Below are 121,896 nucleotides of genomic sequence, written 5' to 3' on the forward strand. Positions count from 1 at the left end.
CGTGTGCGGAGCTGTTATCTCCCATGATATCAATGCCTTCTGTGATCCCTCCTGAAGCACCTGCCTGAGGCTCTTCTTGAGGAGGTGTCACACTTTTCAAAACTATGTCCATGGTGGTTTGCTTAGCTTGCTTCTTCGTTTCATCATGTATTTGTTTCTTGGCACACAATGAACCATTTTTTTCTACTAATAACAACCTTTCGGTGTTGAAGTATATGTTTTGGATAATTCTAGTGTCTTACTTCCAGAGATTATAAAATCCACATTGAGAATTTGAATTAGCCATGTATTTGAACATAAGAAGAAAACATATCCAGGAACAAGGTTATTATAAAGACCAAAGCCCCAGGGTGAGAAACCAAGCGTTTCAGCTGTGCTATTGAATAAATTCAATCAGGTGAATAAATAAGCCTGAAACAATAGCGCTTTCTGAGCCAGAGTTTACATAATACAGTACACAGCAAAGGTGAAAGACTCTCCACAGGACAACTCTTTAGGACTTTTCTCCTGTGTTGGCCTTGTCTTGTCAAGGTGTTCTCAGTGGTAACCCGACCTTGAGTTTTGCACAGGCATCATTTACAAGAGTTAATTGCCTTCCACCAGATAGCATTTACTCCACTGGTTATCTCCAAAGGAAACAGCAGCACTGTGTTGGAAGCTCGTGTTTAAGGAATTAAGTAGGGCACAAGTACAGCCAACTAAAATAGATTCAATGCTCCGCCAGTATTGCAGAGAAGACAACAAAGTCAGTGTGGTTCTTACTATTTGGCCCTTTGCCTTAAATGAAGTGTTAGATTCCCTATCTGGAGATTCTTCCCTTTGCTGGAAAGACCAACTGACTGGATGATCTAATCATTTTGCCCCCTTTGCCAACCTGTGTGTAATCCATTGTTATCATTATTAAGCAACATCCTGTGGAATTCTCTGGGAATGGTATAGGAAGTTAGAAATACAAACAGAGGGAACACAGCTTTCACCTATGATGTCAGCTTCTGTTTTAGCCTAAATACTTTTAGAGGATATCCCAGTTAAGCCAGACATCTTGTTTACAATGGGGCAGCATTGCTGAGTGTGGGTGAGAGGACTATGCGCTCACAGTCCAGGCTACCACTGTGCAACTGGTTCTGTCAAAGGCTCATGTTACAGCTGATTAACTGGCTGCTTCTGACAGGGCCAGACATGACAAGCTCCTTCACCCTGAGAGAATCCGCAGAGAATACCATCTACAAGGGAGCCTAAATAGACAGCTCTTTGATATATCACCATGGATCTCATTGTCCCTGATTTTTATTAATCTTTCATATACATAGCAGCACTTGATACGGATAACTATTGCTCTTGTGATTTCCTTGTAGATTTTTCTAAACCTTGGAACAATGAGGAAGTGAATGCAGAGTCTATGCCTTTATATGGGAAGAGAATTGGATTACTCGAGAAAATTCTCTGGAAAACTGACCAACCAATCAACAAGCAGTGATGGCTCTAGAATTTCTATAAAGGACTTAAAAGTGACAACTTATTTGGGACAGCCGAGGATTTGTCTTAAAGTTGTATAGCAAAGACACCATCTTTACCTAGATAACATGCGTTTTGGGAGGGGTGGTATGATGGATATTAAAGACAGGCAGGAGACCTCTGAGCCATCTCTTGGCATCACCACCCTGTGTAAGTTTCACATACCTAAACACCTAAGGAACAAACGCTTTATCTAAATTATTACTAAATACTCGGGTATGAATCTGACCAATGTCTCCATTCAGGTACTCAGGTTAAATAAAGCCAGGAGTATATCCTCACCATCCTTTCACTTAAGTACTATTAACTTACATCCCCTCTTCTTCCTCCACATCTGTCCTGGTGTAAAGTAAGACCCATACACTTGCCATAGCCATAGAGCAAGTTGGTTGGGGTCTAGTTTATTAATTCTATAAACCTTGTGACATCTGAAGAGAAGTGATTATACAATCATAGATGTCAAAAGGCTAGAGACTAATACTGGTCTTGTTTGAATGTGAAAGACACTTTCTTATAGATAAACTCAAATGAAACTTCCATTTTTAGTCACTCCGTGAGTTGACTTTCATGTGAGAATAGTGTCCTCTGGTGGTTTTTTAATGTTCCTGCCTCCAGAACTGGCTAAGGAAAAGTTTTTTGCAATTTGACCAACATTAACAATTTATGGAAGAGGACTGACTATCCTTAAAATAGTGCTTTCCTTTTCCATTTTAAAACTGTGTTCTTCGTTGTAAGACTATGCCCCATTGCTCTCATCTAACATAAAACAAAGAATTTGTACTCCACCCAGAAATATTAGTGGAAGCAGTAGTCAAATGGAAAACACATGCGTTTATTCGAGCCCATGAACAATGATGTGACTGTGAAGCCAAACAATTCTCTGGAGAAAGAAGATACCAACCTTTCATTTTTAAGACTGAGTTATTTTTATACCCAGTGAAGCTACAGTCATAGGTTCACCTTCTGTGAAAGGATCTAATTTCATTTAGTTTGGTTTCCTTTAGTTTTTGAATGGCACATCCATTGGTCATCTCTACACCTGGAAGAAATAATGTTGTATTCTTCTAACGACAGATTTTCCACAATTTGGGTATTTGTTCCAAGTAGCTATTTTCTTTGACTTTTTTGCTATAGCAAGGAATTCCAAGCTGATGATGATAAGATAAAGCCTTTTACTGGAAAGATTTATTACAAACCTCACTGTCTCCAGATCTCCAGATAAGGATACTGGTCTGCAATTTTGGGAATGACTCTATTGCCCCAACCAGTTACAGGTTGCCTCATTTTTTAAAAAAGATCAAACTGCTGAATGATAAGAAGAATGAAAGTAACTAATCTGGTTCACATCCTCTAAAATACTTACATTCACCCACGTGGCTATAAAGACTAATGTTCGGTTTGCTTCTCCTCTTCCTCCCTCTTCCCTTTCTCTCTCATTTTTGGGAGACTCCCAGTAGATAATAGAGACAGTGCATAGGATGATTAGGGCTGGGAAATATTGCTTTAGAACAGAGAAGGAAATATGGTAGCATTCACACCTATAGATGTGTATTATTTTGTTAGAACAGTGTGGGTCTATACTGTGCTTTGGGGTGTGTGTGTGTGTGTGTGTGTGTGTGTGTGTGTGTGGTTAAGTTCTTTGAATTATGCTAACAATTGAAATTCAGGTGATTTTTCCTTAAAAATTCAGATTTGCAGCTTCCTGTTAGAAAGATTCTCCAGCCAGGCACAGTGGCTCAACCTGTAATCCCAGTACTTTGGGAGACTGAGGCAGGTGGATCACTTGAGGTCAGAAGTTTGAGACCAGCCTGGCTAACATGGTGAAACCTTGTCTCTACTAAAAATATTTTTAAAAAATTAGCCAGGTATGATGGTGCAGGTCTGCAATCCCAGCTACTGGAAAGGCTGAGGCAGGAAAATTGCTTGAACCCGGGAGGTGGAGGTTGCAGTGAGCCAAGACTGCACCATTGCACTCCAGCCTGGACAACGGAGTGAGACTCTGTCTCAGAAAAAAAGATTCTCCACAGGCCTCATCATCTGGCTGCCCCAAGACAGCTTTGAGTTCACAGTGCTTGATTTAGAGGCCACTCTTAGAGGCCACTCTTTATTGGATGGCACCAATATTTCAGACTGTTAATCTTCATACCTCTGGGTGCTGGTGCTGAACTTTGGAGGGGTTCAATCACATATTCGTCTAAAGCCCTATCAGCTCTATCTTACTTCACCTACTTTTTTCCCCCAACTGTAAAACCAATTTTATCCTGTTCCTTCTCACCCTCTTCTGCACAATAGCCCAATACAGAATGCTCACAGCTCAGAGATGACGTATCTTCTAACATCTCCACCCATTTCTCCCCATAGTGACTCTAGCACTAAAAAAGCTAGGTCAGAGTTACAGAAGTCATCATACCACGGCTACTCAGAAGGAAGACACGAAAGCTCCCACCAGGACCTCAGATGTCCCACAAGGTACATTCAAATTAGAAAAATCATTTCTTCCTCCAATTGGCTGCAGCCCTGCACCAATGTTTATGTCTTGGGAACTGAAGCACAGTTTGGATTTCAGTCCTCACTCATCCCCCTCAACCAGTCACTCTTGCATAATGAGTGAACTAAACAGCTATTCTCAGAAACACTGATACCAACTAATCTGGTTTATAATAACCTTCCACAAATCTTTGGCTTAGGCTATTCTTCTCCTTGTCTAGAAGGATGCCAATCTTAGTCCTGGGTCAGGACCCGACCTTCTTTAAGCAGGCTGAGCATCACTGTCCTTCTCCATACCTGAATACAGTTTTTTTCACCCTTCACCTTTTCTGTTAACCTCATCTTCTGGCTTTTTCTGACTACTTCAGTTCATTGTGATCATTCTTCTGAATTCCTGTGACATTTACATTTGGCATTGTCATTCAACTGAGCATCATTAACTTTATATGCTTATTTTGTCTTCTCTGCCAATTCAACCCTAAATTATTCTTATTGTGATGAATGAGCTCAGTAAATATTTCATACTGAATTGAATGGATTTCCAACAAGTACAAGCTCTAGCACCTAAAAGAGTCTCAGGGGACTTCTTGTTTTGGGTATAATAGATTAACAGGGATTAGAGTTGGTAGATAAAATCCTGGAAGCCCACTGAAATTTGAATTTCAAACATACTTATAGTATAAATATGGGTCATATATATATACTGAAAAGATGATTCATTGTTGGTCTGACATTCAAATTTAACTGGGAGTCTGATTTTGTTTTGTTTTGCTAAAGCCGGCAACCCCTCCATGGTGGATTACCCTCTCATGTTAAACACATAGCTAAGCAAACAAACAAAAACCATGAAACAATGATTTTTCAGAAATTTACAAATAGGCAGTGCAAGAGAAGTGAACAAATGAGGCAATCTTTGTGATTGTCCCAGCTTGCTTTTTGGAGAAAGTTTTGAAGTTTCATCACAGAAAGAGGAAACTCGAATAGAACCTGGCAATCTCTCAGAGTTAAGAAGGCAAAGTTGAGAGTTTGGGGAGGCCAAGCTGGCCAGAATTTACAGAGCAGAGTACCAGGAAGAAGACTGCAAAGGGGTCCCCTTGATTCTTCAGCTGAGTACTGATTAGTACATGTTTGCAAAGGAATTACCCAAAGAGGGGTGGGGAGGAATCACTAAAGATGAGCAGGTGGAATAATTTCTGGAGCTCACACAAGGCTGGGCATAATTTATATTCTTAACAGCCAGAGTGGAGAAAGCTCGTTATACATGATGAAAGCAGAAATTGTTAAATTGGATGAAAAAGCAAGACCCAATTATATACTACCTACAAGAAACACATTTCAAATGTAAATAAATAAGTAAAAAGTAAAAGATTGGGAAAATGATATATCATGCTCACACTAATCATGGAAAGCTGCAGTGGCTATATAAATAGAAGACAATGTAGACTTCAGAGCAAAAAATATTAACAGGGATAACAAGGATCATTTCATAATGATAAAAGGGAAATCATCAAAAGGACAAAACAATTCTAAATGTTTATGCACTTAATAGCCGAGCTTCAAAATACATGAAATGAAATGTGAAAGAACTGAAAGAAGACAGACAAATCCAGGATTATAGCTGAAGATTTAAATATTCCTCTGATAATAGATTGGATAAATGGGAAGAAAATCAGGAATGATACAAAAGACTTGAACAATACTACCAACCAACTTGACCTCACTGAGATTGCGAAAACTCTTCACCCAACAGCAGCAGAGGACACATTCTTTTAAGTGTCCTAAACATGGACGAAAATATTCTCAGCCATAGGACAAGACACAATAAATTTTAAATAATTCAAGTAACAAAAAGTATGTTATCTAACCACAATGGAATTAAATTAAAAATGGATATGAGAAAAATGTTGGAAAATGATCCAAATGTTTGGAAAACAAATGTCACAATTTTAATTAATTAATTACAACCCAAATATCATAAATCAAAGAAGAAATCTAAGTAGAATGAATAAAAATTAAAATACACATATCAAAATTTGTTTGATGTAGCTTAAGCAATGGAAAGGAAGACATATATAGATAGTTATATCAGGAAAGAAGAGCGATCCAATCAATGCCCTAAGCTTCTGCCTTAGGATATATAAGAAAGAAAAGCAAATTGAAACAGAAGTAAATAAAAGACAGAAAATGAAGAGTAGAAGTCAATAAAATAGAAAGCAGAAACACAATAGAAAAAATCCATGAAACCAAAAGTTTGTTTTTTGAGAATATAAATAAAATTGATAAACTTTTAATAAAACTGTCCTGGGGGAGAGAAAAGAAGACATAAATTACCAATATCAGAATTGAGAGAGGTGAGATTATTACATATTTTTCAGCTATTGAATAATTGGAATAAAAGGGAATTAAAAGAATAACTTGCTAAAAGGAAATATTATAAACAGCTTTATGCATATAATAAAGCTTAGATGAAATATATAAATTCTTTGGAAGACACAAACTGTCAAAGCTCACCCAAGAGAAAATAGTTAACCTAAGTAGTCCCAGATTTAATAATTTGATTTGTAGTTTAAAAATTTCCCACCAAAAAAACTCCCGTCAGATATTACTTCACGGGTGATTTTTTTCAAACATTATTAAGGAAGAAATAATACCAATTCTACCCAAGCTTCCAGAAGACATTACAAGAAAAGAAAACTGTAGTCCAAGTGCATCCAGCCTATGGGCTGCATACAGCCCAGGATGGCTTTGACTGTGGCCCAACACAAACACGTAAACTTTCTTAAAACTTTATGAGATTTTTTAAAAGCTCATCAGCTATTGTTAGCTTTAGCGTATTTTATGTTTGGCCCAAGACAATTCTTCCAATGTAGCTCAGGGAAGACAAAAGATTGGACTATGCAATGATCCTCTCTTTTTTGGAATTCATGTTTAAGTCATCAAACTTATTTCCTCTATGGCTCTCTGAGCAAGTTATTGCTTTTCTCATAAGAGCAGGTAAGATTTTCAGTAAAGCAGAAGAGTTACAGGCATTGTTTCTGAAGTCAGACAGTTCTGAGTTTGAATCCCAAATCTGTCCTTACCTCTGATTAGCCTCACTAGAGCTCACTAAACCTCTGTCTCCTTATCTGCCAATTAGAGATAATCATGATACTTAATCCTGAGGAGTGTTGTGAGGATTAACTAAAACAATGCATGTGAAGTCCTTGGCACTATGGCTGGCATGGAGGTATACAAATATGTGATTTGTAAATTGCAATGCTTCTGAGTGGCAGTAGAGGGAGCACAGTCATTGGGAACTGGACTTCAGAAAATTAACAAGATTGATACTAAACCCTTTTACAAGACAATGTTCCTGTTCTGATGGAGCTAGAGCAACCTGCACACAGATGAGTTGATGATATCTGCACCAGGCCATCTTATCCCAATAATCCTCACAGTCCCACTTGTTTGTTGCTAACGTATGTTACCAGGGAACTCAATGCATCTTTCTGTGAATACATATTGTCTGTCCAACCTCCAACTCCTGCTCACCCCAGTTTCCTCAGGACACTTAAGAGGAAACTGAAAATCAGCAAATGTTTATATTATTTGCACAAAAATTGGGAGAAGGTGGAGCTGGTTTGCTTCCCTACAGCAGCAAGAGTGATATGCCTTCTCTTCCTCTCTCTGTTTCTCACAAAAGCAGCTCCACTGGGCAGAGTGGGAAAAGCACAGTCAGAACTGGCTTTGAATCCACCCTGTCTTCTATTTACGACTGTGAACTTGCCTATCCCACTGGCCTCTCTTCATCTCCATTTCCAATCTGTACAGCAAGGAGCCAAGGGAAGCTGGAGGGTTAACCTGGTGACTGCCAAAGTTCCTCATAACTTGTTTATTGTTCTATTATTAACAGCTATTGATTCAGCATTTAACCTGATGCCATTTCCTACACTATATCTCTGACTCTTCAGAGCAATTTCCGGTGGGATATAATATCCCCACTTTTGTAGACAGGGAGTTTTGGGCTCAGAGAAGTTAGGTAACTTATACAACTTTGTGCCGCTAGAAATTGGCACACCAGAACTAGAATCTACTTTTCTGAAAGTCTTTAATCTGGGATTTTCTTCTTAGGATGATGCAGCAAAAAATTAGATATAGGGCTTATCACTGGGCAACTGGGTGGCTGTTTTAGAAAGGAGACAGGAATCTGTGGGGGCCTTTGAATTTGGAAAACCTTACAGGGTTTCATTTTAGCATTGGTTTGTTTCTTCATTTTACTTTGATTTTTTGTTGTTGTTGTTGTTTTGTTTTGTTTTGAGATGGAGTTTTGCTCTTGTTGCCCAGGCCAGAGTGTAATGGCACGATATCGGCTCACTGCAACCTCTGCCTTCCGGGTTCAAGCAATTCTCCTGCTTCAGCCTCCCAAGTAGCTGGGATTATAGGCATGCACCACCAGGCCAGGGCTAATTTTTGTATTTTTAGTAGAGATGGAGTTTCTCCATGTTGGTCAGGCTGGTCTCGAACTCCTGACCTCAGGTGATCCACCTTCCTCAGCCTCCCAAAGTGCTGGGATTACAGGCGTTAGCCACCATGCCTGACCTTTGAATTGTTTTATATCTTTGTCTTTGAGGGACTGAAGAGGGCAGGGACAATGTAGGGCCAAGAAATTGAGGACCTGCTTATTTACTTTTGATTCTAAGAAGGAGAATCAAAGTGGACATAGAAGTTCCCTTTCCCAGATGTCTTCCTCTGCTCATGAAATAGAGGAAGAAGACAGAGGTTCAAGGCAGATGCTTTAACCAAGAAAAAGGTGTGTATTTGTGCAGAGTCCCTCATGATAGATATCTCTCGATAAACGAGTTACAGCTGGCAGCATATGGTAAATACAGCAGAGATTCTCTAAGTGTTATATGCGGATCCCTGGGAATGGTCCCCAAGATCTTTGTAGGGCATCTGCAAGCTTATACTAATTTTATAATAATACTAATACAGTTTTGTCTTTTCACTCTGTTGACATTTGCACCAATGGTACCAAAGCAATGGTGCTTTGGCACAAAGCAAGGAAGTGGTGCCAAATTATACTAGGAGTTGTATCTTTCACCACCATGCACTTACAATAAAAAATTTTAAATGCCAGTTTGGCTTAATAATGTTTTCGATGGAGCAGTAAGAATTATTAATTTTATTAAATCTCAGATCTTAAATACATGTCTTTTTAATATTCTTTTTAATGAAGTGGAAAAGACACATGTTAAAAGATGATGGTCATCTCAAGGAAAAGCACTTATGTGACTGAGTTGCCAAGATGAGCCTGTCTCTTTAAGGAAAACAACTGGCAGTATCTGTTGCCAATAATAAAACTGGAGCTTTCGAGCAAAAATGAGAATTTGGAGAGCTTGTATCCGTCATCATGAGCTTGATAGTTTCCCAGTACTTAAAATACTTATATGATGAGATCAACATTGTTATCTGATGTGAATTTCTGAATATTGTATGATAAATGGGTCAGCATTTAGAAAATCTGCATACTTCAGTGGACCAATATTTTTCAAATGACCAGTGTCTGACATTTTGAAATAATTTGTGGGTAATAGTTTCATTCAAAATAGACAAAACAAAGGATTTGAATGTAACAGTATACATAGAGTATATTGATAAGGTTTCAGATTTCACGATGCAACTAGCCCTTCAGAAACTACCACTCGCTGAGTTTTGGTGCGGTATCAAAGAAAAATAATCACACTATTTGAAAAGGTCATTATAATACTCCCCTTTTCCAACTACATAAATGTGTGAGTCCATATTTTCTTTAAATATGTCAACAAAATAATACTTTGCAGCAGAAACAGATATGAGAATCCAGCTGTCTTCTCTTAAACCAGACAAAGAGATTTTTTAAATGCCACACTTCTCATTAAGTTTTTTGTGTTGGAAGATACACTTGTTGTTCTTAAAACATGTTTAACACATAGTGGGTTTATGATTATCATTTTCAAGGAATAAATTAAATAAATATTTTAATTTTTTCTCATATTTAAGTTTTAACACAGTAAATAAAAATTTCATCCAGAACAGTAATACACAAACATTCTTTGGGGTTGTCAACGATTTCTAAGGTAATAATGGTGCCTTGAGAACAAACGGTTTAAGAACTGCTGTGGGAGTCCCAAGGTAAGGCCCTGAAAAGGAGGAAGAAAACAAACTCTCTGTTTTGTACAGCAGGCACAACAATTGAATACGATAATGATAAGGACGTGTGAAACCAGTGTGACTAACACTATGAGGCAGGAAGTGAAAAGTGCTAAATGAGTGGTCTAGATGTGCACTGTCCAACATGGTAGCCACTAGCCACATGTGGCTTGGAATGTGGCTAGTCCTAACTGACATGCCCTGCTAGTGCTAAATACACACCAGACTTCTGAGATTGAGTATGAAATAAGGAAGGCAAAGTACCTTATTAGTAATTTTTATGTTGATTATATGCCAGAATGTTAAGATCTTTGTTTATTTTGGGTTATTTACAATATTAAAATTAATTTCACCCGTGCTTTTTTCCTTTTTAATGTGGCCATCAGAAAATATACAATTACATTTGTGGCTTGCATTTTATTTCTCTTGGAGTGCACTGGTTTGGGCAGGAAGTATTACAAGAATTTGGAGCAGGGAAACACTGCTGTGGGTTCAGGTCATCAGAAGTCTTCACTGAGAACTATAGGATTTCACTAAATAGGTAGGCTGGGGGAGGAATATCCAGTTGCAGAAAGCATCAGTAGTGAAATCTCAGGTTAATCTGGGCAGCAGAGGTGACTATTTTGGGTCACATCATGGGCTCTTATAGGGGAGAAAAATTTCCTAGATAGGTTGGGGCCAAACTGCACAAAACTTAAAGTGCCAAGAATTTGGATTTTTTCCTATAGGCAGTGACGGCTTCTCCAGAAGAGAATCAGACTTTGCTCAGTAGCTTATGGAATAGCCTGAAATTGGGGCTTTCTCATGTAGGGTCAGAGCAGCATAAGCTCCTGAAACTGCCCACTGAACAAGCAGTGGGGACCAGGCCTACTTAACCAGGAAATTTAGAGTGATATGGAAAGTGTGACTTCGGGTTGATTGACCTATTTGGGGGTGGGTGGTAAGTTTAAGCACATCATAATGATGTCACCTGGGAGGGAAGAATCCAGAGTGCACCTGTGTGATATTGGTCAGCAGGAGGGGGAAGCAGGCCTTTCACCTTGGAATATTGTTCTAAGTATGTGTATAATCAAATTGAGTGGCACTTTCTTTCAGTCTGCCTGTCAGCCTTTATTTTTCTCTTTATTTTACTACTTTTACTTTTTTAAACATTTTTATTAAATTTTTTTTAAATACGATGTAGTTTTTACTATGTTGCCTGGGCTGGTCTCAAACTCCTGGGCTCAAATAGTCCTCCCATCTCAGCCTCCCAAAGTGCTGGGATTACAGTGTGAAGCACCACACCTGGCCTTGTCTTGATTTTATTGAACGTTTATAGGACCCCTACTGTGAATCAAGGGGTTAACATCTAGCTACAAGGAGATGAGATGAAAAGACCAGAGGTGGGAAGGGAAACACCTGGGCTCTTGTGTGGCTCCGTGGATAACTTACTGAGTCATCTTGGTGACCTCACTGGGCCTCTTCAGATATGAAAGAGGGTTTAGCATTAGAGGGACTAAGACTTCCTCCAACTCTATGATTCTAGAAAAGGTTGATGTCAAAAAGGGAGAAGAGTGCACCGTAGCAACCAGGAGCAGGGCTGCTCAGGGAGTAGAGGAGGCTGGGCCGGGAAGGGCGGGCACTGGTGGCCTACCCAGAAGTTGGCCTAAACCTCTAGATCAGGTCACCCTCCTCCAAGTGAGTGGACCCCGCTGGACTTGGAGCCCAGTAAGGTCTATGAGTTTGGTGTTTCGATCCTGGCTACCCACCCCTTCCATCCCAGGGGCTGGCTCACCAGGCTAAGTGAAGTCTTAGACTAGAGAGGAATCTCAAGAACTGAGCTCCAGGTAAGTAACTGCAGCGGATCTCGAATTGTCTAAGGAAACCACTGAAGAAAAATGTGTACCCCGCCCCTCCCCTTTCTCCTGGCACTCCTGAGCCACCTGCAGTTGGTGGGAGCGGCTGGCAGGGATAAGAGGGAAGAAGACGCCCGGGGAAGGGGCTCCAGCCTGGCTGTTTCTGCGTGTCAGCATTTCTAGAATAAAGAGTGGGTGGGAACTGACCCAAGTAAAGTCCCAGAGACTCGAACACTGACGCACAGGAAAGCCTCAAGTGGGAGGAGAAATGCAAATCCCCTACTGATGATGGCGTCAGCGGCTTTCTCCTAGGGACTGTGAGGAGCGCTTGACTTTGGACTTGAGCACCGCCTGGGACCTGTGCTGAGAGAGCGCTAGGTAAGTGGCCAGACCACACCTTCTGGCTGCCTCTCCCGAGGAGGACACGCTTATTACGCAGGATGCTCTGAAGCTTTGCTTTCCCTGGGCATTTTGACAGTGGCTTCATTTTAACCTGCCTGAGGCGGGGTTATTATACAAAGAAGCGCCCGACTCCACGACCCACAGATGCGCCCTGGCACAGGTTCTCCGCGGAGACCGCCCCGCAGACCCGCGCCACGGTGCCCGGGCGAATCTCCCAGAGGGGTCGGGAGAGCTGCGGCGGCTGCGGAGGTGTGTCCTCGCGGAGGCTGAAAGTGAGCCCCTCTTCACTTTCTCAGACAGCTTCTCTAGAGCTGTGTTGTCTGACTTTAGACTGGCTTACCTGGGTTTCAGGGAAAAAAAGCTTGCAGCTACGGCAGCCTGTGCCTGTTGCTTTGATGAGCGCGAGTGACATTTTAGGGCAGGTCATCTCCTTTTGCAAGCTACAGGCCACTGAGCCAACGTGGCACCACCAGCTCTCAGACAGTGGGATAAAATGCCCCTTTAGAGGGATCTTCTAGGGACTGCAGGCAAAAAGAACAGACAGGCACTCAGTTTTCAGAGGCAACGTACAGTTTTCACAAGAAAGAAGTAGCACTTAGAGAGTGAAAGCAAAGAAATCTGCTGAAGGATGTCTAAAGGCATTCCCAGAGGCTGCGATAGAGAATGTCCTAGGACTATGTATTCATTATTCTTCTTTTTTTTCAGCTTTGAATTAAGCTCTCCACAATACTCAGTACTTAGTAGTCCTTTTTATTTGGTGCTCATTTTTATTTTTAAAAATTTTCTTTTATTATTATTAGACACACAACTATAAATATTTATGGAGTACAGAGTGATATTTCAATACATATATACAATGTGTTATGATCAAAGGATAATCAACATACCCATCACCTCAAACATTTATCATTTCTTTATATTGTGAACATTCAAAATCCTCTATTTTAGCTTTTTGAAAATATACACTAAGTTATTGTTAACCATATGCATCCTAGTGTTACAGCACCAGAGCTTCTTCCTCCCATCAACCTATAAGTTTTAGTTAGAAAATAGATTTTCATCCAAATCATAGCTAGGGTTCAACAATAGTATGATAAAAAATTTTAATGCTATTTTCAGCTCACATTCTCTGTTGTCATTAACTAAAATAAACTGGTAGGATAATGTTGATAGTAGCATGGGAACAAATGTTCCAATTTTGTGTGGCATATATATACATCGAGTATCTGGAAAGACAAATGGTTCCGGCTCAGGAAACCTCGGGTTGCCCCTTAGAAGCCTCACACATTAGGCAGACATCAATTCACCTATTTGAGCTTTAAGTTTTTTTCTTTTTAAAGTTGACATACTACTTATATCCACCTATCCTATTCATAGCAACATCAAGAGTGGCACTCATTCTTCATTTAACAAGCCATGATTGGGGATTTACAATATGCCTAGAATTGTAAAGTATAAAGGTTTTCATAAATATATAGTGATATGCAAATAAAACATTACTTCTTTTCCCACTTGCTTTCTCTTTAGCAAAACATTGGCAACAGGTTTTTCTATAAATTTTAAATCATTTACCGGGTGCTCAGGGAACAGGTGCTCAAAATGATTCTATTCGAAACCTGAAGAATATGTATATGAAATATATAAAATTATCCTGGTGTTCTATAGGCAAAAGGAAACCTTAGCCTGTCTATAAGATATGTTGAAATGTTATGGTGATTAATCATGTAAAAGAGGATTTGGTGTTTTTATTTGACTTAGAATTGCTGATGAAACAATAAAAAGTTTGACTTTGGAAAACGTAAAATGCTGTAATTTCAAGGAGGCAGCGTCATACTAATTTTCCTGAGTTAGGAAATATGTCTACAGCTTCTAAACTGTCCAGAGAGGGGTTACAAGGGGGAAATACGTACTTTTGTTTTATGAGAGGCTGCCAAATAGGTATCAAGTGTGGTTTCTTACTCCTCAAGTAACTTGAGGGTTTAACCACTATCAGATGTTTCTCAGAGACGAAAAGACTGCATCTTTTAAGAGCTTTGCCCACCCATAGTGGATCCTCATAGAGGGAAATAAAACATATTCATTGGTTCAGAAATATTTTTAATTAAACTAGAGCCTATGAAAATGCATACATAAAATTCTTAATGAAGCTAAGACAGAATTGGACTAGAAGTCGGGAACATAAATCTGACTTTAGAAGCCAGACAAATCTGAAATAAAGAAATTTGACAAATTTATATAAAAGAAGCTTTTTGGGAGGTTGTTCCTCATATATAAAGACTTAGAGGGCTTTAGAAGGTATAGTAAATGTTAAATATGTTTGCCTTCAAGTTGCTCCAAGTCTAAGTGTAGAGGGGACAAGAGATAGGGAAAGGGCTTGCTGATAATACAAATTCATGTAGACAGCTGTGGGCAGGATGTGGGGTGTTTGGGGGAGCAGGAGTGAAAGCTTCCTGGAGCAGGTGGAACAGGAGTTCATGTTAGAGCAAGGAAGGCTGTAGTTTGGGGGCACAGAAAGAAGGCTGGTCCCTTCATTAGGGTTGGATTATGAAAAAAACCTTAGAGAAATGTTTGTATTTTTGGATATGTCAGAATTCAGTCATAATATTGACTGAATTCCAAATAAAGAAGAAAATATGTACTAGAGCTATGAACAATATTTTAAAACTCTAATTCTACCCATTCTTTTATAGCATGTCTCAGTGGAATCAAGTCCAACAGTTAGAAATCAAGTTTTTGGAGCAGGTGGATCAATTCTATGATGACAACTTTCCTATGGAAATTCGGCATCTGCTGGCCCAGTGGATTGAAAATCAAGACTGGTAGGATCAAATATATTTTCCCTAGAAGTTGATGCACAAATGCTTTATGCTCCATCCATGTGAATTTATTTTATGGTCCACTTTTGACTCAGTAGATACATTCTTTTCAGGTAAAGAACTTTCTTGAGGATTTGAAAAGCCTTCCCAAAGAAGGGGAATCATTGTCCTTTCTGGTTTCATTCATTGTAAATGAAAACTTAATGGTTCTAGTGTTTTGTTTCTCTGTAAACCAAAACCCAAACAATTTTTCATGTATTTAAAAAAGAAACAAATCAATTGATTGTCAGTTCTCTATCACAGACTCAATGTAAATCAATATTTTTTCACAGTAAGATTTGCGTTCTTCAAAGCTCTATTCACCTTATACCATTTAAAATTTTTTTGCTTCAGCCATATTTTTTATCGTGGTAAAATATACATGACATAAAATTTGCCATTGTTTTTGGTGTACTGTTCAGTGGCATTACATATATTCATATTATTATGCAACCATCATGACCATCCATCTGCAGAACTTTTTCATCTTTCCAAACCGAAACTCCATACTCTTCAAACAGTAACTCCCTAGTCCTCCATCCCCAACGCCTGGTAATCACCATTCTATTGTCTGTCTCTATGAATTTGACTACTCTAAGTACTTTATATAATTGCAATCACACAATATTTGTCCTTTTGTAACTGAATTATTTTGCTTAGTGTAATGTTTTCAAAATTCATTCATCAGAATTTTCTGCCTTTTTGAAGCTGAATAATATTCTATTGTTTGTATATATCACATTTTGCTTTATAAATTTATCTGTCAATGGATATTTGGGTTGTTTAAACCTTTTGGCTATTGCTAATAACTCTGCTAGGAACACTGGTATGCGAGTACCTGTTTGAGTCCCTGCTTTTAATTCTTTTGGATGCATACCCAGATGTGGAATTGCTGGATCATATGGCAATTTTATATTTAATATTTTGGGTATCTACCATACAGTTTTCCACAGTGATTGACCATTTTACCTTCCCACCAGCATTGTATAATTTCTCTATATCCTCACCAAAACTTATGTTCTGTTTTTTTCCTTTTAATAATAGCCATCCTCATGGGTATGAAGTGGTGTCTTCTGTGATGTTGACTTGAAATTCCTTAATGCTTAATGATGTTGACATCTCTTCATGTTTACAATTTAATTTTTTAAAACTTTTAAATGTTTAGCACCATGTAAAGGTTTATTGCTTTAAAATTAGTATGGTAATAGAGTAGACGTTTTACCAAATTGCTTTCTGTTGTGTAATAACCCTTTATTTTTTTAGGGAGGCAGCTTCTAACAATGAAACCATGGCAACGATTCTTCTTCAAAACTTGTTAATACAACTGGATGAACAGTTAGGACGTGTTTCCAAAGAGAAAAACCTACTTTTGATACACAATCTAAAAAGAATTAGGAAAATCCTTCAGGTGAGAATACATTTCTACTTTTACAAAATATTTGGATATAGGAGTAAAAATTAAATATGTGTCCTTATATTATTTTCAAATGAGATTTAAGGGGAAAAAATTGAGTTCTCTTACCATTTATAAATTTTTTGCTCAATTTTATTACCCAATATTTTTTATGAAATGTTGAAAATAAAATACACTATAAGTATAGTGTATAAAATACACTACAAATGTGTTGTATGTAGGACTTGCATGTGGTTTGTTTACTAGCTACTATCAAGTTCAACAACACTAGATTAGACCACAATTTCATGGCTCTCCACAGCCCTCCCTTGCCTTTGTCTCTTATGTAACATGTTAGAGTTAGTATTGTTCTCATTCCTAAATGAGAGCATCATGAGTGAATGTATCTTTCCAGATTTTGTTCAGATCTCACCCTTCTTTAAAAGTGTTCTTTGGTACTCTCTGGTCCATGCAGGCAGAGCCCATCTGTGCGTGTTTCCTCAGCACCAAAACATATCAGTACTGTGGCATTTAGTATATTCGATGTTGTTGCTATTTCTTTTTTTATTTTTATTTTTTATAGTCAATAGTAATTTAATTGTACATTTGAAAATAACAAAAAGAATATAATCAGACTTTGTAACACAAAGGATAAATGCTTGAGGGGGTGGATACTCCATTTTCCATGATGTGATTATTATTTTTTTTCTTTTTCTTTTTTATTATACTTTAAGTTCTGGAGTACATGTGCAGATCGTGCAGGATTGTTACCTAGGTATACACATGCCATGGTGGTTTGCTGCATCCATACCCCTTCTCCCCACATCATGAGTTCCTTTAGCAAGGACTTTGGAGTTCAACTTTGAATTTCCAGCAGCCAGCATAAGTCTGGACTTATGATAGATGCGCAATGTTTACTGATTAAGGGGTGAAGAAATGAAGTAAGTGAATCAGGGATCTAAAAAATAAAAGGCAGGCTAATATGGAACTAAACCCAGAAGTGCTAGGCTGACCATGGACTGCTATAATATTTACTGGGTGTCTATACAACATATTAGATAACAGGAAAAGAGCATTGTGCCATTTCTCATGGAGGCATTTTTAGAATCCCAAACCTACAATTAACACATTTTTAGAACATTTTAGCTAAACTATAGCAGAAATATTCTTGACATTACATTTGTGAAAAGGGCAAATGTATTGTTTTTCTTATTGTTGTTTGGATTGCACTGAGCTGTCTTTGCCCTTGTAATCACCTACAAATCCGCAAGACACTTGACAAGAAACAGGGCAATTGCATATTGCCAACAAAACAGGATTTTTGGCGGCATACGGCAATCTCTTTTATGCAGACAAGACATTTAACAGTGGCCTTATTAGCTTAGTGCTCTAATCTATAAACCTAAAATGGGGATTGGCATGCTATGGGCCACAAGTCGAATGGCCACTGCCCATTTTCATATAGCACATGACTAAGAATTGTTTTTATATTTTTGGTCATTATAAAAGAATAAAAATTAAATAGATCATACGGTAAAATTTAAAATAATATTTCTGACATATGAAAATTATTTGAAATTCAAATTTGTGTGTTTTATTGAAACAAAGCCACGCTCATTGGTTTACATATTGTTTATGGCTGCTTTTACACTTCAATGACAGAAGTTGTGATAGAGACAGTATGACCTATACAGCCTAAAATAAAAATGTGTGTGTGTATGTCTCTGTGTATATATATGTCTCATAATTACATATGATATATATATCATATTTATCTGGCCTTTTATAGGAAAGTTTGCTAACTCTTAGCCTAATAGCAAAGAGTCTATAGGTCACTTTGCTGATAAGCACAGATGAGGAAAATATTAATAGATGATGTGTGGTCTTTGGAACCAGAAAGCTCTGGGTAAAAATATGACCCTCAAATGTGGCTTTGAGCAAATTACTTAATTTTCTGACCTGTATCTTTTAATATAAACAAAGATAATTATTGTCTACCTTTTGGAACTGTTTCTTCAGGCAAAAAGTAGGCATTCAATAAATGGTTCTCATTGTTGATAGGGAAAATAGCAGGATTTTCCCAGTGTAAATCAGGGATAAGTAAATGGCCCATCTTTTGTGCTGGACGGGAGGATAAGATTATGAGGGGGCTTCTTTTCTGGCCATTTGTATCAGACAAACCTTGTGAAACGATCACTTCTGTCTCACTATTCCACAGCTCAAAAACCTGCTGTTATCCCCAGTCACACTTCAGCTCAAGCACAAACTCATCTGCATGTGTCATTGACCCTCTAGCATCGTTCCTCTTTAGATCTTTCCCAACAATTTTCATTGAGTTCCTCCACATCCCTACCTCAGAAGAATAGATCTACTTGTTTCTGAACACATCACACACACTCTTGAATGACTAAGCCTTGTCCATGATGGTCCCATGGCCAGGAATTCTCTTCCATTCCTCTTCCACCAATTTAGTTCCCATCCAACCATAAAGAATCTGCATAGGTCCCAGTGCAACAAGGAAACCTTCACCACATGCTTTAGTCTGTGTTCTCATTCTCCAGGGACAACTACAAGGTAAGCAGCATCTCCTCGTGTCCCTTCATCTGTGTTGCATGTGTGTCTAACCGGGTCACAAGGTCCTTAACAGTAAAAGCCTGAGCTCCTTTTGTGACTCCCCTCCCTCACCTCCAGTACTCAGTATGGTTCTACTGCACACTAGGAATTCAAAAAACAATTTGGTGAATTAAGATATTTGAGTTGAAAAAAACACTTGCTCTTTGTTGTACTTCCATATATCTCAATTTATAAATTGTGCTTATTGGATATTTATATTAACAACACAGTAGAAACTAGTACTAAAGAACATTGTCAGCTACGGGTTTACACCTAAACAAACCTGCATTTTATGCTGCTTTTTAAGCTGCTGTAATCCCATTAAGTTGTGTGTGTTTTTGTGGGGAGGGGTGACTTTATCCATTCTTCTGTCAGTGGACACTTAGGTTGATTCCAACTCTTTGTTACTGTGAATAGGGCTGCAGTAAACATGCAAGTGCAGGCATCTCTTTTATATTTAATTTTTTTCCTTTGGATAAATACCTAGTAGTGGAATTGCTGTAGCCTATGGTAGTTCTATTTCTAGTTTTTTGAAAAATTTCCATACTGATTGTATTAAATTACATTCCTACCAACAGTGTACAGAGTTCCTTTTTCTCTGCATCCTCACCAGCATGTTATTTTTTGTCTTTTAAAAAACAGCCATTCTAGGCCAGGCATGGTGGCTCATGCCTGTGATCCCAGTACTTTGGGTGGATCACCTGAGGTCGGGAGTTTGAGACCAGCCTGGCCAACATAGCAAAACCCTGTCTCTACTAAAAATAAAAAAAATTAGTCAGACATAATGGTGCATGCCTGTAATCCCAGCTACTCAGGAAGCTGAGGCAGAAGAATTGCTTGAACCCGAGAGTTGGAAGTGGCAGTAAGGAAGCAGAGATAGAGGTGGGAGTTCAACTGCGCTCCAGCCTAGGCAACAGAGCAAGACTCTGTCTCAAAAATAAATAAATAAATAAATAAATAAATATATATATATATATATATATATAATAACCATTTTAACTTGGGTAAGTTAATATCTTACTGTGGTTTCAATTTGCATTTTCCTGATTAGTGATGTTGAGCATTTTTTCCTGTATCTGTTGACTACTTGTATGTCTTTTAAATTCTTAAATTATTTTTATTTTTATTTCAGTTATTTTTGTGGTACAGGTGGTTTTCGGTTACATGGATAAGTTCTTTAGTGGTTGATTTCTGAGAGTTTAGTGCACCTGTCACCCTAGCAGTGTACACTGCACTCAATATGTAGTCTTTTATCCCTTACCCCTCCCAACCTTCCCCTACAAGTTCCCAAGTCCATTATATCATTCTTATGCCTTTGCATCCTTATAGCTTAGCTCCCACTTATAGGTAAGAACTTATGACACTTGGTTTTCCATTTCTGAGTTACTTCACTTAAAATAATGCCCTCCATTGTTATCCAGGTTGCTGCAAAAGACATTATTTCATTCCTTTTTATGGCAGAGTAGTATTCCATGGTGTATATATACCACATTTTCTTTATCTACTCATTGGTTGATGGACACTTAGGTTGGTTCCATATCTTTGCAATTGCAAATCGTACTGCTATAAACATGGGTGTGCATGTGTCTTTTTTATGTAATGATTTCTTTTCCTTTGGGTAGACACCCAGTAGTGGGATTGCTGGATTGAATGGTACTTCTATTTTATTTCTTTGTGGAGTCTCTATACCATTTTCCATAGAGGTTGTACTAGTTTACATTCCCACCAGCAGTCTAATAGTGTTCCCTTTTCACCACATCCATGCCAACATCTATTGGTTTTTGACTTTTCAATTATAGCCATTCTTGCAGGAGTAAGATGGTATCTCACTGTGGTTTTAATTTGCGTTTTCCTGACAATTAGTGGTGTTTTACATGTTTGTTGATTGTACATCTTCTTTTGAGACTTGTGTATTCAAGTCCTTTGTCCGCTTTTTGATGGGATTGTTGTTTTTTTTTTTTTTCTTGCTGATTTGAGTTCCTTGTAGATTACAGATATTAGTCCTTTGTCATATACGTAGTTTGCAAATATTTTCTCCCACTCTGTGGGTTGTCTGTTTACTGGATGATTATTTCTTTTGCTGTGCAGAAGCTTTTTAGTTTAGTTAGGTCCCATTTATTTATCTTTATTTTTGTTGCATTTGCTTTTGGGGTCGTAGCCATGAATTCTTTGCCTAAGCCAATGTCTAGAAACATTTTTCCAATGTTATCTTCTAGAATTTTCATGGCTTCAGGTCTTAGATTTAAGTCTTTGATTCATGTTGAGTTGATTTTGGTATAAGTGGAGAAATCATTTTCATTCTTCTACATATGACTTGTCAGTTTTCCCAGCACTATTTATTTAATAGGGTATCTTTTCCCTAATTTATGTTTTTGCATGCTTTGTCCAAGATCAGTTGGTTGAAAGTATTTGGCTTTGTTTCTGAGTTCTCTACTCTGTTCCGTTGGTCTATGTGCCCGCTTTTATACCAGTATCATACTGTTTTGGTAACTATAGCCTTCTAATATAATTTGAAGTTGGGTAATATGATGCCTCCAGACCTGTTCTTTTTGCTTAGTATTGGTTTGGCTATGCAGGTTATTATTATTATTATTTTTGGTTCCATATGAATTTTAGGATTGCTTTTTTCTAAATCTATGAAGAATGGTGATGATATTTTGATGGAAATTGCATTGAATCTGTAGATTGCCTTGGGCATGTGGTCATTTTCACAATATTGATTCTTCCCATTCATGAGCATGAGATGTGTTTCCATTTGTTTATGTTATCTATGCTTCATTTTAGCCGTATTTTGTAGTTTTCTTTGTAGATGTCTTTCACTTCCTTGGTTAGATATATTCCCAAGTATTTCTCTTTCTGTGCAGCTATTGTAAAAGGGATTGAGTTATTGATTTGAATCTCAGCTTGGTCATTTTTAGTGTATAGCAGAACTACTGATTTGAGTACATTGATTTTGTATCTTGAGTATTTACTGAATTCCTTTATCAGATTTAGGAGCTTCTTGGATGAGTCTTTAGGGTTTTCTAGGTATACAATTATATCATCAGCAAACAGTGACAATTTGACTTCCTCTTCTCCAGTTTGGACACCTTGTATTTCTTTCTTTTGTCTGATTGCTCTGGCTAGGACTTCCAGGACTACGTTGATTAGAAGTGGGGAAAATTGGCATTCTTGCCTTGTTCCAGTTCTCTGGGGAAATGCTTTCAACTTTTCCCTATTCAGTATAATGTTGGCTGTGGGTTTTTCATATATGGCTTTCATCAATTTAAGTTCCTTATATGCCATTTTTTTGAGGATTTTTGCATCTATGTTCATCAGAGCTATTGGTCCAGTAGTTTTCTTGTTTTGCCCTTTCCTGGTTTTGGTATTAGGGTGATACTGGCTTCATGGAATGATTTAGAGAGGATTCCCTCTTTCTCTATCTTTTACAATAGTTTTAGTGGGATTGGTACCAATTCTTCTTTGACTGTCTGATAAAATTCAGCTATGAATCCATCTGGTCTTAGATCTTTTTGTTGGCAATTTTTTTTAAACTACTGATTCAATCTTGCTGCTTGTTATTGGTCTGTTCAGGGTTTCTGTTTCTTCCTGACTTAATCTAGGAGGGTTTTATATTTCCACAAATTTATCTATCTCCTCTAGATTTTCTAGCTTACGCACATAAAAATGTTCATAGTAGTCTTAACTAATCTTTTGTATTTCTGTGGTATTGGTTGTAATATCTCTAGTTTCTTTTATCATTCAGCTTATTTGGTTATTTTTTTTGTAATCTCACTAGTGGTCTATCAGTTTTATCTTTTCAAATAACAACTTTTTGTTTCATTTATCTTTTGTATTTTTTGTTTCAATTTTATTTAGTTTTTTAATCTTTGTTATTTCTTTTTGTTTGCTGAGTTTGGGTTGAATTTCTTTTGAGAAATGTCTATTCATATCTTTGCTCACTTTTTAATGTGATTATTTGTTTTTTTTACTGTTGAGTTGTTTGAGTTCCTTGCATATTCTGGATATTAAGCTTTTGTCAGATGAGTAGTTTGCAAATATTTCTCCCATTTGACAGATTGCCTCTTCATTCTGCTGATTGTTGCCTTTGCTGTGCAGAAGCTTTTTCGTTTAATATAGTTGTATTTATCTATTTTTGTTTTTGTTTTCTGTGCATTTGGGGTCATAAACATAAAATCTTTGCCTAGACCAATGTCCTGAAGCATTTTCCTTATGTTTTCTTGTAGCAGTTTATAATTTTAGGTCTTACATTTAAGTCTTTAATCCATCTTGAATTGATTTTTGTATATAGTGAGAGATAGGGTCCAGTTCCATTCTTCAGCATATGGATATCCAGTTTTCCCAGCACAATTTATTGAAGAGGATGTTTTTGCCCCAGTGTATGTTCTTGGCACCTTTGTTAAAAATTAGTTGGCTGTGTGGATTTATTTCTGGGTTCTCTCTTCTATTTCATTGGTCTATGTGTCTGTTTTTAATGCCAATATTGTGCTGTTTTGGTTACGATAGCCTTGTAATATACTTTGAAGTCAGCCAGTGTGATGCCTCCAGCTTTGTTATTTTTGCTCAGATTGCTTTGGCTAGTCAGGATCTTTTTGGTATCACACAAATTTTAGGATTGTTTTTTCCGTTTCTGTGAAAAGTGACATTGGTATTTTAATAGGGATTGCTTTGACTCTGTAGATTGCTTTTTATGGTCATTTTAACGATATTAATTCTTCCACTCCATGAGCATAGGGATGTCTTTCCATTTGTTTGTGTACTCTTCAATTTTTTTCTTTTTTTGAGATGAAGTCTTGTTCTGTTGCCCAGGCTAGAGTGCCTTGCCACAATCTCAGCTCACTGCAAACTCTGCCTCCTGAGTTCAAGCGTTTCTCCCGCCTCAGCCTCCCAAGAAGAGTAGCTGGGATTACAGGCACGCACCACCATGCCTGGATAATTGTATTTTTAGTAGAGATGGGGTTTCACCATGTTGGCCAGGCTGGTCTCGAACTCCTGACCTCAGGTGATCCACCTGCCTTGGTCTCCCAAAGTGCTGGGATTACAGATGTGAGCCAACGTGCCTGGCCCTCTTCAATTTTTTAAATCAGTGTTTTGTAGTTTTCCTTGTAGAGATCTTTCACTTACTTGGTTAAATTTATTCCCAGGTATTTTATTTTATTGTATTATATTTTTTGAAGCTGTTGTAAATGAAATTGTCTTCTTGATTTCTTTCTTAGCTTGTTCATTTTCATTGTATGAAAATGCTACTGATTTTTCTATGTTAATTTTGTATCCTGCAACTTTACTAAATCTATTTATCAGACCTAAGAGATTTTTGGTGAACTCTTTAGGTTTTTCTAGTATAAAATCATATTATCAGCAAAGAGGGACAATTTTTTTTTTTTAATACAGAGTCTTGCTCTGTCACTCAGGCTAGAGTTCAGTGGTGTGATCTTGGCTTACTGCAACCTCTGCCTCCCAGGTTTAAGCAATTCTCCTGCCTTAGCCTCCTAAGTAGCTGAGATTACAGGCATGTGCCACCACATCCAGCTAATTTTTGTATTTTTAGCAGAGACGGGGTTTTGCTGTGTTGAGCAGCCTGGTCTCAAACTCTTGACCTCAAGTGATCTGCCTGCCAAAGCCTCCCAAGGTGCTGGGATTACAGTATAAACCACAGCCCCTGGCCAAGTGGGACTGTGGAGGCTTGTGGCCTTACTGGCTCTGAGAGCTGGGTCCTTACTGCAGAGGGGCTGCTCTGCACCTGGGAACACAGGAGCTCTTCCAGAGTCAATCTCAAAAGAAAAAGAAGCCCAACTTCCCTGTAGGTTCAGAGCCCAAAGTGTTATCAGCAGACAATTTGACATCCTCTTTTCCAGTTTGGGTGCCTTTTATGTCCTTCTCTGGCTTAATTGTTCTGGCTAGGACTTCCAGCAATATGTTGAATAGGAGTAGTGAAAAGTGCCCAACCTTGTCTTATTACAGGTCTCAGAGGAAAGGTGTTCAGCTTTTTCTTATTCAGTATGATGTTAGCTGTAGGTTTGTCATGTATGGACTTTTTATATTGAAGTATGTTCTTTCTATGGCTCATTTGTTGAGAGTTTTGATCATGAGGACATTGAATTTTACCAAATGCTTTTCCTATACTTTTGAGATGGTCATATGATTTTTGTTTATCATTCTGCTGATGTGATGTATCATATTTACTGATTGACATGTGTTGAACCATCCTTGCATCCTTGGGGTAAATCCCACTTGATTGCATTGTACTTTTTTTTTTTTTTTTTTTTGAGATGCTGTTGGATTTGATTTGCTAGTATTTTGTTGACAATTTTTGCATCTGTGTTCATTAGGGATATTGGCCTGTAGTTGTCTCTGTGTTGTGTCCTTGTCTGGTTTTGGTACCAGGGTAGTGCTGGCATAGAATGAGTTAGGGAGAATTTCTTCCTCTTTAATTTTTTGGAATAATTTGAGGAGAATTGGTGTTAGTTCTTCTATGAAAGTTTGACTGAATTTGGCAGTAAAGACCGGGCATGTTGGCACACATCTGTAATCCCAGCACTTTGGGAGGCTGAAGCAGGTGGATTACTTGAGGTCAGGAGTTCAAGACCAGGCTGGTCAACATAGTGAAATCCCATATCTACTAAAAATACAAAAAAAATAGCTAGGTGTGGTGGCACTCACCTGTAGTCCCAGCTACTCATAAGCAGTAGAATCGCTTGAGCCTGGGAGGCGGAGGTTGCATTAAGCCAAGATTATGCCAATGCCTCTGCCCTCCAGCCTAGGCAACACGGTGAGACTCTGTATCAAAAACAAAACAAAACAAAACAAAACAAAACAAAACAAAAATAACAAAAAAAGAATTCGGCAGTAAAGCCATTCAGTCCTGGACTTTGTCAGGAGACTTACTAATTCAATCTCATTACTCATTATTAGTCTGTTTAAGGTTTTTTGGGTTTTTTTCCTGATTCAATCTTGCTAGGTTGCATGAGTCCAGGAATTTATCCATTTCCTCTAGGTTTTCCAGCTTGTTACTGTATTGTTCATAATAGGTCTCTGAGGATCCTTTATGTTTCTGTGATATCAGTTGTAATGTCTCCTTCTTCATTTCTGATTTTATTTATTTGGTTTATCTCTCTTTTTTTTTATGGTTAGTCTAGCAAATAGTTTATTGACTTTGTTTATCTTTTCAAAACAACTAGCTTTTCATTTTGTTGATCCTTAGTATCCTTTTTTAGTCTCTATTTCATTTAGTTCTGCTCTGATTTTTATTAATTATTTTTTCCACTAATTTTTTTTTTCTTGCTTTTCTAGTTACTCTAGTTACTTGAAGTGCATGATTAGATTGTTTACTTGAAAATTTTGTACCTTTTTATGTATGTGTTTATTTCTACAAACCTCCCTTTTAGCACTGCTTTTTCATAGGTTTGGATATGTTGTTTCAATTTTCATTTGTTTCAAGGAATTTTTTTATTTCCACCTTAATTTCTTCCTTGATACAATGATTATCCAGGAGCAGCATGCTGTTTAATTTTCATTCATTTTTACAGTTTCCAAAGTGCCTTTTGTTATTGATTTCTAGTTTTATTCCATTGTGGCCTAATAAGATATTTGATATAATTTTGATTTTTAGAAAAATGTTTGAGACTTGTTTTTTGTCCTATGATCTTGGTTGGGTAGTACCCTTTGGCTTTGATTCTGAGTGTGTGCAGTAGTGTAGTCTCTGTATAATTTCTTTGGCTATAAACAGTATCAGTTGTGTCTATGATTTCCTTGATGGCTTAGGGGGCATTTGTTAGCGGAGGCTATGTGTTGAAGTTTTTCTGGGGACTGGGACACCAGGTGGGCCAGTCTTTAGGCCCCAGTGGTGGCAGTGATGGGCTGACCATGTCTGTCCTTGGGACCTAGGATGGAGTATGCTGGCACCAGTGTTAGCAAGTTCAGGTGGGCCAATTATTAAGCCTCTATGTGGCTTGCTTAGGTGCCAGATATAGCAGCAGTAAGCCAGGCAGTTGTGTGGGTTCTTAGACTCCTGGGCAGGGAGTATGGCATGGACAATGGTAGTAGCAGTGATGGGACAACTCTTCGCTCCCAAGCTGTCCATGCTGATGTTGGCAGTAGTTGTGATGGGTTGGGAGGACCAGTCTCCAGGCCTATAGGTAGCACATGTGGGTGGGTGCCAGCTGTGGTTGTAGCAGCAGGTTGAGTGGGCTCAGACTTAGACTTCGGAAGGATTGCTCAGGTGTGAATGGTGGTAGACTGGGTTGTGTAATCCCCAGTTTACAGTTTTGCCTTTTCTAGGATGTCATGCAGTTGGAATCATATAGTCTGTGGCCTTCTTAGATTGGCTTCTTTCACTTGGCAATATGTTTTTAAGGTTCCTTTGTGTCTTTGCATGGTTTGGTAGCTTATTGCTTTTTGCTGCTGAATAATATTCTTTTGTACAGATATACCACAGTTTGTTTATTCATTTTTGGCCATTATGAATAAAGCTGCTATTAGCGTTCATATGCAGGATTTTGTGTAGGAGTAAGTTTTCAACTCATTTTGGTAAATATCTAGAAACATGATTTCTGAATCATTATTCTTGGACATTCTGTTGCAAACCTCTTTTCCTTATTCACCTTCCTCTTTGTCTTTCACCCTCAGATAGAATGACCTAAGAAAAATAAAAATAGTGCATATTCATAATTTTTAAAAATCAAAGCAACACAAACAGTGCAAAGAAGAAGGTATGAAAAAAAAAACTATGGCCTGGAAAAACATATTAATATTTGATGAGTATAATTCCAGACATCTCTTTATACATGTATATATGCAGATGGAAGGTGGAATTGCTACTGATGCTCCTATCCACTGCCCGCCCCCTCCACACACACACACCAGGAACTCTCCATATCTCTTACCTTACATTATTTTCCTCCATAGCTTTTATAAACCTCTGGCTTCCTCTATATTTACTTGCCTTTTTATTGCCATTAGAATATCATCTTCATAAAGAGAAGGATTTTGTTTTATTTACTGCTATATCCCCAGTATCTGGAGAGTGTGCCTAGACATATAGTAGGTGCTCAATAAGTGATTTATGAATAAATGAATACCTTCATAGGAATATCAGATAAAAAATCATATTATTATTTATTTTAAAATAAAATTTTATTTTTTATTTGAATTCAATTAAATATTGAGTTATTTTAAAATATTGAATGTTTCCTCACCATAAGAAATACCTTTTTTCAAAAAGAAATTTCACTCACGTTAATTTTTAAAGCCATGAAAAGCATTAAGAGATGAGATACAGAAACCACATGTTTCACTTTTAGGCAGTAATCTATTGACTCCATGCTACTAAACATGAGGAGAAATTAACATTGTTAAATTTGCTTCCACTTCTCATTCCCATCCCTCCACCTTCCAGTTTTCATCATTTATATTATATTTTGTTAGTTACATCATCCTTGTTGTATCATGGCAATTCCATACATTTCTTAGTTTTATGTATAAGTAGATTCAGTGCTCATCACCACTTCTTTAACCATTACTTCTCCATTCCTGGGGTTTCAAATTGTAATTCATTCTGAATTGCCTAGATTTCATCAAGTAGTTTTTCAAGAAACTCTCAGTGGTACTGTAATCTTTGAGGACATTCATGCTTAAGAATATCTGGTACTGTAAAGGACACCCCGACTTGCTATAAAGTTCTTGGTTTACTTTTTCTTTCTCTCAACTATTTGTAGACATTGCTCTATCAACACTGGAGAAGTGTTGGGCCAACCTGCAGTCTTTGTTTACAGTTAGGAGTGATGTTGAAGCTATTTTACAACCAAGACAGTATGAGCAATAACTAATCAGAAAACATTAGGATCCAATAACTTATTAGTCCTATTGATGCATACCCACTGAATGTAAGCTCTGCTTAGAGTGAGTCAAACAGAATAGAAGAGTATAATGTGAAAAATGAAAGTCCTTCGTTTCTTAAGAAACATTTTTCTTCAGCTATGTTCCAATTGTAATTTAGTGTGGAATGAATGGTGTGTTTCATGCTGTCTTCTCTTCAGGAGTAGTTATAAATCTAGATAGCGCACACCTCCACAAATGTAGAGAATAAACAGGCCTCTAATTTGCTCTACTCCCCTGGGTTGGCTACAGCACAGCTGCTCCTGGATCAACTTGGAGAAACCTGCATTCACAAGCCCAAATCTTGTCCCTAGGACTTAGCTTCTCTACCTGGGACATTCAGATGATACCAATTGAGGAAACCATGATACAGGAATGTAGTATCCATCTACTCCCAATACAAAACATCAGAGAATTCTGGCTTTTGCAAACTGTTGACATTTTATACCCAGATGTTACCATTACCTTTGAAGCCTCTTGTGCCTCCTCCCTGACTCCACTCTGCTCTCTTTCTACCTGATGCAACCACTGACCCAAAGTTTGCATTTGTCAGTTTTTTCCTTTTTGTTACCATTTTACCACATAAGTATCCCAAAGCGATACAGTATCTATGTTTGAAAGCTGCTAAATCTCATGTAAGTGAGATCACACTGTATGTATATTTTAGCAACTTGCTTTCTTCACTCAGCATGGTTCCTGACATTCATCCATATGGATGTGTGTAGCAGTAGTTTATTCATTTTCATTGCTGTGTGGTATTCCACTGTGTGAATTACCACAATTTATTCATTCTACTGTTGATGGGCATTTGCCTTATTTCCTGTATTTCTTCACTATTATAAACAATGTTGCTGTGAACATTCTTACGTGTGTCCCTTGGGGCCCATTTGTAAAAAATTATCTAGAATGTATACCTAGGAGTGGAATTACTGAATCATGCACTATGTACGTCTTTAATTGTACTACATAATGCAAAATTGTTTTCCAAAAATGGTTATACCAATTTACACTCTCCTCAAAGGGCTAGAGTTCTGGCTCGATATTCTCATCCACACTCATTACGGTCATGGATCATACAATCTGGTGCTATATCCACCTTCTTTCCTCATTGTACTTTTTATCATGTTTCTAACTTTATTCAGATACTTAATTTTCATCCCTTTTTCTTTATAAATGCATTTAATTATTGATATTTTTGAGAGGTGACTTTGTATACTTTAATATGTAGTGCTCTCATTTTTCATGTCTAAGTTGTCCATAATTCCAGTTTTGAATTCTATTTCTGTCTAGATAAATTTTTTAAAAATCCACTATAAATACATAGAAATGCTATATAAATTATAACAGTTTTTTAAATGCATAGATAAGCTTACCACAAATTAAAGGAAATCACAGAAACAAAAAAAAAATAAGAAAAACCTATAAAACAAAATTTAAGTAGAAGCTAACTTGATGGCTTCCATGCATTCTTAGGTTTTAGAAATACGGGTTCCCCAGCACGATAAATTTAAAAAGCAAAGGAACTATAGGACACTAGAAAGAAAATATTCTAAAAGTAACAGGTTAACAAATATATTATCTATTTAAAAAAAGGGAGATAGACTGAGAGCCAAAACAGTAACAAGTGAGAGGAGGGTAGAATAATTTTTCACAGAGCTGCAATACAATATCTTTCAAAATTCTATTCCCAGCTAAGTTATCATACAAGATTGAAAGTTCACCACAAAAATACCTTAATGGAAGGAATTCCTAAAGGAAATTAATTAGCATAGAAACTAAGCATGCTTGGCAAAACTTCAAAAAGGCCACTAAAACAAGTGGAAATAGACTACATAAGAAATTAAATGCACAAAATGTCAAAAAATCCAAATAATATATATTAAATTGATAAAACTCCTCAGTCATAAGACAAATTATGTTTTGTATAAGAATGCACCCAAAACATGAAGTAATAGAAGGGTGATGAGGTCATACAGGTGAGCTGGGGCTGTCTCATAAAGACGCTTGTGGACCTCAATAAGAAATCTGAGACTTATTGTGGATGGGAAGCCATTGAGGAATTTGAGCAAGAGAGTGACAAGAACCAATTTCTGTTTTAAAAAACTCATTCTGGCTGTTAAATGAACTGTTTTGAGTCAAGAAAGAAGGAAGGAGATCTGTTAAAAAATTCTATTGACTTTTTTTGAAAGTGACTCGTTAAAGTCTTTTTTTATTACCGTGGATTTATCACCTCTCCTAATCTTCTCAAAGCTTTTGCTTTATATATTTTGATACAATGTTGTAAGGAGCACAGGTAGAAGTTAACATCTTATTGGAGAATTGGAACTTTTTAAAAGAGGCCTTTTTCTTTTCTTTTCTTCTTTTCAGAGATGGGGTCTTGCTGTGTTGCCCAGGCTGGACTTGAACTCCTGGGCTCAAGTGATCCTCCCACCTCAGCCTTCCAAGTAGCCAGGACTTCAGGCTTGCACCACCATGCCTGTACATTCACATTTTTTAAAGTCCGTCTAAAACTTCCTCCTTTGACCCATTTGCTATTTTTCATCTTAAAATTTCATTGCATGCTTTTATTTTTGTTATTATTTACTAACTGGCAAATTAATTCCATTTTATACTTTCTGTGTCATTTTTTACTGGGTATAGGTTTGTAAATATCACATAGCAAGTTTTATTTAGTCAACAAATATTTAAAGAGCACTTGCTATGTTATCAATCACATTTTAAGCATTAGGAACACAAATAGAGGAAGTCACGAAACTCGCAGTCTAAAAAGTTCACATTCAATTGCTTCTCAGCCTTTCAGTTAGAAGCAACTGCAAAAAGTTCATGCTTCCTATGTTTTGGCTTTTAAATGTTGGGAACTTCTATGGCTATTCATCAAAACGTAGTGTTAGGAAAGGAGAGGGAAACAGGCATTAACAATCTTCTCTGATATTAGAAAAATAAAAATCTCTATCAGTTAGAAAGCTCTGCTCAGAGTTTTGGTGTTAACGCTGTGGTTAGTAGTATTACTGCCTATAAAGTATTTTTTACAAACCAGGGTAATGACTATTAGTGAGAGTTTAAACTCAGTGGGTAAGGGGGCATGAACGAGTGTAACCTGCACCTCACTTACTCTGCTCTTTGAACCACCATGGCCTATTTCTTGGAAGCCATTTGGGTACGACTGAACGAAAATATGTTAGAGCTGAAAGCACCTCAAAAATCAAGCCATAGGTGGGTTCCTTCTTGTTTAGTCTGTAAAAATCCTCTTTTTGGTTCTGAATATCCCATAAAGTGAGATTTTTAATAGGACAAGGTAAAGCATTAGAAACAGATTTTGCAATATCAGAGAGGAAAGAAAAGTGGCTTGAAACGTGGAGCTGCTCTGAGTCTGTCAGATCTCTCGTAACTCGTGTTGCTTTCTCAGTTCCCTCCTCTTCCTTCCCCTCTATATACCACACACAAAGAGAAGGGAAGAGATGACCTCAACCTGAGACCTGAGAAGAGTGTGTAGCCACTTTGTGTTAACTCTGAAGGCATTCTCAGTTGAGGGATCAATATTCATGCCATTTTGCCACACATGGGTGGCAGTCAATTCGTCAATCACTCCACAGTTATTTCCGCAATTCCCCAATGCACACCCTCAAAATCTGTCCCCCTTTAAGATAATACCATGATGCCAATATCACAACACTCATATTTCAAAAGCTTAGGGAACTCTGTCTTGTGCTGTTTAAGATGAAATGTGAATTAGTTGTTAAGACTTTGTTTGTTGCATAGTATGGGATCACCAACACAAGGTGGATGGGGCGCATCACAATTTGTGCGTGTCACTCTAATTGGAATCCGATATGATCAAAAGAAGGCCCCAACCACCTGAAATTTCATCCATGAGTCATTTTGTGCATATCCCTCCAAGCCTTTATTTTATCCTAGATTGCTCTTCCTCCTGATTAAATCTTCTTTAACAACTTAACACTCGAGTCCATGATGATTCATCCTTTCCCTGATTTTTTATTTTCTGTAAAGTTTATGCCAGAGTCTGGGGTTTTTTTATGCAATAATTACTTTTTAGATGATGAAACATCATTTTTATTCCAAGTGACAGCTTGAATTTCTTAAAAGTCGGGCTCATATAATTTACTTTGGGGTACAATGACTGTCTGCTCCACAGATATTTGTTGACTGAATATTGATTGTATCATATGGATATTAACATCAGAATACTATTGACTGGCAAAGACATAAAGTGAAGAGTGCCTAGACAAAATTCTTATATTGGAAGAGTTTGCTATCTAGAATGGGGACAAAGTGCAAATAAATATTTATGATGTAGTTTGGTAAGCACCATGGTAGAGGCATCTGCAATCATAATTCTTAGAGTTAGAAACCACTGGGTTGGTTATAAAAGCACAGTTCAAGACTCTTTGAAGAGAAGTAGAGGAAAAAGAGTATCTGGTACAGCAAGAGCAAGAACATGACAATGTGAGATTTCCTATCCCATCCCACAAACAAGCGAGGCACTTTAAACATTAAAAGAAGATTGAAGACCTTGAATGCCATGCTAAGCAGTTTGGACTTAATAGGGAACCATCAAAGGTTTCAATATATTTTTATTGAAAATGTATCCAGAGCTCATTTTCTCTCTAGGAAACCCACCCCTTGTCTACTGTAGGCAAAAGAATATTGGGGAATTCTGTGGCTGAAATTTTTGTTTTTTTCTCATTCCAACCTCTGTTCTCCCTCTCATCAAATCATCCAGAGACTGGATGGATTTTATTTTCTTTAACACAAAAGTTAGCCTCCAGTCTGTTCAATATAAGGTGACCCCATCTCTACAAAAAGTTAAAAAATTAGCAGGGCATGGTGGTGTGCACCTGTGGACTCAGCTACGTGAGTTGGTGAGGCGGGAGGCTCATTTGAGCCCTTCTGGTAAAGCCTGCAGTGAACTGTGAGCATGCCACTGCACTCCAGCCTGACTGACAGAGCCAGAATGCCAATCAACCAACCAACAAACAAGACTAGCTGTAATATACCAATGTGGGGAGAACAATTTCATGTGATGAAAAGTCAAGTCCAAGACCCATGTCATCGTGGATACTTACAGAAGAAGCCCACCCAATCTGTCCAGGAGCTGACATGGAAACCCCAGCATGTGAATCTGCTGGACTGTCAGCCGTAACAAGCTTGCAGAGAAGCTGCCAACCTAGAGGGCAGTCTGTGGCCAGAAAAAAAATGAGATTTCTACAGCCTCTAGTGTGATAACTAACCATACCACTGAGGAAGTGGGTGGGGAGGTACAAGATGCCAGTAGAGAAAGATGACATGAAGGTGTTTAAAGTCATCTGTTGATTTTTACTGTCTTCTGCTTCATTTGCCAGGAGCATCATGGTGATTGTTAAGCAAAACTTGGGCAGATAATCACCTAAAAAGTAGGATAATTGTGTCTTTTGACTACTAGTTTTAGAAAATAATTTATCCCAATTTAATGGAGATGAAGACCTATAAGAAAGCCATCTACACTGTTCTAAATTCATCATGATTTGGAAACTTTCCAAAGAGATAATTAATCAAAACCAAGACAGCTCACAAGATTTTTTCCTTAAATAAGCCTTCTGACATATTTTAATATAAGTTTTGTTAAAGTAAGTTTAATAAGCAAAAGTGTAAAAATGAGAGCAAAAATAAATACATCTACTTGAAAACAAGTTTGTCAATATAATTCAAATCAGTTAAAAATTAATCGATGTTTAGTTTTAAAGTTGTAGCTGAAGGGAGTAATGGTCAAGGAGGTATCTAAACTTAGTAGATCTCTAAATTTAATTTGTAGGCATTGAACAGCTTCCTTTAATGTGTCCAAACAAATAACTTCAAATGTATCAATTTAATTCACCAACAAGAAGTTCATGACTCAGGCAAGAAGTTGGTTTTTTCATCAAGTCACCAGGCACCTTCTGGCCTTTCATTACTGCCTTTCCTAGAGATGACCTGGGGACAAAAGATTTGCTCAACTTAAACCTGACTCTCCACACACTCTCTTTCGATAATGATGATCCAGGAGCAGCATGGTGACTCATGTCTATAATCTCAGCACTTTGGGGGCTGAGGTGGGAGGATCGCTTGAGGCAAGGAGTTCAAGACCAGACTGGGCAACATAGTGAGACCCTATCTCTACAAAAAAATAAAAAAGTAGTTGGGCATGGTAGCATGCACCTGTAGTCCTAGCTACTTGGGTGGCTGAGGTGGTAGGATTGCTTAAGCCCGGGAGTTTGAGGTTACAGAGAGTTATGATTGCACCACTGCACTCCAGCCTGGGTGACAGCAAGACCCTGTCTCAATAACAACAACAACAACAATAATAATAATAAACAATTGAGGATCCAGAGCCAGTGGCTCAGTAGATAGTCAATTTCCAATTGTCTATTACCATAATGCTCTGATTGGCTACTTTTGTCAAGAACATAGTGATCTCACCCCCAGTGGGCTCCTAAGTGCACAATGAGGTGTATAGTCACACAGATAGCCAAGAGCTGTATTGGCGCCTAAAAAATGAGAACCTCATAAATGCCTATGATATCAAGAACCTGTCTGTTTTCTATCGTTTAATCTGTGACCTCTGCCTCAGTAGAAAGATATGGGAATGGAAAGATAATCTGTACCATATCAAACTTTAAAAAAAACAGCTGCCCTTTACAACTTACCAGGTTTCCATAACTTACATCTGTCAAGATTTATGTTGGAAAGAATTAATATTTTATTGACTCTCTGTAGCTGAACAACTCATCAGCTCACCAAATCTTTTCCTTTGGATTCTTATATTTCTGTTCCTAACAAATAAAAAGTCTTCCTAGCGGTGGAGACAGAACTATAGAGACAGAGAGAGACTTCTCTGGCAACAGTGTGGAGTATAGAATAGCAGTGGTGAAACTGGAGGCATGGAGACCTGTTTGAACAATATTGCCATAGTGCAAGGAGAAGGAAATTAGAATTCTGATCTAGGAAGTGGCACAGGAATGAAGAACAAATGCTAGAGTTGTGAGAGAATTTGGTGAAAGAATTGACCTGTAACAAGTAAATATGAGAAAGTGAAAAATAAGAGATGGCTGAGGGTTTTAGCTTGGGTTATTGATATAAACAGACATAGATGTTGAAGCATAATGCAGATTAGATTTAGGGAGGGAAGTGGGATAACAAGATGAATTTGATAAATTCTATGTGATATACAGTAGAAAGTTATTATAATAGGAAATAAGTGAAACTAATGTGTCTATATATTTGCCTGCCTCCTACATAAGACTGTGAGCTCTTTGAGTGCATTCATCTTTGCCTTTCCAGTGCTTCACCCCACAGAGCCCAGCATATAGCAAGGGCTGTGTCTTTCTTAATAAATGAGAAGTTGAGCTAACATTGAAAATATGAATGTTGCCTTATTGCAATGAATATTCCTAACTAAATGGATCAAATATCATGTCATTATTGCAAGTTCAGTTTAGATAGAGTTCATAAGAACAACTTAGATTTTAAGAGTTTCCTTGCTGGAATCAGCAGTTTCCAAGGATGGAAGGAATTGGCTTTGCAAAGAAGTATACAAATGATCTCTAACTTAGGATGGTTTGGCTTACAATTTTTCAACTTTATGATGGTGCAAAAGCAATACACACCCAGTGGGAACCGTACTTTAAATTTTGAATTTTGATCTTTTCTGGGGTTAGCAATAACACACAGTACAATACTCTCATGATGCTGGCCAGTGGCAGCGAGCCCTGCTCCCAGTTGACCAAGCAATTATGAGGATGGACAACCAATACTCTACAGTGTACTATATTCAATACATTATGTGAGATATTTAACACTTTATTACGTAATAGGCTTTGTGTTGGATGATTTTGACCAATGCTAGGCTCATGTAAGTATTCTGAGCATGTTTAAGGTAGGCTAGGCTAAACTATGATATTCAGTAAGTTAGGTATATTAATCACACTTTCGATTTAGAATATTTTCCAATCAATGATGGCTTTACTGGGATGTAACCCCCTCATGAGTGGAGAAGCATCTGTATTTTGAGAATATGGTACATGTAAAAGAAGGTCAGGTTGGATGGGACCAGAAACAGGAAAGGTGGAGAAAACCTTTCAGCAGAAGGAGGGAGACACTAAGCCTCTGGAAGCTGAGAGAAAATTACCCACTCTGGAGAGGAGTAAGGACTGAAGTAAAAGGAAGTCCAAGGAACACCTAGAACTAGCCCTCACCTAGAAGGGGAGGTGGTTTTTCTGAACCGTCCCCAACTCCCCAGGAGCTAAGTCAGGAGCTTTAACACTCTGGACTCTAGGAATACAGAAGATTTTGAAGTTTCTCAAACAAAACAATGACAAAGTGGTCAAGATTCACTTAGAAATTGCATAGGAGAGACATTTCTTTTCACTGTCCACTCTGTTTCATGAGAAAGTTTTAAAGTCAAACTGAAAGAGGTGTAGATTGAGGTTGAATATTATGTCATATTTTAATACAAGGCACTTAGAGCAAAATGCATCACTTTTTAAAGACGTTTTTGTTGATGCAAAATAAGCATACAGTAAACTACACAAATCTTAATTGTATAGCTCAATGAATTTTTAATATGCATCCATGTAACTACCACCAATTCAAGATGTAGAAATCTTTCCAATGCTTTTCCTAGTCAACACCAGTCACAAAGATAACTGCCCTTCTAATATAACTGTAGGTTTCTTTTGGCTATCTTGAAAGTCATATGAATGATATTTCACTGAATAATTTTCTGGAGTTAGACTTTTTTCACTCTACGTTATGAGATTTATCCATGCTGTTTTATCTGTATTTTTCCTTTGTTTTTTTAGTTACAGCTTAGTATTCTACTGTATAACTATAGTACAATTTATTTATTCATACTTCTGTGGGTGGAAACTTAGACTGTTTCCAGTTTTTGCTTATTATGAATGAAACTTAGGAACATTTTTGTTTGTATTCTTTACTAGTAGGCATAAGCACTCATTACTTTTGAGCATATTCCCAGAGTGTAGAATGGTTGGGTAATAGCGCATTTAGATGTGTGGATTTAGGAGATGCTGCCACACACATTTCCATGGGGGTTGTAGTCATTAACACTGCCACAGAAGTATATGAGAGTTCAGTTGCCCTACTTTCTAGCCAACACATGTTATTGTCAGTCTTTTTTTTAAATTCATTTTTATCATTTCAGAGTACATCTAGTGGCAAATTGTTGTAATTTAAATTTCCATTACCCTGATGATTAACAATGTTGAGACTCTTATGCTTAATGGCCATATCGATATCCTCTTTATTTTTATTTTTCTTAATTTGTGTAGGTACATGGCTGGTGTACATATTTGTGGGGTACATGAGATGTTTTGATACAGGCTTGCAATGTGAAATAAGCACATCACGGAGAATAAGGTATCCTAAGGTATCCATCCCCTCAAGCATTTCTCCTTCAAGTTATAAACAAAAAAATATGGAATGCTTTACAAATTTGTGTGTCATCCTTGGTCAGGGTCATGGAAATTGACTCTGTATCATTCCAATTTTCGTATATGTGCTGCTGAAGCAAGCACTGATATCCTCTTTTTTTAAAGTACCTCTTGAATTCTTTGCCTATTTATTTATTTATTGAGACAGGATCTTGCTCTGTCACCCATGCTGGAGTGCAGTGATCAATCACAGCTCACTGTAGCATCTACTTCCCAGCCTCAAGTCATTCTCCCACCTCAGCCTTCTTAGTAGCTGGGACCACAGGTGCATGCCACCATACCTGGTTAATTTATTTATTTTTCTATTTTTATTTTCATAGAGACAGGGTCTCCCTATGTTGTCTAGGCTTTTTGACCATTTAAAATTGTTTTCTGTCTCTTTTAAAAATTGTTTTCTGTCTCTTTTATTAATTCCTAATTCTTTACATATTCCAAATGAATCTTTGTCAGATATAGGTATTGCTAATATCTTCTACATCGTGCCTTGCCTTTTCAGTCTCCTTTCCATGGTGTCTTTTGATGAACAACAGTTCTTAGTTATAAATGAGATTCAATTTTTCAAATTTTTTTAAATGTTACCATTATTTGTATCCTTTTTATAAGAAAAACTTTTCTTGCCTTAGATCGTTACATTCTTCTAGGTTTTCTTCTGGGAACTTTAGTGTTTTAATCTTTTACATTAAGAACTAGGATCCATTGGATGCCTTTTATATCTGCAAGGAGATAGGGGTAAGGTAGATTTTTTCCATGTGCATACTGCACTTGACCTTAGCCATAAGGCTGAGAAGCAATCCATGTGGGCATCTAATTGACCCAGAGCCATTTATTGAAATGACCATCCCTTCCTCATTGCACCGCAGTGGTGTTTTTGACATGAATCGGGGAACTTTTATTTATGTGCGTCTCTAGTATGTTAGTCTATTTGTCTCTACCTGCACCTATACCACATTATAGCTAACTGTCATAGATTTCTAGTCTTGATATATGATAGTAAAAGTCTAGAAACCTTGTTCTCCTTCAAAATTGCCTCAATTTTTCTTGATCATTGAAATATCCACATAAATATTAGTACTAGCTTGACAATTTCAACAAATAAACCTGCTGGGATTTTCGTTGGGATTACACCGAATCTATAGATCATTTTGGGAAAAAATGACATCTTAATGATTTTGAGTCTTCCAATTCATCAACACAAAACATCTCTTCATTTATTCAGATCTTTAATTTCTTTTAGCAATGCTTTACAGTGTTCTTACGTAAGTCTTTCACATCTTATGGATGTACCATAATTTAACTAGTCCTCTGGAAATGAGCCATCCTTTTCCATTTTTACTCCATTCTATCTTTATAAGCACAATGAAATTAAAAGCCTCACATGTATCTTAAATTATTTTAAAGTGCCATAATTGGTATCTAAAACTCATTCTCTTCTCCTATATTCTCATTGACATGCAAGAAGTCAAAGGGCAAAGAATGACCCCCAGGGTGTCCCATCCTTTGATTTCTAAACCACAGCAGAACCACCTCAATCTATTTCCTGTTGTTAAAATCTCTAGGGAACAATATCGCATGAACAGACCCGGTAACCTTTCTAAACCCTTACCAATATGATTAAGAACATCCTCCTTTTGTCACTTCTGCTGTAAATTAAACACATTTTCTCATTGTTCATTTAGCGGGCAAAAGAACTTATCAATGAATGGACAAACATTGTCTCATCTTTTAAAAAATACTCATGTATACATTAGAAGACAGAAACTGTATTTTTGGGACAATTAATTTCCCAAGTCTGTAACTTTTTAACTCTACTGAAAAGCTAAATAAATATAGATTCTAATCTCCAACCTTGTTGATGAATGAAAAAACATGTACTTGGTAAAATGTTCTATGTAAGGCCTGCTGATAAGCAAGTGAACAACTTTGGTTTCAGGTCTTCTCTCAAAGGTAGCCAACTCTGATAAACTATTGGGCATCAAACCACATGAATGCTGAGCCATGTAGGGGGCTCATCTCTGAGTTCCTGTGGGCCATATCTTTTTGATAATGCAGCTTAGTATCATATTTATTGATTGTTAAATGTTTTTAATTACCAATGTGATAGATACACAACAAAGTCTAGAAAACATAGATGTGCAAAAGGAATCTGTAATTATATGTTTAACTGGTAATCATTGTGAACATTATAGTATATTTCCTGTCAATATTAACTTATTTTAAAAATTAATATTGTTTTAGAGTCTCCTTCCTAAGCTTTATACATTCACTTGGTCAACATCTTTACATGCCATTAAATACTCTTTTTAGCATATTTTAATTCACCTATTCATTGGACATTTATTAATTTTTCAGTTTTTCACCAATATAAACAGGTGAAGTACACATATCTACTGTTAAAATTTCATTCATATTTGTGATTTTGTCAGGACCATAGGTCTTAACTCTGTGCATCAAAACCATTTGTGTTCAGCTAGGCACCGTGGGTCACACCAGTTACCCCAGCACTTTGGGAGGCCAAGGCAGAGGAGGATTACTTGAGGCCAGGAGTTCAAGATCAGCCTGGGCAACATAGGAAGACCTCAAATTTATAAAAAATAATAGTAGAAGAACTTAGCCAGGCATGGTGGCATGCACATGTAGTTCCAGCTCCTTGAGAAGCTGAGGTGGGAGCATCACCTGAGCCCAAGAATTTGAGGTTGCAGTGAGCTATTATCAAGCTACTGCACTCCAGCCTGGTCTACAGAGTAAAACCCAAACTAAAAACATGATCATAATAATCTAAGTTTAATGTGACAAAGCTATTCCATTTATATATATTTATCCTGCAGGAATTTTCACATAGATAAAGAAAAGGATATACATTCAAGAATGATCATTCTATTATTATTCATAATAAAAATGTAAAAATAATCTTAAAAAGTCTATCCTTCAATGTCCACATTGATAAAGTAAATTGAAGTATCTCCATGCAACTTACAGCACTATTAAAAAATTATATCTGAATATATTGGAATGAAAGAATGATTATATGTTATATGTTATTGAGTGAAAAAACACAAAACAATGTCTAGTATGATTAGCTGCAGGGAATCAGGGGAGGAAGTGAAAGATGGGGATCTCACCAATTTTTGATTTTTCTATTACTTGAACTTTTAAAAAATAGGCCCTGATTACATTAGTATTGAACAAATAAACCAACAAACAGATTCAACAGATTCCCAGACCTTGCTCCCAGAATCTCCAAGGAGTGGGGCCCAGAAATTTGCAGTTCATAAAGCTTCACAAGAAATTCTGATAAACTGCCAAGATTGAGACCACAGCCTTAGAATAAATTTCTAAAAGTGGAATTACTATGTCAAAGGGTGTGAAAAATGTTAAGGCTTTTTGTAAGAATTGCCAAATTGTCCTTTAGTAATGTGCCAATTCACATTCCCACCAGCAGTGCATAAAATCTCATTCCATCATCAATATGAGTGGTATGAAGTGTTTTAATCTTTGCCAGTTTGATAGATGAAAAACACCAGGTCTGATTTATTGTGACAGAAGTAAGTGCTGGTTTGTTGCATTTGGTTCTCTTTGGAGGACACTCTCTCCCGTCTGTCTTCCTCTTGAATGGTGTAGATAGATACATCCTTCTCAGTTTGTGTTTCATTACAAAAATCACTTGAGAAACTTATTTAAAATGTCGATTTCCAGCCCCCATTTCTAATTCTGACTGAATAGGTAAAAGGTAGACTTTGGGAATGTGGCTTGAAGAGGTAAGACTCTTCAGGCATCGGAAGAAAAATAAGCAATGGTGGATTTAGGGTCTGGGTATTTTATATTCTTAGAATGAACTCTTTGCTCATTGCTTGCAATGGTCTCTGCCCAGGATGCAGTTTCCTTCCCCCACAGCCATCCTTCAAGTTGCAGCCCACGTCCTGCTCAACATGTCATTAAAATCCACATCGAGTTTTCTCTCCTCTCACTCCCACAGCACTTAGTGTCCAAACGACTCATCCTGACACTTAATCACATGTGGCAATTACTTTAGATAGATGAGAATCGACTTACAGTAATAAAGATAGAGTCTAATGAGAGTTGTAGATGTATTATTTTAGGACAAGAAGAAATGCCTGAGGATATCCTGGAAAACAATCTTGCAATAAATTACATTTGTGTTGGCACTAAATTAGCTGTAATGGCAAGTCTTTGAAATTTGAAGTCAGAGCAGCCTTAAGCTATTAGAAACTTGTGCTTCTCTGCTAAAATAAGAGACTACTTTTTATCTTCCAAACTGGCAAAGATTAAAAACCCTTGAAACCATTTTTGGTTTGTTGTGGGCTGAGCAGCTCAGGTAATTCTTATAATCAGACAAATTTGAAAAACAATGCCCCACACTCAATATTCTCAGCATTGCCTGCTTTATGAGAATCCTTAATGACGCATTTGAAAATTAGCCATGCTCAGCCCCACTGCAAAGATTCTGTTCCTGTTGGATTTTTTAAAGTTTCCCAGGTGATTGTAAGATGTAGCCAAGATTGAGATTCTTTGCTCAAAGTGATGCAAAGACAATCACGTGGAGATCTCATATATATTTCATTATTCTTTGCTACTCCAGCAGGAGGGATATTTGAGTTGCTTTCTTGGTGGAAGTGATGGATTCCCAAAGATTTATTTACTGTCCACCTCAAGCCTCTTGTCATTTCTGAGACATTTGAGTAAATTTACTTTCAGTCATTTATTCCTCCAAGTATATGTTGGGGAGTTTCTCTGCCAGGAACACTTCTGATGTTGGCAATAAGACAGAGGTGTCTCCTGCCCATGATGTATGTAATGTACCAAAGACGACAGTAATTAAATAAGTAATTGCAAGTAATTATACTGGAGCTGAGTCTTCAAGCAGCCTTCAGTGGTGTCCTGCTTTAACCAAGAAAGTTAAGTGGGACGGTCTGTTCCCAAAGCATGCCATCTTGGTCTAAATTTCATGCAATATGCTTTTTTTTAAAAAAAAAATACAAATCTATAAAGTTATTCCTTGTGATTTATTACAAATCTACTCTGATTTTATTGGAAGACTATTTTGGGGTTACTCAGAGGTATTTCTTTCTAACTTGAAATAGCATTTCCCAATTTCCTTGGGCTATTTTATTATAATAACTAGGCTGATTCTTCTTTATCTAAACTTCAGCTTGCAAAGTAATTGCACAGCCACAAGACCAGCTGACAAGGGCATTAATTCAGGCTGAAATGTAGAGGTGATATGATTCTGTAGAGGACATGGTGCCATATCGTAGGTCTAAAAGCACTGTATTATCAAATCAGTTCCCTCTTGTTAGCTTCAGTGAACAAAGGATACAAATGTGATCTTAGCTTCACATTGGGAATGGAAATGATGGAAGCATGCCATTGACTCTGTCTGTCATGGCCTGTGCCAAGGAAGCATTCTATGTCATGAGCAGAACACAAACCAAGCAAATGCAGTTTGTCTAATAATCCAACACATTCTAAGTTTTTTCTGTGGTCATAGTGTTCATTTCAACCAAATGTACCATATGACTAATACCTTCCTCCTGCAAGAAATAAGCAGTACTATATAATAGATACCATCTTATCTGACCTTCTGTAAGTAGCCCTACTTGAATAATCAGAAAGAGGACCTAGTATTTAGGGTGAAAGTACATTTTTGGACTCCCCCCACCCCTGCCAAATTGAAGTTTATTGATTAGCATAATCTTTGCATAACATATGCAAGAAAATATGCAATTTATTCTTTACTGTGTATGCATTGACAGAAAGTCAATATTTCTGAGGACTGAGGTCAGGTACCAGTCAAATCACCAAGATACTTAATGTGACCTAAGATCCTCATTGGAAACAAGCTATTGTGATTTTGCTCCAGTGGAAGGAGCATTCTGTTCAACTGTCACAGGTGACTAAGGACCTGATGAGACACAATGAAAATGGCTTGTCAGCTTTTGCAGAATCTGATAAGATAGCATCAAGACCAAAGATGTTTTCAAAACAGTAGAGTTCTCCAAGGCATTGAAGTATGGTTGGCAGGTTATGTCTTGCACAAATGAAACACACAGAGGGACAAGTGGGTAATGGAATTCAACCCACACCCCTCTTACGAAGCCATGTGTCCTAGTGTGAGACACCAAGGTTGCTTTATTTCACTGGATCCATTCTTAACCACAAAGAATTATTTTCCTCTCTAAGCCTTGAACAATAGCTTTGTTCAGCACCAATAAAGCAGACATCTCATGGCTGCTTACATGTCTGCGTTTTTTTTAGCTTGTGAGTTTTTTAGAACAAAGGACCAAGAATCACCTTGACAAATGGGTTCTTGGTGAACTAGTTTTTGATGAAATGACCTGGGGGTAGAATTATCTCTTTCAACTTTGGATTCCCAATACTCAGCACATTGTGTAGCATGTAGCAGACCCTCCATAAGTGTTGGGAGAAATGAAAAACAGGTCCTTTTTTTTTTCTGTTAATAAAAGTAACACATTTTTATACTTGTAAAAAAATTAAAATACCAAATTTAGAGGGAAAAATAAACAATTTTACCTTTTTAATCATACAGACTAATGTGCGATTCAGTACATCAGTTCTGGAAACAAAAAGATAGCAATAGCAATGATGACGACACATAAAAGTCTGTGAAATTTTGCCTGTGAGGGTAGGAACTACCTTCCCACTCTCCAGCAATATATTATGTAGCTGCTAAATTGACTTGAAGCAGAACTCCATCCTCTTCAACTTCGTAATTGCTGTCTCTCCACTCCAAAGGCAACCCTGAGCTCTGTAGCCCATAAGGTCCATGATCTACAGCAGTGGCCCAATGGCAAGTGAAATGTTTTGGTTGGAGAGCCCCAGTGCTTTGATTATAGACAAAAGTGATGTCATTTGTGATAAGATGTGTCATGATGGTGTTGTCACTTGAAGTGACTTCATATTTCTAATACATGCTCAGCTGAAAAATATGCAGAGAATGGAAAACAAGAGTTATGCAACTGAGAGTTGTGACTTCCTGTTAAACTTTACGGAGGAGGTGAGAATAGAGCAGTAGGAGAGAAATGATACTGAAATGCTTCTTTTTAATATATCATTTCTTCTTTTGCTTTCACTACTATTCTATGCGGCACACAAAATGTGCCACAGTATCCATTTATTATATCATATGCATAAGGCAAGTAACATTTTAGATACTGGAGGAACCTTAATAATACTATGTATGCAACAGATAAGCAGCACAATTTATTTTTAGGGACATTCTATTGATGTATGGTCTCATCACCATGATTTTGGTAAGACTTCAGGCTATAAATGTTATGCCTTGGCCAACTTTAAAATTATGTTAGCAGTTTAGCGTTGAATACTACAACACTTAAAAGTTAAGCTTTTCACTGCATTCACTGATAATTATTCCTATGTCTACCACAATTCAATTAGATACACTAAGTCTAAAAAGCTACCTAAGTTGTAAAACAGTTACGGCTAAACTATAACAGCAGCTTCCTGTATATTGCATCTTAGATCAAACCACAGTTTTCTTCAGAAACAACATATTTTTAACATCAGATGTGATCAGCCATAAACTCTAGGGGAGCCTCCTGTGTGTGGTGATTGAGCAGAAAGGAAAGACATATCAAAAATGATATGTATGAAAACCTGTTCCTTATATAAATCACTTTCTCTACTTAAGGAATCTGTAACATTTCTATAATGTTCTTAGGAGTGCTTCCTGTACAAAAAGCATACTTTCAAAAAATAAGAAAATTTCATAGATTTTCTTTATACTGGTTTCCATAATTATTTTTTCTCTATCCTATTTCCCTGCACTTTTTGCTGAAACTCCAAGTTGGAACACTCTCTAAATTTTATATTTAACCGATTTAATCTTTCCTCCACATGACAACAAGAAACAAATTTGGCCCTAGTGGTACCTAATTGCCTTCTTACATCTCCCTATGAAGTCAAAAGTTTCCTTGAATCTCTTAAACTAATTCAAACTTCTTCAAGTTTGACTGCCTTATATATGTTTCCAAGCATTATTTATATCCAATGCTGTTTTATTCTGTCAAATGCAGTACTTTTCCTTCTTTTCAATCCAATACATTTGAAACAGTGCTTTCTCTTGTGTCCCAAGCTCTGAACTGTATAACCCTGTTGTAGCTCTCAAGAGCAAAGAAACAACTATAATATAGGTACTAAGAGACAAGTTCAGATGCAAAGAAGGAAAAATTGGAGAGATAATGCCTGTTTGGTACTATTACTCACAGCACTCAGATCAGTGCCTGGCAATCATTGCTGTTCAGTACAGATTTGTGGAACAAAAGCAGGAATAAGTGAATGAGTGGCACCAGTAATGTCTGCCAGCACTGGCTGTAATTGTATGCACAGGACCTTCATTAGCAAAAGTGTGAGCAGGTGTTACAGGTGGGCAACACCATGTATGCAAAGACCAGAGGCAGGAAAGCAATGAGACATGGGGAGCTTAGACCAGCACAACTGATGGGTTCACTTGCCCTACTCATGTGAGTATTACCAGATGAGCAAGAACGGCAAAGAGCTATGGGAATGCCCTTCCTGCCAGGGAGTGGAGTGAAACAGAAGTGGGGTGCAGGGCTGAAAGATTCTTAATATATTTGCTCTACTATAGGACTAGATATTGTATGTTTAATTATGAGTCACAGAATAATTATTGCTTTCAAGAAATTATCCTGAATTTTCCTTCTATGATTTGTCCAAAGAGCTCGACTTGAAGACAGAGCGTCTGTGTTCTGCTTCCACATCTACCACTTGTAACTGAGAGACCTTCCTCTCCCTAGGCTTCAGTGTTCCTCGCTGCAGAAATGGAGTAATAACAACACCTCACAAAGTTGTTGAAAATGAGATCATACTTGGGAAAGTAATAACAGTAATAACAAAAGGTTCCTTTTTCTTAGATTGATTCATTGCTTCTTTGGGTCTCATCACTATCCTATACTATATATAGATTGTGCCACAGAACCTGTTTTAGTAAAAAATCGATATGCATGCATATACCCATATGTATTCATCCACGTACATATATGCAGTTTAGAACAATGATGACAATTTACTACTATATACACTGGTACACAGTGCTACTTTCATTATCTCATTATATCCTCACAACAATCCTGGCAGGTACATAATGTTATTTCCCCCATTTTACAGATGAGGGAACTGAGGCTTGGAAAGGCCACACAGTTGCCCAAGGTCACATAGCTAGGAAATGAGAGAATGCAAATGTGATCTGTTTTTTTTTTTAATCCAGAGTATATGCCCCAAATGTTACACACATGTAGGTAATTTCTCCAAACTTTGTCTTTATATTTTTCCAAAAACATGTAGTTTATGATAATTTCTAACAACCTTATAGAGGTATAATGACATACAACAAATACATATTTAAAGTGTACAGTCTGACAAGTTTTGACTTAAGTATATACCCATAAAGCCATTACCACAATCAAGATAATAAAAATAGCCAGCACCCCTGAAAGTTTCCTCATGTCCCTTCCTAATCCCTCCCTCCTACCTCTCTGTGCTCTGTCTGCCAGCCCCAGGTAGCCATTGATCTGTTATTGTTCACTGTAGATGAGGGTGCATTTTCTAGAGTTCAATCTAATTAGAGCCATAAAGTTGCACTCCTCTCTTTTTTTCTAACAGATAGGGCCTTGCTCTGTTGCTCAGGCTTGAATGCAGTCATGCAATCATAGCTCACTGCAGCCTCAAACTCCTGGGTTCAAGTGCTCCTCCCACTTAGCCTCCTGAGAGTTGGCACTACAGGTGAGCAACACCATTCCTGGCTAATTTTTTACTTATTTTTATTTTTTGTAGAAATAGGGTCTCACTATTTGCCCAGGCTGGTTTCTAACTCCTGGCTTCAAATGATCTTCATTCCTCGGCCTCCCAAAGTATTGGGATTAGAGCCATGAGCCATCACACTTAGCCCCACACACTTCTTTTTAACTGACTTCTTTCACTCTGCATAATTATTTCAAGATTCATCTACATTTTTGCATGAATCAAGTGTTCATTTCTTTTTATTACTGAGCAGTGTTCCATTGTATGGATATATTACAGCTTGTTTATTTACGATCATTTGAAAAAATATTATACTCCAAAATATTCAACAACTGAAAAAGTAAATTACATTTTTAAACTAGTAGTGTTGTTTCTTAATTAATATTTATTTTAAAACTTGTTATGCATGTCTTCCTAAGATATTAACTATATCTCTAAATTGATAAAGGATGGGATAAGAAGTTAAATAGAAGGGAAGAAAAGGATAAGGCTTTGTCCCCCAGATATAACATCACTCCTGTCTTTCAAAACCATAAATTAATTCTGAAACTTGACTCTTGCATGCGTGCATATAAAATCTATATTTTTGCTTTCTATATGTAACACTCTACATTTGAAATTGTATATTTAAAATATAATTCACCAGGTGTAGTGGTTCACGCCTGTAATCCTAGCACTTTGGGAGGCCAAGGCAAGTGAATTGCCTGAGCTCAGGAGTTTGAGACCAGCCTGGGCAACATGGCAAAACCTTGTCTCTACTAAAAATACAAAAAAAAAAAAAAAAAATAGCTGGGCGTGGTGGCACCTACCTGAATCCCAGCAACTTAGGAGGCTGAGGCAGGAGAATCGCTTGAACCTAGGAGGCAGCTGTTGCAGTGAGCCGAGATTATACCACTGCACTCTAGCCTGGGCAACAAAGGGAGACTCGGTCTCAACAAACAAACAAACAAAAATTTAAAAATAAAATATAATTCAATGTAGTGCTATAAATTTTAGAAACTCAGTGATACAGTACTTCAGTTGTATCAACTGAAATTCATGCATTTTCTCTTTGGCAATATATTTGTAAGTGACCAATAAATTCCCCACCTTGGATACATGTATATCATGAAACAAAAAAACAAACAAAAAAACACTTTAAAGAAAGATAAGAAAGTCTTTTTCAAACTTTCAGATTGAAATTAATATGACACCCAGCTCCAAATGCTGTATTAGAGATACCTGCGGATGTCAGGTAGGCTGGAGTTGGGCTTCCCTCAGCCCCCGTTTCCCTGCCTGTAAAATGGGAATAATAGTAGCTATCTTGAAGGGCTACAGTAGGCTTTGAATGAGATGGTATGTGTGAGCACAGGTGTTATTACCCATCCCCAGTCCTAGCTCCTCCCATGTCCCTTATTCTGAAGACTTTAGCCTCCCTGGGAACTCAGCAGCTTCTTTAACTCATTTTTAGCAGTTTTCATATGCTATGAGGCAGCCACATCGCTAAAACCTGCATATTGTTGAATAAAAGCCTGCAGAGGACCCTTTATTCCTAGACTGGCATCAATGCAAATCTATGTTTGTGCAGACTGAGGTATGGTTTTGTGGTCATATTTCCGTAGGGACATCAAGTAGTGTTTCCTCAAGTGGTTGAGGCTGCTGTGTGGCCAATGTCTGCTGCAGGGCCCCGTGGAGGGTGCAGTGGTTGGATCCTAGGTGGGAGGTGACAATTCATATAGGAAACCAGGAGTTTGCATATTATGGCCTTTCTCAATGAAAGGGACTCTCGAGCTAGTCTAAACAGTCCCTTAAAGCTATTAGGTAAGAGACTGTTTAGACTAGCTAGAGTGTTGAAATTCCCTCAAAGGAGGTAACAAGTAAACCAAGTACCCTGCAACTGTGAGCTGCCCAAAGAAGTTGCCAGGGAGCCCCATCAAGGGACCCTTGGAGACTTGAAGTGCTTAGAAAATTGACCATGTTGAGTTAAAGAACGGTCACAGAAAACAACAGTGGGATTGTTTTTGAGGGATAGACATGAGAAATGATAGAATGAAAACATTCTAAGTACCGCTGGAATAAGAGAAATCGAATGCAAGCTAAAACATTAAAGAAGGATCATTAACATGTTTAAACTTCTCCCTCCACTATTGAAAGCTTTCTGGAGGGGCACTGACACCTGGTTTGAGTTCCAGGTCAGCCTGTAACAAGGCATATGACCCCAAAGAAGCCAACTCATTTCACAAATCCTCAATTTTCCCATGTGTGAACTGGTGAATTCATAGCCTCTATGTTTCTGAATTACTTGAAGGGAGACAACATGAGATAAGAGTGGGAATAGACAAACCAAACACAGAGCCTTGCACATAGTAGGTGTTCAATAGATATTGGCTGAATGAATGCCTGAAGGAGCCATTCTCTTCTTAGCTACACAAATGGAACCCACCACTCTGGCTTCCCTCCTTCTCTTTTAAAAACAGTCATCATATTTTATAAGTTTCTTTGAAAAGTTGAGAGATTTTTCATCAAAATGAATAGAATTTCCTTTTAGCCTCTCTTTTTCGCTTGTAAAAATGGAGATAATTCCTCTCGCCTCCTAGTGGTGCTGTGCAAGCCATAGGAAATCAGTGAAAGCACCCAACAAATGTCTAAAATGCTTCTCTTCTCAGCAGCAGATACACTTACTGGTGCATTGCTAATCCTTAGAGGTGTGTGAACAATTCAGATAGTTGGCAAGTGCCTTTGATAAATAGGAAAGTAAATAAAGCTAATAATTTGTAATTTTTCCAGTAGAAACCAAGAGGTTTCTGTTTTTTGCCAAGTGGAAAAAAAGGTTTGTCACACAGTTTTATTTTTCAGAGAGTGTAGTAGACGTGGAAAATTCAATAAAGAAAAACTATTTTATTAGTGAATCTTTATCAAATTTTGAAAGGCATGTACACAGTGTTTTAGAAATTTGGGGGGGTTTCCATTAGTGAATAGCACTTGTTTTGGCTGTGACCTTTTAGCTGGTTTAAATCTGTCAGGCCCGACCACAGCATCACCGTCCCAGGGCTTGCGATTGTGTTCTCCTTTTAACCTATTCATCTCCGTTTTGCTGATGTTGACCAAAAGGTTTCCTTTTCTAAGTAACAAAAATCCATCTGCTTTTAAGCTTTGTATAACTTGCATGCATGAAGTGCTGAAGTGAAATAAGCAATGTTTCACCTGTCCCTTTTCTTTTTCCCCCACCACCACCTCCTCTTCATTTCATATTTGACTTATTTGTCCTGAACACTTCAAAGTCAGTTTCTGAATCTGTTTCTCAACACATCAGTATGTGCAAGTGAAAGAGTCTGTTTTCAAAAGGATGTTCATCTAATAATGAACAAGACTGTTACTATCATTAAGTTTATAGTTATAATGTTTACTTTTTTCTCACCAAGTTCTCTTATTTTCTCTTCTCTGTAAGGTAAATAATAATAATATCTTTTTTTTTAGATGGAATTTCTCTCTGTCACCCAGGCTGGAGTGCAGTGGTGCGATCTTGGCTCACTGCAACCTCTACCTCCTGGGTTCAAGAGATTCTCCTGTCTCATCATCCCAAGTAGCTGGGATTACAGACACCCGCTACCACATCTGGCTATTTTTTCTATTTTTAGTAGAGTTAGGGTTTCACCATGTTGGCCTGGCTAGTCTTGAACTCCTGACCTCAGGTGATTTGCCTGCCTTGACCTCCCAAAGTGCTGGGATTACAGGCATAAGCCACTGCACTCTGCCAGCAATGGATAATGTCTTTATTTCATCCCTGGTTTGCTTGAAGGATTATAATAGTTTTCAGAAATCATGAAAATTACTCCATTTTGTAAAATATAGGCATTGATGAGAGAAATGTTCTATAGAAACTTTGGGACCTTCATCCTATAGAAATGTTTGGACTTCTTCACCTAATAAATACTTGCTGAAAAACTAGAGCTATCCTTGAGATTCTCTTCCTGTGACCATATATTAGGACCATATATTAGGAAGGTATGGTAGTAATCTGCGTTGAAAAAACAAATTATGTCTTGAATGTTTTCACTTGGCCTGTAAACTGATGCCGCACATGCTAATACTAAAAACAAAACACTAGATCAAAACCAAAAGATGGACATAGAATTTAAGGGTAATAGCATAATGTTTAAGTGTACATGGGTCTGCAGATCAGATACCTGGGGTTAAAACCTTGCCTCAGATATATTAGCAACATGATTTTAGTCAATTTGCATAACCCCAGCCTCCCCTGCACCTTGCTGTCTTTATCTCTGTGTAAAATGGAGACAGTAATAGTATTATGCCCATTACTATAGGGCTGTTGTGGGGACCAAATGACAATTCATATAAGAGCTTAGCATGGTGCCTGGCACTCAGAAAGTGCTCAATGAATGTTATTTTATAAATATTATCATGTCTAGAGCTGAACTGAGTGTGGATGCTTTTTTTTTTTTTTTTGAGACAGAGTTTCATACTGTAGCGTGGGCTGAGCTGGAGTGCAATGGCAAGATCTTGACTCACTGCAACCTCCACCTCCCAATTTCAAGTGATTCTCCTGCCTCAGCCTCCCAAGTAGCTGGGATTACAGGTGCTCACCACCATGCCTAGCTAATTTGTTTTTTTTTTTTCATATTTTTAGTAGAGACAAGATTTCACCATGTTGGCCAGGCTGGTCTCAAACTCCTGACCACGTGATCTGCCTGCCTCAGCCTCCCAAAGTGCTGGGATTGCAGCTGTGAGCCACCATGCCCAGTCAACATATTTCTTTAAGATTGTCAATAGGCAGGAAAATTATAAAGATGAAATAAGGGTGGACTCTGGGTTTCAGTCAGTAAGCATGCTTCAAGTACATATCGAGGTCAGCACACTAGGTTTGACCCTGGAAATGAAATGACTACTATCATACTAAAGACCTCACAAAACAAGAAACCTCAGTCCCTGAAACTTTTAATCATTTTTCATCTTACTAATGAAATTAGTGTGAGAAACATTTATATTTCACTTCATTATGCAACCATATGTTTCTACTGCTGACATTAATGTGTGGAGTACTTGAATTTCATCCATATATCTATCAATAGCACTTCACTGACAATCCAAATGTATCACTAAACATGCAACATCTCACCTCCCCAGACAGCAGCATCCTTGCTCAGTTTATTTTATAGTATCCTTCTCACCTAGAATATTACAGAAATGCTCTCTTATAAAAATAGGATTTCTTCATATACCATAAGATTCCTATCACTAGGAACTGCCCTAATTCTAATGCTGACATGGGCACGCTCTCACAGGGTTGTACAATCTTGCTCTGTCCCTGAAAAGTGTATGTTCACTTTTTAAAAAATGATTTGTTGACTCATGCACATTTTTCCCCAGAAAGCTATTCAAATTGAATACAGACACTACACCATAAAACTTAAACAGAATTGGGCATGTGTTCTGATTTGTCTTCTGCCAAGTTGGAAAAGTTCCCAGTACCTACTGATTTATTTGCCACAAAAGCTACAAAAGCACAAATGAGATTCCAAGAGTTACAGTTTCTTCTGTAACATCTGTATTCTGATGGATGGCTAATTTATTTTCAGCATGAGATAGACTGATAGCAGAACAGAAAAATGAAGAGAGAAGGAATTCTAATGGCATTTAATTCCACTCTTAATATTACTATGATTATGTTGAGGCAATAATGACCTGACCAAAACTCCTTAGTAACAGAAAAGCCACCACAAGGTCTCTCTTTAGCCCCTGCTCTTTCCGCTGTCGTCTTCACAGCAAATCCCAGTGGGACACCCACAATCTCAGATCCTCCACAAGGCCCCTATGCTGATGCCAACACGCTCCAGAGCTTGGGGTTGTTTATTTTCTGTTTATATCCATTGGCGAGGATATTTAAATACTATACTTAGAAATCAGGAATGACCTAAGTGTCTATGGCAGAGAAATGACTTCACAGGTTCATCTGACCAAGCCAGATTATTCAGTAGCATACATTTATTTAACATTGTGTTTTTGGAGACTACTGATGTGAAAATATATTACGTGAAAACTACAGAATACAAACTTTATCCTGATTTCAAAGTTTTAAAACTGGAAGAAAATATATTAAAATGTTACCAATGCTTATCTTTAGTGGGTAAAATTAAGACTGGCTTTTCATTTTTTGATGTATACTTTTGCTGTGTTTTACATATTTCATACAGTGGATATGGGTTTTATTAAACTAAGAAAAGACAAATAATGCTGTTTAAAATAATCTGATGTACTCATAATAAATCAGGAGAGAGGAGTAGATAGCTGTGAAGACCACCTTTTTAAAAAGAACATGCAAACATGCATATGTTGCGTACTGTATGTGTCATCCCTTCATGAATTTGGTGTGGGTAGAACAATGTAAAAGCATTGGCTTTTATTTTGAAATGATAACCCATCAGAAGGTTTTGGATAGAGGAATGGCATGATTCATCTTGGATTTCAGCAGGATCACTCTGGCTGCCATGTCGAGAGTAACCTTCTGGTGAGCAAGGGCAAAAGCTCGCTCCTGAGTTCCAGGAAGTTGGCGACAAGCCAGGCTACAAAGGAGGGTAGTGGTACAAGGGGTGAGCTAGTTATCTATCACAGTGTTAGACTTTGAAAACTATTTTCCTACAATCTGTTATTTATTATATAGGGATTTAAATACATCTTTTATGTTGTATTTTTATCCACAGAACCTGTGATAAATCTAAAAAGCCTTGGGTATAACAGGCCTTCTCCCTGAAAATAATGCCAAGTCTGATTATACCTATCCTTTTTAAACAGCTGCTCCTATTCCAACGGGTATCCTGTCTCTCTGGAGCCAGATAAGATGAGTCATTGGGACTTTTTTCTGCTCAAGCACCAGGTGGTCTAGTAATAGTCCAGAAGGTCACAAACACCAGCTAGGACCCATCCTTAATAAAGTTTTTACCAGTTGGTAGCAAAATAAAAGAATAATAGAGAGAATTTTTGCAAAGTCAATATTCCCTTTAAAGGATTATCCTTTATTCTATGACAATACATATCCTTTCTAATCATCTGGGGAGAAGTGTTCTATGCTTTATGAAATGATGGTGATATATATGGTGGTAGTTGTGGAGCTTCATTTAATATATACTTATTTAGCAAAATCAAAAGTCGACAATTTTACTTCAGCTTCAAAGACTTCTATGGCAGTTTTTTGGTCCATTAAATCAAATTTTAAAACACAGTGTTAGTCTGTATGGCAAACTGTTCTTCACAGATGCCTATTGTGAATTTAATTTTTTGACAATTGAACAAAAAATGAACATTGATTCTAAAACTTTTTATCTACAATATTTCCTCATCTTCTCCCAGAAAACAAATGTTAGTGAGAACTAAACATGAGAAAAACTAATTCACTGGCTTAACTTCTTTATTATCAAAGCTTTGTTCAGTTAAAAAAGAGTGTTTTTAAAAATTATACAAGTAACGTAAATTAATTATAAGAAATTTGGAAAATGAAGAAGGAAGAAAAAAATCCATAATTCCAACATCCAGATTTGCAACCACTGTTGATACTTTAGTATATTTTTTCTTGTCTTTTTAAATGTATTAGAGATGAATAGATTTTTTTTTTCACAAAATGGGGATTCTATGGTTATTTCTTTAGTGTTTTACATCAAAAAGCTATCACAAAGGCTTTGATACCTAGAAGACTTAGCAACCTATTACTCATAGTCTGAAACCTTGGTTGCTCATCAGAAATGTGCAAATGAAGCTACATCTGTTTTAAAGACCGGGGTGATGATAAATGTAGATAAGCTAGGGAAAAACTATAGATGCCCCAATGTCTGAGCAATTTCCCTCAAGTTAAAATAGAAAATAATAGACATTAATGATATATTAGTAGCTCAATGAGACTTTTTAAAAGTCAAAGAGTTAAATAATATGAAAAAGGGAAATATAGAAAAGAGCAAACTATGTTGTATGTTGAAATAAGGAAAATACGGCGTATTCATTTTATTTAATTCTCATGAGAATGGAGAGGATACCATATATTAAACTCTAATTTGTTTTTCTTTGTAAACATAATGATGAATACCATTTTTTAAAAATTAAATTATGCTTCAGCTTAAAATAGGACCAACCCTATGATTAAGAGAATTTGGACTTTTAAATTTTGCTTTTATGGATTCTGATAGGAGATTTACCTCCCTGAATATATCCTTTTTCTGCCACACTGCCTGGAATTCATGCCCTTGACTTTGGTAACAAGCACTTCAGGTTTATAATTGATATAAAAATTTCTGCAGACTTTTAGATACAATACATAAGAGGACAAAAAGACACACACACACAACATTAAAGCCTAAGATGACTGGGAATTTAAATGCCAGAACGTGAGCAAAATCTACATCAATATCAGGCAAATAAAACTAAGGAAGTCAACCCTACTTTCCTTTAATGAAACATTGCCTAAAGACACATGCCTGGGACCTATGAAAAAATACTACATAACAAGAGACTGGCAAACATACCTTAAAAATTAAAAGAATAGCATACTTCTGAAAATGGTTTATTCCATATTATGAAGGCTTTCCGGAAAACCCTGTGTTTAAAATAGGAACAGAAAACTAAAAGAAGCTAATGGATTAAAATGAAAAATTTTAAAGAATGATATTCTTTAAATCCATGTTGGAGTAGAATTAAATCCATGTTGGGCATAGTTGATACCATGGAAAATAGATGATACATGGATATCACAGTTAAAGCATATCATGTAGTAATATGAAAGTAAATAGCATGTGGAAATGAGATACAGAAGTGCCAACACACAGATAATTGATGGAGACAAAAGCAAATGGAACAAAAATTACAACTGAAGGTATATTTTAGAAGTCTTTCCTGAGTTAACAAAGAAAGCATGTCACTGTAGACTTGAGAGATTCAATTAAAGTATGCTAAATTCCTTATCCTGACATGGAAATTCCAAAAGCTTAACTTTTACTCCAGATGACAAAAATTAGATTTCAAGGCAGTTTCACGCATTCATGGTGGATTGTGATTGTTGCAAGTGAAACATGGTGAAATTGGAGATAGTGCAATTGGGAATTGTGCATAAAGCAGAGCTCATTCTATTAGCACAGTAGCCCACAGTAGGGGAGTTTGAAGTGAATATGAGGTTATCTACCTGGTGGTTGTGATAAAAATGTTTGTGAACCACTGGATGCAAAAATGCTTTTGATAAATTCGGTGGTAATTGATATAAGCATGAAAAACTGTATAAATACCTTCAAAATAGTAGAGAAGAGCAAAAGAGGAATAGTCTATATAGCAAAGGACAAGCAAAGAAAATAATAATTTAAAAATTGACAAAGTAAAACCAAATAAACCAAATATAGCAGTGCATGTGAGTGGATTAAGCCCTCTTGTTAAAAATAAGAAAATTCTCACTTTGCCCATTTATGCCTAGTGTTTCTTTATTGGAACGCTAAGCATGTAGGAGTTATTTACATCCTACTGCTTAAGGTCATCCCCAAGGTCTGATTGCAAAAATTCAAAAAATTTCAACCTCAGGCATAAATGGGTGAAAATTAAAACACAGAAATCAACCACATTCTGCTTATAAGTAACCACCTAAAATGAGGTATTAGAAGAGTTCAAACAAAAGAGGCTGAGCAAAGCTATATCAAACTAATGAAGACAAAAAGAAAATATGGTCACTATATGTTACATAATAATTACATAATAATAAAATAGAACGAGTACAATAGCTGACATTAACTTAGTACAAAGGACATGTAATATCTCAGTTAATGCTCATGATAACGATGAGCTTGTTAGATAATGTCAAATTCCATCCCAAAATCAGTAACCAGAACAAATATTGTAATACTATAAAGTAACAATTTCAAGTGAACATTCATGGGTCAGTATATACCAAGTAATATTAAATCAACATATAAAGTAAAAATTATAAACACAAATAGAAATGACTAGCAGTAGAACACTTTAACACATTTCTCAGTTTTCTGACATCAAGTATGCAAAACCATAAATGAATGAGATGTAAATGCTATAATTTAATAAGATTGATTTAACCAAGAATATGTCACTGCATTTTGATGGCAAAAAATTATAAGAAATCTAAATATCAACAGTGGAGAATTTATTAAATTAGACTAGGGCTGAAATATGTTGGCTTATGGAGTGACCATTCTTTATACCTTTTAAACAAAATAAAATAGTATTATTAAACAGTTTTTAATGACATTGAAGTATTAATTACCAATTATATAAAAAAGCATATACATAATGATACACCAAATATGCTCTGAATCTTATTTTTAAAGTGTACATAAGAGTTTATAAAAATGCACACAGATAATAAACCAAATGAGTCCATATGAAAATGTTAACATCAGTTATCTCCAGATCTTGTGATTATGGGTGATGATTTTTCTTAGTTATTTTTATCAGTCCTTAGTGATTTTGCATTTAAACATTTTTCTACAAAGAACATTTTTACTTCCGCAATCAGAGAAAAGTAGAATTGACCTTTATTTAATGATTATGATCTTATGAACGTCCCACTTGTTTCTCACCCCTTAGGAGAGAAAGGCAGGGTAGAAATTTGACAGGAGTGGAAATCAAAGCTAAAAGAGGTAAAAGTGGCTTTAAAAAATGTCATAGTTAATGACAGTACATGGTCCAAAACCCTTGACTTCTGACCTCCAGTCCTGAGGACTTTCTAGTACATTTTTCTGGGTAAACCATGTCAGCACAAAGTCTTGTTGAAATGCTGCTGATTCTGGGGATCAAGTCCGTTATCAAACCCAGAGGAAATATATAAATTGACATATATTTTATATAATGTTAATATAAAAATTTATATGTCAGGCCGGGCGTGGTGGCACGCACCTGTAATCCCAGCTACTCGGGAGGCTGAGGCAAGAGAATTGCCTGAACCCAGGCGGCGGAGGTTGCGGTGAGCCGAGATCGCGCCATTGCACTCCAGCCTGGGTAACAAGAGCGAAACTCCGTCTCAAAAAAAAAAAAAAAAATTTATATGTCAATATAAAAGTATATATTTATATAATCAAATATATAAATATGATTTTTATCCAAGATGATAGGAGAAAGAGGTAAATATATCTGACTACCTCCAAATGAGCAAGGTACCAAGAGGATGAGACAAACACATTTTGATGGAAGCTGGAGGTAGAAATAGTCATGGAAGCCAAAATTAGTCAGCAGAAAAAGCTCTGATGCTTGAGGAACTAATCTAACCTATCAGTGTTAGCATCTTCTCCAGAGTGGCCCTGAAAGAAAAGGTCATTTTAAATATAAACTTGATAGTGATTTGCATTTCAGACCAGCCCAGAGACTACTTTGCAGTATGACTCTGTGTACCTGCAAGTCAAGTCCAGGATTCACAGTTTTGGAAGTGGTTCTGGGCCATCCTCATGCCCACAGTTGTCTTATAGGTCATTTAGGCACTAATCTATTATTTATGAGCTATTGTCAATCCCTTCAGTTTCCATTTCTCTCAGTAGTTGGACGGTATTAATACTTCCACCACATAGTTCAAATAGGCTTCAGATTTTTGTTCCATGGAAAATATACAGGGACACTTTGAGGGCTGTTTCGTAAATGTCAACAATCTTCAGATAATGGTTTTATTTCTTCAGATTGGAATAATTTTTCCACTTCTTGCTTTAGGAGTTCTAATTTTCTAATTTTTGCACGTTATGTAAATTAACTTAAAAATTTTTACCAATGGAATTTTTGTTATGTTGAAAATAGCTTTATAATTTCTTTCTGATTGCTTAAATAATGCAAATCTTTGTAAAAAGTCAAATGATAATGAAAAGTCTAAGAAGAAAGAAAAAAATCCCCTGAAATTCCACCAAAATAAGATAACCACTATTAACATTTTGTTCACCATCTTTTCATACTTTTACTGCATACACACTCATGTAATTTTCCGTAGATTAATTACAAACTCCTTTTTAATCCCACTTCTTTTTTCCTCACCTCCATCCACAGCACTACCTTCAAAGACATCAATGTTAATAGTCAAGTGTCCACCTTTCCATATGTGTGTCTATGTTTACCTAATCAAATAAAAATGGAAAAAATAGAAAGGATATAATTTGTGTATATTTAAAAATATATAATGTCTATATGTGTGTGTTTATAAAATTTTGTAAATGATGAAGTATTTTGTCATTTACAAAAATGAAATTTTATTATTTATGTCTCTGCTTTCCAAATTTTACATAACAAAAATCCCTTCATTTTAATGGTAGGAAATGGTTCGTGGTGTGAATGTGCTATTGAGCCATTCCTGTTAAGTGAGCAATTACTTTACTTCTGGTTCTCCACTATAAACAGTATTGGAACAAACAATCTTGTACATATATTATTATGGGCCAGCGCTTTCATTTTTATTGGATAGATTCCTAGACATGGACTTATGAGTCAAACATACAAGCATTTTAAATTCTGATATTGTGAGATTGCTTTCCTAATAGGTTGTAAAATTCACATTTCCATCAGCAAAGTGTATGAGGACCCTCATCCCCATATCTTCATTAACAATAGATACTATCTTTCTTTTTTATTTTTGTCAACCTGACTTTTTGGGAGATACTAACTCTCTTTTTATTTTAAATTTGTTTTTTTTTCTTTCTAACTACTTGGAAGGTGGGGCATCCTTTCCCACATTTATTGGTCATTTGGATGTATTATTTTGTGAATTTCCCATTCACTTCCTTCTATCAGGCATTTTAAATCAATTTCAAAGCGCTCTTTATCTACATTAAAAATAACTTTAAAAATCTTTTATATATTAATAATTCTTTCTTATGAATTACTAATGTTCTCCAAGTCTATCATATGTCTTTAGGCTTTATGACATATTTTTCCATACAAAAATATTTAAATTAGTGAAAAGTCCATCTTTTTTGTATAGTTTCGAGGGATTGTATCCTGGTTTAAAAGGTCTCCTCGAGCCTTAGCTGTTTTGTTTCCCTAAATTCTAGTCTAAGATTTTCTTAAAGTTAAAATGTTTTTAAATCAACATGAAATTCTTTATATGAAGATCCAACTTTTTCTTTCGGATTGACAATTATATAAGCAAGATTTTTAAAAAATATAAGCACTTTCTCACTCAACTGAAATACCACCTTTTCATATGTTAATTTTCTTATTTAATATTTTTTCCCACAACTCTATTATGCTCTGCTAATCTAGTTATATGTCATTACTAGTGGTTACAACAGCTTTATAGTGTATTTCAGTATCATACAAGACAAGTCCTCCTTCTTCCAGCTTAGAGACAATGAACTTGAACTTGTTGGGTAATTGGTTAAAAGCAAGTCAACACTCTGGAGTCAAAGTGAATACAGGCTTAAAGTCACTTAACAGTGCTTTATCTCAGTTTACCTAGCTGTATACTCAGGATGACAGCATTTATCACAGACAGTTGTGAGATTTAATAAAATGAAACTCAACAGAGTGGTCAGAAAATTCCCTGATAGATTTCAAGCAGTGAAAAATTAGCCTTTGTGATTGTCATAGTTGTTGTCAGACATTTCCTCTTACATATGAACTTTAAGATCTCTTCACTGACTCTTTTCTTCAACCCCAAACCCTCCAAAAGTTAGGATTCTAACTTTAATTGTGTTAAATACACATATTCATTTTGAGACAATATTTTTATAATAACAAGTCTCACATTCTAGAATATAGGTTTTTAATTTGTGTCTTCTCAGGTTTTAAAGTTTTCAGTATGGCTTAATTTAATTTAATTCATATAAGTCCTGCATCTTCTTTGTTAAATTCGTTCCCATGTTTTTAAAATTATTTTTCTTATTTTGAATCTATTTTCTATTTCTTATTTTCCATTTCTAGCTCTAGATGGTTATTGCCAACGTAGAGAAAATCATGTCATCTTGTATATTCGTTCTAGAATTTTTATGAGTCTCTTTTTTTAGAAATATAATTTCATCATCAGCAAGAGAGATATGTGCATGCCCCCTTTACCAATATTTACATTTATTATTTCATTTTCTTTTCCTTATAATCTTGTCTAAACACTTTCTAATGCTGATGATATATCTGGTGTTATCACAGAATAAGGGCAAAAGGGTGACTAAATGATCTTACAGGATATAAGTGAAAGGCAAGCTCCCTTTACAGTACAGGATCTGTCTTACCATGCAGTGAGCAGGTGATGCAAACCTCACATCCACAAAGGGCCAATCCTCATGATGCAATTTTCCTTAAGGCAGCCTTGCTACCAATGATACTGGTCAACTAGAGGAAATATCCCATCCAGCCTTCAAGAAGCAAAATTGCCATCTCCAGGGGTATTTCATACCCTGCTGTCCCTTCCCACTAATCTAAAGACTCTAGTTTCATATGTTTATTGCTAACTAGGGATAAAAATAACTAATAAAAAGCTCCAAAAAGATTTAGAGACAGAGGTCTTTACCAACACAGAGATTGAATTTTATGCTTTTTCTATTTTTCTCTCAGTTAGGAGGTGATTATTGTAGTTTATTCACCCTCTCATTTGATCATTCAGCTAGCACTTGTGAGGTCCCTATGAGGTGACAGCTATTTCAAGATTGGTCTTAAAGCAGACCAATTCCTGCTTTTGAAAGATGCAGAATCTAGATAGGAAATCAGATATAGACTTAAAAATGGAAATATTCTGGAACAAGTTTTACAACACAAGCAGGCATCAAGGACTGTGCAGGGTCTAGGATTTTCTCCTCCTTGCAAGCTAACAAGATAGCTTGTTACTGTTTCATGGAAGCTAGAAAAAAACATGTGCCTTCTAGACCAGAGACAAAAGACTATTATTCATAGCAAAGTAATCAGAGCTTCGTGTTCATTGGCACTGGTTCTCCATGCACCCCAAGTCCTATGGAGGTGTCATAGTGGGACCATCATGGGGATGTCTGGACACCAGTGGGTCACATTACAGGAAAGGAACACTGAACTTGAGGAATTCACTGCTCCTGTAGCTGGGGAAGTAAGCCCACTCTGGTTGGGTGAAGATATTACCTTATCCCTCAAGGTTGCTTGCTGCCTATGCAATAACCCTAAAAAATGACACAAGCAAAGAATGGTCAGGGCCTTGCATTCTTGGCATACCTAACAGGGTCATGCAGGGATATCCACAGGTCATGGCATATATTGCTTTTACCAACAGCAAGTAGAACTGCCAGGGCTAGTAAGACCTAAGTTGTCTCAAGAAAACTGATTTAATGATTTTATAACCAATCACATGGTTATTTTCTATTGCTTTATTTGTTTAACCACTGCAGCTATCTTGAGGTTCTACAAATGATGGTTAGCCCTGAATAGTTTTATCACATAAAATATTATAAATATAACTTCCAGGGAAAATAAAATTAAACACAGCTGTGGCCCACAGGATCTGGTTAAATAAGGAAGGAACGGGCTTTTTAAAAGGCAGTCGTGATTTGGAAAATCATCAACCATAGAATGAGAAACACCTAGATTTGAGAAGTTCCTTTTCCTTGACTTCCTGGTTCTATGACTTTTCACAAATGACATAACACTAGGCTTCCTGATAGGTGCCTTGCAGGCTATTGTCAAGATAAAAACAAAGCCTATAGAGCACTCTGCTCATAGGTGCTCATTACATGGCAGATTCTGTTACTGCATATTCAAACATAAATGGTAAGTAGAGTTTGTAAGCATCTTCCTTATTCACTTCTTGTCATTTTGAATTCAGCAATCTATTTATCTGTTGATTACAATGCTGTGAATTCCCTAGGAGCACTCAATTTTAGTCATCATAATTGTCTGACTGGACTCTGACTCTTTTTTCACCTGAATGACACATTTTCAAAGCTAGCATTCATCTTTTTAAAAAATCCATGCATAAATCAAGCAAAGACTTGATATGAAATATATATATATGTATTGTATCAATTCTTGTTTAGTTTTAATAATAAAAGTAACATGTAATTATTTCTTTTAATTCTAACAATACCACAGAATTGAAGTGAAAGCAAAAATATCCTTTCCTCAGTCCCATTCTCCAAAGATAATCATTGGTGAGAGTTTGATATGTTCCTTCCCAGGTCTTTTCTGTAAAAAGAAAGTTTAGTGTTAATAGTTCTCTTCCAATGATTGTATGAATTATGCTCAGGTGAAAGCACTGTATTATTATTATTTCTAATTGCTACATTTTGTGAGTTCATTTTGTGAGTTCAAAGCAGCATTGAGTGTATCTGTGTGCATGTGTGAGTTAGTCCTAAAGAAATGCCAGGAAAGTCCCCACAGTCTAGTGTTTTGAAAACCACCAAAGACACAGTCTTTTCCTGGAGTTTCTTTTGTATTCATATAAATCTATTTCCTGGAACACAATTCAGTCTTACTTCGTTGACTTTTATTTAGTTTTGGTCATTTCTGTGAAACTAATGGGAAGATTTTATCTTCTGTTTGTATTCATTTACAATTTATGAGTTTTAAGCTCTCTTAACACCCTGAGAAGGCAACACAGAAAACTCCATATATATATAGTGTGCTTTACAAGTTACAAAACTCTTTTGTAATTGTCTGACATGCTTCTCACAATGACTCTGTGATGAATGACAAGTATTATTATCTCAACTGGGCAATTAAGCAATGAAAGTTAAGATATATCTTACTTTAGGTCACATAGCTAGGACTGAGCCACAAACCCAGGTCCTCTGGCTTTGTACAGAGTGCTCTCTGGCTTTTCAGAGTGATTGTCTAGAAGGGTTAAGTCTTCATAGACATAGATCATTCTGCAGGAAATGTACTCACACTTTGCAGAAGACATACTTGACACCTTTAAGAAGTAGTTTTAAAATAATAAAGAAATAAGACAAGCTATATATACCTGCAGCTAATTTTTAGCTAGTTTAAGATAGATGTGTTATTATTATTATAAATAATAGCAGGGCATTGTTATTAGATACATCAACAATCTATACCATACCTTTTTTTTAAATCAAGTAAACCTTTGTGAGGATGAGTGAATTTAAAGCTAACTTGGAGTGAAGAGGAAAGCAACTTCATTAATTTGGATTCCTTCATTTCTGGTGAGAAGAATAGCATAAGGAGGGCATCTAAGAACTGAAACTTCAGCAAGACAATTTCAGAAAATAAAAAGGATTTGTTTTTTAGAGATATCTTAGGTTTACAGAAAAATTGAGTGGAAAGTACAGAGAATACTTTCCCATATACTCCCTTAGTCTCCTCCTCACACCCCTCGTCAGACAGTTTCTCCTGTATCTTACATCTTGATCTGTTCCTTCCTAGGTCTTTTTCTGTGCAAAGAAAATTTTGTGTTAATAGTTCTCTTCCAATGATTATATGAATTATGCTCAGGTGAAAGCACTGTATTATTATTATTTCTAATTGCTTTTGTGAGTTCATTTTGTGAGTTCAAAGTGGCATTGAGTGCGTCTGTGTGCATGTGTGAATTAGTCCTAAAGAATGTTTTTGTTATAGTCCTAAAGATGTATTTGTTATAATTTTATATTATTATAATATTATATCGTTATTAACTAAAGTCCCATAATTTACATTAGGGCTCACTTTATGTTCTGTGAGTTTTATCAAAGGTGTAATACATGTATCCAGCGTAATACACTATTATACAGAATAGTTTCATTGCCCTAGAAATCCCCTGTGCTCTACCTATTCATCCTTTACTCCCTCTCATTCTTCTAATCCCTGGAAACCACTGACTTTTTTACTGTCTCCATAGTTTGACTTTTCCATAATATCTAATAGTTGAAATTATACAATATGTAGCCTTTTCACATTGGCTGCTTTTACTTGGTAATATGCATATAAATTTCATCCATATCTTTTCCTGACTTGATAGCTCATTTCTTGTTGGTGCTGAATAATATTCTATCATCTGGATGCACCACAGCATATCTATTCAACTACTTGAGGATATCTTGGTCGCTTCAAATTTTAGCAATTATCAATGAAGCATCTATGTGCAGGTTTTCGTGTGGAAATGAGTTACCTTTAGGTGAATACCAAAGAGTGTAATGGCTGGATCATATTACAAGAGTATGTCTAGTTTTATAAGAAACTGCCAAACTGTCCTTGAAAGTGGCTATATTATTTTTTATTCCCACCAGCAATGAATGAAAGTTCCTGTTGCTCCACATCGTCATCAACATTTGCTGTTGTCAGTGTTCTGGATTTTGATTGTTCTGATAGATGCATTGCAGTATCTCATTGTTATTTTAGTACGTATTTTCCTGATCACATATGATGTGGAGCATCTTTCACATGCCTGTTTTCCATCTGTATATCTTCTTTGGTGAGATGTCTGTTATGGTATTTGGCCCATTTTTAAATTGGGTTTGTTTTCTTGTTTTTTTAAAAAATATTTTAGATAATAATTCATTATCAGATATGTTTTTGCAAATATTCCCTCCCAGTCTGTGACTTTCTTTTTCATTTCTTAACAGCTCTTTCACAAAGCAGAAATTTTTCAGCTAATCAATCTGTTGTTTCATAAATTTTCCCTTTAGTATTGGATCTAAAAAGTCATCACTAAACCCAAGGTCATCTAGATTCTTTTTTATGTTATCTTTTAAGGCTTTTATAGTTTTGCAGTTTACATTTAGGTTTGTGGTTCACTTTGAGTTAATTTCACTTATTTTTTGCGAGGGGTTTAAGGTCAGTGTCTAGATTCACTTTCTGCATGTGAATATCCAGCTATTCCAGCACCACTTGTTGAAATGGCTACCTTTGTTCTGCTGTATTGCATTTGCCCTTTTGTCAAAAGACAGTGACATACATTTATGTGGATCCATTTCAGAGCTGTCTATACTATTCTGTCGATCTATCTGTCTGTTCTTTTACCTATACCGCACTGTCTTGATGACAATAGATTTATACTAAGTCCTAAAGTTGAGTACAGTCACTCCAACTTTGCTTTTCTCCTTCAATATTGTTGCTATCTGGCTCTTTAGCCTCTCCATATAAACTTTAAAATTAGTTTGTCATTATCCACAAAATAACTTGTTAGGATTTTGATTGGAATCTGTAGATAATTTCATTGAATCTATAGATAAGTGGGCAATAACCAACAACTTGACAATACAGTCTTTATCTACTTATTTTTGTCTAAAGTGAACATGAAATATCTTTTCATCTATTTAGTTCATCTTGATTTCTTTCATTAGTCTTATAATTTTCCTTAAATATCTTATACATATATTGTTAGATTTACACCTATTTCTTTTTTTGTGCTAATATAAGTAGCACTGTGCTTTCAAGTTCAGATTCCAATGGTTTGTTCCTGTTCTATAGGAAAGCAATTGACCTTTTTGTATTAACATTGCAGTCTGTAACCTTACTCTAATAGCTTGTTAGTTTCGGAGGCTTTTTTATTTGTTCTTTGCGATTTTCTAATGGACAATCACTATGTCTATGGACACACATAGACAATTCACCTGTGAACAAAGAAAATTTTATTACTTCCGTCCCTATTTGTACACCATTTATTTCCTTTTCTTACCTTATTGTATTAAGCTACTACTTCCAATATGATGCTGAATAGGAGTGGTGAGTTCAGCCTACCTTGCCTTGTTCTTGGTCTTAGCAGAAAAGTGCCTGGTTTCTCACCATTAAGTATATTGCCTGTATATTTTTTGGTAGTTTTTTTTTTTTTTAAATCAAGTTGAGAAAGTTCACTATTGCTAGTATACTCAGAGTTTTTATCATGAAAGGCAATTGCTTTTTAAAACCTATTAGACTAGCCGTTCTATTTTAATCAGCCTTAAAACAACTAGTTCAGCTCTTCTTCAATTTAGTGGGTTTGTTTTTTTCACTATAGAGATAGCCTTTCGATTCTGGTGAAAAAGGATTAGGTAGAAGACATTGAGAAAAATTGCATACTCAGAATAAAAAGAAGGAAATAAGAAGAACCTGAACTGAGACTGTGCTCTGTTATAGAAACTGGCCAGTGATGTTGTTGTTTTTTTAAATTGAAAAAAAGGCATACAAATTTATTTAGCATGTATACAAGGGAGCTCTAAGAATGAAGAGCCAATTCCCAAGGAGTTATAGAAACATATGTATATACCATCCTGAGGCCACCGGAAAGAATACAGATGCAGAGCATGGCCAGAACTAGGTAAATCAGGTTTAGTGGAAAGACTGGCTGAGAGAGGAAGAAGCTTAGCTGGCGAAGGTGGTCTTGTTATGTAAATGAAGCTCCCTCCATGTGATGGTAAATGTTTCATTTCCGATTTTTAAAGGCACCTCAGACTCTTACTCTGTCCTGGATGAGGTGGTGAGATGGAAAGGGGAGGGGCCATGGCTACATTAACAGAGATTCTCTACAGATGTAAATTTTTCCCACAGAAGACAGCTTTGCAACACCACTTCTGTTTGCTGGCCAAGCTGCAGCCATTTCAAAACACATCAAAGAAATATATTTGGGAGTGAAATATTTTAATTTCCTTCAGTTCTCACTTTGAAACTTAAAACAGATTTCAGGCATTAAAAGCCAGGCTGATGGCTTTGGAGAGATTCGGGTTTAGAGGTTGTTAGATGGAGATAGACAAAGTAGCGAAAACAAATCGGGATAAATAGAAAAGAGCAGATTTAAATATATTGTCCCATGCCTTCTTTAATCAGTATATTAGTCCTGAGAATAGATCAATTCAGTTAAACAGTTGTGTCCCATTCCAGAAGGCGGCACTGTAGATGGGTTAGGCTTCTATGTGTGATGTAGACAATCAGATCCCTGATAAGAGGAATTTCTATAGAAACACAAGAAAAAAAGGTTAATGTCAGGAGCACTCAGTATACATACTAGTTTTCTAGCGTTTCTGAGGCACCTTCAGGTTACAGTGGCAATCTGACAGATTCTTCTGGATTGTAGTTCAAACTAGGCGTTCAAGTGAACTTTCTGAGAAGTCCATACATGAAGGTAGATACAAAGGTTGTTAAAATAACAGTTGCTGTTATTTTCTCCTGAGGTTTAAATTGCCTAGAGTCAGTTTGAAGGGCCTTAAGAAAAGCATAGTTTTAATTTCTAGTGATTTCAAGTCAGAAATATTTTCTGAAAAAAAAATGGAAAATATTGGTTTGGAGACATATAGCCAGGAGAAAAAGTCAGAATTCAGTCAAAATTGCAGCAAATAATAAAAACTGAAAAAGAATGGGCAAGGCTAGAATCTGACAACAGGTGTACTATAGTTTCTTTTGAAACATAATTTTTCTCTTTCCAATCTCCCAATTTTACTAAAGACAACATCATAGCAGGACACTAAGTTTTATTTGCACAGTAAGCTTTAGTTTGATTATACTTGGTCTGATTATTTGCATAAAATGCATAAAGAATAATTATTTGCTATACAGTCTCTTTTTCAAATTGGCTTTGCTGGAACCTTTATTTAAAAATAAGGGCTCTCAGATTAGGCCTTTTAAAATCTTCAAGCACAGCCAAGGATTCATCTATGCCTGCAGATAGTTGTATGAATTGGGTGAATTTCTCCTTCTTGAGGTCCTAAGATAATGTGGGTTCTTGGGCCTGTCAGAAAGTGACAATCTTTACTTACCACAGTTCAAGAACCCTGTGAAGGGCAGGATACAAGACCAGTTTTTCCAAAGGGCTTTTATGGGCTCTGTACATCAATCCCAATTCCTCAAAGCCATCTGTTCATATCTTAAAATATCATTGCAATCAAAGACTTGCTAAAATAACCAGGGTCTCCAGAGTGTCCTCTTATAGAAAAAAATAGATTATTATTGAACTTATGCAAATAACTATTACCATAAATTAAAAATACTTACAAATAGTTTCCAAATTTTGGAGAAATCAGAAAGAAAGAAATATGTCTCAAATTTCACTCACAAGAATATATTTTACTCAGTTGTTAAAAGCTGTAAATAGTTCAAATGAAAACAAGATTTTCTTGACTTTGAAAAACAAAAAGAATCAGTAATGTTTTAAACAAACAAAGTAATAAAATTATTTAAATATTCTATTAGTTCAGTCCATGCAATTAATTCCTGTTCTGCTCTATATTGAATCAGCAATTCTCATGAACACATCAGCTATCCTTGAGAGTCCTGGAAGTTTTCTTTCTATTCCAATGGCACAGTCTCCATAGTTATTCAAAACCTGCATTCAAGAGCGCCTGTCAGAATCCTGAGCCAACTTTGAACCACTTTTGAAAAAAATCAATGTAAAACAATTATCTGTGGATGACAAAAGTCTTAGAACATCCACAGTTAAAGACACAATTGCCAAGGAAATTTGGTTATTTCTATGGCTTTCAACAATTTAACATAATAATTATAATTACTACTGATAACAGAGGCATATCAGAATCACAGGAATCCCACATAATTTGGAATACATGCTAATAACACATTAATATAAATATAACCCAAAGAAAGTTAAACACCATTTTATATTTGGCAGGTTTCCAATATGACTTTACTATATCAACTAAGCTCAATATGTCTCTCTGGAACTTCTGAAAAGTGAATTTTAGGTCAAAAGACTGAATTTAGGATTTGATTTTGAATTGTAAAATATCAAAGGTTTTAAACACTTGATATCACAAATAGGATCACAGGTCACTGTAAAATAAGTCATTTACTTAGTCAAAATGATAATTCAAACATTTCAAAAGAGCAGAAACCTTTACTCTTTGGTAGAGAGGAGACTCACTTTCCCAAACGATAAAACCTAATAAAGATAGCATGAGGCCAACGAGAACCCTGTTGTTGGCAACAAAATCTTTCTCTCCCCCAGGTTTTTTTTTTTTTTTTGGTAGTTTACTCAAAAGATAAAAATATTTTACTATTTTTTAATATTATACAAAAATCTTGTTCAAGACAGAAAAACCACTTTTTTTTAACCTTTGTAGAGTATATTATCAATGCTAAAGCTATTTTTAATAAAACCTTATGAATAAATATGATTTTAATCAGTTGAGCCATAAGGTAAGATTTTCATAAACTCTTTATATTTTTATAATTTTTTTATTGAAAAGTAGATCCATGCTCCAACAAAACTCTGTGATTCTAACACAGAGGCCTAGATTCTGGCATTACATCAGTGCGCTTTTTATTTTAATGTTTAATTTATAGAAAAACTAAAAAAGTCCATTTAAATTTTAGCTAACTTGCTCATACATAGAATTTTTAATAAATCTTTCTCAAACCTTTTGCAACTTGTTTAAACCTTCAGTTTTCTCCTTTTTTAACTTAAACATTTTTAAACTAGACAAAATCAATTTTCCTTTAATAAAAACCATATTCCCAGGCCTTCTTGTAACTTTATAAAAAATACATTTTACCTTTTTTATGTGCTTTGTATTTAGTACTTTTAATTAATATGTATTAATTGTAATGTTAATTCTTAATAGCTCATTTTTAGTAAAAAACTTAGGAGGTAAGCAATTTCATTATGTACCAGGTGCAGAACCCAGAGCAAAGAACAATGCCTAGAACTAGGCTTCATCGTATCCTAATGGCTCAAATCTAAGAACATAAGTTTACAGACAAGTTAAGCAAGTGTCAGAAACAAAGTTCTATATCTTTTTTTTTTTTTTTTTTTTTTGAGACAGAGTCTCGCTCTGTTACCCAGGCTGGAGTGCAGTGGCGCTGTCTCGGCTCACTGCAACCTCCGACTCCCAGGTTCAGGCAATTCTCCTGTCTCAGCCTCACAAGTAGCTGAGACTGCAGGCATGCATCACCACACCCGGCTAATTTTTGTATTTTTAGTAGAGACGGGGTTTCACCTTGTTAGCCAGGATAGTCTCGATCTCCTGACCTTGTGATCTGCCCACCTCGGCCTCCCAAAGTGATGGGTTACAGGCATGAGCCACCGTGCTGGGTCCAAAGTTCTGTATCTTAAAACACCTATCAGAGACTCATTTAGGCCAAATGTCTTAATTATGAAGACATTGCTGTTTTATTTTACCAATAATTTTAAAACTATCTTTTTAAAATCAAAGATTACTAAAATCATGTGAACTTGAAAGACATTTTGGCTTATTTGCTTGATATCCACACAGGCCAGTGTGTTTGACATTGGTAAAGAATAAGGATAAAAATGATTCAACAGCAGTATTTGTGATGACAAAGAGTGAGCTAGCTGGCAACCAGAAGTATGCAGTAGGTGGCACATTTTCAATTCAAAAATGTGAATGAAAACATTTTACTCTGTAAATGGAGACAAATGTTTCATATCCCAGAGAGACCACGATAAATAAATACCTACATTTGAGTGAAGTATGTTTGTAGGTAGTTTGAAAAAATGAGAAGTCAAAAAGTTCTCGAATTGAGGTTAGGAGAAGAGCTGGCACAGCAGAGGTGAAGGTGTCCTGTCCATGTCTTCTTGGCCTTATCGTTTTAGTTTAGTTAAGTAGAAATCCAACTACCAATATCCTATCTTTTTAAATCGCTAATGATAGACGACAAGAGCTGATGTGAAAAATTCTTCAGTTCCCAAAGTCCTTGAGTAGATAACTCTAAGTCACATATTCCATAAAACTTCAAGGGTTCTCAGCCCACCGTAGCAAAACAGTGTAAGTGGCTTACAGCACACCCTTACTGGCTGCCTTCTCTTCCTCATCTCACTTGCCCACTTCTGTAACCGTGTTTTGTGGGACCAACTTCCACTTAAAAGACTTGCACTCAAGGTCAGTTTCTGAAGAAACCCAAGCCAGGACAGTTGTTGGTTATGTGTTTCTTCCCTTTGGTCACTAATGCCACCTCTTTCAGGCCCTCTTGAAAGTTCTCCTTTTATTTGACCTGGGATCTATCATTCTCATCCTGCAGTTGCCAGGTCACTACAGTTAGAGAATGTCATCTGATAAATCCTTCACAATACAGAGGAAATTTGTTAAATGTGGTATTAACTCTCCAAATGTGTTTACATTTTTAAGAGGACCATTGGGGAAAGAACTCAGAGGAGTGAATGACTGATTGTGACATTTCAGGTTTGGTATTGCTGGTACAAGGAAGATTATTTTGAACAGGGCTTCTCACATCCATTACTTATGACTCTGGAACTTATTGGACTATTTGGAAGAAAAAGATCAGATAAACTAGTTACTTTTTTTTTTTTTGAGACAGTCTCACTCTGTCACCCAGCCTGGGATGCAGTGGCATGATCTCAGCTCACTGCAACTTCCACCTCCCGGGTTCAAGCAATTCTCTGCCTCAGCCTCCTGAGTAGCTGAGATTACAGGCACCTGCCAACATGCCCAACTAAGTTTTGTATTTTTAGTAGAGATGGAGTTTCACCATCTTGGCCAGGCTGGTCCTGAACTCCTGACCTCGTGATCCATCCTCCTTGGCCTCCCAAAGTGCTGGGATTACAGGCATGAACCACCATGCGTGGCCAAACTAGTTACTCTTTAATGACAAGTCAAATTTGGAAATTAAGTAGAAAGGCAGTAGAAGGGTAATTTGAAGGAAAGCCAAGAAATTTAGCATAAAGTAGCAAAAAGAATAAATAGCATATTCGTGGATTCTATGACATTTTTCTCTACATTTTAACATCTCTGAAATCAGAATGCATATCACAATCAATAACATCTCTTAATTGCTGTTGCCATGTGACAATCACAACATCTTTGTTATTGCCTGTGATGTGAAACTGGATCAAAGCTATTCATGTTGTCACTTCAATTGAATTATGTGCACTGTTGGTGCAACATATGTTGATCTTAATTGCTGTTTAAAATGTCATCAAAGTGTAACACTATGATTTAGGATTGAAACAAACAGTTATCATGTATGCAGAATGGGATCAGAACAAATCAGCAAGGTACAAATTTGATATTTGTGAAGCAACTATTTGTCACTAGATGGATGACCCTAAATTTCAAGTTTTCTTGGAAAGCAACAATAAAATGCTTTATAGGATGTAAGAAAGGAAGATGCTCACAAGGAGATAAAGTTGTATTATATTTTGTTACTGAAATTCATGGGAAAAAAAAGATTGCCTGTCATACACAAAACAACAGTGGCAAGAGAAATTGCTAAATTTCTCATAATAGATGAAAGAAATCTCGGCATAATAAGAGCCTGGAGTGAATGATTCATGCATTGCACAGTATCATCATTAAGATGTACAGCATCAATTTATCAGAAACATCCTGCTGACTAAACAGAATACACTAAACTTCCAGCAGGATGCAAGTGAGGAAAAATGATAATATGTGTTTAATCAAAGAGGTAATGCTATAGATGAGGGGGTGGTTTTCCTTGACTTAAAATTATACTGCCAATACAAAAGGATCTTTGAGGAGGCCAAGATTATGAATTTGGGGTATCGAAAGCAGCCTATCACTGTGATCTTATATCTGACTGCTGATTGCTGAAGTTGCCGCCATATTTAATTTGTGTAACTATAGAACAATGTCTAAGAATAAGAACTTTTTTAAAGGTATTATTGAGAGTGAACCACAATAATGGAAGGATAATGGCTGAGGTGACAGAAGACTGATTAGAAGTCTTCTGGAAGAGACATCTGAGAATCTACCGTATATTCTAGTTCTCAATGATTCCACAGACATCTGCCTGAAAAGTTAAAGAGGAATCTCATCTATTAGTGATGTGGTTGTAAATCATGATGGTATGACTAGACTATTACAGCTCTTCAGCATTTCAGTCAACAAACCATTTAACCATATGTAGAAAAAATAAGAGTCCTGGTTCTTGTCTGAAACCTTCTACTGAGAAATTTTGGAAAGATCAAGAAAGTGCCAGCATCAAACTTACAAAATGAAGACAATAATTGTGCACACTCTACAGAAATATGCATCACTGACATTCTTGATGGCTCAGAAGACATTATTTTATGGAAAAATATGGGTGCCAATGAATCTAAGTTTAAAAGAGATTGAGAAAAATTGAACTCTAAAGTGACGTAGTTTTAGGAAGACATTAGCCAACTTATTGCACATATACTTCCCCTTTAATATATGTATACAGTACTGATATATTAGTAAACAAATCTATATCTCAATAAATTTAAAGTGATTGAAGTCATTCAGAGCATGTATTCTGGTTAAAATTGAATTATGCTAAAAATCTGCAAAAAGGAAAAGATAAATAGAAAATCCTTATGTTTTGAAATTAACCAATACATTTCTAAATAAGCCACCTTAGGACAAAGATGAAATCTTGATGGAAGTTAGATGATTGAAAAGAAGGAAAATCCTATCAATATCTATATAATGTACGGTTTGTGTATACAGAAAATTCAAAATAAGCCACAGATAAAAATTTAGAATTGGTAAGAGATGTTACAAAAGCATTAGAATCAGAGTTTAGCAAAGTTGCTGGATTCATAATCAATTATATTTCTATAGAACAGCAAAAACAATGAAGAAAAAGATATTTATTCTAATATCAAAAATACCAAACTACATAGAAATAAACCTAATGAAATGTGTAAAATTATAATGTTTACTAGAGACACATTAAAGAAGACATAAATAAGTAGATTAGAACATAAGTATAAAGATGCCATATCTCCCTAAAATTTATTTAAATATTTAATGCCATGCAAATTCTCAACCAGGGGGTGTGTGTGTGTGCGTGTGTGTGTGTGTGTGTGTGTGTGTGAAAGAGAGAGAGAGGCTTGATAAGTTGATTCTAAAATGTATACAGAAATACAAATATTCTACTTGACATCAAGACTTAACTATAAAGCTGTAGTTAAAAAAAATAAAAAGCTGATCTGTTGACGAAGCAGAGATAGTAAACCATAAGATTCTAGAATGGAGTCCAGAAACAAGCCCACCCACAAATGAACACTTGATTTATGACAGAGTTGGCCCAGCAGAGCAGTAGTGAAAGAATATGATGTTCAGTAAATGTTATTGGAATTTAGTAGACATGGAAGAAAGCAAAAGAAAACTATCATTATTAACAAGCTCAAAATTAATTACAATCAATGGTGCAAAACCACAAAGAAAAATGTCCATGCCCACAGCTTAGAGAAAGATTTCTTAAATCATAAGAAGCATAAAGGAAAAGACATAAATGATTTTATTAAAATTTAAAACTTCTTCATTGACACTAGAAGACAGGAACAAGACAAGCCAGAGAGTAGAAGGTATTTGCAATACATTTGCATGAGAAACTGATACCCTACAGAAAATGAGCAGTTTCTCTTTCTCTGGCATGCTTCTTCCTTCCTCCCACCAACACATACTTAGGGGTTTGTTTTGTTTTTATTTTGAGGTTCATATACTTGGTAACTGCTGAAAGGTAAATATGAGTTATGTCTTTGATACTTAGGAAAATAGAAGTGTTCATCTGGTACTGAATCTATAATGATCAATTTTCCATAAGATGTTTTTGTCTCATATATTTAAGTGGGGGACTTAGGAAAAATGCCAAAGGAAAGTCAAAAGATATCCTAGATGGAAACAGTGGTGATTCCTGGCTCTTAACAAAGAAGAAAAAGTGAGTAATTTAACCTTACATAGAATGGGGGAAATTGAATCTGAACAGGAAGGTAGAAGAAGCGCAAGTAAGAAAGGAAAATGAAGAAAGTGCATGACACAACTGAGAAATGTTGAAAGGTAGTATCTAAATGATCGTCATAGAAATACTCCAGTAACAGTGAGAAAAACAGGCAAATGATAGTAATTCTTGGGTTCTTAGAGGAACTCTAAAAAATAAGAGGATCCTTGTCTTAAATGGCAAGAGTTTTCAAGTTTACATGAATAACAGAGCTTCCAAACTAGCCCTAGGAGAAGCCCTTTATTTTTAACTATGGAATAATATTAAAATAAATCGAAGGCAAAATGAGAAAACATAGGTTTTTTTGGAGAGTTGAATATAGGCTACATGAAAAAAAAATCAACACATGGGAAAATTAACAGTGGGAACAAGTTCTAACTAGAGAGAATCTGAAATTGTTGACATGCAGAAATTTAAAAAAAAGAAATTGGTATCCCCGCTTCATAACTAGGATCATTTGTTATGATATTTATTTCTTTACCTTCTGGCTTTTATGATATTTATTTCTTTACCTTCTGACTTTCAGTCAATTTATTGTTGTTGTTTTTTTTTTTCATTTGGAGACTTCTGATTTAAAGAGAAAAAAGAAAGAATTTGGAATACTGTATAATATGTAAGAGCAGGAATTCAGATAGTAGTTTGTGTTTACTCTTGTGTTACAAATAGAAGTGGTAATTAACATACGTCATTTAATAAAACAAATAGAAGTGGTGATTAACATACCACTTTAATAAAATTGTGGCAGCAAAGCCAAAAAAAAATTTTAGAACCAATAACCTTATTTTTTCCCTAGAAAAATCTTCTAGTTTATATCTGTATGATCTACCTTTTTTTGTTAATTTTCCACTTTGTGGATTTTTGTTTTATTTTTTCTGCTGCTAATCTTTTGGTCATTTCATAAATATTAGCACCAGTTTCAGAGAGGAGGGCCAAGGGAAACTAAATAAATGCATTTTTCTACTGTGCTTCCTGTTAAAAGTCAGGTACAAAGAAATTTAACACTATTGACTAAAATGATGGTGTTGTTCAGATTAGTCCTATACAGTAAGTTTAGAAAACTCAGACACCTACCGAGGCCTTGCAGGCAAGGTAAATGAGTGCTTGGGACACTCATTGGTGGGCACTATGGCAACCCTGGGTTAGTACACGCTTTCTCCAAAGGGATTCCAGTATTCTAATTTATGCAAAGTAACTGATGGCTGAATTAGGCCCACAGGCAGCCAGTTTACAGTGTCTGCATCATTAACCTTGACAATAAAAGATGTATATGCTTAGCCGTCATAAAAATATAGTTGCTGAAACAATGTATGATATAGTTTCACTCTAGTATACTAATGAAGTTATGAGCTAGTTGACAAAAACAGTACCAAATAGTGACAGCAACAAATGCTTTAAGCAAACCATAACACACAATTAACAAATGAAAAATTGAGACCACTGGGTCATGATAATTTATAGGAAAGTAACTTTTGTGTAAAACCTGCCTGAACTTTGGGAGGCCGAGGTGGGCAGATCACCTAAGGTCAGGAGTCCGAGACCAGCCTGACCAACATGGAGAAAACCTGTCTCTACTAAAAATACAAAATTAGCTGAGCATGGTGGCACATGCTTGTAGTCCCAGCTACTGGGGAGGCTGAGGCAGGAGAATCGCTTAAACCCAAGAGGCACAAGTTGTGGTGAGCCAAGATCGCACCATTGCACCCCAGCCTAGGCAGCAAGAGTAAAACTCTGTCTCAAAAACAAAACAAAAAAAAACAAACAAAAATCCTGCCTGAAACTTAAACTGACCCTCCTCTAAGTGTGTGTTCAGGATCTTTCCTAAAAAGATGCTCAAGAAACACTTTTCATTGTTAAAAGTTATTTTTGAGGACAAAGAGATAAATATTCTCTTTAGGGGTGTGTGTTTACAGTGTAAGTTTCTGTAGCTTTCTAACGGAATAGATTATTGGAACAAATCCTAGATAATTTTACATATTTATTGAGAGATTGTTGTTGATTTTCAAGAGGTGATATTTTCTTATGATGCATATATTTACGCTTTCATGTTAATTATGTTTGCTCATTGTTTTTTTTTTCAGGGAAAATTTCATGGAAATCCAATGCATGTAGCTGTGGTTATTTCGAACTGTTTAAGGGAAGAGAGGAGAATATTGGCCGCAGCCAACATGCCTGTCCAGGTAATATTTTCTGAGATCTTGTTAACACCTTGAACTCAATTTTTCTGACAGAAATTTTTCTGAAACAAATTCTTATCTTTGGCAGGGTACAGTGGCTCACACATGTAATCCTAACACTTTGAGGGATAAAGGTGGCAGGATCACTTGAAGCCAAGCATTTGAGACTAGTCTAGGCAATGTCGTAAGACCCTGTCTCCACACAGACACACACACAGACACACACACACACACACACACACAAAATAAAAATAAAAATTAGCTAGGTATGGTGACACAAACCTATAGTCCTAGCTCTGTGGAGGCTGAGACGGGAGGATTACTTGAGCCCAGGAGTTCAAGGCTGCAGTGAGCTATGTTCACACCATGTAATCCACCCTGTTTCTTAGAAAGGAAGAAAGGAAGGAAGGAAGGAAGGGAAAGCGGGAGGGAGGGAGGGAGAAATTTTTAAAGAATCTTTCCAGCCTCTTTCACTAATGTTAGTGGTGCTGCCATCCTTCCAGTCACTTGGAATCAAGCTCTTAAGGGTCATCTTTGAGTACTTCCTTTTCTCCACCCCCATGCTAAGACAATTACCGAGTCTCTCCAGAGTGTATGCCTGGAATCTTATCTATACCTCCTTTCCTGTTTGTACCGGTCACACTCTGTTCTAGGGTCCTACAATACCAGTCTAGGAATACAGGAATCACCTCCAAGCTGAATTCCTGTCATTCCCACTCTGCCTCTCCCCGGATGTTTCTCTCACAGACTGGTCTTGCTCTGTACCCTTCAGTAGCTTCCATTTCCTTCCTCACAGGCTAAACCAGTCCATGAGCAGGAATTTCATCTTACAGAAGCTCCACAAATTCTTGCTTGTTAATTGTGTGAATGTGGGACTCCGTGTTTGGGTCCCCTTCCACAAACATTCCCTTTGTGGAAGCTGTTTTTCTCTACCCTGGATTTCCCCTCTGGAGTCCCCTTCCACACTCTCTCGTGGAAGCCTGTCTTCCCCTCCTAAACTCCATCTCTCTCTCTATTCCCTTCCACTCAGTGTGGAAGCTGCTTTCCTCTCCTGGATTCCATCTTTCTGGATTCTCTCACTCAGTGTGAGAGTGAGCTGTTTCTTTCTCTCTCCTTCTCCTGTTTCTCTCTCTAAATAAATCACTTTCTACAAACACAAACAAAAACAAAAACAAAACAAAACAAAAAAATTGTGTGAATGTACTTTACCCTAACATATTTTAGATTATATTTTATCCCATTTTCCTGGATGAATTCAGAGTCCTCACTGAAGACAAGTGGAGAAGTCAATGCAATCTTTAATGAATATTCTTTTCAGTTAATCCTTACAAAAAGGAAAGACTAATATGTAAATTATTTTCCAAGTGACATCCTCCGTAATTTAATTAATTATCCATTATATTTATTTTTGAAAGTCTAAGAAAGGTATATATATATATATATTTTTTCTCTTGAGACAGAATCTCATTCTGTCACCCAGCTGGAGTACAGGGGCGCTATCTCGGCTCACTGCAGTCTCTGCCTCCCAGGTTCAAGCAATTCTCCTGCCTCAGCCTCCCAAGTAATTTGGATTACAGGCACCTGTCACCACGTCTGGCTAGTTACTGTATTTTTAGTAGAGACAGGGTTTTACCACATGGCCTAGGTTGGTCTCAAACTCCTGACCTCAAGTGATCGTCTCACCTTGGCCTCCCAAAGTGCTGGGATTACAGGTGTGAGCCACTGTATGTGGCCAAAAAAGTCTTTTTCTAACTCTTAAAAAATTCTCCTGGTTTGTTATTGTCAGGTTATGGCCGTTTTGGGAGGACTTTGAAGTTGTAACAACTTCATTTTTTAGATGAAGAAGGATGATATCATTTTTATTTAATTTTAAAACTATAGTAAGTTTCTAAAGTACATACAGTTTGATTCAGTGCCTTTGGGGTAAAATTCAAGATACTTTTACAAATATAAGGTATTCTCAGATGTATTCTCAGCTGTCGTTTTTTGTACCTCTCTTATCTCTAGGTATTCGTCTGTGCACGTGTGTGTGCATGTGCGTGTGTTCTCTTCAAATGTCAGTTATCAGTCAAAACGTTTGTTTGAGTATATGCTCGTCGACGTCACTCTGAAAATAATTTGCCAGTACCACTCACTACCACAAAAGAAGCACTGCTCACTAAATTTCAACTAGGTAGACAAATAATGGAGGCTGAAGTGAGAGAAAGAGTATTTTATAAAGGCTTTGCCAATTGGAAGGGTGTGGTATAGTTCCCTTTGTTCTAGAGTAAAAACAAATCTCATCTCAGCAAATTCAACATCCCCAATTCTAAATTTAGGCCCAATTTAATGTAGTTTCATTATACCATTTTAAAAATTACATGTATTGGTTTTATATGATTTCAAAAGTTATATAGATGTTATAGAGAATTAGAGATAAAATTTTAAAAATCATTGAATTATCTGTAATTGTGATCTCAAATTATCTCTGAATATCACTATTCAGAGATAACACATTGAAAAGATTTTGGTGCATATGTTCTTCCACTCACATGTACTTGAGTTTACATATCTATACATCTATCCATACATTTGCAAGTGTATTTATACATACATGCATATACATGTTCGAGCAATAGATATCACATATATATATATATATTTATATATATATTTTTTTAGAGACAGAATTTCATTCTGTTGCCCAGGCTGAAGTGCGGTGACACAATTGTGGCTTACTGCAACCTCTGCCTCCCAGGTTCAAGCAGTTCTGCCTCAGCCTCCCAAGTACCTGGGACTACAGGTGCATGCCACCATGCCCAGCTAATTTTTGTATTCTAGTAGAGATGGGGTTTCACCATGTTGCCCAAGCTGGTCTTGAGCTCCTGAGCTCAAGCAAACCACCCACCCCAGCCTCCCAAAGTTCTAGGATTATAGGTGCGAGCCACTACACTCAGCCTATATATGGTATTTTTTATAATCTCCTCTAGTCTTCAAATTTTAACACTTTAAATTTTATGTCATTAAATAGTTTTCTACAGCATGATCTTTTTAACGGCTGCAGAGTATTCATATCACATTGATCCAGACCTCAGTTCAAATTGTATGCTGTATGTATTGCATTCATCATAAACCTTTCAAAACCGGTGAAATTTCAAGACACTCTTTTTCCAGGGGCCTCTAGAGAAATCCTTACAAAATTCTTCAGTTTCAGAAAGACAGAGGAATGTGGAGCACAAAGTGGCTGCCATTAAAAACAGTGTGCAGGTAAGTGACCTTATACAGATACCTAGGAAGGCTGGTTACTGTCCCCAAATAACTATGCATCATTCTCTCATGTACCCAAAATTAGTGTATATAGAAGTCATAGGGCAATTTGTTAATAAGACAAATATCTCTCACATACTGTGTTTATATAAGAATATTTCTTTATGGGAAACATTTTAACTTCAACTTGAACTTCTTTGATATGGGGCTATTCAGATTATCTATTTGTTCTTGAATGAGCTTTGCCAATTTGTGTTTTTCAAGACATGTGTCCACTGATCTAAGTTGTTTTGTTGGCATAAAATTGTTCATGTTTATTGTCATTTGAATATCTGTAGAATCTGTAGTAATGTCACATCTCTCATTTAATATAGATAAATTTTATTTTCTCTCTCTTTTTTTTTTTTTTTTTGAAATGGAGTCTTGCATTGTTGCCAGGCTGGAGTACAGTGGTGCAATCTCAACTCACTGCAACCTCCACCTCCTGAGTTCAAGCAATTCTCCTGCCTCAGCCTCCCAAATAGCTGGGACTACAGGTTTGCACCACCACACTCAGCTAATTTTTGTATTTTCAGTAAAGGCAGATTTTCACCATGTTGGCCAGGATGGTCTCGATCTCTTGACCTTATGATCTGCCCACCTCAGCCTCCCAAAGTGCTGGGATTACAGATGTGAGTGGCTGTGCTCAGCTTTGTTTTCTCTTTTTTTCCATAATCAGTCTATCTAGAGATTTATCAATTTTATTGATCTAGTGAATATGTCTTAAATAAGACTTTCTGTCTTTAAAATAGGATGTATATAAAATAGGATGTTAATTTCCTTTCAAAAACTTACATAGCATTCATTTCCTTGCCATTTATAAAAATAATAATTCCATAAAAGTACATAAACTATAAATCCCTGTCCCAGCCTCTGATTCCAAGAAACCTGGCCTGACTTTTAGGTGAAGCAGTGCTTTTCAATCAATGTAATTCCCCCACTTATACCATAACCTCAGTTTATCTATGGAATGTTTGGAATGTAGCTCTCAGATCATTCAGAGAGCTTTTGAAGATTGTCACTGGGTATTTTCACCTTTTGCAATTACTGATGACAATATAATCTAGAAGACCTTTAATTACTTACCATAGCATTGACTCTTCAGAGTTCTGGCATTAGTTTAATATGCTTTTCATTAGAAGATTCTGCAAGATAGTGCCTTCTTTTCAGCTTTTAATTAATTTTGAGATCAAAAGACAGAACCACAGTATATCTCTGCTTCAAAGCAATCATTTTTTATTTTGGTTCATTTTCTCATGCATGTGGCTTCCATGACTTTAGTAGCCCAGTCTTCCATGGGACTTTGTTCTGCAGAAACTTAGCATCAAAGTGAAATGCTACAAGTGGTATTGGGGTATAGTGAAAAGGAGTAAAGTCTGAAGCTAGACCAGACTTGATTTGAATTCTAGCTTGAGCTTGTATTATTGTATGACTTTGAGCCTCAGTTTCCTCACACAAAAAACGAAAATAGCTTACTTTGCAGGTTGCCGAAAGGATAATCTATGTAAGGTATAGACACAGCACAGGTTGCTCAAAACTGGTAGCTGTTATTACTACGGATGGGTAGACAGTATATCATGTAGTCAATAGCTATTACTTTGTTTCTTTTCTAAGGCTTATAAATATAAAGAATGCCATTAACAGAATGAGATAACAAACAGGGATTAGAAGAGTAATAATAGCTACTGCTTATGAAGCATATATTTGGTACCAGGCACTGTTTTAAGCAGTGGAACTCATGTATCTTTATAACAACTCCTTGAGGTAGATAGTTATCCTCCTTTCTCCCCCCACCCCCACATGCCTTTTTACAGGCAAAGCTAAAATGCAAAGACATTTGCCCAAGTCCATGCAGCTAATAAGTCATGGAGTTGGAACACAAATTCAGATTCTCTTATTCCAAATTCTATACTTTTTGTAACCAACCAGTTAAAATTTGGATTAAATTTAATTCTGATTACAATTTAAAATTTGTGATGAAAGTGCTGTTGTGGTAGATACATGTTTCCTTAGAGAAGACTTCTTGGAATCAGCAGGCAGTAGAAAGTTTGACTTTTCTGAGAAGAAAAGGAAGTAAAGTAGTCTGAATCTAGGAAGCACAGCAAGTCTATCTTTGGTTAAGGGAGGGGTCAGGGGTAGACTGCTGGACTTCCTACAAACTTCTCACTGAACACCTGAGTGATGAGTGAGTTACTTCACATCTCGTAGCCTTTGCTTCTTCCTCTGTAAAAGTGAGGATAACCCACTTCATGGGTGTTGTGAGGACTGCAGGAGATAATATGTAAAAAGCCTTTGGCCCAGATCTTGACATTTACTATTTTATCTGAGCAGGAAATCATCACCAGGTTTGGAGAAAAGTAAAGTAAAAATCTTAAAGACAGAATAACAGGAGACACAGAAGAAACATAGGCATATTTCAGGAAAATTTAAAAAAAGTATTTAAGCTGAATTGTCATAAACGACAGCATATTTAAATGAAGATTTAAGCAAAAAGTGCTAATTAATACATTAGTACAGAGTTATATGAAATACCCAAGACTTCTAAAAGGGCAAAAATATTCATATTCTCCAATTAAAACAGATTATATGCATAGCATCATTTGGAACTAATTAAGAAATGAGCAAGTAGATGCTGAAAGACTTCCAGGCAAGCAGAGAGAGAGAATAGCTGGAAGGGCAAGTTCGATCTGGTTCTTTTAGCATTATTCAAATTTCATATGACTTAGCTCTTCAAAAGCATGGGTTCAATACGGTCTTTGGTTGCTGTTGAAGACTGGAAGCACCAAACAGTGCTTTTAAATACTTATCATGTTGTTTGATTGACATGCTTAATTGTAACAGCAGAGTGAGTAAATTTTCTTTTGTGAAAAGATGACAGAACAAGATACCAAATACTTAGAAGACCTGCAAGATGAATTTGACTACAGGTATAAAACAATTCAGACAATGGGTAAGTTTTTGTTTTTTCTATAATTCTGCATAGGGACAAAAAGGCAGCTTGAGTAGAGTTTTTTTCACTGACAGAGTTGATAAATTTGATCTACTTCCTTAGGTGAGCCTAGGGAAATACAGGGAGTATTTTCTTGTTTTGCTTCTTCCTTCTCTCTGCATATAAATATGTGTGTGTGTGTGTGTGTATTAATATATATACAACCAATTCTAAGTAAATAACCAGCAAATTCAATGTAAATTTCAAACTGCATGAGGAATTACCCAACTTCAGCATACATCTCTAAAAAATAAAAACCTTCTCCTATAAAATCAAAATATAATTATTACAAAAACAAAAGTAATAATAATCGCCTAACATGATCAGAGAATTACTAATATAACCCCTAAGTAGTATTTTAATAATACCATTTTCTAGGATTATAAAATAGAAATGTGTTTCATAGAAGAAAGCATGGAAAATAGACAAAAGCATTAAAAAAATAAAAATCTGATGAAATCTCACTATCTACAGATAAATACTGCCAAAATATATTTCCTTCCAGCCTTTTCTCTGTATGTTCACATACACACACATCTATGTATTTATTTTCAAAAAATGAAATCAGGTTGTATATAATTTTGTGTACTGCATTTCAAGTTTTATTTTTAAGTATTTCCTCATGTCAAAAAGTCTCTAAAAACATAATTTCAGTAATTGCATAAATGGCAAAATGTAAAAACACTGCAGTTTATTTTACTATTTTTCTATAAACGCTGAAATTGTTTACAACTAGGTGTTTTTTAAAAAATGAAGGGAAAGAGAATATTTACAAGACCTAAGATTTACAAATGATAATAGATGAATAGTTTAAAGTATGTTGCAATTAATGGAACAATTGGCAAAATTCTAATAAGGTCTAGTTTAGTTGATGGAATGGTGCTAATGTTATTTTACTTGTTTTGATCATTATGCTTACTATTTTTATGTGAGAGAATAAAAAAACTAGGTGAAGGTTATATGAGAACTCTGTACTAGTTGTGCAACTTTTTTGTATTTCTAAAATTATTTCAAAATAATTTAAAAAATCAGATATAAACTTTTCATTCACAGAATTATCTTTGACTATTAAAATGTTGACTTAAAATGTATCTTGAAGAAAGTATGAATGATTGTGATCAAACATTTAACTTTTCATATGTGAAGATGAGGTGTTTTGGGTTCTTCTCCTGATATGCTGAAGATGCCTTGACTTCCAGGAAGTATTATTCAAAATCTTCACAATTATTTGTACATACAACTTTTCCATTCAGAAGAAATGGCACAACATGGGTTTCATTATCAAAGGGGGAGTCCATGACCCTAAAAGGGTTTAGAACAACTACAGATTTAATCAAGTGATATTCATTAAAGGCAGCCTTATTCCAAATTTTATATGCAAACTACTAATTTTAAGAATTAGAACATTTTAACTTAATTTGTTATGATTTGAGTCACTTTTTCAGTGCTTCTGTACATTATGAATTAAAATGATCATTTTATCACCTAAATCCACAAATATTTTGTTTGTTCCATCCTGTTATAAGTGAAAAGAAAAATACAAGGGAAACAAGTTATTATATCCTTGGCGAAGATGAGAAAGGTTAGCTAAAGAAGTTTTCAGTTGCCAAAATGCTGTGTAAGCAAGATTTTGCTATGTATGGGATCTAGGAGTTAGTGAATTTGTGAATTATTACAACCAGAAATGAGTTCCTAGAGATTAGTCCTGTTTTGTAGAGAAATTTGCCACACTGTTGTTCTGGGGCCTTCTTTTCACAACTACACAAGTCAAATCAGCATTCTCAGCCCTCATTTTTCATGAACATGAATGGTTGGTATAAACATTCACTTGCCATTGTAGGAGCAAAAAGGAAACCTTCCCCCTTCACCCTCTGATTGAATATGGACTAATAAAAGGTAGATCAATAGGAGAAAAGGGCATATAAATTTAACATTCACAGGATGGGAGAAGAGCAGGAGAATAGCCATAATCCAATGGGGTACAGATGTTTTGATGCCCTGATTTTTAAAGTTAACGAATGGACTCAGTGCTCAGATGGTAGTTAGTAAATAATTCTCCTGAATAATTGACTGGAACCTAAGAACAAACAATGGTTTGGGACAAAGTTTGGGCTCTAGGTGTGGTGTTTAATTTTCAGACTTTTCCTTTGTGATATGAATGTTAACCTTCTCTGGTTAATGACATTTCAGGAAAGGGATCAAAGGCAATTGTGTTCCTCTTAAGGGTCCAGTTTCTAGGCAGATCAGGGAGCTTCCGAGCACTTCATCTGTGATACGGAGAGACAGAGGATTGAGAGACCTTGAGGCTGCTGCTTATTTTGGGGTGTCGTTTTCTTAGCCCCACCACTATGTCAATAAAGTTTATTTTGGGGTGTCATTTTCTGAGTCTCACCACTATGTTAACAAAGTTTAATGTTCAAATTAAATAATATAATGTTTATTTATTGCATGTATTTCCATGTAAAAAAGGATAAACCGTTTTTTTTGGTCAGATATTTTTCTTAGTTACGACTCTGGCCCACTGCTAATTTTATGTTGAGGCTAGCTCATTTTGAAAATAAAAGTGGGGGAAAGTAAAGAACTTAGTCTTTATTAGTTCATGAGACTACATAGATAAGACTGTAACTCTACCAGGCAGTTTCTCATAACTCCTGCATATGAAGCAGGGCAGGAGGGGTAGGTGAAGGCAACAGAGAGTCAAATATAATTTAATCATGGGCACAAGGGGAGATCCTCACCTTCCTTACTTTTACCAAACAACCAAGTATATTATTAATGTAAAGGTATCCAGTAAGGAATCCATTACGGCCCCTTTATCTCCTCCATGCACCACCACCAAAACAAAACACCAAGTGAAGTTTTGTTCTGTCTATAATAGTTCATTTACAGACCTTCAGAATCTTTCCTGAAGGTCTGTGAAATAAAGGGGTCCTTTTCTGCATGCTTGGATGTAATTCTTCCTGGCAAAATGAGCAGACAGAGACTTCCGAGCTCACCTCTAGTGAGCCCAATTAGTCTCTTACCACATAAGTTCTCCGGGCCAGGGATGTTTTAGAATGGTGGATGGAGGCTGACTTGACTTTCAGGAATAGAGAGTTTTGACTTAGCGAGGACTCTAAATCTGATCTCTTTACCTTTGCAGATCAGAGTGACAAGAATAGTGCCATGATGAATCAGGAAGTTTTGACACTGCAGGAAATGCTTAACAGCCTCGATTTCAAGAGAAAGGTTAGTGAAGAATTTTAATTTTCACTTTTGCCTATTTTTCTCCTTTTTCTAAACTTAGTCTAACTGAAAAGAATCAAGCTGTCAGATTTTATCAGTTCCATTTACTGAGTGTAAAAACGGCAAGGTTTCTAGAAACAGTCCCACACTGTTTGCCCTGCTTCTCTTCGTGAGTTTACAACCCTGGACCTCTTTAGAGCCTATTGATCTTGCTTATGTGATACATTTACTGTAGCTAACATTAATTTCAAGGTGGAAATTTTACCCAATTTTTATTTGTCATTATTCCAGACATGTCTGTTTTAATTGCTGTACTTAATATGCTGAGATGGGTTCCACTGCACATATATAATTAAAATAGTATTTGATGATTACTAAAATTTTATTGGAAAAATAAGTGTTCTAGTTTCTACTCTGAGAAATGACGTAGTGGTAAGCAATTTACTAAAGTTCAGAATAGCTCTTTTTTGGCATCCGAACATATTCAACCTAACTTCATCCAAAGAGAGCAAGAAATTTTTTCTGGTTTAATGACACATTTTTAAGGAGAGGGAACATCTGTATTTCACTTTTCTACATCTCTTGGAAAATAAATGCAATTGAAATTTAACCAGTCATTGATAAATCTATAGTTCATTTCTAAAAGTTCGTCTCACTTTTTTTTGTGCGGGAATTTGTGTGAGCACAAACAAGTATAACGTTTATTTTCACCCTAAATTAATTATAAACTTAGTTGCATATCAGATTTTAAGCATGCAAATAATTAATCCAAGAAAAAATTTAATGTTTTTATGCATAATAAATCTATGCTATATATTTTTATGCATGCCATCTTATTCTACTTTAGGAATAAAATTTTAAAAAGAAAAGGAACATTGACAATAATTCAGTTCACTCAATTGGTTGTATAAATGAGAATGCCAAGTTTCAGCAAAGTTAAATACTTTGTTTGCATTTGTATGACTTACAATAATGCCAAAACAGAAATTAATATCTTCTAACCCCTAGGCCTTTAAAAGTTATAATTCTTGGCAGGGCACGGTGGCTCACACCTGTAATCCCAGCACTTTGGGAGACTGAGGTGGGCAGATCATGAGGTCAGGAGTTCAAGACCAGCCTGACCAATATGGTGAAACCCCGTCTCTACTAAAAATACAAAAATTAGCCTAGCATGGTGGTGTGCACCTGTAGTCCCAGCTACTCAGGAGGCTGAGGCAGGAGAATTGCTCCACCCAGGAGGTGGAGGTGACAGTGAGCCAAGATCATGGCACTGCACTCCAGACTGGGTGACAGAGTGAGACTCCATCTCAAAAAAAAAAAAAAAGTTGTAATTCTCCTTACGCCTCCCAAAACACAGAAAAAATCCTAATAAATATTAACACAGAAAGGCTCAAATTTTAATCAGCTCATTTTAATATGAATGGATAACCATCTTTATTAAAAATAAATTAAATATATAAATATCCTTTTAATAAGCAACTATACAGTTTTATGACTATAAGATTCAATATTGGTGCCACAGGAGTTACAAATACAATATATTTATCCTGAAACACATGATGAGAATGTTAAACTGTGGTCATTCTTTTTTTCTCATGACATCATTTATTTTCAATAATGTAATTGTTTGAAGAGGCCTGGCAAATAGAAGCTAGTATTTGGTAAAATATTTGGTCAAAATTTTAACCAAGCCTTTGTCTACCAGGTGAAATCATTTTGTAAAATTGAATTCTAAGTGACTTGTTTCTTATAAAACTCTCTTCAGTTGTCCCCTTTGTTTTTAGGAGGCTCTCAGTAAGATGACCCAAATCATCCATGAGACGGACCTGTTAATGAACAACATGCTCATCGAAGAGCTGCAGGACTGGAAGCGGCGGCAGCAGATCGCCTGCATCGGGGGTCCGCTCCACAACGTGCTCAACCAGCTGCAGAACTGGTAAAACGAATTGGCTGCAGTTTCTAGTGAAAACCACAGGAAATACAAAACTTCAGTGGCACTTAGCTAGCGAATGCAGGTTTAGACTGGAACGTCAGTTCATTCAGCTTATTAGCAGCTGCGAACTCTATAGCTGAAAACAAATAGTATAAGTGTTCTTAGTTTTTATTCTCGTGGTGAAAATAAAAGAAAGCATGTATTGAATGCTTAATTTTCACATGTAAGATATCAATCTTAAAAGACTTGAATAAATTTTAAAACCAGCAATATGCTTTCTTTAAGGACATGATAAAGAAGCACTAGCTTCAAAATCTTGAAAATAGGGATCTCAACTTTCAAATATTAGTTTTGTGTTTTCAGCATGGTGATTTTCTTGGTTACGGATGTTGGTTAAAGCATAGGAAATTTCAGTTAGGCAGGAGGAATAAGTTCAAGAGATCCATTGTACAGCATGGTGACTGTAGTTAATCACAATTTATTGTATACTTGAAAATTACTAAGAAAGTAGATCTTAAGAGTTCCTACCACAGAAAAGTAGATATGCAAAGCAATAATGCATGTTATTTATCTTGATGTAACTATTCAACAGTGTAAACATACATCAAAACATCATGTTGTATATCACAAGTATATACAACTTTTATGTGTCAAGTTTTAAAACCATAAATGGTTAATACAACCCGCCATTCCCCATCTATGTATGCAAACATGCAGTGAAATGTAGATACTATCCTTTGCATTAGAAGATTAAAATGTTCATAGGATTTTCCATGTCATAAATTCAGAACAAAACTATTTGATTGAAAGAACAATTGGAAAATATGAAATAGAAAGAAACTGTTCAGTTTGAATCTAAAATAGTTCAAAGTAACTGGGGACCCCCTAACTAAAAGCTCTGCCCTGCCAGGCCTACTTATCAAGAAATGTAAGGAGTTTGGCTCATTTTAAAACATTGATTTTCCTTGGGAAGATACTTTGATTCTTTAACTCACTGTACTCTGCTGTGAAAACAACAATAAAGGGAGTAATTAAGAGCTTAACCAATAATGGTGCTCATACCAAAAATCAGCAGGTACTCAACCACTCTTGTCATAGTCTTATATGTGGAATACTTTAAGCAGAAAGAGTTGCTGGAGGGTGAAGTGGACTTTCCAAGTCTGTTAAGACGTTATGCCTCCTGTAACTGGCAGTCCCTTCCACGGCCATTTCAATCTTACCCTTCCCTAGGCTTCTGGCCCACACTACCACCTCCATTTCTGAGGTGAGATCACCATGTCGTGAATAAAATTCCAAGCAGATATCAAGAGCAAGCCTTTCTAAATATACCTCACTCTAAAGAGAGACATTGATCATTCTTGGCTAATACTTAGGACAATAAAATATATATTGTGGGGGAAGATCGGTTTCATATGTTTTTCTTTCAGTATGCTTACATAAGAAAACATTAATCATCTCATGTATTTTATGACTTTAAATTTGCTTTTTCTTTGCCCTTTAGTGAGTGCCATACTTTGAACATCTATATGCTTAATAAGCTTAAACAAAGAGTAATTAAAAGGGATTTAGTTCCAGATGTTGATAAAATCTCATAAATGATGACATATCTAATTGAAGGTATAAACGAGAAAACATTGAAAATGTTTAACATATGTATATTCAAGAAAAATAAAGAACTGTCACCTAAATCAAATTAAGTGATTCATTTAATTAATTTAAATAAATACTTAATAATTTAACATTTGTTAACTATGACCCATTATTACGATGTTTTACTAATAAGTGGAAAAACTATTTTTGATTTTCATTTGCTTTCAATAGCTTTACACTATTGGCAGAAAGTCTTTTCCAACTCAGAAGGCAGTTGGAGAAACTAGAGGAGCAATCTACCAAAATGACATATGAAGGTGATCCCATTCCGATGCAAAGAACTCACATGCTAGAAAGAGTCACCTTCTTGATCTACAACCTTTTCAAGAAGTAAGTGAAGTGCTATAAATTTCAGTGCTTCCTGGTGTCCTCCATCCCGTGAAGTAAGAACACCCTGCCTAAGGTTTTGGTGTTAGGTGAAAGAGTGGCAGGGATATATTCAACAACGAGCCTCAGGAAGAAGTGAATAGAACCCCAAAAAGTTTCAGAGATCACATTTCTACTCTTCACTATTTATTCATCAACACTTCTCTCACCAACTGGCTCGGTTTTCTACAAACTAAGCCATGTCACTCACCTACAGCTCAGTTTTTACATTTTAGAAAAGATTTCGAGGGTTTTTTCTTACGTGCATATCCATGAAATGAAGGATGGAGAACATTTTCATGTTTATGAGCTATTCTAAAGAAAAAATACTAATATGTACCAGAAAACCTAACATTTAGTCCAAAAAAGTCATGAAATTTATTCTCAGCCAAGCATGGTGCCTCACACCTGTAATTCCAGCACTTTGGGAGGCTGAGAGAGGAGGTTGCTTGAGCTCAGGAGTTTGAGACCACCCTGGACAACATAGAAAGACCCCCATCTCTACAAAAAATAAAACAAATTATCCAGGCGTGGTGGCACATACCTATAGTCCCAGATACTCAGGAGGCCAAGACAGGAGGATCACATGAGCCCATGAGGTCAAGGCTGCAGTGAGCTATGATCATGCCACTGCACTTCAGCCTGGGCAACAGAGAGAGAGAGACCCTTTTCAAAAGAAAAGAAAGTTCCTAAATGGACTGGAGCTCTTATTTATGGCTCAATTATAACAATTAAGAATCATTTACTGCTGTTAAATCATTTATGAAAAGTCATTGTGAAGATTTGAGTTTAATTGGGGGTTTGAATATCTTCTAAATGTAGAAAACTTGGACTTTATGAGTGGATAGCATCCTGTTCCTCTGTGGTTTTCAGTCTGTCGATATTTTCAATGTTTTCAAATGACGTGCTTTATTTCCTTTTTATATAGCTCATTTGTGGTTGAGCGACAGCCATGTATGCCAACCCACCCTCAGAGGCCGTTGGTACTTAAAACCCTAATTCAGTTCACTGTAAAACTAAGGTAGGCAGAATGTCTTCTACTATTTCATGTGTTTGTGGAGCTATAGTTTCTGGGTAATCAAGGCCAGTTTCTCTCACTGTGGCTTGCATTCAGCTATTCTTTGTTGAACCATCTGCTGTGTGCCAGCTCTGCGCCTTAGGAAATACCCACAGAAATGTTAATATGAGAGTCCTGCTTGTCAAGAGCATGACAGTGCGGATGAAGACATGAGGGATATTAGCCTGAAAGTGTGGAATCATAATATCAGGCACAATGAAATGAATGACTGAAAAGGCTGACTTGAGAAAAGACTGGAGAGATTGATCACCCAGAGGATTGTAGGAGAGGAAGAGTATAGAAATAATGGCTTCCTCGGTCTGTCTGGTAATCATGAGGGGCAGGGAGAGACAGAATTGAGAGGACAGACTGGGGACAGATTCTGGAAGGCTTTGAATATCCTATCCAGGAAATATAGTGGCAAATTCGTCTCCTGTGATTACCCAGTAACTGGCTTATTGGACTTTCCACAAAAACTCTCAAAACCACAGTTTTCCATATATCTCTATTGTGTCCCTGAGTTAAAGACATAACTTTTGTGTTATTGTTGCTTTGCTTTCTCTGTGAATTTGATCCTTTCTATTAGCATGAGCAATCAAAACTTACAGTTGTCCCTAATGATGCTGAGAACAATGAGTTTGAGTTCTTACTTTCAAAGATTCTCATCATGCCTCAAACTTCAAGAACTAAAGCTTTAAATGCTTAATCTCTAGGTAACCTCTGGAAAACTGAAACCACAGACTAACATGTCAAGAGGTGGTGATGTCATGATACAGAGCAATTTAAGGTTCTATGATGGGGTTGCTGATCATATATCACTATTGGAACTCCATTTTTAAAGAGAAGGCATTTGTCTTCAGTTTGCTTTTTTAAGACACTGATTAAAATTCTTAATCAGTTTCTTTGTGTGAATTTTGCACCAAGATTTAAGAACTGAAAACAAAAGGCAAAGGCTAGGTTCCTTTTTAAGTTGCATTGTTGGCCAGGCATGGTGGCTCATGCCTGTAATCCCAACATTTTGAGAGGCTAAGGAAGGCAGATCACCTGAGATCAGGAGTTCAAGACCAGCCTGGCCAGCATGGCAAAACCCCATCTCTACTAAAAACAGAAAAATTATCTGAGCATGTCAGTGCATGCCTGTAATCCCAGCTACTCAGGAGGTTGAGGCATGAGAATCGCTTGAACCTGGGAGGCAGAGATTACAGAGAGCCGAGATCACACCACTACACTCCAGCCTGGGTGACAGAGCAAGACTCCGTCTCAAAAAAATAAAATAAAATAATAAAGTAAAATAAAATAAAATAGGAATTATCAAAAGTTGTTCATTCTTCATTCCCACATCTCTATATAACTCGGAGGAGAGTGACAATAAAGGGAACTAGGATGGAGAAGTGGTGGACATTCTACTTTTCCTTGAGGCACTCCTATAGATGATATAGTAAGTCTAAGATGCTCTCTGGGGCAAAAGGGGAGTTGGGTAGGGATTGCCTAGCAAAAAAATTTCCAAGTGGAAGAGGTACTCTGAAGCAGCACCACTTGCATGTTGTGTGAACTGATTGCCAGAGGCATAGAATTTTAGTCCCTGATTGTAGGTTCTGTCTTCCTCGTCTACCTACTGTGTCTCCCTCCTCCTTCTCTACACCCTATTACCCATCATCTTGATAGGTGATCCCTTAATCAAGGTTTTCCTAAAACCCCTCTTTGCCATACCATTGCATCTTCCTGTTTCAAAGGAAAGGATGAACTTGGACTCAGTGGGACTCATCAGCATCTTACAGTGAATCAGATCCTTCCTGAAATAGTATAAAAAGAAGGTGGAGGAGAAAAACATCTGGCCTTATTTTATATGACTATGCCCCCTTCTCACCGTTCATTACCAATGGCTGCACATTCAACATACTCCAAACCCTGAACCAATCTTGTGCCTTGTACAGGACTTTCAACATTTTGCAACATTCAACCCACCCTTTTGTTTGTATGAGCTATGATTTCATTTCTCTAATGCCAGTGAGTTGCTTATCACCATATTCTCTATATTCCATCTGTGTGCCTGGACTCCCTCCTTTCATGTAGAGCCATGTTCACATTTCTCCCTCCTGAAATCTTTGCTATACCAGTTCTCTGGTACCTAAGGCTGTACTGGGCAAATATGAGGAGCTCAGTGCATGCTGAGTGAATGAGCAAAGTTTAGGATGAGGGCATGAGTAAATGAATGAATGTGTGAGGGACTGAATGACTATCTCTGAAACTGCACTGAACCCACAGGTAGGTTACATCACAGGAGACAAATCTGAGGAGTTAGAGAAAGCAAAAGAATAACGGATGGACTGACACAGAAGGAATTAAAGAAATTTTTATATTGAACTTCCATTACTTTTTCATTTGAAGTTGGTTTTTTAATGAACATTTTTGCTGTTATTTTAATATAGTGTTTTGAAAGATTTCAAATACATTCAAATTGGGATTTTCAATATTTTACTAGAGGTCTTTCTTAGTATATTCACCATAAAATACTCATCATTAACATTTACAAAGTGTTTTTTTTTTTTTTTTTTTTTGGTAATATGAGGATAAAATTAAGCCATATAAGAATTTTTTATATCTATACATTTAACTCAGATTTGGGCTTAGCCAAAATATAAGCTTTTTTTTTCTGACCCAGCCACTGTATTATCCATCAAATATCAACTGAAGCAATATGAAAACACTTTCCAAATGTTTGTCAATAATGCTATTATGTGACTGATGTCAACATTAGTAACATGGCAAACTGAAGAGGCGTTGTACATCCTTAAAACATACTATCATATAACTGTAGATAATGTAAGGTTTATTTATATACATATTCCATAAATATATTTAAATGTTTAAATATAAAAAAGTTTTAAAACACTTTCAATTTTTATCTTTGTTTTTTTTTTTATTGATATCTCTTTTCAGACTACTAATAAAATTACCAGAACTAAACTATCAGGTAAAGGTTAAAGCATCAATTGACAAGTAAGTTTTCTAATATCATTTTGAATTGTGAAAGACTATTTAAAATGAATGACCCTTATTTTATAGAATAATTTTGATCTTTTAAATTTACTAATCTAACAATGTACTTCAAATATTTGACTTTGAAGTTCAAACATTTAACAAAACTCAATGTTTAACTTTAAATTTTTATTATAAAAACTTTAAATCAATTTTATCTACTAACCTTTAAAGTATCATAGAGGCCAGGTGTGGTGGCTCATGCCTGTAGTCCCAGCTACTCAGGAGGCTGAGGCAGGAGAATCACTTGAACCTGGGAGGCAGAGGTTGTCGTGAGCCAAGATGGTGCCACTGCACTCCAGCCTGGGTGACAGAGCGAGACTCTGTCTCTAAATAAATAAGTAAATAAATAAATAAAGTATCATAGAAAGTTGTTCCTAGATCTATTAAATAGCTCATTTTAAAGAATCTTCTTGGGTTTACAGGAATGTTTCAACTCTAAGGTAAGACATTTATTTTGTGGAATCTTTATTACTGCTCTATTTTACCTGAGATCATGTAAATAGCTAAGATTTCCTCTCCAGCAATCGAAGATTTGTACTTTGTGGAACTAATGTCAAAGCCATGTCTATTGAAGAATCTTCCAATGGGAGTCTCTCGGTAGAATTTCGACATTTGGTAAGTTTAGCAGTAAAGTTACACAAGCCTTTTTTTCCCCCAAATCAGAGACATCTTTACTAAGAGGCCTTATAACAGTATATTCTATGCTTAAACATTTCTTATTTCAAATTAGAAAGTGGCCGGGCACGGTGGCTTGTAATTACAGCACTTTGGGAGGCGAAGGCCGGCGGTTCACCAGGTCAGGATGCTGCAACCTCCGCCGCCTGGTCAACATAGTGAAACCCCGTCTCTACTAAAAATACAACAAAATTAGCCGAGCGTGGTGACGGGTGCCTGTAGTCCCAGCTGCTCTGGAGGCTGAGGCAGGAGAATCGCTTGAACCCGGGAGGCGGGGATTGCATGAACTGAGATCGCGCCCTTGTACTCCAGCCCGGACGACAGTGCGAGACTCCGTCTCAAAAAAAGAAAAGAAATCAGGAACCATATTGACAAATAAAACACGCCAACAGTGAATAATTAAAATGGTAGAAAGAACACTGAACCTTTGTTCAGAAGGTCTGAGTTATAAGCAATGAAGACATAGTACCTAAGCGTGCATAGGAGTTGGTCAGTATATTTTGCTGATAAGGACAGAGATAATCTGTCTTAAAATGGAGAAGTATTACACAGTGGAATATTATTCAGCCATTGAGAGAATGAAACCGTGTCATATGCATCAATATGGATGGAACTGGAGGTCATTATGTTAAATGAAATAAGCCAGGCATAGAAAGATAAATATTGCATGTTCTCACTCATGTAGGAACTAAAAAAGCAGATCTCTTGGAGGCAGATAGTAGAATGGTGGCTACCAGAGGCTAGGAAACGAAGTGGGGCAGGGGGATAAAGAGAAGTCAGTTAAGAGGTACAAAGATACAGTTAGACAGAAGAAATAAATTCTGGTATTCAATAGTGTAGAAGGGGCTGGGTGTGGTGGCTCACACTTGTAATTCCAGCACTTTGGGAGGCAGACGCAGGCAGATCACCTGAGGTCAGGAGTTCGAGACCAGTCTGGCCAACATGGTGAAACCCCATCTCTACTAAAAACACAAAAATTAGCTGGGTGTGGTGATGCATGCCTGTAATCTCAGCTACTTGGGAGGCTGAGGCAGGAGAATCGCTTGAACCTGGGAGGCGAATGTTGCAGTGAGCTGAAATCGTGCCACTGCACTCCAACCTGGGTGACAAAGCAAGACTAAGACTCAAAAACAAAAATAGTATAGAAGGGAATAACAATTTATTGTATATTTTTAAATAGCAGGAAGAGAAGAATTGTAATGGTCCCAACACAAAGAAAATATAAATTATGTTATAAATATCCCAGTTACGCTGATTTATTATACATTATATACATGTATCAAAATATCACATGTACCACAAAAATATGTACAACGATGATATCTAAATATAAAAGTACAAAGGCACACACACACACACACATGCAATAATGGATAGGCATTCCTGGTTTCATTTTTATATCTCCGATAATCATGTCTGGTGAAAAGCGCTTTCATTTTAGGAGGCTAGCTTGGGGAAATAGGATGCTCCTGGGTATAGCAGCTGTAAATAGTTCACCTTGGCATGTCTAGAAAGCTCTGACCCAGCCTCATCCTGTTGCTTCTTGTTTTTACCACTTCCTCTTGACCTAGAGTTCTCTTCCTGCCGCCTTTCTAATTCTTTGCATAGTTCTTAGATTCCCAAAGACCTTACTGCTTTTCTTGCTAGAAACCACGTTACTCCTCCTGCTTATTAATGTTTAGCAATTGCCTCACTAAATGTTTGGGCACCATTGAATCTGCCTCAAAAAGTCTACTTTCTAAAAGATAAAATGTAGCTTAACAGAAAGATATCTGCATACGTAAATTTATTCTGATTTCTGGTTTTGATGTTGTTTTTGTTTGGTTTTTAGTATTGAGGAGTATGGTTTTGTTTTTGCTTTTTTTTTTTTTTTAAATGAATCCTTCCCGTGTGAACTGCCAAATAAATAAAATGTAATAAAGAACAATGTATTATAGACGTCCTTGTAACTCACACTCTATTTTGTTAGGCTCAATTCCTACCCTCCAGGAACTTTCAACAAGAGGCCATGTTTAATAATAAGGGAAGCAGGAAGAGCTTAACTTAGAAATGTCTGTCTCCCAAAAAAGTCACATGGAAAAGGGAGAACAAGGAACGCACCAAAAATCAGTGAGGTCTTTATTTTAGCAGGTACAATATATAAAATAACAAAACCTCAGTTTTTACAGTGCTCCTTTGCTCTTCCAAAGCATTTTCACATTTATTTTATGCATAAAACTTTAATTCCTTTTTAATACAAAATAAATATAGAAAATAAAAGTCAAAAATTTAAAAATTGTAACCTATAATTTCACCACCTTGCAATGCTATTAACATCTTTATTTTTTATAACTTTGTCCTTTTATCTAAAATATTTTTATGTAATTGTTTTTAAAGTGGGATCAAATAATACACACTATATTATTTGTTTTCTGCCTCTTTTTTTTCATTCAGTAATCTATATCAGTGCACATTTATTTTGTGTCAGCGAGTCTTCTTCCTCTCTAATGCCATTTAATGGCTTACTATGCTATATGGTACACTCTGCCCTATAGTTTATTTTTCTAGTCCTCTCTGTTAGACTTGGTTTCTCAGGGACTGGGAATCATCACCCATAGCTTAGCCAAAATGATTCTTTCCAGGCACAAACGAGTGCTGTATAGATTCTGAAAGTTCTCAGCATGATTTCTTTTCTTGAAAATGTTGGCTGAAAGCTAAAGTCTTAGTGATAAGCCAACTCAAGTTTCTAAAGTGGCATCCCATGGGGTGAGACAGGAAGCTCCTCTCTCTTAAATCTGGGCAGTTGTGTCAGGTTTCAATGAGTCTGAAAATATGTTGCTGTTCTAGAAGTCAAAACTGTGGCCAAGAAAACGACTGCAACAGGTACAACCGACTTAATATGTAGCTGATAATGCTTCTCCATCTAAATATTGTTGTTTTCTTTTACAAAGCAACCAAAGGAAATGAAGTCCAGTGCTGGAGGTAAAGGAAATGAGGTAGGAAATGTTTTCTCCTACAGAATTTTTCTGGGAACAGATCTTATAATATTTTATTTTTACAAAGCTTTTAAACTGCTTGACTTCATATAAAATAAAATTCATGTTTTTCTGATTATAGATGTAAAGCTTGATAACTGCAGAAAATATGAGGAAGTTTTTTTTAAAAGAGAAAATAAAAATAACATATAATAACACCCTCCAAAGAAAATAACTATTAACATCCTGGTATACATCATTCCAGTCTTTTATTTATGTGTATATTACTTTAAAAATATATGATACTCAGGCTGGGCACAGGTGGCTCACGCCTGTAATCCCAGCACTTTGGGAGGCCAAGGCAGATGGATTGTGAGATCAGAAGTTTGAGACCAGCCTGGTCAACATGGCGAAACCCTATCTCTACTAATAATACAAAAATTAGCTGGGCATAATGGCTGGCACCTGTAATCCCAGCTACTCGGGAGGCTAAGGCTGGAGAATCGCTTGAACCTGGGAGGCAGAGGTTGCAGTGAGCCGAGATTACGCCATTGCACTCCAGCTTGGGCAACAGAGTGAGCCTTAGTCTCAAAAAAAAAAAAAAAAAAAAAAAAAAAAAAAAAAAAGATACTCATTGCTTCATAGCCTGCTTTTTTCATATAGCAATGTATTCATGTATCCTTTTTTTTTTTTTTGAGCCCCTGTGCCCAGCCTGGAGAACAATTTTTCATAATTTTAAATATTCTTAGAGAACATAATTTAAATTGGTTGCATTACATTGCATTTTATAGGTGTGCCATAATTTCTTTAGTCAGTCCATTATCAAGAAATATCTTTGTGATTCTTCATTTTTCATTCACTCATTTTCTCACATACATGGAGTTAGGCTTTTTTTTTTTTTTACCCTGCAATTATGATATGCAGGATAAAAACCAACCTTATTATTTTGAGGTATCAATCACCTTGCTCTCTAATGTTTGCATTTCACTAGACGAATTGAATGAAGGAACCAACTGATGCAGTCTGAGTACTCACATTTGAGTTAGTAGTTGATCGAGCAGTCAAAGCATGAACTGGACATGACCTTGGAGAACGTCTATTGAGTTGACCTAGAAACTAAGGCATAAGTCCATGACCTATATATTTGGAACTAGAAAACCTGGGTTTGAGTACATGCTCTGCCAGGGCCTGAAAATGTGATGTTTGGCAAATGATCTGATGAAGAAATATTGCAGTTTTTTTCCTCCAAGAGATCAGGATAGTAATGCTCAACAGTCCCTGTTCAGAGGTGCTGCAAGTGTAAAACCACCTACATGATGCAATTTTGAAACAATGAGGTTTATTTCTGGGGTGGTTCATATGGATCCAAACTCTAGGCTTTACAGTCACAGCTCCTATAAAAGAGATCTTTGAATTATTTGGAAGAAAAGCACTTTATAAATCCAGCATCCAATGACATCCAATTTATCACACCCCACAAAACCATAAAGATCCATCACAAAAGATTTAATGCCCTACCATTTTGCCCTCCAAGAATTCTTCATTCCCTGAACTGTGTCTTAAAGATCATTTGCCAAACATCATAGGACCACCAAAGACGAGCTCAGTCTTCCAGGGTAGAGTTGCTGCTCAGGGCAGAGCCCCCTAAGCAGGTCTCTGCAGTCAAAGAAATCACAGGAATAGAGTTTTTGAGTTTAAGGAGATTCTAGTAAAACAAATGAATGGGAGTTGTTCTTCCCAGCTTATAGAAACCCATAAAGGTTTTCTAAACTTCCTAAACATTAGCACATTTTAAATAAAAGCTCATTCCACACATCTCCTTGGAATTCTGGCCAGAGTTGCAACATTTCATTCAGCTTGACATTTCTGAGTATTATTTATGAATCTGAACAGACTAAGAATCATCATCCTGAACTTTTTTTAAGTAAAACAAATCGAATGAGAATAAATCCAAATAGCTCACCTCTTGTAGTATATTGTCATCTTTATGAATATAAAATGAAAATCTTCATTTGGATTTCCCTAGAGACAGAAATCTAAGTAAATCATCTTCCACTGTAGAAAAACCAACCACTGTCTTATTAACACTGTCTACTTATATTGCTTTCAATTTATTTCCTCTTATTTTTTGATGAATAGCAAAATCATACAGTCATATCAGAATGATTTTTATTTCTTCCCTTTTTTTTTTTTGGGTTTGCTGAATCGGGTTCATTTTATTTAATCTATTCTTTGAGCTCCACCTGTTGGTAGAATTTTATACTGACTCCTAGGGACTATCCTGTGTGCAGCAGGAGTAGTCACAAAATGTGAAGGAAGATAAGCCGGGAATCAGGGTCTTGGCCATTCAGTAGGGATGATCACAGGAAGGTTAGGAAAGAGTGAGGGAAGAGGGAGCAATAAAGTGAAGTTCATAAAGTCATGAGGCCAGGAATTATGGTAACAGATTTCTGGAAAACAGGAAGCAGGCTATCCTAACCTCGTTTTCAAGTTCCAGCAAGTTGCTATTGCTTATCTGTGAGCACCTGTAGCAGTTCACAGCCTCCTAAGAATGACTTCAACAATCCTCGTAGACACTAAGAGCTTCACTAATACTGATTTCTGCTATTCTTGCAACAGGACTGTGAAGTAGGTACTATTAGCCTCATACTTGTTTCAGTTATGGAAACTGAGGCACAGAGTGGTTGCACAGCTTACTCAAGATTACAGGGGCAGTCGATGGCAGGGCCAAGATAAAACCATGGCAGTCTGATCCCGTGTCCCTGCTCCTGGCCCCTCTGCTATGCTACCTCTGGGTTGCAGAGTCTTCCCTGTAAAGGCGAGCTGGTTGGCACTCCTCCTACCCAGTCACCTCACCCCATCTATCTCACAGAGTTGCTGCCCCTTGCCCACCCGCTCAGAAATCGTGGCTGTCTCACACCATAATTTAAAATAATGCATCTTCAGAAAATGCTGTTGACCTCTCTTGTCTGCTGTGTCTCCTTTTGCACCTGTGTCGGCCTCGGTGAGATGGTGGAGGTAGCACTGTGTTGGTTTCTGCCTCTTCGGGCAGTCTGAGCTTGCACAAGCCACTTAACCTCTCTAACTCCCAATTTCCTTATCTACAAAGTGGTGCTAATGTTAACCTACACTTCTAAGGACTGTCGTGAGGACCAAATGAGCTGTGCATGAGTCAGTGGTGGTGGGCTGTGTAGATGTTGGCGATGACATTTACAGATCAGCCTCCTCTGGAGGGAGCAGGTGTCTACACAGATGGGAAAACTGGGCTCTAAAAGGAGGTACCTAACTTCAGACAACTGCTGATCTTTATCCTTCTCTGCTTACCTGCCAAGTACTCTACTGGAGATGTGTCCCTATCAAAACCCTGGGCACTTCCCCTTTCCAGCTCCAGGTCCCTGAAACCTCAGGTCACCATTTGTGTATGCCCCTTCATGGGATTTCCTGTCTCGCATTCCTGCTACCACTCCAATGCCCGTCACTCCCATCACGCGCGCGCGTGCACACACACACACAAATTGTGGGTCCCTTCATTCTACTGTTGTGGTTGTAAGAGCTTGTATCAAATAGTTATTAAATGATTGACAGTGGGAATAAAATCAGCTTTAGCAATCACTGCCTTTCTCTCACCTCTATTCTCTCCTGGGAAGAGTCAATGTGAGTAAATGATTTCATCACCTAGCAAGTGGCCAGGCTTTGAGCCCATCCATCTGTCCCGTAAAACAAACATTCCCAGGAAGCAACCTTTCCCTGGAGGCCCTTATCTAGCAGGGAGCCAGCTAGAGAGTGATTATTGAAATGTGAAAACTGTTTGAATAGAGAAGCTGGAATTGTAGTCTCTCCAGTTTGCTCTTTGTCAGTGGGCTTTAACTGATAAATGACAGTTTTAGCCACAGACTGAGGTGTTAGGTAATTTTGTTTATGTGGTGGAAAGTCATGAAGCACAATGAAGCTATTAGTGAAGCCTGGGTGACTTGAGTTTCATTTAACAAAATAGCCAAACAGATGTTCTTTCAAGGTTCAGTGTTCTCAAACACAGACACACTACTCACACCCCAGCTAGCCCAGGCATTTGCACAGCAAGTTGATTTCTTGCTGAACTAATTTAAAGAGTTGCAACACTTTTTTGAGGGAGAATTGTACAAAAATATTATTAAAACCTTAGACATTTTAGAATGCAACAGCATCCAGACACCCTTATTTTATGGGCTAAGCAGAGTTGTCATTTTATATTCCTGTCTTCTGATTCTGTGATTCTGTGATTAAAGGCTATCTCTCATGTGATTGGACCACTGTTTCCCTCTCTTCTCATTGTTTCCCAGCATCTAACCCAGTGTCCAGCACATAATAGGTGCTCAATATTCACTAATTGAAAGGATTGTTTTAATTGTTTCTATTCTATTCTACATAGTTTTCCATGTGGGACGTTATCATAAATTATGGATCGTTAAAAGATGAGCAAGAAATTTGGGTGAAAATCACCCTTTATCCAAGTCATATTTTTCTTAGCAGAGGTTTTCTGTCAAGTTAAAAGCCATTACCACTTGTTAGTAATATATCCTAGGTTTCCAAGGTGTATTATTAGACACTGAGCAGAGGAAACAGAGAAGAATATGGTGACATCTAGACCTACCTTTTATCAGGTTGTATCTTTTTTTTCCCCAAGTGGAGCCCTGATTAAGTTGGTTGACCAGTTTTCCAGTTTCTTAACAGGTTTTCCAATGGGCATTTTTCTTTAGAAGTACAATACAGTCGATCTAGCTATAATATTCAGTGCCAGATAATGTAAATATCATTAATATGGATATTTTCTATCTGTAATCACCTTGAATGATTAGGATGGCTTTGATACAAACATTAATGGTGCATCTTATCTATGATGCTTCTGTGAGGAATGGACCCTGAGGATGGGAGACTGAATAGTGTCTCTAGCTTAGACTACATTGATGAAATAATGAAGACTGTGATGGCCATGCAGGCTGTGAAAACTAATGATGCTTTGTTTGGTCAGAGCATCTTTCCTCCTGTCTTCTGTATTGTTTGTCAGCTTCCTTGCTGTATTTCATTCTAAATGTGCCCCACAATTGCATCAGAAATGTAAAGTAAACATTAGAAGTTATTTTGAATCACAGAGAAAAGAATCACCCTCTTACCACCCACATTTCAGTTCAGTAAGGTACTATCTAAAGCATAAAGTCTTTTTCCAAAGTTAATGGACGACCTTGAGTATCATTGCTCTGTCTGTGGAATCCTGGTTTCTCACACTTTTAAGACCCTGATGTTTGGCTGATTAACACACAGGTTCCATAACTCAAAGAGCTGAGGAAGCTATATGTACTGAATGATCAGGTATATTTATTCATAGAAGTTAAACTGTAGGCTGGGTGTGGTGGCTCACACCTGTAATCCTGGCAGTTTGGGAGGTCGAGACGGGCGAATCACTTGAGTTCAGGAGTTTGAGACTAGCCTGGCCAATATGGTGAAACCCCGTCTCTACTAAAAATACAAAAATTAGCTGGACTTGATGGTGTGTGCCTATAGTCCCAGCTACTCAGGAGGCTGAAGCAGGAGAATCGCTTGAACCCAGAAGGCAGAGGTTGCAGTGAGCTGAGGTCATGCCACTGCACTTCAGCCTGAGTAACAGAGGAAGACTCCATCTCAAAAAAGAGAAAAGAAAAAGAAATTAAACTGTAGAGTCCTCTCAAATGTTCTGCACAGGCTTGTATCACCATGGTTCAATGATGAGTTCCATCATTGAACACATAGAGAATCTAAAAGGCACCCATTAGTGAACATGAAGTGGAAGTTGTAGATCCTTCAGTTGTCTCATGTTTGGCATAGTGTAAGCACCCCCTCCGTAGAGGGCAGTGAGATTTTCTATTGTTTAAAAATGCACCTTCTGTCCAACTTGGTGCCTACACTCAAGACAACTAGTTCATCTCATGCTCAACCAAAGAAAGAGCAACTTATTTTAATATAAAGGGGCTGGAGAAGAGAAACTGGCTGTTTGATGTGTTGACGTGTTGGGAGTACTTTTAGGGGTGGTCTAAAGGATTGTTAAGCAAAATTTTTATTAAACATAACTTTCTACTAACCCAGTAGGAAGTGATTCCACCCTAGTCAATAGAACGACCTGCAGGCAATGTAAGGTATTACAAATAATTACTTCCTTCTCAATAACAAATCCTAAACGTAGCATTCTCATTATCAAGGAAGTCTTCTCACATAATCACATAATTGTTATTCGTATCATCATACTAGACTGTTTTCATTATTTCAAATTTCAAATGCAAACAGAATTCTGACTTATTATTAATGCATAGCTAGTGTTGTCCTCCTTTTCTTCTCAGGTGACCCTGCCACCTCCAACCCCCCACCCTGACTTTTCTGATTTAGGTAATCCTACTTGTTCACAGGTTCCAAGGGCTCATTTTACACATTGTTGAAGTTTTATATCTCCAAATTTTCCATGTCCCTTTTGAGATTAAACATAATGAGGATACACACATTGAGAATAATTCCTCCCAAATTCCACCCAGGATTCTTGTTAAAATACAGAGTTTGATTCAGTAGGCCTGGGATGAGGCCAGAGATCCTATTTTTCTTACAAGCTTTTAGGTGATGACAATACTGCTGGGTCCTTTTTCACCTACTATAAAATTTTATCAGGGACTAACTGCAATTTCCTGCTTCTTTCCATCCCAAACTCCTCCCAGGATGTGATCATTTCTTGAGCTGTAAATATCATGCTAATGCTGATATCTCTTGATTTTTAAAAATTTTATATATCTAACTCTTGATTTTCTATAAAAGATTAAGCTATGTCTTTCTTGTAACAGCTCTCCATACATAGAAATTCTCCCCCATCTTCACAGTATCATTATATAACATATTTTCACTTACTCAATGTATTCAATGTTTACCTTACTATGATTACATAAAAATTGTTAATAGCTGGGCCATACAGCATACTATGATTGTATTTCCATTTTTGTATTACTTTTAGTTTTCCTTGGATATAATAGTTTCCCTGAGTTTTTATTTGATTAATTTAGGTACCTGTCACTAATTAAGACCCAAACTTTCCATCAGGACTAGAAAAGTCCTTACAATTTGGTCAAACATGTCAATCTAAGAGTTCCTTTCTTCTTCCTTTTTTCTTTGCAACATCACTTAGGGAGCCCTCCATCTTCTGGCTCCAGTCCTGGCTACTTGCCCTCTCATCCTGTTGTGCAATTGTGGAGTTGTGGTTTTTCTTGTTTGTTTGTTTGTTTTTGAAACTTCCTTTCGCCATTATTTTAGGGAGTCCCACCCCTTTCTCCTGGCTGGGTTCATGTCTTTCTCTTTCTTAGGTTACTGTATCCTTTTTATTCAAGAGATTCTTTCAGTAGTTTCCAGAGAAAAAGTACTAGGGAGCCAGATTTCCTGAGGCTTTGCATATCTTAGAAAGATTTTTTCCATTCATCCTTGACTGATAGTTTGGCTGGATATAGAATTCTGGATTAGAAATCTGTTTTCCTCCTAATCCTTAAAATACTATTCCATTGTCTTCTACTTATCTTGTATTCTGTTTCTTAATCATTTATAAATGCCTTTTTATTCCTGCACTTCTGAAACTTTTTTTTTTTTTTTTTTTTTTGAGACGGAGTTTCGCTCATTACCCAGGTTGGAGTGCAATGGCACGATCTCGGCTCACCGCAACCTCCGCCTCCTGGGTTCAGGCAATTCTCCTGCCTCAGCCTCCTGAGTAGCTGGGATTACAGGCACGTGCCACCATGCCCAGCTAATTTTTTGTATTTTTAGTAGAGACGGGGTTTCACCATGTTGACCAGGATGATCTACTTCTGAAACTTTTAAACTGGTTTACTGCAATTTTACATCAATGAGTTTTAGTGCGGCTCTTCATTTATTTATTGTGCCAGACGTTCATGGGTCCTTCCAATTTGAACACTCGTGTCCTTCAGTTTGTGAAGTTTTATTGTATTATTCATTTTTATAGACTATTGAAAACATATAAAAACATAAAGAATAATAGAATGAACATTCATCAAACAGCTTAAAAATTCAAACTTTGCAAATATAGTTGAAGACACCTGGTATCCCCCTTTAATCCTTTTCCTTTCTGTACCTACCCACCTCCCAATGCAGAGGTAACCATTGTCTTGAATTTTGATGTTTATTGTTTTCAAGAATGCCTTTATAATTTTTCTATGAATGAACATGTTTCTACGTACTTTTTATTATTCTGTATGATTAATTTAGATTTTACATCAATGGCATCTTTATGTATATATGTTACCGCAACTTGCTTTCCTTGCTCAACAAAATATTTTCTGAGACTCATTCCTACATTGATTCTTGTTGCTGTGGATCACTTATTCCAATGCTATATAGTTTCTTACTCTATAAATGTACACAGTGTATCTAGCTATTCTCCTATTGATGAATCATTTTTAGCATTATAAACAGTTCTACTATAAACATTCTTCAATTAACATTCTTCTACAAGTCTTTTTCTTAATATGAGTGCAAAAAATCTTTGACAAATATATTTGGTAGCAGATGAGTCAGAATCAGATGCGTCAAAAAGAATTGTTGTATATAGGTAATGTGCATCTTCTACTTTTCTAGTTACTGAAGAATTGTTCTCCACAGTGATTGTAACAATTCCATAAGTAGTGTATAAGAGTTTGAATTTGGTTATGTCTTTGGTATTTCCTCTACTCCCTTTTGTCTGTTCTCTTTCTGGAACTTGTGTTAGTTTGTTGTTGCAGTTCATGTATTGATTCTTTATTTGCTGTCTTTTCTATTCCATTTTTTATTTCTTTGAGGGTTTTTGTTTGTTTATTTTACATTCTGGGAAATTTCCTCTACTCTATGTCCAATCTTTTTACTGACTGGTCTATTGTTCTTATTATATTTTAAATGGTTCTTTATTATTTTGGGAATGTTTCTTATAATATTCTATTCTTGTTTCACTGATCTAATATTTGTCTTATATAGTTTTCAAAAAGTGTTTTCATGTTTTGAACATTTTCAAATATATACAAATATAAACATTTAAAGTGTTTAATGTTTTAACATAATATATACAGAAGTAGAGAGAAAATACAATGGAATGGATTTATGCATCACCTAACTTCAACAATGATTAATATTTGCCTATCATATTTAACCTATTTTCCCCCATATATACATTTTTCTGGAGTTCTTGAATTCCAGATAGTATAGTATAAAATAGATACTTCAACAGGTATCTTTAGAATATAAGAAATGTTTAAATCTAACCACAATACCCTTATCAGAAAAACCAAAACAACAACTTTTAAAAAGCCTTCCTTAAAAAAATCCTATTTTGTATTCAAATTCCTCCATTGCCTCAAAAAGGGCTTTTTACAGTTGGCTTGTTCAAATCAGTGTCTAAGCACTGTCTTCCCATTGCAGATGGTTGATTTGCTCCTTCAACATGCCATATATTTATTGAATAGACTGAGCTGAATACAGGAGACTTTTTTCACTGTTTTCTTATATTCTTCTTTTTTTTACATTTCCTCTGAGTTTTTTGTTTTTGTATGCTCATTTCATGTGAGAGGCTTTGTCAAAGCCTGATGATCATCAATTTGCTGTAAATAATTAAGAGAAGGGTACTAAAAAACTGCCTGAAAATTCTATGTGCATGTTGGGAACTGTAGACTTAGGGTGATTATTAGAATCTGGTTGTTTCAATGGGTTGCTGGGGGGCGGTGGTGGATGTAAAAGGCAGTATTTGTATGTTACCTCCCTTGGTGTGGTCCACTTCCCAGATACATTTCCAGGAGATTTTAAGCCTGGCTCTAGATGTCGGAGGAGGGACAAGCATGGGCTCAACCGTAAACTTTCACAGGACCTTCCTCTCTTCAGCACACACAGCACCTAACCCCTGCCTGCAGCTTGACCTTGTTTCCAGAATGTAGACAGCCTCTGTAATTCCTCTGACTCATCTGCCCCAAAGAGCAAATCTCCCTTCTCTGCCCAGGTCAGGAGAGGTGGAGACCTCACTGCCTGAGCTGGGGGTCTTAAAGCACATCCTGGTTTACAGTCTGCAGCCTCAGGGCACTCAGTGCTTTCAACCTCTGGGTTCTTTGTTCTACCCTCACTCTGCACTCCTCAACCTTTTACTCAGGGATCTAGATTACAGTTTTACTTTATTGGAAAATGAATAAAACTCCAGCTATTACCTTATTGGAGGTAAGGCAGGGAGGGAACAGAGGGAACAGAGGAAAATACATGTTAAACCAGAAGGAGGTCTTGCATTCTTTTTAAACAAATTCATTGTGACACTAAGACTTGTATCTGTATACCTGTGCACATACGGACTGTTTTTATTAACATTTGGTAAATCAAAAGGACCAATTTTCAAATACTAAAGTAAAGAACAACTTGTCTAAATTTCAACTGAAAAAAAAAAAACTATGCTACAATTTTTAAAGCCAGAAATTATCTTGTTTTGAAGACTTAAAATCATTCTGTTTGGGAAAATGAAGATTTTCCAAACTCTGTATATAACTTTTAAGACAATAAGAGGGAATGTTCTATAATAGAGACAGTCTGGGGGCATTTATTTTATTAATTTATTAATGAATGTATTAATTTATATAGAAAGAAGTCTTCTATTAGATAGTGAATATGCATTTGGGAGGTAACAATTTTTTCTCTCTCCCTTAGGGGTGTCACATGGTGACTGAAGAACTTCATTCCATAACCTTTGAAACACAGATCTGCCTCTATGGCCTGACCATGGATTTGGAGGTAGGTGTTTAAAGAACATACACTATTTACTAATGACATTTGCAGGAATTGGTCAGCATTTCTAGATATAAGCTCGGTATTTTCTAGGTTTTAGTACATTCCCTATTCATTACTTTTGTTTTAATTTAGAAAATCAATATGTCAAATGTTCACTAGTTCACATAATATTCTGGTTACATATAATTGATAAAAGCTTGTGCATAGCTGGGTGTGGTGGTTCACACCTGTAATTCCAGCATTTTGGGAGGCCAAGGCAGGTGGATTTTTTGAGCCCCGGAATTCAAGACCAGCCTAGGCAACAAGGTGAAACTCCCATCTCTGCTAAAAATACAAAAATTTGCTGGATGTGGTGGCATGTGTCTGTGATCCCAGCTACTCAGAAGGCAGAGAGGCAGGAGGATCGATTGAGTCCAGGAGGTGGAGGCTTCAGTGAGTGATGATCATGCCACTTCACTCCAGCCTGGGTGACAGACTGGGACCCAGTCTCAATAAATAAATAAAACAAAAAGCTCAAGGGTATCATGAACTCTATATACATTAAATAATTTGTTGCTCAGATTCTTGTTTGTTTTCTGAGATTTCCTAAGTCATGCTTTTTTTTCCCCAAACCAGACCAGTTCATTGCCTGTGGTGATGATTTCCAATGTCAGTCAGTTACCTAATGCTTGGGCCTCCATCATTTGGTACAACGTGTCAACCAACGATTCCCAGGTAGACTCTATTTCTACCTCACCTTCTATAATTCTATTTGATTTGTTTTATTGCCAACAAATACATCTGCATCAAAAGATGTGTGTGTCAGGGGGGTGTGAGGGTGAGTTGCTTTATTTCTAGTTGTGTGTTTCCTTTCATGTCATATTTGAAGTATTATGTTCTGATGTTTGTGGACCCTGAGACAGTTCTGCTGGCAAAAGTACAGGTATTTGTTATTTCTGAGAATCTGGTCAGCTCCCAACTACGTGTACAAGAGTTCCAGGGCCATCCTATAGCTCTATTAACTAAGCTGGGGGAAACTTCTTAGTTAACTCCTCCTCAGCTGCTTCTGGTCCCACCTTGTCCATATAGTCTCTTCTAAAAAGGTAGAGACTTGGTTTCCAAGTAAGAAATTAGAATATTCATCAATCTTGCCTAACTGTATTCTGACAGCACACATTTTTCAAGTCAGTTACAGATTTCATCCATCCTAGGCTCAAACTGGGTTTTGATGCCATCTGGTGGTTGTGACACTGACTCAAAATTGGCCTCAAGTCACAAAGCCAGCAGTGAATAGATGTTCTTCTTAGAAGACAACCAGGGAAGGGAGTGGCAAAAAAGATGTGTCAACACTCCCCTTTGCACCCCTCCTTCAAAACCTCAGTGTGTTGTCCTAGAAACCACTAAGGTCTGGAGAAAATAGGTCAAATGTAAATAACAACATTTCTTCTTAATTCAAAGCAAATGTTTCCTCCAAAGGGAAGAATTCTTGTACTTTAGATCCCAGCAGTAAGAATGAGACCATAATGAATCAGCTGTTAAGTGTTCTCTCTTCTTAATTCAATGTTTCTAATAAGGAAAAAATGAGGAAAATGACCCAGCCCTACTCCTTCTCCTCCTCAAGTGCCCCAGCATCTGAGAAAAATTAACTGCAGAGAGGAAGACTGCACAGAGTACCCCCAAAAGAGCAGAACTTACCAGAGAAATCACCTGGTCTTTAAGGCGAAGGACAGCCAATGCCCCTGAGATTAAATGCTGATCCCATTAGACCTACACTTGTTCAGCTTTCTTCCAACTCCAGGAAGTAGGAGTGATGGGCTACTTCTCTGTTCTCCAGCCTCACAGAGCAGTGCTGCACTTAGCTTTCTTCAGCAACCTCCTTTTGTAAGAAAGTCACCAAAGCCATCACACACATTATCCCAGATTTACATGGCTCTAGGATGAGAATCTAGAGCTAAAGATAATATACAGATGTTAAAATACAGACTCACAGCCTAGTTACAGAACCAATCTGAACAACTAATCCTGGTTTCTCCTCTTAATTCTGTCCTGCTTCAAACCCTAAGTCCTTAGGCCTTGATTGCATTCTGTGTTTTCTGGTCACTTTTCCGGGCACCATTCTCAGGTTCACATAAAACCATCTCCCTAGATATTCTTTCTCTTCATTCCTCCTCTTCCTATTGCCCATTCTTTGTCGGGTGCTGTGTCCTCTTTTATTCCCACCTTCTGAAATCTCTTGAATTGGTTCTTTTTCTTGATGAATCTAAGCCCAGTTTAGCTCATGTTTGCAATGGCCTTCTCCAGGCAACGCATTGGATTTCTGAATTCTTCCTTTCCTCTTCTTAGAACATTCTTCTTGACTTTCAGACATCTGTTTTCCAGTAATCTGGAACAGAGGTCTTATGTTCCACTGTTGTTGGCCAGTTTCTGGCACAATCTTGTTTGTAGTTGATCACACCGAATATTTTCTTATTTAACTGGGCACCGGGGTGCACACCTATAGTTTCAGCTACTTGAGAGGCTGAGGCAAGAGAATTTCTTGAGCCCAGGAGTTCAAGTACAGCTTGGGCAACATAGCAAGATCATTTCTCTGTTTTTGTTTTTGTTTTTTAAATTATCTAGAGCAAATAAGAAAAGACTACTATGCTGTCCATAAAACAGGAATCTGACGTTAATCTTAATATTGTAGGATCACCTTCCCTAGCCTGGGAATTTACTGTTTCTAGCACTTTGGGATGATTGCTCTGGTCAAGGTAAAACTTGTGCCAACCCCATGATAAACCAATTAAATAACATGATATAAGTTTTGTTTAGGATGAATACTGTTCTAGAAAAGAGTATCTGTCAAATTACTTGTTGGACAGTGTTAAGTACTTGCATCAGTAGACTGATAGGGAAAAGTTAGAGATGTCAAGTGATTCTTCTCAAGAAAGATGGAGCCTGATTATATATATACATGAAGAACAAGGAGACTTTTAGCAAAAGACATCAGTCTTAAGAACAACAGAGATGAGATGATATTTTATATTAACTTAGGTTGGCCTAAAGAGTTTAAATTAGGAATCCAATATATTGAATTACAGTGTTGCGGTGTAGCTGTTATTGGCTGTATTGAATCTGTATGGATCTGCTGGAACCTCAATTCTTGCCTCCTCAGGAGAAAGAATTCAACTGAGGGGCATAAGACAGAAGGAGTGACCGAGGCAAGCTTCAGAACAGGAGTGGAAGTTTGTTAAAAAGCTTTAGAACAGTAAGAAAAGGAAGGAAAGGAAAGAAAAGGAGGAAAGTACAACTTGGAAGAGGGCCAAGTGGGCGAGTTGAGAAACCAAGTGTGGAGCTCGACCTCTTAGGGTCTTGTGTTACTTCTCCCCACTCCTGAGATCTTACTGGGAAGCTGCTGATTGGTTTTAGGTGTTTTCTATTAGGATACCGTCATTCCCTGGCACCAGCTGTGACCAATTATGACTTTTGAGAAACACTTAACAATTGCCTGACCATCACCTAATGGGTCACTCAACACTCCTAGTGTGTGTGTGCAGAACAGGGGGAGACCTTTCTTACCCTGCTCATACCTAACTAGCTACCCACTGTAACATAATTAACAAATCATCATCATGACTCTATTTCAGAACTTGGTTTTCTTTAATAATCCTCCACCTGCCACATTGAGTCAACTACTGGAGGTGATGAGCTGGCAGTTTTCATCGTACGTTGGTCGTGGCCTTAATTCAGATCAACTCAATATGCTGGCAGAGAAGCTTACAGGTGAGAGCTGGTAGATAGGGAGGATTTGCCTCTGTTTTTGGTACTCAAGCATTTTAAATAACCAGGACGCTATTACTACTGTTAATAATAATGACGATGATCATAATTTATGGAATGCCTACTATATTGCCAGACACAGAGCTAAGTGTTATATTATCTTTGATTCTCAGAAAAGTCCTTCAAGGCTAACCTTATTCTATCAGTTTTATAAATGATTGTATTGGAGTGCAGAAGTTAAGTGACTTGCCATGGATGCATGGCTAGTACACAGCAGAACCAAGCCACAGACCAGACCTGTCCAGGTCCAAAGCCCCTCCCTGTCTATTCCTCACCCCAGTCTCCAGGGTATGTTTCCACTAAATATGTTGTGAAGCCTTAAGGGTGCCTTGATCATTCATATTAATGTCTCAATTGACATTAACCAGCTGGAAAGTGACTGATTCCTTCACAAAGTCCAGGAAATGTAATAGAAATTTTAAAACACCTGGGCAATACTTAATTCTGCATACCAAGAAGGTTTCAGCTTTGACTGAGATTTCTAAAGTTTGCAAACTAGAGTCATTGGTACTACATGTACCAACTATAATCCAAACTTTTTATAAAAGAATTCTAAGAGAGCTGTATTTTGACAAGTCAGGGTTTAACATATTTAGCATCAAAAAGAGTTAAAATTAGATCTATATGCATTTCTAGTTAAAATACGGCCAAAGATCCATTTGTGCAGCAGAAGTAGAATCATGTGTGATTTAAGCTTGACTCACGTGGTGCTGGGATGGTTGCCACTTGTGCCTACTCTTGGATCAATACATACTTAAATAAATTAGGACTTCAGAAAATATTACAAAATTTACTTAATATAAATACATGTTTTGATCCTTATTTAATTCATAAGCAGCAATAGTAGGCATTCAATAAATATTTGTTAGAGTGACTAAAGCTTTTAAACATGTAGTATAGATAGCAATCACATCCTTTCAGACCTTTATCAAATATTCTTAGGAGTATAATTTCCCTAAAAATTTAGATGGAAATTCTTGTATCCTTTCACTGCTCTGGATCAAAACAGCCAATGGCTACTTATTGTCTAATAGATTTCTAGTCTATTTTTTTCCATCTTAATAGGCAACGTTCCTGGTAATCTAGCTACACCTAACTTACACAAATTTGTTTTATAATGTTCATTCACCAACATTAGGCAGCTCTTCCTGTCTCCTATATGAGCCATGTCCATGACCATCATGCCTTGTCCTATATTACTCTTGCTCTCCTTCCTCTCCTCTGACAATTTATATTCTACCCACCCATATCCTAGATACCCACCTTCTTTCTAAACCATAGTTTCTCCACCAAAAATCTTCTTTTCTAGATAATAAATTTGTTAGGAGCAAGGATGATGTCTTATATTTGTACTGTACCTAACAGTACATTGCAAACCCATATCAGGTGCTTAAGAAATGCTTGAAAGGGAAGTGGGAAAATATCTAAATTGAGTACAAAATTGAAGCGTCTCGTTGAATGAAAAATCTCATTATTTTCTTTCATTTCAGTCCATTCTAGCTACAGTGATGGTCACCTCACCTGGGCCAAGTTCTGCAAGGTACAAACAGGGGATTGGGGACATCATTTAGATACATATTTTTAATACAATGTTCCAAGTCTCTATATTACTACCTGGAGTTTTGAGAATTTCCCAGATAAGGATATTTTTAAAAGAAACTAAGGTGTTGTTCAGTTTAAAGGTAATATTTTATTGAAAAATTGACCTTAAATTATTATACCAACATTATTACTTAAATAATCATTTTCTTAAAGTGCTTGTTTATTCCTATAGGAACATTTACCTGGCAAATCATTTACCTTTTGGACATGGCTTGAAGCAATATTGGATCTAATTAAGAAACACATTCTTCCCCTTTGGATTGATGGGTGAGTTACAGGCTATATTTTTCATATGAGTTAATTATGTTCTTTTTTTCTGTTGTCATTGGTTTTCTTCTATTTCTTTTTCTCTTATCCATGTTTAGTACCACAGGAAAAAATAGTTGCAATTTCTTATTCTTCATGGAGTATCACTATGTATATTAATCTACATATAAGTACTTCAGATATGAATGACTTTTGATTATACTCAAAACAAACTTTAGGTCTGCTCTTTGTAGATGCAATAAGTGATCAGATGCAATAATGATCAGATAAAATCATGCATGTTCTATTTTTAGGTATGTCATGGGCTTTGTTAGCAAAGAGAAAGAACGGCTCTTGCTAAAGGATAAAATGCCTGGTACCTTTTTATTAAGATTCAGTGAAAGCCATCTCGGAGGAATAACTTTCACCTGGGTGGACCATTCTGAAAATGGTATATACTTACTAATGTTTATTCATGTGAAATTAGTTTTCTTAAATTTGGTTACTAGTCTTTCAGTTTTTGTAAGTGAATAGTGTATTGATCTGTTTGTCATGTGTTCGGTGGGTCTGAATATTCGTTGTTGCAGCTGTCTCAGAACAGGGTACCTATGAATTCCAAAAGCTGTGTTGTATGAACAATCTATACTGTCCAGACAGCAGAAGGTCTGACATTGAAGTGATATGAACTGACAAGTCACTCCAGTGACATGAAGATAATGTGGGCAGGAAAAAATGGTCACAGGGAATGTGTACAGGAACCTGTATATTTCTCCAATTTCTGTTTTTCAAGGGGAAGTGAGATTCCACTCTGTAGAACCCTACAATAAAGGCCGATTGTCTGCTCTGCCATTCGCTGACATCCTGCGAGACTACAAAGTTATCATGGCTGAAAACATTCCTGAAAACCCTCTGAAGTACCTATATCCTGACATTCCCAAAGACAAAGCCTTTGGTAAACACTACAGCTCCCAGCTTGGTGAAGGTTAGGTTCTTTTGTTTTTTTTCCTTAAGATTTTGGAAAATAACCTCATATTGGAGCAAAGTAAATGAAGTTCCTCTTTTTGTTTACTCTAATTTTTGTAAGATCTAAGGGGCATACAGAGGTCAAAGCATTAGAAATGAAGTGGTATGTCAGCAGTTCCTGAAAAGTGACCGCTGGGCTGTCTAACACTAGCAGAGTAATAAGCAGCTGCAACTAGACTTCACCATGATGGTGGGGGCCTCTCACGGCCACTTGGAGAGTTTCAGTTTTCTCCTTCGTAAGACAGAAGTGGTGCAGACTTCATGTCTATGACTAAGGGAAAGGAAAAGAAAGAGGGATAATGATGAGAAGCTTTTAATAGCAAAGCAAGTCTGTATTTTGCAAAATAACCCCAGGGTTTATAAGTTTTATATTTTTAACTTTACTGTGGTCTTACACCTGAGGGTATTTGTTCATTTTCCAGGGAGGGTATCTGTGGATCTGTGCTTCATCCTCTCCCTCCTCCCACACTCCCAGCCTGCCTTTCCTGGTTGTATCCTAAGGACCTAGAACAATGCCTGGCCAAAATAGGCATTCAGTAAATATTATTCTAACACATAAAAGAAAATTCATTAAATTGCTATGTAATTTTAAGGTACATTCACCATTCTGTTTCTTTAATGAAAGTGTATACAATCCATAAAAATCTTCATCTGTAGCAACTAAATCTCTGGGCACCATCATGTAGAATATCCTACAGTTGTCACTCACAGACTGGCAGCCACCTGACTTCATGCCCTCTGAAATAAACAAAAATACAAAAGAAAATAAAAGCAAAAAACCGGTGGCTCTTCAATGACTTTCAACAACTAATCAAATGAAATAACAAATATCAATGCAACAAATTAGGATTGGGAAATTGGAACAAATACTAGTTCAGCATGGTATACCAGAGAAGTTTGGGGAATTTTTCCAAGGTGAGGTTTGCACATGACGGTTACTACAGTACAAAGATACTTTCGGGAACACTGACGTCTGTACTTCAAAAACGTTTGTAATCATAAGGTTCTGATTTCTGTCAATTTTAATGAAAAGAACTGGGTTTTATCTCCCAAAACATGACTCAATCAGTCCTTACAATCAAACTTAAATGAAACAGAAGATAGGTAATATAGTTGATTCTCAATTTTTCCCACACAGTTTGGAGGCATTAATATGTGAAGTCAGATTAGGCCTGCCAAGAGATTTGTTTTTCTCTTCTTGCGCATTTTATGCTTATCTAAAAGACTGTGCCCCCTATTTAACAAAACGTTTTTGTGGATCACTGAACAACTGTATTATCTGTCTTCCTCTTAGCATTGCTAATATTTTTCTAGACACTTTTTTCCCCACTTTTGTTGATAATATTGACGTTTTTTCCCCAACATTGTGCCTTTTTCTTTCCAGTTTCAAGACCAACAGAAAGAGGAGACAAAGGTTATGTTCCTTCTGTTTTTATCCCCATCTCAACAATGTGAGTAATCTTAGTCACATGTAAAATTTCTTTTAGTAAATGCTTTCCTATAGGAGATTTAAAGGTAGAGCAGAGTACACATAACAGAGCAAAGCATTTTAATGTTCAATATTCCATTTCCTTTAATACAAAAGCTAGCGTTCATGACACACTTAGCACAACCTATTGTGACTAGAATTATAAAATTCCCCTTTTACATGCCATATATTCCATAGCAAGTTGAATGTTCTGATATGAAATGAATTAGACAACTCAGTGTCACAAATAGATGAAGCCCTAGAAATGAGTTCCTGACACAGTAAGTCACTGTGAGCTATGATTATTTTTTAATCCTTGTCCACATTGACCTTGTTACCTCTTTAAGCCGAAGTGATTCAACGGAGCCACATTCTCCCTCAGACCTTCTTCCCATGTCTCCAAGCGTGTATGCGGTGCTGAGAGAAAACCTGAGTCCCACAACAATTGAAACTGCAGTATGTTCCCTTTATTTTCCATTGTTGGTCAAAGGCATTTCCAATGATGCAAAGGTGGTGTGTGAATCAAAGGGGCTGAAACTCTGCCTGGGCAGGGAGAAAACACATGTTTTGGAACAAATTCATAAGCATAACACAAAAGATGTCTGGATGGTCCTGCGTGTTGCTGATGTTATGGGTGTTGAAAGCAGACACCTTCACTTACTTAAACTGCTTTAAGTTCTTCCACTCAGAAACCACCAGAGGGCAAAATATTCCTATACCCTACTCAAGCACACTATCCCTACTTGCACCATGGGCCCTCTCATTCCCCACCACTGTCTACTTTAGCAAACAACATTTATTGGTCATGATTTATAAACCTAGTATACTATCTAGTTTACTAGTTACTTAATATCTAGTAAACCTAGTTTGCTATCTTAACAGGGCAAGCATCACAGATTGCAATTTTTCTTGATTATGACTTGCATTTCAAGAACCTGGAGCCTCGTCAAGTAATATGTGAATAACAGTCAATAGCATAACAATGCTCTGCTTTTTGAGAATTGAGTCATAATCTTTAATGCAATAATGTTAGTTAGGATGCATCCTCTTTGCTCTTATCCGCCAATACTGTTAATAGGTTCAAACCCCCAATTTACATGAAAGTGAACATACATCAGAATAATATAATAGAAACTTGGAGGGACTTTAAGCCTCAAAAAATTGTATCTGGCTGGTTTTTAGACCTTCTCTTGAAGATTTCCACAGATGAAAAATTCACTTTCCTTTGATAGCTTATTCTGTGTCAGTTCCCTTAAATCATCAAGTTATTTATGTCTAACTGAACTTTTGCTACATTTTGCACCCATTTCATTATGTTTTTGGTGGATGAACAGGCCTTTTTGTTAAAACAGTTTTCTGTCTACTTGAAAGGTACCTTTTATTTTAGATTGATCAACCCCAATTACTTTTGCAAATACTTAAAGCATTTTAACTAAGTAATAGAAAAATTATAGAGTAATTAGTAGAAAAGAGGATGTTTATTTACACAAGAAATAGTGATTTATTTGCAAATCAGTAGTTTTCTCAAAGATTATTTTCATTTTTAATTTTAGATGAAGTCTCCTTATTCTGCTGAATGACAGGATAAACTGACACACCAAGAAAGGAAGCAAATGAAAAAGTTTAAAGACTGTTCTTTGCCCAACGACCACAATTTATTTCTTCAGCTTTGTAAATACCGGGTTCTAGGAAATGTTTGACATCTGAAGCTCTCTTCTCACTGTCATGGCACCCTCCAGTTGGGAGTGTTGTGAGTGAAATGCTAGAAACCAAAGTTTCAGATAAACTTGCAAGATAAGACAACTTTAAGAAACCAGTGTTAATAACAATATTACCAGAAGACTTGCTTGCCTGTGTTTGGTTTATTTCTGATTTGTCTCTCTGGTGTTACTTATGAATTTCGCTAGAAGATGTAAATGTTAATGTTTCAGGGTGGGTCAAGAATAACAAAGTCACACCTACACGTCAGCAGGAAGTCCTGAGGGAAAAGCCAAATAAGCCAATCAGTGTGATGAGTGCTACCAGGCACGGTGATCACAGCAGATCCAAGATGAAAATCATCATGAAACATTAGCAGAAATTCACAGGACATCCAGGGTTGAATTATGAAGCCTCCTGAGTGCCATGTCAACATTATCCCAACTATGGGGTTCAACTGCTGCTGGTACCACAGGAGGAGGGATCCAGAGTCATTCCTGGCCGGTATCTTGGGCAAATTGCACTGATTTTACAGGTATTATAAGCAGACACATGGGTTAAAACAACAACAACTCATGAAATGAGGACTAGGAGAATAACAGCTCTGGCCACGGGTGACTGATTTTATTCATAGGTTGTTCATTCTTCATCTCTAGAAGAGGTTAGACTATGTGGGTTCTATGATCCTTCCCAGCTCTAATAGTCTCTCTGGTCCCATGAATCCAACCTGAGACTAGGGAAAGAGGTTTAGAATGAGAAGTTCCATTCCTTCAATTTTCTCTAGTAAAGAGGAAGGGTAGGTGGTTTCCTGGATAGTAATGTATGTGAATTGCAAGTCTATTTTGGTCCTTGCCTCACCCCGACTGGATGTTTAGTGGTGCCATTGCCCAGCTGCTGTCCTTAGTGATACCATGGAGCCCTCCAATGCTCAAGACCTGGAGAGCTCGCTATGCCTGCTGA

At 36.7% G+C, this 121,896-nt stretch overlaps 1 protein-coding gene and 1 non-coding gene across 2 annotated transcripts; one reads left to right on the top strand and one right to left on the bottom strand.

The window, feature by feature from the left end:
• Positions 1–12,268: 12,268 nt before the first annotated feature.
• On the top strand, positions 12,269–121,080 carry STAT4 (signal transducer and activator of transcription 4). The gene is made up of 24 exons (XM_064373230.1): positions 12,269–12,383; positions 15,098–15,226; positions 16,526–16,670; positions 79,048–79,146; positions 82,297–82,389; positions 85,300–85,378; positions 88,560–88,645; positions 90,427–90,578; positions 92,397–92,555; positions 93,520–93,612; positions 96,589–96,648; positions 97,113–97,130; positions 97,212–97,305; positions 100,296–100,340; positions 111,021–111,104; positions 111,717–111,815; positions 114,707–114,842; positions 116,390–116,439; positions 116,674–116,768; positions 117,062–117,198; positions 117,538–117,729; positions 119,155–119,221; positions 119,586–119,694; positions 120,792–121,080. Exons 2-24 carry the CDS (start codon positions 15,099–15,101, stop codon positions 120,816–120,818), a joined length of 2,247 nt encoding a protein of 748 aa, XP_064229300.1. The 5' UTR covers positions 12,269–12,383; position 15,098; the 3' UTR covers positions 120,819–121,080.
• On the bottom strand, positions 38,605–38,710 carry LOC135273706 (U6 spliceosomal RNA). The gene has a single exon (XR_010341522.1). It is a non-coding gene; the product is annotated as a U6 spliceosomal RNA (small nuclear RNA).
• Positions 121,081–121,896: the final 816 nt, after the last annotated feature.

The sequence above is a fragment of the Aotus nancymaae genome, unplaced genomic scaffold (assembly GCF_030222135.1).
Source record: "Aotus nancymaae isolate 86718 unplaced genomic scaffold, 86718_ANA_hifiasm-v0.15.2.pri h1tg000008l, whole genome shotgun sequence".
In the NCBI taxonomy this organism is placed as follows: domain Eukaryota; kingdom Metazoa; phylum Chordata; class Mammalia; order Primates; family Aotidae; genus Aotus; species Aotus nancymaae.

Excerpts from the sequence above, each read along its gene's own strand:
- STAT4 (XM_064373230.1), top strand. The coding sequence starts at position 15,099 with ATGTCTCAGTGGAATCAAGTCCAACAGTTAGAAATCAAGTTTTTGGAG. Across the intron at positions 97,306-100,295 it reads CGGTAGAATTTCGACATTTG|CAACCAAAGGAAATGAAGTC; the intron begins GTAAGTTTAGCA and ends TCTTTTACAAAG. Across the intron at positions 114,843-116,389 it reads GCTGGCAGAGAAGCTTACAG|TCCATTCTAGCTACAGTGAT; the intron begins GTGAGAGCTGGT and ends CTTTCATTTCAG.